Source organism: Prunus avium, chromosome 6 (assembly GCF_965620075.1).
Source record: "Prunus avium chromosome 6, drPruAviu1.hap1.1, whole genome shotgun sequence".
NCBI classification, from domain to species: Eukaryota; Viridiplantae; Streptophyta; class Magnoliopsida; order Rosales; family Rosaceae; genus Prunus; species Prunus avium.
In genome coordinates this window covers 18363972-18508150 of record NC_142289.1, presented here as the reverse complement: position 1 = coordinate 18508150, position 144179 = coordinate 18363972, and positions in this window count along the sequence as shown.

Genomic DNA, 144179 nt, shown 5'->3' with positions numbered 1-144179 from the left:
ATGAGGCCTCATTCTTCATGAAAGTTGTTCCAATGGGTGTGTACTATAACATATCCACAATTCAGCCCCATTGGATAAATATGGAGTCTGTTACCTAGCAAACACAGAGCCATGCTCTGGATGGATTTTATCAGCGCGCAAAATGAGTTAGAAATTTGTTTTGGCCTTAACTTCCTCCTCCGACCTTGGATTGGCCCAAATGATATATGGCTGGAAAGAAGACATTCTGAGCTTGAAGTTTGAGTGCTTAAAGTCTTAATTTGCTTAAGGGAAGCCCAATTCGTAAGCCTTTGAAGTTGCTGGTCATGCTGACCTCAGGATGAGCTATTGTTTCTGGTTGGAAGCTTGGTCATGGTGAGCTAGGCATGAGCTATTGAGCTGGTTGGAAGCTTAGTCATGGTGACATGATGGTGAGCTAGGGCTGCCGGTGGGATTTATTGGTGAAGTGCATCAACCAATTCAAATTTTCTAATACAAGTGCATCAACCATTTCAGATTTTATAAAACAAGTGTTGTATGCATTAGCCATATTGAATTCAGATTTTTCACTTCCTTAGGCCTATAAATAGGGAGGTTCTCTAAGCTTGTAAACACACCCCAAGGGGGGGAGCTCTCAAACACTTCTCTAGAGCTCCCTTCCCTTCTCTCCCTCAAATTCTCTTAGTTACATTTTCTAGTTTTCAATTGTTGTAATGAAATATTTGTGCTGAAATTCTCTTTAAGTCTTTCCAAGTTCTACTTTAATTTTCATTGTTATGTAAATTCTTTTCTTTAGTTTCAAGTTTGATTAGTTTCCAAGTTTCAATTATGGTTCATGTTCTTATTCATTATGCTTATAAGTTAATATGCTAGTTTGAATGATTGATCACCATTTAGGCTTGCATGTTAGCTATCTTGGTTTGAATTAAGAGTATACACCATGCTTTAATTCGAATTGAACTATGAATAGGAAGAGTATGTATGGACATTCGACAACAGGGATTAGATACATACTTGGTTGTTTAAAATGTTCTTCTATGCTTAATGGGTTCCTAATGCTTAATTTTAGGTTAGACAACAAAAGATCAAATTAGGGAATTAGGAACACAAGGTTATGACCACACACCATGGCTTAATCATACTTTAGCTAGAATCAATCCATTAATCTAAATTGAACTTGGGAACTTATCTGCTTGAATTAGTTATTTTCTTTCTTTCTTGTTGTATTTATTTCCTTTCTTTTTCATTTCTATTTTGTGTAGGGAAATGAATTGGATCATTCAATCACCAATCCTCGTGGGATCGACCTCGCACTTACATATGCTAAACTACCAACGGCTCGTGCACTTGCGAGTATCACAAGTTGAGGATGCAGCTTAATCCATTTTGGTGGAGCTAAATCAACACAACACCAATCGCCACCAACCACTCCAATTAGGAACGAACTGCCGTTGAACTTGAATTGTCCAATTTCTCACACCTATTGATTTCGGATCGAGCCCCAAACTTGGACAACATCATAATATGGTCGGAGGAGTCATTTGGTGAGTTTTGAGTGAAATCCAATCGCTAGAAGTATGGAATCCACCAACCACTCCAATTAGGAAAGAACTGCCGTTGAACTTGAATTGTCCAATTTCTCACACCTATTGATTTCGGATCGAGCCCAAAACTTGGGCAACATCATAATATGGTGGTTGGAGTCATTTGGTGAGTTTTGAGTAAAATCCAATCGCTAGAAGTATGGAATACACCGACCACTCCAATTAGGAACGAACTGCCGTTGAACTTGAATTGTCCAATTTGGAACACCTATTGATTTCGGATCGAGCCCAAAACTTGGGCAACATCATAATATGGTGGGAGGAGTCATTTGGTGAGTTTTGAGTGAAATCCAATCGCTAGAAGTATGAAATACACCAACCACTCCAATTAGGAACGAACTGCCGTTGAACTTGAATTGTCCAATTTCTCACACCTATTGATTTCGGATCGAGCCCAAAACTTGGGCAACAACATAATATGGTGGGAGGAGTCATTTGGTGAGTTTTGAGTGAAATCCAATCGCCACCAACCACTCCAATTAGGAACGAACTGCCGTTGAAGTTGAATTGTCCAATTTCCCACACCTATTGATTTCGGATCGAGCCCAAAACTTGGGCAACATCATAATATGGTGGGAGGAGTCATTTCGTGAGTTTTGAGTGAAATCCAATCGCCACCAACCACCCCAATTAGGAACGAACTGCCGTTGAACTTGAATTGTCCAATTTCTCACACCTATTGATTTCGGATCGAGCCCCAAACTTGGACAACATCATAATATGGTGGGAGGAGTCATTTGGTGAGTTTTGAGTGAAATCCAATCGCTAGAAGTATGGAATCCACCAACCACTCCAATTAGGAATGAACTGCCGTTGAACATGAATTGTCCAATTTCTCACACCTATTGATTTCGGATCGAGCCCAAAACTTGGGCAACATCATAATGTGGTGGTTGGAGTCATTTGGTGAGTTTTGAGTGAAATCCAATCACTAGAAGTATGGAATACACCAACCACTCCAATTAGGAACGAACTGCCGTTGAACTTGAATTGTCCAATTTGGAACACCTATTGATTTTGGATCAAGCCTAAAACTTGGGCAACATCATAATATGGTGGGAGGAGTCATTTGGTGAGTTTTGAGTGAAATCCAATCGCTAGAAGTATGGAATATACCGACCACTCCAATTAGGAACGAACTGCCGTTGAACTTGAATTGTCCAATTTGGAACACCTATTCATTTCGGATCGAGCCCAAAACTTGGGCAACATTATAATATGGTGGGAGGAGTCATTTTCTGACTTTTGAGTGAAATCCAATCGCTAGAAGTATGGAATACACCAACCACTCCAATTAGGAACGAACTGCCGTTGAACTTGAATTGTCCAATTTCTCACACCAATTGATTTCGGATCGAGCCCAAAACTTGGGCAACATTAGAATATGGTGGGAGGAGTCATTTGCTGAGTTTTGAGTGAAATCCAATCGCTAGAAGTATGGAATACACCAACCACTCCAATTAGGAACGAACTGCCGTTGAACTTGAATTGTCCAATTTCTCACACCTATTGATTACGGATCGAGCCCAAAAGTTGGGCAACATCATAATATGGTGGGAGGAGTCATTTAGTGAGTTTTGAGTGAAATCCAAACGCTAGAAGTATGGAATACACCAACCACTCCAATTAGGAACGAATTGCCGTTGAACTTCAATTGTCTAATTTGGAACACCTATTGATTTCGGATCGAGTCCAAAACTTGGGCAACATCATAATATGGTGGGAAGAGTCATTTGGTGAGTTTTGAGTGAAATCCAATCGCTAGAAGTATGGAATACACCAACCACTCCAATTGGGAACGAACTGCCGTTGAACTTGAATTGTCCAATTTGGCACACCGATTGATTTCGGATCGAGCCCAAAACTTGGGCAACGTCATAATATGGTGGGAGGAGTCATTTGGTGAGTTTTGAGTGAAATCCAATCGCTAGAAGTACAGAATACACCAACCACTCCAATTAGGAACGAACTGCCGTTGAAATTGAATTGTCCAATTTCTCACACGTATTGATTTCTGATCGAGCCCAAAACTTGGGCAACATCATAATACGGTGGGAGTAGTCATTTGGTGAGTTTTGAGAGAAATCCAATCGCTAGAAGTATGGAATACACCAACCACTCCAATTAGGAACGAACTGCCGTTGAACTTGAATTGTCCAATTTCTCACACGTATTGATTTCTGATCGAGCCCAAAACTTCGGCAACATCATAATATGGTGGGAGGAATCATTTGGTGAGTTTTGAGTGAAATCCAATCGCTAGAGGTATGGAATACACCAACCACTCCAATTAGGAACGAACTGCCGTTGAACTTGAATTGTCCAATTTCTCACACCTATTGATTTCGGATCGAGCCCCAAACTTGGGCAACATCATAATATGGAGGGAGGAGTCATTTGGTGAGTTTTGAGTGAAATCCAATTGCTAGAAGTATGGAATACACCAACCACTCCAATTAGGAACGAACTGCCGTTGAACTTGAATTGTCCAATTTCTCACACCAATTGATTTCGGATCGAGCCCAAAACTTGGGCAACATTATATTATGGTGGGAGGAGTCATTTGCTGAGTTTTGAGTGAAATCCAATGGCTAGAAGTATGGAATACACCAACCACTCCAATTGGGAACGAACTGCCGTCGAACTTGAATTGTCCAATTTCTCACAACTATTGATTTCTGATCGAGCCCAAAACTTGGGCAACATCATAATACGGTGGGAGGAGTCATTTGGTGAGTTTTGAGTGAAATCCAATCGCTAGAAGTATGGAATACACCAACCACTCCAATTAGGAACGAACTGCCGTTGAACTTGAATTGTCCAATTTGGAACACCTATTGATTTCGGATCGAGCCCAAAACTTGGGCAACATCATAATATGGTGGGAGGAGAAATTTGGTGAGTTTTGAGTGAAATCCAATCGCTAGAAGTATGGAATACACCAACCACTCCCATTAGGAACGAATTGCCGTTCAACTTGAATTGTCCAATTTCTCACACCTATTGATTTTGGATCGAACCCCAAACTTGGGCAACATCATAATATGGTGGGAGGAGTCATTGTTAAGCTCATAATTTCATACATATACATGCCCTATTTACTTACTTCTTTTGCTTAGTTTCCTAGATTTCTAAGTTATTTGCCTCCCTTTGTGTGTTTTGTAGGAAAATAGAGCAAGAGAGCATAATTCATGCAATTCAAGCATGTTAAGGCCTAATTTGGATGAATGGATGAAGAGCTTAAAGACAAACTCATTTTGGCTACAGCCCCTTGCCAGTCCAGTTCCGTAGGTCATATTGCAAGCTTTGTTTCAGCAACCTACACAGCTCGGATGAGGCAGCATTCTTCATGAAAGTTGTTCCAATGGGTGTATACTATAACATATCCAAATTTCAACCCCATTGGATAAATATGGAGTCTGTTACCTAGCAAACACAGAGCCATGCTCAGGATGGATTTTATCAGCGCGCAAAATGAGTTAGTAATTTGTTTTGGCCTTAACTTCCTCCTCCGACCTTGGATTGGCCCAAATGATATATGGCTGGAAAGAAGACATTCTGAACTTCACGTTTGAGTGCTTAAAGTCTTAATTTGCTTAAGGGAAGCCCAATTCGTAAGCCCTTGAAGTTTCTGGTCATGCTGACCTCAGGATGAGCTATTGTTTCTGGTTGGAAGCTTGGTCATGGTGAGCTAGGCATGAGCTATTGAGCTGGTTGGAAGCTTGGTCATGGTGACATGAAGATGAGCTAGGGCTTCTGGTGGGATTTATTGGTGAAGTGCATCAACCAATTCAAATTTTCTAATACAAGTGCATCAACCATTTCAGATTTTATAAAACAAGTGTTGTATGCATTAGCCATATTGAATTCAGATTTTTCACTTCCTTAGGCCTATAAATAGGGAGGTTCTCTAAGCTTGTAAACACACCCCAAGGGGGGGAGCTCTCAAACACTTCTCTAGAGCTCCCTTCCCTTCTCTCCCTCAAATTCTCTTAGTTTTGCTTTCTAGTTCTCAATTCTAGCTTTCTTTAATGTTTTCTTAGTTGTAATTTATTTTTCTTGTAATGTACATTCTTTCTTAAGTATTCAAGTTTAATTAGTTTCCAAGTTTCAATAATGGTTTTTGTTCTTATTCATTATGCTTATAAGTTAATATGCTAGTTTGAATGATTGATCACCATTTAGGCTTGCATGTTAGCTATCTTGGTTTGAATTAAGAGTATACACCATGCTTTAATTCGAATTGAACTATGAATAGGAAGAGTATGTATGGACATTCGACAACAGGGATTAGATACATGCTTGGTTGTTTAAATTGTTCTTCTATGCTTAATGGGTTCCTAATGCTTAATTTTAGGTTAGACAACAAATGATCAAATTAGGGAATTAGGAACACAAGGTTATGACCACACACCATGGCTTAATCATACTTTAGCTAGAATCAATCCATTAATCTAAATTGAACTTGGGAACTTATTTGCTTGAGTTACTTATTTCTTTCTTCCTTGTTTTATGTTCTTTGTTTTTGTTTCTATTTTGTGTAGGGAAACTAAATTGGATCATTCAATCACCAATCCTCGTGGGATCGACCTCGCACTTACATACGCTATACTACCGAACGGCTCGTGCACTTGCGAGTATCACAAGTTGAGGATGCAACTGAATCCATTTTGGTGCAGCTGTATCTACGCAACAGTCATTTGGTGAGTTTTGAGTGAAATCCAATCGCTACAAGTATGGAATACACCAACCACTCCAATTAGGAACGAACTGCCGTTGAACTTGAATTGTCCAATTTCTCACACCAATTGATTTCGGATCGAGCCCAAAACTTGGGCAACATGATAATATGGTGGGAGGAGTCATTTGGTGAGTTTTGAGTGAAATCCAATCGCTAGAAGTATGGAATACACCGACCACTCCAATTAGGAACGAACTGACGTTGAACTTGAATTGTCCTATTTGGAACACCTATTGATTTCGGATCGAACCCAAAACTTGGGCAACATCATAATATGGTGGGAGGAGTCATTTGGTGAGTTTTGAGTGAAATCCAATCGCTAGAAGTATGGAATACACCAACCACTGCAATTAGGAACGAACTGCCGTTGAACTTGAATTGTCCAATTTCTCACACCTATTGATTTCGAATCGAGCCCAAAACTTGGGCAACATCATAATATGGTGGGAGGAGTCCTTTGGTGAGTTTTGAGCTAAATCCAATTGCAAGAAGTATGGAATACACCAACCACTCCAATTAGGAACGAACTCCCGTTGAAGTTGAATTGTCCAATTTCCCACACCTATTGATTTCGGATCGAGCCCAAAACTTGGGCAACATCATAATATGGTGGGAGGAGTCATTTGGTGAGTTTTGACTGAAATCCAATCGCTAGAAGTATGGAATACACCAACCACTCCCATTAGGAACGAACTGCCGTTCAACTTGAATTGTCCAATTTCTCACACCTATTGATTTTGGATCGAACCCCAAACTTGGCCAACATCATAATATGGTGGGAGGAGTCATTTGGTGAGTTTTGAGTGAAATCCAATCGCTAGAAGTATGGAATACACCAACCACTCCAATTAGGAACGAACTGCCGTTGAACTTGAATTGTCCAATTTGGAACACCTATTGATTTCGGATCGAGCCCAAAACTTGGGCAACATCATAATATGGTGGGAGGAGTCATTTGGTGACTTTTGAGTGAAATCCAATCTCCACAAACCACTCCAATTAGGAACGAACTGCCGTTGAACTTGAATTGTCCAATTTCTCACACCTATTGATTTCGGATCGAGCCCCAAACTTGGTCAACATCATAATACGGTGGGAGGAGTCATTTGGTGAGTTTTGAGTGAAATCCAATCGGTAGAAGTATGGAATCCACCAACTACTCCAATTAGGAATGAACTGCCGTTGAACTTGAATTGTCCAATTTCTCACACCTATTGATTTCGGATCGAGCCCAAAACTTGGGCAACATCATAATATGGTGGGAGGAGTCATTTGGTGAGTTTTGAGTGAAATCCAATCGCTAGAAGTACGGAATCCACCAACCACTCCAATTAGGAATGAACTGCCGTTGAACTTGAATTGTCCAATTTCGAACAAGTATTAATTTCGGATCGAGCCCAAAACTTGGGCAACATCGTAATATGGTGGGAGGAGTCATGTGGAGAGTTTTTAGTAAAATCCAATTGCTAGAAGTATGGAATACACCAACCACTCCCATTAGGAACGAACTGCCGTTGAACTTGAATTGTCCAATTTGGAACACCTATTGATTTCGGATCGAGCCCAAAACTTGGCCAACATCATAATATGGAGGGAGGAGTCATTTGGTGTGTTTTGAGTGAAATCCAATCGCTAGAAGTATGGATAAACCAACCACTCCAATTAGGAACGAACTGCCGTTGAACTTGGATTGTCCAATTTCTTACACCAATTGATTTCTGATCGAGCCAAAAACTCGGGCAACATCATAATATGGTGGGAGGAGATATTTGGTGTGTTTTGAGTGAAATCCAATCGCTAGAACTATGAATTACCCCAAACCCTCCAATTTGGAACGAAATTCCTTTGAACTTGAATTGTCCAATTTCTTACAACTATTGATTTCGGATCGAGCCCAAAACTTGGGCAACATCATAATATGGTGGGAGGAGTCATTTGGTGAGTTTTGAGTGAAATCCAATCGCTAGACGTATGGAATACACCAACCACTCCAATTAGGAACGAACTGTCGTTGAAATTGAATTGACCAATTTCCCAGACCTATTGATTTCGGATCGAGCCCAAAACTTGGGCAACATCATAATATGGTGGGAGGAGTCATTTGGTTAGTTTTGAGTGAAATCCAATCGCCAGAAGTATGGAATACACCAACCACTCCAATTAGGAACGAACTGCCGTTGAACTTGAATTGTCCAATTTCTCACACCTATTGATTTCGGATCGAGCCCAAAACTTGGGAAACATCATAATATGGTGGGAAGAGTCATTTGGTGAGATTTGAGTGAAATCCAATCGCTAGAAGTACGGAATACACCAACCACTCCAATTAGGAACGAACTGCCGTTGAACTTGAATTGTCCAATTAGGAACACCTATTGATTTCGGATCGAGCCCAAAACCTGGGCAACATCATAACATGGTGGGAGGAGTCATTTGGTGAGTTTTGAGTGAAATCCAATCGCTAGAAGTATGGAATACACCAACCACTCCAGTTAGGAACGACCTGCCGTTGAACTTGAATTGTCCAATTTGGAACACCTGTTGATTTCGAATGGAGCCCAAAACTTGGGCAACATCATAATATGGTGGGAGGAGTCATTTGGTTAGTTTTGAGTGAAATCCAATCGCCAGAAGTATGGAATACACCAACCACTCCAATTAGGAACGAACTGCCGTTGAACTTGAATTGTCCAATTTCTCACACCTATTGATTTCGGATCGAGCCCAAAACTTGGGCAACATCATAATACGGGGGGAGGAGTCGTTTGGTGAGTTTTGAGTGAAATCCAATCGCTAGAAGTATGGAATACACCAACCACTCCAATTAGGAACGAACTGTCGTTGAAATTGAATTGACCAATTTCTCACACCTATTGATTTCGGATCGAACCCCATCCCTGGGCAACATCATAATATGGTGGGAGGAGTCATTTGGTGAGTTTTGAGTGAAATCCAATGCTAGAAGTATGGAATACACCAACCACTCCCATTAGGAACGAACTGCCGTTCAACTTGAATTGTCCAATTTCTCACACCTATTGATTTCGGATCGAGCCCAAAACTTGGGCAACATCATAACATGGTGGGAGGAGTCATTTGGTGAGTTTTGAGTGAAATCCAATCGCTAGAAGTATGGAATACACCAACCACTCCAATTAGGAACGAACTGCCGTTGAACTTGAATTGTCCAATTTCTCACACCTATTGATTTCGGATCGAGCCCCAAACTTGGGCAACATCTTAATATGGTGGGAGGAGTCATTTGGTGATTTTTGAGTGAAATCCAATCGCTAGAAGTATGGAATACACCAACCACTCCAATTAGGAACGAACTGCCGTTGAACTTGAATTGTCCAATTTCTCACACCTATTGATTTCGGATCGAGCCCGAAACTTGGGCAACATCATAATATGGTGGGAGCAGTCATTTGGTGAGTTTTGAGTTAAATCCAATCGCTAGAAGTATGAAATACACCAACCACTCCAATTAGGAACGAACTGCCGATGAACTCTAATTGTCAAATTTGGAAGACCTATTGATTTCGGATCGAGTCCAAAACTTGGGCAACATCATAATATGGTGGGAGGACTCATTTGGTGAGTTTTGAGTGAAATCCAATCGCTAGAAGTATGGAAAACACCAACCACTGCAATTAGGAACGAACTGCCGTTGAACTTGAATTGTCCAATTTGGAAAACCTATTGATTTCGGATCGAGCCCAAAACTTGGGCAATGTCATAATATGGCGGGAGGAGTGATTTGGTGAGTTTTGAGTGAAATCCAATCGCTAGAAGTATGGAATACACCAACCACTCCAATTAGGAACGAACTGCCGTTGAACTTGAGTTGTCCAATTTGGAACACCTATTGATTTCGGATCGAGCCCAAAACTTGGGCAACATCATAATATGGTGGGAGTAGTCATTTGGTGAGTTTTGAGTGAAATCCTATCGCTTGAAGTATGGAATACACCAACCACTCCAATTAGGAAAGAACTGTCGTTAAAATTGAATTGACCAATTTATCACACCTATTTATTTCGGATCGAGCCCAAAACTTGGGCAACATCATAATATGGTGGGAGTAGTCATTTGGTAAGTTTTGAGTGAACTCCAATCGCTAGAAGTATGGAATACACCAACCACTCCAATTAGGAACGAACTGCCGTTGAACTTGAATTGTCCAATTTGGAACGCCTATTGATTTCGGATCGGGCCCAAAACTTGGGCAATATCATCATATGGTGGGAAGAGTCATTTGGTGAGTTTTGAGTGAAATCCAATCGCTAGAAGTATGGAATACACCAACCCCTCCAATTAGGAACGAACTGCCGTTGAACTTGAATTTTCCAAATTGGAACACCTATTGATTTCGGATCGAGCCCAAAACTTGGGCAACATCATAATATGGTGGGAGGAGTCATTTGGTGAGTTTTGAGTGAAATCCAATCGCTAGAAGTATGGAATACACCAACCAATCCCATTAGGAACAAACTGCCGTTGAACTTGAATTGTCCAATTTCTCACACATATTGATTTCGGATCGAACCCCAAACTTGTGCAACATCATAATATGGTGGGAGGACTCATTTGGTGAGTTTTGAGTGAAATCCAATCGCTAGAAGTATGGAATACACCAACCACTCCAATTAGGAACGAACTGCCGTTGAACTTGAATTGTCCAATTTGGAACACCTATTGATTTCGGATCGAGCCCAAAACTTGGCCAATATCATAATATGGTGGGAAGAGTCATTTGGTGAGTTTTGAGTGAAATCCAATCGCTTGAAGTATGGAATACACCAACCACTCCAATTAGGAACGAACTGCCGTTGAACTTGAATTGTCCAATTTGGAACACCTATTGATTTCGGATCGAGCCCAAAACTTGGGCAACATCATAATATGGTGGGAGGAGTCATTTGGTGCGTTTTCAGTGAAATCCAATCGCTAGAAGTATGGAATACACCTACCACTCCAATTAGGAACGAACTGCCGTTGAACTTGAATTGTCCAATTTGGAACACCTATTGATTCCGGATCGAGCCCAAAACTTGGGCAACATCATAATATGGTGGGAGTAGTCATTTGGTTAGTTTTGAGTGAAATCCAATCGCTTGAAGTATGGAATACACCAACCACTCCAATTAGGAAAGAACTGTCGTTGAAATTGAATTGACCAATTTATCACACCTATTGATTTCGGATCGAGCCCAAAACTTGGGCAACATCATAATATGGTGGGAGTAGTCATTTGGTGAGTTTTGAGTGAAATCCAATCGCTAGAAGTATGGAATACACCAACCACTCCAATTAGGAACGAACTGCCGTTGAACTTGAATTGTCCAATTTGGAACGCCTATTGATTTCGGATCGGGCCCAAAGCTTGGGCAATATCATCATATGGTGGGAAGAGTCGTTTGGTGAGTTTTGAGTGAAATCCAATCGCTAGAAGTATGGAATACACCAACCCCTCCAATTTGGAACGAACTGCCGTTGAACTTGAATTTTCCAATTTGGAACACCTATTGATTTCGGATCGAGCACAAAACTTGGGCAACATCATAATATGGTGGGAGGAGTCATTTGGTGAGTTTTGAGTGAAATCCAATCGCTAGAAGTATGGAATACACCAACCAATCCCATTAGGAACAAACTGCCGTTGAACTTGAATTGTCCAATTTCTCTCACATATTGATTTCGGATTGAACCCCAAACTTGTGCAACATCATAATATGGTGGGAGGACTCAGTTGGGGAATTTTGAGTGAAATCCAATCGCTAGAAGTATGGAATACACTAACCACTCCAATTAGGAACGAACTGCCGTTGAACTTGAATTGTCCAATTTGGAACATCTATTGATTTCGGATCGAGCCCCAAACTTGGGCAACGTCATAATATGGTGGGAGGAGTCATTTGGTGAGTTTTGAGTGAAATCAAATCTCCAGAAGTATGGAACACACCAACCACTCCAATTAGGAACGAACTGCCGTTGAACTTGAATTGTCCAATTTCTCACACCTATTGATTTCGGATCGAGCCCAAAACTTGGGCAACAACATGATATGGTGGGATGAGTCATTTGGTGAGTTTTGAGTAAAATCCAATCGCTAGAAGTATGGAATACACCAACCACTCCAATTAGGAACGAACTGCCGTTGAACTTGAATTGTCCAATTTGGAACACCTATTGATTTCGGATCGAGCCCAAAACTTGGCCAATATCATAATATGGTGGGAAGAGTCATTTGGTGAGTTTTGAGTGAAATCCAATCGCTTGAAGTATGGAATACACCAACCACTCCAACTAGGAACGAACTGCCGTTGAACTTGAATTGTCCAATTTGGAACACCTATTGATTTCGGATCGAGCCCAAAACTTGGGCAACATCATAATATGGTGGGAGGAGAAATTTGGTGAGTTTTGAGTAAAATCCAATCGCTAGAAGTATGGAATACACCAACCACTCCCATTTGGAACGAACTGCCGTTGAACTTGAATTGTCCAATTTCTCACACCTATTGATTTCGGATCGAACCCCAAACTTGTGCAACATCATAATATGGTGGGAGGACTCATTTGATGAGTTTTGAGTGAAATCCAATCGCTAGAAGTATGGAATACACCAACCACTCCAATTAGGAACGAACTGCCGTTGAACTTGAATTTTCCAATTTGGAACACCTATTGATTTCGGATCGAGCCCAAAACTTGGGCAATATCATCATATGGTGGGAAGAGTCATTTGGTGAGTTTTGAGTGAAATCCAATCCCTAGAAGTATGGAATACACCAACCACTCCAATTAGGAACGAACTGCCGTTGAACTTGAATTGTCCTATTTGTCACACCTATTGATTTCGGATCGAACCCAAAACTTGGGCAACATCATAATATGGTGGGAGGAGTCATTTGGTGAGTTTTGAGTGAAATCCAATCGCTAGAAGTATGTTATACAGCAACCACTCCAGTAAGGAACGAATTGCCGTTGAACTTGAATTGTCCAATTTCTCACACCTATTGATTTCGGATCGAACCCCAAATTTGGGCAATATCATCATATGGTGGGAGGAGTCATTTGGTGAGTTTTGAGTGAAATCCAATCGCTAGAAGTATGGAATACACCTACCACTCCAATTAGGAACGAACTGCCGTTGAACTTGAATTGTCCAATTTCTCACACCTATTGATTTCGGATCGAGCCCCAAACTTGGGCAACATCATAATATGGTGGGAGGAGTCATTTGGTGAGTTTTGAGTGAAATCCAATCGCTAGAAGTATGGAATACACCAACCACCCCGAATAGAAACGAACTGCCGTTGAACTTGAATTGTCCAATTTCTCACACCTATTTATTTTGGATCGAGCCCCAAACTTGGGCAACATCGTAATATGGTGGGAGGAGTCATTTGGTGAGTTTTGAGTGAAATCCAATCGCTAGAAGTATGGAATACACCAACCACTCCAATTAGGAACGAACAGCCGTTGAACTTGAATTGTCCAATTTGGAACACCTATTGATTTCGGATCGAGCCCAAAACTTGGGCAACAGCATAATATGGTGGGAGGAGTCATTTGGTGAGTTTTGAGTAAAATCCAATCGCTAGAAGTATGGAATACACCAACCACTCCAATTAGGAACAAACTGCCGTTGAACTTGAATTGTCCAATTTCTCACACCTATTGATTTCGGATCGAACCCAAAACTTGGTCAACATCATAATATGGTGGGAGGAGTCATTTGATGAGTTTTGAGTGAAATCCAATCGCTAGAAATATGGAATACACCAACCACTCCAATTAGGAAAGAACTGCCGTTGAACTTGAATTGTCCAATTTCTCACACCTATAGATTTCGGATCGAGCCCAAAACTTGGGCAACATCATAATATGGTGGGAGGAGTCATTTGGTGTGTTTTGAGTAAAATCCTATCGCTAGAAGTATGGAATACACCAACCACTCCAATTAGGAACGAACTGCCGTTGAACTTGAATTGTCCAATTTCTCACACCTATTGATTTCGGATCGAGCCTGTTGACGCTAAATCTTGAATAGATAGAGATGAGTGCAACTTACAAATGGGATGGACGATCAAGAGATCGATTGAATATTGGATGCCGATTCTTCCTGTCCTTGGACGCTGATCCTGAATAGAAAGAAGTCGAGACTCGTAAGGTCTATGGAACCGGTGTGGAACCAGCCTAAGACCCTCCGATGCTGAAGTAAGTTTGTTGTTTTAAGAGCTCTTGCTGTTGACCATATAGAAGTATAAAAGTCAAGCTGAAAAGTCTTACCCCTTTATTGTAGTGGGAGGGGCATATTTATAGAGGGCATTTAGTATGCTCTTAGTGCTCATTTTCGATGTGGGACTCGTGGGAGGGCCCTATGAGGTTGACACGAGTCCTTAGATATTTCAGGCGGGTGCTTCGAGGTTGATTCTGCAGAATCGGTAGGGGATACCGATTGTAGGTTGTGTCCGGCTTGTAATGATCTTTTGCTGCTTTGAGACAATATCATCAGTAGCATATGCCGATTGTCCGAGGCCTTGGGTGCTTGGGCGAGTTTATGAGATCCACGTGTCGTTGTACGAGTGGAGGGTCAGATATGGTACAAACAGTAGTCCCCCAAGTTGCCGATTGAGAAGCTTCTCGGTTGGGGACTTGAATGTGTATTCGGCGTTCTGACCCGGACACAATGGTCCCATAATTGCCGATGGTGGTATGTAGTCCCCCAAGTGCCCAAGGGAGTGAGCTTGGATAGGAGACGGCATGATGTGCCGGTTGTTGCAAGGGGTGAGTGAAAACTCATGAATATGCGGCTGCCGTTCGGCACGGGAGGTGAGTGAGAACTCATCAATGTGCGCCTGCCGTTCGGCACGAGAGGTGAGTGGGAACTCATCAATGTGCGCCTGCCGTTCGGCACGAGAGGTGAGTGGGAACTCATCAATGTGCGCCTGCCGTTCGGCACGAGAGGTGAGTGGGAACTCATCAATGTGCGCCTGCCGTTGGGTAGTGGAGTTGTGCTCGAAGGTGGCTAGATCTGCCACGTTCGGGAAGTTGAAGCGTCTCCGAGGATTGGAAGCGTTGCAACTGACGTTTGGTCTCTCCCATGCATGCGTGACACGTGTCGGCATGGCTGTGAAGAGCCGCGTCGTTTCGTATCCCGATGCGTCGCTTCGCTTCCCGATGCTAAATCGGCCTTATAAATGTGAGGAGAAGACGAGAGTACAAATACTTGGAAATTTTGAGAGCAAAGAGAGCTTGTGAGAGGCGATTTCCGGCAACCGTGCTAAGGCTGAGTAGGCGATTTCCGGCAAGTTTGAACAAGGCGGAGGCGATTTCCGACGAACTTGAGCCACCGTGCAAACAAGGTATGTTGCCGTGTTTTCGTATTCCCATGGATCAAAGTGTTGAATTGCAAGAATTTATGTTTGAACAATGTATGAACAAGCATGAACACGCATGAACACGTATGAACGTAGTGTTTTTAGGAGGTAGAATAGGATTTGGATTCTAGTACAGTCCTTAGTGTACGTTCGTGTGTTGTTTGTAGATGTCAGATACCGAATCCGAGCGTAGGCGTAGTCCGAGGGCATACGAGGATGAGTCGTCCTCGGGGAGTTCTGCCGAAGAGAGTGGGAGTTCTGAATCTGCGAGCTCTTCGAGCTGTGAGATAGTGGAGGGGGCAGGAGGGCGTGCCGAGGCTGGGGGTACTTCAACGAGGGTGCCTGGGGGTGATGAGCCTTCGACCTCGGGTCGTGAGGCCGATGGGGGTGGTGTCTCTGTTGCCGTTCCAGGGGAAGGGGTGCTGAGGGTCGTCAGGGGTAGGCAACGGATCCCGATGGCGAAGCCCACGGAACCTGTGTTCGGAGTAGATGACTTAGAGCCGAACACACTGACCGAATCCGAGTTGGCGAAGATTCGGTCGGAGTACAACATTCCGGAATCGGTAGGGATGCGAATTCCGGAGCCCTTAGAGTCGCTTAGTGACAATGACAAGGGGGTGGTTTTCTTCACGGATGTGTTTAAGCATGGCCTTCGGCTGCCGTTAAAGCATTCGGTGCAGAAGATCCTGGCGGCGATCGGTTATGCGCCAGGGCAGTATAACCCAAATTTTTGGATTACGCTGCTCGGGACGATCACGGCGTTCAGCTTGGCCGATGAGGGGGAGCCAAGCTACGAACAGTTCGCCCAGCTGTACAGTGTGACGAGGGCGAAGAGTGCCGATCATGGAGGGTGGGTTCAGTCCAACTGTCTCTCGGCAGGGCAGCGTGGGCACTTTGTGGTGGGGGTGCCGAGCTCTCAAAAGACGTGGCGCAAGCGTCGAGTGATTGTCTCCGGTGATTGGGAATCGGCACCCGGAGTTATCGTTGAGAGGAGGATTCCTACGTCCTTCCAGACAGTCGGTAGGGTAGAACCTGCCGTTCGGCAGGGTTAATAGTGGTTTTTTTTTTTTTTTTTTTTTTTTTTTTTTTTTTTTGTAGTACTGACCGTTGGTATTTTGGTTTCAGTGTCCTTGAAACGGCCGGCCGCACCGATCAGAGAGATTGAAGCAATCGAGAGGGTGAGAGCGAAGATTGCCGAAGAAGATCGGTTTTGTAAGGAGCTGCTCTACTTCCGGAATCTGTTCAAGGCAGGCCTGATCGGTAGGGCCGAACACGATCGGAGGGTGAAGGAAGAAGAGGAAGAAGAAAAAAGGCAAAGTAAGAGATGCCGTTCGGCAGGGTCGGTGTTTTCGATTTCCCGATGCTGCCGTTTCCTTTCTGACTTCGTGCTTTTTCTGTTTTGCAGTGGCAGGAGGGAGGCCTATGAGCGAGGCGACGAGGAGGCGTCTGGAGGGGCAAGGGGCGCCAAAGATGAAGAAGGTTCAGTCCCCCGGGCCGAAGAAGAGAAAGACGGCAGGGCCAGCGGGAGGGACGTCGGCTGATGAGCAGACGGTGGCTGACCGCCGGAGGGAGAAGAGGGCGGCGGAGGCAGAGGTCGTTCGGGAGGCCCACCTCCAAATGACGGGCAAACGGCAGATCGAGGGTCCCATCGATGTGACACCGTTGCCTAAACGGCCAAGGGGCCCGAACGAGGGGACATCGGTGTTGATCCCTGATGATGAGGTGGAGGGGGAGGAGGGACCGGTTAACATCGCGTGTCCTCGGAAGGCTGTGCCGTTCATCAACTGTATGATTGACGGTGCCCAGATGGAGCTGGCTGAGCTGGAGCAACTGTCAACGAAGACGTTGCGTGAACAAACCGGTCGGGCCTTCCGTCTCCAAGCAGCAGTAAGTGTAGGATTTGTAGCTTAAGGATACTTTGATTCGGCATGTATTAATGTGTCCGTTGGTGTGGCAGGCTAATATGGACATGTGGCTCTGCGCGAAGCGAGCTGTGAATGCTGCCGAACGGTACCAAAAGAGATTTGAAGAGGGCCGTTCGAAGATCGCTGATGCCGGAAAGATGCTGCAGGAGGCGGACCAGCGTGCCGAGGAGAATGCGGCGAAAATTGCTGAGCTGACGTCGAAGCTGGCGGCGACCGAGCTGGACGTGGTGGCTGCCCATGAGGCGAAGGCAGCGGTAGAGGTGGCGATGGATGCAGCCGAGCGGTCGCATGCCAGGGAGCTGGTAGAGGAGAAGGCGAAGGCCGTTGCGGACTACCGATCGTCGGAGGAGTTTACGCGTTTGGTGGATAGAGAGGTCATGGAGCAATGTGACAACTTTCTCTATCGAGTCAAACGGTACAATGCTGACAAGAAGCTGAACCTGAACTTCCTCCGGGATCCACCACCGCTGCCGGAAGGGGTGACCGAAGAGATGGTGGAGGCCTACAAGGGCGAGGATGCCGAGGCCGAGGAAACCGACGACACCGATTCAAGCAGTGGGGAGGAAGAAGGTCATCCCGGGCCGAGGGCTGCCGTTGCGTCTACTGCCGAGCCGTCGACTGATCCTGTGCCTGCGTCAGCTAATGCCGATGTTGTAGCGACCGAAGCCGATCCGCCCACCTCGTAGACTTTTTGTTCTTAACATTTTTGAGCGTGCCGAATGGCGTATTGTAAAGACAGATGGCCCTTCTGTGGCCTTTTATTTATCAATGTTCAGTTTGTTTCGGGTTAATGTGCTATGTCCCTTAATTTTGTATGTGTGCATGTCGTATGTAGAATATGTTTGATATAATATTGCTGAATGGTAGTGCCGTATGTATAGAATAGGGAGTTCCAAATTAAACCGATTACAAAAGTGGATGACCGAAGGTGACGACCGAAGGTATGATACAGAGGTGATGACCGAAGGGGCGTTCACTTGTAGTAATATTTGAGATGTTCTACATTCCAAGGGTGGCCGAGGGTTTGACCATCGGTACCACGCAAACGGTAAGTGCCTGGGCGGCAGATGGTGACAACTTCGTAAGGACCTTCCCAAGATGGACCAAGGGTGCCGTCGTTGGAGTCCTTGGTGGCGAGGGAGATTTTGCGTAGTACCCAGTCCCCTACTTTAAACGATCGGCGTATGACGCGCGAGTCGTAGTAGCGGGAAGTCCGTTGTTTGTAGGCGGCATTCCGAAGCTGAGCCTGGGAACGGTGTTCCTCAATGAGGTCCAGGTTGAGAGTGAGCTGGGCTTCGTTTTGCTCTGGCTCGTAAGATGCCGTTCGGCACGAGGGTGCGTTGATCTCGACTGGAACAACGGCTTCGGAACCGAAGGCAAGGGAAAATGGCGTCTCGCCAGTCGACCGTCGGTAGGAGGTATTGATGGCCCATAGCGCTTCCGGAAGGAGATCGGGCCATGCTCCTTTAGCTGTCCCAAGCTTTTTCTTCAGCGTCTTCTTGATGATCTTGTTGATCGCTTCGACTTGGCCGTTCGACTGTGGATGTGCTGGGGAGGCGAAGAACAGGTTGATGCCAAATCGGTGGCATAGGTGCCGGAACTGAGAGGAGTCGAATTGTTTTCCGTTGTCGGTGATTATTGCGTTCGGGAGGCCGAATCGACAAATGATATTCTTCCATACGAAATGTTCAACCCTGGCTGCAGTGATTGTTGCCAAAGCTTCGGCTTCGGTCCACTTGGTAAAGTAGTCGACGGCGACGATGGCGAATTTGACATGTCCCTTGCCCTGGGGCATAGGGCCGATAAGATCTAAACCCCATTGGGCAAAGGGCCATGGGCTAACAATCGGAGAGAGTGGTTCGGCAGGCAGCTTTGGAACGGAGCCGAAACGCTGGCATTGATCGCACTTCTGGACCAGGGTGGTGGCATCGGCATGGAGAGTGGTCTTGAAAGCCAATGATCTAGCCCCAGAATGGTTCCCACAGGCCCCCTCGTGAATCTCTCGTAGGACGTAGTTTCCCTGCTGCGGGGTCATGCACCGAAGCAATGGTAAGGAGTGACCACGCCGATAGAGAATCTGATTCAGAAGGAGGTATCGTGCCGATCGGCGGCGGATAGTCGTTGCTTCAGGTTTGTTGTCAGGCAACGTGCCGTTGGCGAGGTAGGCGTGGATAGGATCCATCCAACTTGGATCCTGCCGAACGGCATGTACTTCGAGGTCGGTGGTACTGCGCCGAGTGAGGACCTCGATCGGCACATGGCGCCCTATGTTGTCGTCGATCGCCGATGCAAGGCGTGATAGAGCATCGGCGTGGCTGTTCTCGGATCTGGGGATCTGTTGAACTTGGTACGCAGTGAAGTGGTGCAGCAATCAGCGAGCGTGTGTCAAGTAGGCAACCATCGAAGTGTCCTTGGCTTCAAATTCAGTCAGTATCTGGTTCACGACAAGTTGTGAGTCGCTACAGATCCTGAGTTGCTGAGCGCCCATTTCTTTAGTGAGCCGAAGGCCTGCCAACAGAGCTTCATATTCGGCTTCGTTGTTGGAAGTCCGGAATTGGAATCGGATGGCATATTCGATGGTTGTCTGGTCAGGGGCCTTGAGTACCAAGCCGGCTCTGCTGCCCTGTCGGTTGGACGAACCGTCCACGTAGAGAGTCCAAAGTGGAATTGACGGATTAAAGATTCCTTCGGTCGGGTGGGCGACTGGTACCGTCGAGGATGAATCGGATGCGGCGTCCTTCGGAACTGGCCCCTCGGACGTGGTTAACTCAGAGATGAAATCGGCTACAGCCTGTCCCTTCTCGGCAGGACGAGGGTGGTAGCGGATGTCGAATTCGCCGAGCTCGATGGCCCATTTGACCAGCCGACCAGATGTCTCCGGTCTCTGGAGTATCTGCCGCAGAGGCTGATTGGTGAGGACGGTAACACTGTGAGCCTGAAAGTATGGCCGAAGCTTGCGTACTGAAAGGATGAGAGCGTAGGCGAGTTTTTCGAGCTCGGGGTACCGAATCTCAGCGTCTTGCAAAGCATGGCTAATGTAGAAAATGGGGAGTTCAATGCCGTTCGGCTTGCGAATGAGCACAGAGCTAAGTGCCGTTGCCGAAACAGAGAGGTAGAGGATGAGTTCTTCGCCAGGGAGAGGAGTGGATAATAGGGGTGCTCTGCTCATGTAGGCCTTAAGATCTTGGAAGGCGCGATCGCATTCGGCAGTCCAGACAATCTGCCGTTTGCTTCCTTTGAGGGCTTTGAAGAATGGAGCGCACCGATCGGTAGCCTTGGAGATGAACCGGGCTAGAGCGGCGACACGCCCAGTCAGACTCTGAATGTCCTTTTGTGTCTTCGGGACCTGCATGTCGAGTAATGCCTTGATTTTTTCAGGGTTGGCCTCGATTCCTCGTTGGCTGATCATGAAGCCGAGAAATTTGCCCGAGGAAACGCCGAAGGCACACTTGCTCGGGTTGAGGCGCATGTTGTACTTTTTTAAGACGCCGAACATGAGTGAAAGGTTGTGGAGATGAGAATTGGCCGTTCTGCTCTTGACCAGCATATCGTCCACATAGACTTCCATCGAGGTGCCAATGAGGTCGGAAAAAATTTTGTTGACCAATCGCTGGTATGTCGCCCCAGCGTTCTTCAGGCCGAACGGCATGACGTTGTAGCAGTAAAGTCCCTTGTCGGTGATGAATGCCGTGTGTTCGCGATCGGTAGGGCTCATGAATATTTGGTTGTAGCCTGAGTATGCATCCATGAAACTGAGAAGTTCATGGCCTGCCGTGGCATCCACCATCTGATCGATCCGTGGCAGAGGAAAGCTGTCCTTTGGGCAAGCCTTGTTTAAATCGGTATAGTCTTGACACATTCTCCAGGCGCCGTTTGATTTTTTGACTAAAACCGAATTTGCCAGCCAAATTGGGTAGGTTACTTCCTGGATGAAGCCGATGGTCTTCAGTTTGTCTACTTCGAGCCTCATTGCCTCATACCGTTCGGTATCGTAGGCCCGCCGTTTCTGGCTGATGGGTTTGAAAGTGGAGCAGATGCTGAGCTTGTGGCTGATGACACTCGGGGCGATGCCGGGCATATCGTCGTATGACCAGGCGAAGACTTCTGCATTGGTTTGCAGGAAGGTGACAAAATCGGCCCTCAGTGCCGGACTCAAGGTTGTACCGATTCGAACTTGTCTGTCCGGTTGTGCTTCGGAGAGGGTGACTGATTCTAAATCTTCGGCGGGTTGCGCTTGCGGGGTTACAGCCTCATCTCGGGGGTCATCTGGTTTGTCCGTCCCCCTGCCGTTCGGTACGCCCAAGCTGGTGGCGACCGAGTATGTTTCACGAAGCGCAGCCCTTGCCGATTCCTTGGTTGCCGAAACGTAACACGTCCGTGCACTCAATTGGTCCCCTCGCACTTGGCCGACGCCAGCGTGTGTGGGGAACTTGAGGAGGAGCATGTGTGGTGACAGCATGGCCTTCATTTTTGTGAGCGCCGTCCTGCCGATGATAGCGTTGTATGCCGTTGGGCAGTCGACCACTAGAAAATGAGTGTAGAGGACCGTTCGTCTGGGGATGGTACCGACGGCGAACGGGAGCTGGACACTGCCGATTGGTTCAACCACGTCGCCAGAGAAGCTCAGGAGAGGGGTGATATCCTTGTTCAGATGCCGAGGGTCCACACCGAGGGCGTTGAAAGCGTCGGCGAATAGCACGTTGACCGAACTGCCGGTGTCGATGAGGATTCGGCCTACGTCGAAATCCGATATATCAGCCCGTATGATCATAGGATCAGAGTGGGGGAAGATGATGCCTCGCTCTTCTTCTTCAGAAAAGGTGATAGGTTCCCAACCGTTTCGTTGAATTTTGTCATTGCGTCCTCCCGCCACGCTGAGGATGTGTGGATGCCGTACGGCACGAACGTAGTTTTTAACGGATCGGTTGCTGGCTTCGGCAATAGGCGCCCCTCCACTGATCATATTGATCTGCCGATTCAATGAGTTATCCGTTGCTGGCTTGGTGTTTAAATACTGATCCAGCTTTCCGTCATTGATGAGGCGTTCAACGATTTTGCGCAGCGCGATGCAGGATTCCGTATCATGGCCGTTGTATTGGTGGTACCGGCAGAAGACACCGGTGTCTTTTTCGCTCTGGCGATGGAGTTTCCGATTGTTCGGCTTCGGTATCATATCCCCTTCGGTCAGGAGAACTTGCTCATAGGTGGTGTTGAGCAAAGTGAAGATTTCGTCTGGCCGATTCCCCTTGTGGTTGCCCTTCTTGTTGTTGTCCTGCCGTTCCCGGAAGTTGTCCTTCCGCTTGTTTCGCTGAGTGGAAAAAGCAGGGACAGGGGGTGCCGTTCGGTAGGGGGCCTGGTTTGCCGATCGGTCGATCGGAAATCGGTCGTAGTTCTGCGTTGGAGGCTGATCGGTCAACGCCGTTTTGTTTATTGGGGTCGAAGCCGATCCCTTAGAGTTGAAATGCTCAGCCTTGGCGTGGATAGCCGCCTGTTTCATTAATTCGGAGTAGGTGGTCCAGTTGCTGCTGTGGACCAAATAACGAAACTGAGACGACCGAAGGCCGCTTTTGAAGGCACCGAAGGCCGCCCTGTCGTCAGTTTCCGGACATCTGGAGTACTCATGGCTGAACCTAGCCGCATATTCCCTCAACGGCTCATCGTCTTGCTGCCGAACGGTATATAGATCATCGGCGGAATATAGGCGATCGGTCTGAATCATAAAATGGTTGAGGAAGGTTTGCTTCACCTGATTGAAATTGTCGACCGTGTCTGGCTCCATCCGATAGAACCAATTCAGAGCGGCTCCGGTCAGGGTGGAGGGGAATAGCAAACATTGGCCTTCGTCCGTCAGTCCTTTGCAACCCAGAGCTGATTGGAAGGTATGAATGTGGGTAACGGGATCTTCGACCCCCGAATAGAACGATATGCGGAGTGCTTGGACCTCCTTCTCGTGTCTGAATGTCCGGATTCGATTGGTGAACGGCCCTGGCTGTACCGTTCCCCATGTTGGTGTCCGAGCCTGGTCTTGCTCCTTCTCGATGCGAGTCATCTTCTGTAGGAGGTGACGAATAGTCGGATCGGTAGATGGAAGATCGTCACCAAAGGGTTCGACCGCTCGGTTCCCTGTGCGTTGGTCAGTATTGTGACCTCGCCTTCCTTGGTCTGCCGTTCGGCTGGGGCTTCTCTCGTAATTTCCTTTTCGCCGATCGTTGTCTTGGTTTGATCGGTGGCTGTGGCGTCGTGCAGAGGGCCCTGCCGATGAGATTGTGGTTCCTGGGGATGTTGGAACATAATCTGATTCGTCCGTCTCTTCCAGGCCGATCGCACCGTACCTCTGGCGTAAGGGGGATTTTGGTCCAAGTACCTCCAGGCGTGGATCGTCTAGCTTCGCCCGGACCTGGATGGGCGATGACTGCCGTTCCCTGCGCCGATCGTTGATCCTCTCGTGGCAATCAGAATAAACGTGATATTCGGGATGGCGTTCCTTCGGAGTGGGCACGAACAGTCTTCGGGAGACAGTTGGTCCGTTCGCGGCCTGCTGCTTCCCTCTATCCTGGAAAGTGGGCTTTCGTACGCTTTTAAACGATTTCTCCTGCTGAGGCTGTGTGGTTGGTTCCCGATCGTTCTGCAACTGGGCGGAGAGTGTTTGTTGTTGATGCAGTTGCCTCTGGGTGTCATCCAGTTTGGAGGCGAGAACATTGTTGTGCTCCTGCATTCTTGCCATATCCTGCTGTAGGGTCTCCATGCGAGCCTCCAGGGTGGTCGGTCGAGCAGGTGTCTGAAGCAAGGGAGTTGGATTTGGCTCGCCAACGAGGCCGAGGATGGGGTCATCGGTAGGCAGGGCCGAAGATGGATTCATTTTTTGGTCTCAGAGTTCTTTGTTTTGAGATATGGGTTGATCGATAAGCGATTCCCACAGACGGCGCCAATCTGTTGACGCTAAATCTTGAATAGATAGAGATGAGTGCAACTTACAAATGGGATGGACGATCAAGAGATCGATTGAATATTGGATGCCGATTCTTCCTGTCCTTGGATGCTGATCCTGAATAGAAAGAAGTCGAGACTCGTAAGGTCTATGGAACCGGTGTGGAACCAGCCTAAGACCCTCCGATGCTGAAGTAAGTTTGTTGTTTTAAGAGCTCTTGCTGTTGACCATATAGAAGTATAAAAGTCAAGCTGAAAAGTCTTACCCCTTTATTGTAGTGGGAGGGGCATATTTATAGAGGGCATTTAGTATGCTCTTAGTGCTCATTTTCGATGTGGGACTCGTGGGAGGGCCCTATGAGGTTGACACGAGTCCTTAGATATTTCAGGCGGGTGCTTCGAGGTTGATTCTGCAGAATCGGTAGGGGATACCGATTGTAGGTTGTGTCCGGCTTGTAATGATCTTTTGCTGCTTTGAGACAATATCATCAGTAGCATATGCCGATTGTCCGAGGCCTTGGGTGCTTGGGCGAGTTTATGAGATCCACGTGTCGTTGTACGAGTGGAGGGTCAGATATGGTACAAACAGAGCCCAAAATTTGGGCAACATCATAATATGGTGGGAGGAGTCATTTGGTGAGTTTTGAGTAAAATCCAATCGCTAGAAGTATGGAATATGCCAACCACTCCAATTAGGAACGAACTGCCGTTGAACTTGAATTGTCCAATTTGGAACACCTATTGATTTCGGATCGAGCCCAAAACTTGGGCAACATCATAATATGGTGGGAGGAGTCATTTGGTGAGTTTTGAGTAAAATCCAATCGCTAGAAGTATGGAATACACCAACCACTTCAATTAGGAACGAACTGCCTTTGAACTTGAATTGTCCAATTTCTCACACCTATCATAATATGGTGGGAGGAGTCATTTGGGGAGTTTTGAGTGAAATCCAATCCCTAGAAGTAAGGAATACACCAACCACTCCAATTAGGAACGAACTGCCGTTGAACTTGAATTGTCCAATTTCTCACACCTATTGATTTCGGATCGAGCCCAAAACTTGGGCAACATCATAATATGGTGGGAGGAGTCGTTTGGTGAGTTTTGAGTGAAATCCAATCGCTAGAGGTGTGGAATACACCAACCACTCCAATTAGGATCGAACTGCCGTTGAACTTGAATTGTCCAATTTGGAACACCTATTGATTTCGGATCGAGCCCCAAACTTGGGCAACATCATATTATGGTGGGAGGAGTCATTTGGTGAGGTTTGAGTGAAATCCAATCGCTAGAAGTATGGAATACACCAACCACTCCAATTAGGAACGAACTGCCGTTGAACTTGAATTGTCCAATTTCTCACACCTATTGATTTCGGATCGACCCCAAAACTTGGGCAACATCATAATATGGTGGGAGGAGTCATTTGATGAGTTTTGAGTGAAATCCAATCGCTAGAAATATGGAATACACCAACCACTGCAATTAGGAAAGAACTGCCGTTGAACTTGAATTGTCCAATTTCTCACACCTATAGATTTCGGATCGAGCCCCAAACTTGGGCAACATCATAATATGGGGGGAGGAGTCATTTGGTGAGTTTTGACTAAAATCCTATCGCTAGAAGTACGGAATACACCAACCACTCCAATTAGGAACGAACTGCCGTTTAACTTGAATTGTCCAATTTGGAACACCTATTGATTTCGCATCGAGCCCAAAACTTGGGCAACATCATAATATAGTGGGAGGAGTCATTTGGTGAGTTTTGAGTGAAATCCAATCGCTAGAAGTATGGAATACACCAACCACTCCAATTAGGAACGAACTGCCGTTGAACTTGAATTGTCCAATTTGGAACACCTATTGATTTCGGATCGAGCCCAAATCCTGGGCAACATCAGAATATGGTGGGAGGAGTCATTTGGTGAGTTTTGAGTGAAATCCAATCGCTAGAAGTATGGAATACACCAACCACTCCAATTAGGAACGAACTGCCGTTGAACTTGAATTGTCCAATTTCTCACCCCAATTGATTTCGGATCGAGCCCCAAACTTGGGCAAGATCATATTATGGTGGGATGAGTCATTTGGTTAGGTTTGAGTGAAATCCAATCGCTAGAAGTATGGAATACACCAACCACTCCAATTAGGAACGAACTGCCGTTGAACTTGAATTGTCCAATTTCTCACACCTATTGATTTCGGATCGAGCCCAAAACTTGGGCAACATCATAATATGGTGGGAGGAGTCATTTGGTGAGTTTTGAGTAAAATCCTATCGCTAGAAGTATGGAATACACCAACCACTCCAATTAGGAACGACCTGCCGTTGAACTTGAATTGTCCAATTTCTCACACCTATTGATTTCAGATCGAGCCCCAAACTTGGGCAACATCATATTATGGTGGGAGGAGTCATTTGGTGAGGTTTGAGTGAAATCCAATCGCTAGAAGTATGGAATACACCAACCACTCCAATTAGGAACGAACTGCCGTTGAACTTGAATTGTGCAATTTGGAACACCTATTGATTTCGGATCGAGCCCAAAACTTGGGCAACATCATAATATGGTGGCAGGAGTCATTTGGTGAATTTTGAGTGAAATCCAATCGCTAGAAGTGTGGAATACACCAACCACTTCAATGAGGAACGAACTGCCGTTGAACTTGAATTGTCCAATTTCTCAGACCTATTGATTTCGGATCGAGCCGCAAACTTGGGCAACATCATAATATGGTGGGAGGTGTCATGTGGTTAGTTTTGAGTGAAATCCAATCGCTAGAAGTATGGAATACACCAACCACTCCAATTAGGAAAGAACTGCCGTTGAACTTGAATTGTCCAATTTGGAACACCGATTGATTTCGGATCGAGCCCAAAACTTGGGCAACATCATAATATGGTGGGAGGAGTCATTTGGTGAGTTTTGAGTGAAATCCAATCGCTAGAAGTATGGAATACACCAACCACTTCAATTAGGAACGAACTGCCGTTGAACTTGAATTGTCCAATTTCTCAGACCTATTGATTTCGGATCGAGCCCCAAACTTGGGCAACATCATAATATGGTGGGAGGAGTCATGTGGTTAGTTTTGAGTGAAATCCAATTGCTAGAAGTATGGAATACACCAACCACTCCAATTAGGAACGAACTGCCGTTGAACTTGAATTGTCCAATTTGGAACACCTATTGATTTCGGATCGAGCCCAAAACTTGGGCAACATCATAATATGGTGGGAGGAGTCATTTGGTGAGTTTTGAGTAAAATCCAATCGCTAGAAGTATGGAATACACCAACCACTCCAATTAGGAACGGACTGCCGTTGAACTTGAATTGTCCAATTTCTCACACCTATTGATTTCGGATCGAGCCCCAAACTTGGGCAACATCATATTATGGTGGGAGGAGTCATTTGGTGAGGTTTGAGTGAAATCCAATCGCTAGAAGTATGGAATACACCAACCACTCCAATTAGGAACGAACTGCCGTTGAACTTGAATTGTCCAATTTCTCACACCTATTGATTTCGGATCGAGCCCCAAACTTGGGCAACATCATATTATGGTGGGAGGAGTCATTTGGTGAGGTTTGAGTGAAATCCAATCGCTAGAAGTATGGAATACACCAACCACTCCAATTAGGAACGAACTGCCGTTGAACTTGAATTGTCCAATTTCTCACAACAATTGATTTCGGATCGAGCCCCAAACTTGGGCAACATCATATTATGGTGGGAGGAGTCATTTGGTTAGGTTTGAGTGAAATCCAATCGCTAGAAGTATGGAATACACCAACCACTCCAATTAGGAACGAACTGCCGTTGAACTTGAATTGTCCAATTTGGAACACCTATTGATTTCGGATCGAGCCCAAAACTTGGGCAACATCATAATATGGTGGCATGAGTCATTTGGTGAGTTTTGAGTGAAATCCAATCGCTAGAAGTATGGAATACACCAACCACTTCAATTAGGAACGAACTGCCGTTCAACTTGAATTGTCCAATTTTGAACACCTATTGATTTCGGATCGAGCCCAAAACTTGGGCAACATCATAATATGGTGGGAGGAGTCATTTGGTGAGTTTTGAGAGAAATCCAATCACTAGAAGTATGGAATACACCAACCACTCCAATTATGAACGAACTGCCGTTCAACTTGATTTGTCCAATTTTGAACACCTATTGATTTCGGATCGAGCCCAAAACTTGGGCAACATCATAATATGGTGGGAGGAGTCATTTGGTGAGTTTTGAGTGAAATCCAATCGCTAGAAGTATGGAATACACCAACCACTCCAATTTGGAACGAACTGCTGTTGAACTTGCATTGTCCAATTTGGAACACCTATTGATTTCGGATCGAGCCCAAAACTTGGGCAACATCATAATATGGTGGGAGGAGTCATTTGGTGTGTTTTGAGTGAAATCCAATCGCTAGAAGTATGGAATACACCAACCACCCCAATTAGGAACGAACTGCCGTTGAACTTGAATTGTCCAATTTGGAACACCTATTGATTTCGGATCGAGCCTAAAACTTGGGCAACATCATAATATGGTGGGAGGAGTCATTTGGTGCGTTTTGAGTGAAATCCAATCGCTAGAAGTATGGAATACACCAACCACTCCAATTAGGAACGAACTGCCGCTGAACTTGAATTGTTCAATTTGGAGCACGTATTGATTTCGGATCGAGCCCAAAAGTTGGGAAACATCATAATATGGTTGGAGGAGTCATTTGGAGAGTTTTGAGTGAAATCCAATCGCTAGAAGTATGGAATACACCAACCACACCAATTAGGAACGAACTGCCGTTGAACTTGAATTGTCAAATTTGGAACACCTATTGATTTCGGATCGAGCCCCAAACTTGGGCAACATCATAATATGGTGGGAGGAGTCATTTGGTGAGTTTTGAGTGAAATCCAATCGCTAGAAGTGTGGAATACACCAACCACTCCAATTAGGAACGAACTGTCGTTGAACTTGAATTGTCAAATTTGGAACACCTATTGATTTCGGATCGAGCCCCAAACTTGGGCAACATCATAATATGGTGGGAGGAGTCATTTGGTGAGTTTTGAGTGAAATCCAATCGCTAGAAGTGTGGAATATACCAACCACTCCAATTAGGAACGAAATGCCGTTGAAATTGAATTGACCAATTTCTCACACCTATTGATGTCGGATCGAGCCCAAAACTTGGGCAACATCATAATATGGTGGGAGGAGTCATTTGGGGAGTTTTGAGTGAAATCCAATCGCTAGAAGTGTGGAATACACCAACCACTCCAATTAGGAACGAACTGCCGTTGAACTTGAATTGTCCAATTTGGAACACCTATTGATTTCGGATCGAGCCCAAAACTTGGGAAACATCATAATATGGTTGGAGGAGTCATTTGGTGAGTTGTGAGTGAAATCCAATCTCTAGAAGTGTGGAATACACCAACCACTCCAATTAGGAACGAACTGCCGTTCAACTTGAATTGTCCAATTTTGAACACCTATTGATTTCGGATCGAGCCCAAAACTTGGGCAACATCATAATATGGTGGGAGGAGTCATTTGGTGAGTTTTGAGTGAAATCCAAACGCTAGAAGTATGGAATACACCAACCACTCCTATTAGGAACGAACTGCCGTTGAACTTGAACTGTCCAATTTCGAACACCTATTGATTTCGCATCGAGCCCAAAACTTGGGAAACATCATAATATGGTTGGAGGAGTCATTTGGTGAGTTTTGAGTGAAATCCAATCGCTAGAAGTATGGAATACACCAACCACTCCAATTAGGAACGAACTGCCATTGAACTTGAATTGTCCATGTTCTCACACCTATTGATTTCGGATCGAGCCCAAAACTTGGGCAACCTCATAATATGGTGGGAGGAGTCATTTGGTTAGTTTTGAGTGAAATCCAATCGCTAGAAGTATGGAATACACCAACCACCCCAATTAGGAACGAACTGCCGTTGAACTTGAATTGTCCAATTTGGAACAACTATTGATTTCGGATCGAGCCCAAAACTTGGGCAGCATCATAATATGGTGGGAGGAGTCATTTGGTAAGTTTTGAGTGAAATCCAATCGCTAGAAGTATGGAATACACCAACCACTCCAATTAGGAACGAACTGCCGTTGAACTTGAATTGTCCAATTTCTCACACCTATTGATTTCGGATCGAGCCCCAAACTTGGGCAACATCATATTATGGTGGGAGGAGTCATTTGGTGAGGTTTGAGTGAAATCCAATCGCTAGAAGTATGGAATACACCAACCACTCCAATTAGGAACGAACTGCCGTTGAACTTGAATTGTCCAATTTCTCACAACAATTGATTTCGGATCGAGCCCCAAACTTGGGCAACATCATATTATGGTGGGAGGAGTCATTTGGTTAGGTTTGAGTGAAATCCAATCGCTAGAAGTATGGAATACACCAACCACTCCAATTAGGAACGAACTGCCGTTGAACTTGAATTGTCCAATTTGGAACACCTATTGATTTCGGATCGAGCCCAAAACTTGGGCAACATCATAATATGGTGGCATGAGTCATTTGGTGAGTTTTGAGTGAAATCCAATCGCTAGAAGTATGGAATACACCAACCACTTCAATTAGGAACGAACTGCCGTTGAACTTGAATTGTCCAATTTCTCAGACCTATTGATTTCTGATCGAGCCCCAAACTTGGGCAACATCATAATATGGTGGGAGGAGTCATGTGGTTAGTTTTGAGTGAAATCCAATCGCTAGAAGTATGGAATACACCAACCACTCCAATTAGGAACGAACTGCCGTTGAACTTGAATTGTCCAATTTGGAACACCTATTGATTTCGGATCGAGCCCCACACTTGGGCAACAACATATTATGGTGGGAGGAGTCATTTGGTGAGGGTTGAGTGAAATCCAATCGCTAGAAGTATGGAATACGCCAACCACTCCAATTAGGAACGAACTGCTGTTGAACTTGAATTGTCCAATTTCTCACACCTATTGATTACGGATCGAGGCCCAAACTTGGGCAACATCATATTATGGTGGGAGGAGTCATTTGGTGAGTTTTGAGTGAAATCCAATCACTAGAAGTATGTAATACACCAACCACTCCAATTATGAACGAACTGCCGTTCAACTTGATTTGTCCAATTTTGAACACCTATTGATTTCGGATCGAGCCTAAAACTTAGGCAACATCATAATATGGTGGGAGGAGTCATTTGGTGCGTTTTGAGTGAAATCCAATCGCTAGAAGTATGGAATACACCAACCACTCCAATTAGGAACGAACTGCCGTTGAACTTGCATTGTCCAATTTGGAACATCTATTGATTTCGGGTCGAGCCCAAAACTTGGGCAACATCATAATATGGTGGGAGGAGTCATTTGGTGAGTTTTGAGTGAACTCCAATCGCTAGAAGTATGGAATACACCAACCACTCCAATTAGGAACGAACTTCCGTTCAACTTGAATTGTCCAATTTTGAACACCTATTGATTTCGGATCGAGCCCAAAACTCGAGCAACATCATAATATGGTGGGAGGAGTCATTCGGTGAGTTTTGAGTGAAATCCAATCGCTAGAAGTATGGAATACACCAACCACTCCAATTAGGAACGTACTGCCGTTGAACTTGAATTATCCAATTTCGAACACCTATTGATTTCGGATCGAGCCCAAAACTTGGACAACATCATAATATGGTGGGAGGAGTCATTTGGTGAGTTTTTTAGTGAAATCCAATCACTAGAAGTATAGAATACCTCAACCACTCCAATTATGAACGAACTGCCGTTCAACTTGAATTGTCCAATTTTGAACACCTATTGATTTCGGATCGAGCCCAAAACTTGGGCAACATCATAATATGGTGGGAGGAGTCATTTGGTGAGTTTTGAGAGAAATCCAATCACTAGAAGTATGGAATACACCAACCACTCCAATTATGAACGAACTGCCGTTCAACTTGATTTGTCCAATTTTGAACACCTATTGATTTCGGATCGAGCCCAAAACTTGGGCAACATCATAATATGGTGGGAGGAGTCATTTGGTGAGTTTTGAGTGAAATCCAATCGCTAGAAGTATGGAATACACCAACCACACCAATTTGGAACGAACTGCTGTTGAACTTGCATTGTCCAATTTGGAACACCTATTGATTTCGGATCGAGCCCAAAACTTGGGCAACATCATAATATGGTGGGAGGAGTCATTTGGTGTGTTTTGAGTGAAATCCAATCGCTAGAAGTATGGAATACACCAACCACCCCAATTAGGAACGAACTGCCGTTGAACTTGAATTGTCCAATTTGGAACACCTATTGATTTCGGATCGAGCCTAAAACTTGGGCAACATCATAATATGGTGGGAGGAGTCATTTGGTGCGTTTTGAGTGAAATCCAATCGCTAGAAGTATGGAATACACCAACCACTCCAATTAGGAACGAACTGCCGCTGAACTTGAATTGTTCAATTTGGAGCACGTATTGATTTCGGATCGAGCCCAAAAGTTGGGAAACATCATAATATGGTTGGAGGAGTCATTTGGAGAGTTTTGAGTGAAATCCAATCGCTAGAAGTATGGAATACACCAACCACACCAATTAGGAACGAACTGCCGTTGAACTTGAATTGTCAAATTTGGAACACCTATTGATTTCGGATCGAGCCCCAAACTTGGGCAACATCATAATATGGTGGGAGGAGTCATTTGGTGAGTTTTGAGTGAAATCCAATCGCTAGAAGTGTGGAATATACCAACCACTCCAATTAGGAACGAAATGCCGTTGAAATTGAATTGACCAATTTCTCACACCTATTGATGTCGGATCGAGCCCAAAACTTGGGCAACATCATAATATGGTGGGAGGAGTCATTTGGGGAGTTTTGAGTGAAATCCAATCGCTAGAAGTGTGGAATACACCAACCACTCCAATTAGGAACGAACTGCCGTTGAACTTGAATTGTCCAATTTGGAACACCTATTGATTTCGGATCGAGCCCAAAACTTGGGAAACATCATAATATGGTTGGAGGAGTCATTTGGTGAGTTTTGAGTGAAATCCAATCTCTAGAAGTGTGGAATACACCAACCACTCCAATTAGGAACGAACTGCCGTTCAACTTGAATTGTCCAATTTTGAACACCTATTGATTTCGGATCGAGCCCAAAACTTGGGCAACATCATAATATGGTGGGAGGAGTCATTTGGTGAGTTTTGAGTGAAATCCAATCGCTAGAAGTATGGAATACACCAACCACTCCTATTAGGAACGAACTGCCGTTGAACTTGAACTGTCCAATTTCGAACACCTATTGATTTCGCATCGAGCCCAAAACTTGGGAAACATCATAATATGGTTGGAGGAGTCATTTGGTGAGTTTTGAGTGAAATCCAATCGCTAGAAGTATGGAATACACCAACCACTCCAATTAGGAACGAACTGCCATTGAACTTGAATTGTCCATGTTCTCACACCTATTGATTTCGGATCGAGCCCAAAACTTGGGCAACCTCATAATATGGTGGGAGGAGTCATTTGGTTAGTTTTGAGTGAAATCCAATCGCTAGAAGTATGGAATACACCAACCACCCCAATTAGGAACGAACTGCCGTTGAACTTGAATTGTCCAATTTGGAACAACTATTGATTTCGGATCGAGCCCAAAACTTGGGCAGCAACATAATATGGTGGGAGGAGTCATTTGGTAAGTTTTGAGTGAAATCCAATCGCTAGAAGTATGGAATACACCAACCACTCCAATTAGGAACGAACTGCCATTGAACTTGAATTGTCCAATTTCTCACACCTATTGATTTCGGATCGAGCCCAAAACTTGGGCAACCTCATAATATGGTGGGAGGAGTCATTTGGTTAGTTTTGAGTGAAATCCAATCGCTAGAAGTATGGAATACACCAACCACTCCAATTAGGAACGAACTGTCGTTGAAATTGAATTGACCAATTTCTCACACCCATTGATTTCGGATCGAGCCCAAAACTTGGGCAACATCATAATACGGTGGGAGGAGTAATTTGGTGAGTTTTGAGTGAAATCCAATCTCTAGAAGTATGGAATACACCAACCACTCCAATTAGGAACGAACTGCCGTTCAACTTGAATTGTCCAATTTGGAACACCTATTGATTTCGGATCGAGCCCAACACTTGGGCAACATCATAATATGGTGGGAGGAGTCATTTGGTGGGTTTTGAGTGAAATCCAATCGATAGAAGTATGGAATACACCAACCACTCCAATTAGGAACGAAATGCCGTTGAAATTGAATTGACCAATTTCTCACACCTATTGATTTCGGATCGATCCCAAAACTTGGGCAACATCATAATATGGTGGGAGGAGTAATTTGGTGAGTTTTGAGTGAAATCCAATCGCTAGAAGTATGGGATTCACCAACCACTCCAATTAGGAACGAACTGCCGTCGAACTTGAATTGACCAATTTCTCACACCCATTGATTTCGGATCGAGCCCAAAACTTGGGCAACATCATAATACGGTGGGAGGAGTCATTTGGTGAGTTTTAAGTGAAATCCAATCGCTAGAAGTATGGAATTCACCAACCACTCCAATTAGGAACGAACTGCCGTTGAACTTGAATTGTCCAATTTCGAACACCTATTGATTTCGGATCGAGCCCAAAACTTGGGCAACATCATAATATGGTGGGAGGAGTCATTTGGTTAGTTTTGAGTGAAATCCAATTGCTAGAAGTATGGAATACACCAACCACTCCAATTAGGAACGAACTGCCGTTGAACTTGAATTGTCGAATTTCTCACACCTATTGATTTCGGATCGAGGCCAAAACTTGGGCAACATCATAACACGGTGGGAGGAGTCATTTGGTGAGTTTTGAGTGAAATCCAATCGCTAGAAGTATGGAATACACCAACCACTCCAATTAGGAACGAACTGTCGTTGAAATTGAATTGACCAATTTCTCACACCCATTGATTTCGGATCGAGCCCAAAACTTGGGCAACATCATAATACGGTGGGAGGAGTCATTTGGTGAGTTTTGAGTGAAATCCAATCGCTAGAAGTATGGAATACACCAACCACTCCAATTAGGAACGAACTGCCGTTGAACTTGAATTGTCCAATTTGGAACACCTATTGATTTCGGATTGAGCCCAAAACTTGGGCAACATCATAATATGGTGGGAGGAGTCATTTGGTTTGTTTTGAGTGAAATCCAATTGCAAGAAGTATGGAATACACCAACAACTCCAATTAGGAACGAACTGTCGTTGAACTTGAATTGTCCAATTTCTCACACCTATTGATTGCGGATCGAGCCCAAAACTTGGGCAACATCATAATATGGTGGGAGGAGTCATTTGGTGAGTTTTGAGTGAAATCCAATCGCTAGAAGTATGGAATACACCAACCACTCCAATTAGGAACGAACTGTCGTTGAAATTGAATTGACCAATTTCCCACACCTATTGATTTCGGATCGAGCCCAATACTTGGGCAACATCATAATACGGTGGGAGGAGTCATTTGGTGAGTTTTGAGTGAAATCCAATCACTAGAAGTATGGAATACACCAACCACTCCAATTAGGAACGAACTGTCGTTGAAATTGAATTGACCAATTTCTCACACCTATTGATTTCGGATCGAGCCCAAAACTTGGGCAACATCATAATACGGTGGGAGGAGTCATGTGGTGAGTTTTGAGTGAAATCCAATCGCTAGAAGTATGGAATACACCAACCACTCCAGTTAGGAACAAACTGCCGTTGAACTTGAATTGTCCAATTTCTCACACCTATTGATTTCGGATCGAGCCCAAAACTTGGGCAACATCATAATACCGTGGGAGGATTCATTTGGTGACTTTTGGGTTAAATGCAATCGCTAGAAGTGTGGAATACACCAACCACTCCAATTAGGAACAAACAGCCGTTGAACTTGAATTCTCCAATTTCTCACACCTATTGATTTCGGATCGAGCCCAAAACTTGGGCAACATCATAATATGGTGGGAGGAGTCATTTGGGGAATTTTGAGTGAAATCCAATCGCTATAAGTGTGGAATACACCAACCACTCCAATTAGGAACAAACTGCCGTTGGACTTGAATTCTCCAATTTCTCACACCTATTGATTTCGGATCGAGCCCAAAACTTGGGCAACATCATAATATGGTGGGAGGAGTCATTTGGTGAGTTTTGAGTGAAATCCAATCGCTAGAAGTATGGAATACACCAACCACTCCAGTTAGGAACAAACTGCCGTTGAACTTGAATTGTCCAATTGCTCACACCTATTGATTTCGGATCGAGCCCAAAACTTGGGCAACATCATAATATGGTGGGAGGAGTCATTTGGGGAGTTTTGAGTGAAATCCAATCGCTAGAAGTGTGGAATACACCAACCACTCCAATTAGGAACGAACTGCCGTTGAACTTGAATTGTCCAATTTTTCACACCTATTGATTTCGGATCGAGCCCAAAACTTGGGCAACATCATAATATGGTGGGAGGAGTCATTTGTGGAGTTTTGAGTGAAATCCTATCGCTATAAGTGTGGAATACACCAACCACTCCAATTAGGAACGAACTGCCGTTGAACTTGAATTGTCCAATTTTTCACACCTATTGATTTCGGATCGAGCCCAAAACTTGGGCAACATCATAATATGGTGGGAGGAGTCATTTGTGGAGTTTTGAGTGAAATCCTATCGCTATAAGTGTGGAATACACCAACCACTCCAATTAGGAACAAACTGCCGTTGGACTTGAATTCTCCAATTTCTCACACCTATTGATTTCGGATCGAGCCCAAAACTTGGGCAACATCATAATATGGTGGGAGGTGTCATTTGGTGAGTTTTGAGTGAAATCCAATCGCTAGAAGTATGGAATACACCAACCACTCCAGTTAGGAACAAACTGCCGTTGAACTTGAATTGTCCAATTTCTCACACCTATTGATTTCGGATCGAGCCCAAAACTTGGGCAACATCATAATATGGTGGGAGGAGTCATTTGGTGAGTTTTGAGTGAAATCCAATCGCTAGAAGTATGGAATACACCAACCACTCCAGTTAGGAACAAACTGCCGTTGAACTTGAATTGTCCAATTGCTCACACCTATTGATTTCGGATCGAGCCCAAAACTTGGGCAACATCATAATATGGTGGGAGGAGTCATTTGGGGAGTTTTGAGTGAAATCCAATCGCTAGAAGTGTGGAATACACCAACCACTCCAATTAGGAACGAACTGCCGTTGAACTTGAATTGTCCAATTTTTCACACCTATTGATTTCGGATCGAGCCCAAAACTTGGGCAACATCATAATATGGTGGGAGGAGTCATTTGTGGAGTTTTGAGTGAAATCCTATCGCTATAAGTGTGGAATACACCAACCACTCCAATTAGGAACGAACTGCCGTTGAACTTGAATTGTCCAATTTTTCACACCTATTGATTTCGGATCGAGCCCAAAACTTGGGCAACATCATAATATGGTGGGAGGAGTCATTTGTGGAGTTTTGAGTGAAATCCTATCGCTATAAGTGTGGAATACACCAACCACTCCAATTAGGAACAAACTGCCGTTGGACTTGAATTCTCCAATTTCTCACACCTATTGATTTCGGATCGAGCCCAAAACTTGGGCAACATCATAATATGGTGGGAGGTGTCATTTGGTGAGTTTTGAGTGAAATCCAATCGCTAGAAGTATGGAATACACCAACCACTCCAGTTAGGAACAAACTGCCGTTGAACTTGAATTGTCCAATTTCTCACACCTATTGATTTCGGATTGAGCCCAAAACTTGGGCAACATCATAATATGGTGGGAGGAGTCATTTGGTGTGTTTTGAGTGAAGTCCAATCGCTAGAAGTATGGAATACACCAACCACTGCAATTAGGAACGAACTGCCGTTGAACATGAATTGTCCAATTTGGAACACCTATTGATTTCGGATCGAGCCCAAAACTTGGGGAACATCATAATATGGTGGGAGGAGTCATTTGGGGAGTTTTGAGTGAAATCCAATCGCTAGAAGTGTGGAATACACCAACCACTCCAATTAGGAACGAACTGCCGTTGAACTTGAATTGTCCAATTTTTCACACCTATTGATTTCGGATCGAGCCCAAAACTTGGGCAACATCATAATATGGTGGGAGGAGTCATTTGTGGAGTTTTGAGTGAAATCCTATCGCTATAAGTGTGGAATACACCAACCACTCCAATTAGGAACGAACTGCCGTTGAACTTGAATTGTCCAATTTGGAACACCTATTGATTCCGGATCGAGCCCAAAACTTGGGCAATATCATAATATGGTGGGAAGAGTCAATTGGTGAGTTTTGAGTGAAATCCAATCGCTAGAAGTATGGAATACACGAACCACTCCAATTAGGAACGAACTGCCGTTGAAGTTGAAATGTCCAATTTGGAACACCTATTGATTTCGGATCGAGCCCAAAACTTGGGCAACATCATAATATTGTGGGAGGAGTCATTTGGTGAGTTTTGAGAGAAATCCAATCGCTAGAAGCATGGAGTACACCAACCACTCCAATTAGGAACGAACTGCCGTTGAACATGAATTGTCCAATTTCTCACACCTATTGATTTCGGATCGAGCCCCAAACCTGGGCAACATCATAATATGGTGGGAGGAGTCATTTGGTGTGTTTTGAGTGAAATCCAATCGCTAGAAGTGTGGAATACACCAACCACACCAATTAGGAACAAACTGCCGTTGAACTTGAATTGTCCAATTTGGAACATCTATTCAATTCGGATCGAGCCCAAAACTTGGGCAACATCATAATATGGTGGGATTAGTCATTTGGGGAGTTTTGAGTCAAATCCAATTGCTAGAAGTGTGGAATACAGCAACCACTCCAATTAGGAACGACCTTCCGTTGAACCTGAATTGTCCAATTTCTCACACCTATTGATTTCGGATCGAGTCCAAAACTTGGGCAACAACATAATATGGTGGGAAGAGTCATTTGGTGAGTTTGAGTGAAATCCAATCGCTAGAAGTGTGGAATACACCAACCACACCAATTAGGAACGAACTGCCGTTGAACTTGAATTGTCCAATTTGGAACACCTATTGATTTCGGATCGAGCCCAAAACTTGGGCAACATCATAATATGGTGGGAGGAGTCATTTGGTGAGTTTTGAGTGAAATCCAATCGCTAGAAGTATGGAATACACCAACCACTCCAATTAGGAACGAACTGCCGTTGAACTTGAATTGTCCAATTTCTCACACCTATTGATTTCGGATCGAGCCCAAAACTTGGGCAACATCATAATATGGTGGGAGGAGTCATTTGGTGTGTTTTGAGTGAAGTCCAATCGCTAGAAGTATGGAATACACCAACCACTGCAATTAGGAACGAACTGCCGTTGAACTTGAATTGTCCAATTTGGAACACCTATTGATTTCGGATCGAGCCCAAAACTTGGGGAACATCATAATATGGTGGGAGGAGTCATTTGGTGAGTTTTGATGGAAATCCAATCGCTAGAAGTATGGAATACACCAACCACTCCCATTAGGAACGAACTGCCGTTGAACTTGAATTGTCCAATTTCTCACACCTATTGATTTCGGATCGAACCCCAAACTTGTGCAACAGCATAATATGGTGGGAGGAGTCATTTGGTGAGTTTTGAGTGAAATCCAATCGCTAGAAGTATGGAAGACACCAGCCACTCCAATTAGGAACGAACTGCCGTTGAACTTGAATTGTCCAATTTCTCACACCTATTGATTTCGGATCGAACCCCAAACTTGGGCAACATCATAATATGGTGGGAGGAGTCATTTGGTGAGTTTTGAGTGAAATCCAATCGCTAGAAGTGTGGAATACACCAACCACTCCAATTAGGAACAAACTGCCGTTGAACTTGAATTGTCCAATTTCGAACACCAATTGATTTCGGATCGAGCCCAAAACTTGGGCAACATCATAATATGGTGGGAGGAGTCATTTGGTGAGTTTTGAGTGAAATCCAATCGCTAGAAGTACGGAATACACCAACCACTCCAATTTGGAACGAACTGCCGTTGAACTTGAATTGTAAAATTTGGAACACCTATTGATTTCGGATCGAGCCCAAAACTTGGGCAACATCATAATATGGTGGGAGGAGTCATTTGCTGAGTTTTGAGTGAAATCCAATCGCTAGAAGTATGGAATACAAAAACCACTCCACTTAGGAACGAACTGCCGTTGAACTTGAATTGTCCAATATCTCACACCTATTGATTTCGGATCGAGCCCAAAACTTGGGCAACATCATAATATGGTGGGAGGAGTCATTTGGTGAGTTTTGAGTGAAATCCAGTCGCTAGAAGTACGGAATACACCAACCACTCCAATTAGGTACGAACTACCGTTGAACTTGAATTGTCCAATTTCGAACACCAATTGATTTCGGATCGAGCCCAAAACTTGGGCAACATCATAATATTGTGGGATGAGTCATTTCGGGAGTTTTGAGTGAAATCCAATCGCTAGAAGTATGGAATACACCAACTACTCCAATTAGGAACGAACTGACGTTGAACTTGAATTGTCCAATTTCGAACACCAATTGATTTCGGATCGAGCCCAAAACTTGGGCAACATCGTAATATGGTGGTAGGAGTCATTTGGTGAGTTTTGAGTGAAATCCAATCGCTAGAAGTATGGAATACACCAACCACTCCAATTAGGAACGATCTGCCGTTGAACTTGAATTGTCCAATATCTCACACCTATTGGTTTCGGATCGAGCCCAAAACTTGGTCAACATCATAATATGGTGGGAGGAGTCATTTGGTGCGTTTTGAGTGAAATCCAATCGCTAGAAGTATGGAATACACCAACCACTCCAATTAGGAACGAACTGCCGTTGAACTTGAATTGTCCAATTTGGAACACCTATTGATTTCGGATCGAGCCCAAAATTTGGCAACATCATAATATGGTGGGAGGAGTCATTTGGTGCGTTTTGACTGAAATCCAATCGCTAGAAGTTTGGAATACACCAACCACTCCAATTAGGAACGAACTGTCGTTGAACTTGAATTGTCCAATTTGGAACACCTATTGATTTCGGATCGAGCCCAAAACTTGGGCAACATTATAATATGGTGGGAGGAGTCATTTGGGTAGTTTTGGGTGAAATCCAATCGCTAGAAGTATGGAATACAACAACCACTCCAATTAGGAACGAACTGCCGTTGAACTTGAATTGTCCAATTTGGAACACCTATTGATTTCGGATCGAGCCCAAAACTTGGGCAACATTATAATATGGTGGGAGGAGTCATTTGGGTAGTTTTGGGTGAAATCCAATCGCTAGAAGTGTGGAATACACCAACCACTCCAATTAGGAACGAACTGCCGTTGAACTTGAATTGTCCAATTTCGCACACCTATTGATTTCGGATCGAGCCCAAAACATGGGCAACATCATAATATGGTGGGAGGAGTCATTTGGTGTGTTTTGAGTGAAATCCAATCCCTAGAAGTATGGAATACACCAACCACTCCAATTAGGAACGAAATGCCGTTGAAATTGAATTGACCAATTTCTCACACCTATTGATTTCGGATCGAGCCCAAAACTTGGGCAACATCATAATATGGTGGGAGGAGTCATTTGGTGTGTTTTGATTGAAATCCAATCGCTAGAAGTGTGGAATACACCAACCACTCCAATTAGGAACGAACTGCCGTTGAACTTGAATTGTCCAATTTCGCACACCTATTGATTTCGGATCGAGCCCAAAACATGGGCAACATCATAATATGGTGGGAGGAGTCATTTGGTGCGTTTTGAGTGAAATCCAATCCCTAGAAGTATGGAATACACCAACCACTCCAATTAGGAACGAACTGCCGTTGAACTTGAATTGTCCAATTTGGAACACCTATTGATTTCGGATCGAGCGCAAAACTTGGGCAACATCATAATATGGTGGGAGGAGTCATTTGGTGAGTTTTGATTGAAATCCAATCGCTAGAAGTATGGAATACACCAAGCACTCCAATTAGGAACGAACTGCCGTTGAACTTGAATTGTCCAATTTCTCATACCTATTGATTTCGGATCGAGCCCAAAACTTGGGCAACATCATAATATGGTGGGAGGAGTCATTCGGTGCGTTTTGAGTGAAATCCAATCGCTAGAAGTTTGGAATACACCAACCACTCCAATTAGGAACGAACTGTCGTTGAACTTGAATTGTCCAATTTGGAACACCTATTGATTTCGGATCGAGCCCAAAACTTGGGCAACATCATAATATGGTGGGAGGAGTCATTTGGTGAGTTTTGAGTGAAATCCAAACGCTAGAAGTATGGAATACACCAACCACTCCAATTAGGAACGAACTGCCGTTGAACTTGAATTGTCCAATTTGGAACACCTATTGATTTCGGATCGAGCCCAAAACTTGGGCAACAACATAATATGGTGGGAGGAGTCGTTTGGTGAGTTTTGAGTGAAATCCAATCGCTAGAAGTATGGAATACACCAACCACTCCAATTAGGAACGAACTGCCGTTGAACTTGAATTGTCCAATTTCTGACACCTATTGATTTCGGATCGAGCCCAAAACTTGGGCAACATCATAATATGGTGGGAGGAGTCGTTTCGTGAGTTTTGAGTGAAATCCAATCGCTAGAAGTATGGAATACACCAACCACTCCAATTAGGAACGAACTGCAGTTGAACTTGAATTGTCCAATTTGGAACACCTATTGATTTCGGATCGAGCCCAAATCTTGGGCAACATCATAATATGGTGGGAGGAGTCATTTGGTGAGTTTTGAGTGAAATCCAAACGCTAGAAGTATGGAACACACCAACCACTCCAATTAGGAACGAACTGCCGTTGAACTTGAATTGTCCAATTTCGCACACCTATCGATTTCGGATCGAGCCCAAAACTTGGGCAACAACATAATGTGGTGGGAGGAGTCATTTGGTGCGTTTTGAGTGAAATCCAATCGCTAGAAGTATGGAATACACCAACCACTCCAATTAGGAACGAACTGCCGTTGAACTTGAATTGTCCAATTTGGAACACCTATTGATTTCGGATCGAGCGCAAAACTTGGGCAACATCATAATATGGTGGGAGGAGTCATTTGGTGAGTTTGGAGTGAAATCCAATCGCTAGAAGTATGGAATACACCAACCACTCCAATTAGGAACGAAATGCCGTTGAAATTGAATTGACCAATTTCTCACACCTATTGATTTCGGATCGAGCGCAAAACTTGGGCAACATCATAATATGGTGGGAGGAGTCATTTGGTGAGTTTGGAGTGAAATCCAATCGCTAGAAGTATGGAATACACCAACCACTCCAATTAGGAACGAACTGCCGTTGAACTTGAATTGTCCAATTTCGCACACCTGTTGATTTCGGATCGAGCCCAAAACTTGGGCAACAGCATAATATGGTGGGAGGAGTCATTTGGTGCGTTTTGAGTGAAATCCAATCGCTAGAAGTATGGAATACACCAACCACTCCAATTAGGAACGAACTGCCGTTGAACTTGAATTGTCCAATTTCGCACACCTGTTGATTTCGGATCGAGCCCAAAACTTGGGCAACAGCATAATATGGTGGGAGGAGTCATTTGGTGCGTTTTGAGTGAAATCCAATCGCTAGAAGTATGGAATACACCAACCACTCCAATTACGAACGAACTGCCGTTGAACTTGGATTGTCCAATTTCGCACACCTATTGATTTCGGATCGAGCCCCAAACTTGGGCAACGTCATAATATGGTGGGAGGAGTCATTTGGTGAGTTTTGAGTGAAATCCAAACGCTAGAAGTATGGAATACCCCAACCACTCCAATTAGGAACGACATGCCGGTGAAATTGAATTGACCAATTTCTCACACCTATTGATTTCGGATCGATCCCAAAACTTGGGCAACATCATAATATGGTGATAGGAGTCATTTGGTGAGTTTTGAGTGAAATCCAAACGCTAGAAGTATGGAATACCCCAACCACTCCAATTAGGAACGACATGCCGGTGAAATTGAATTGACCAATTTCTCACACCTATTGATTTCGGATCGATCCCAAAACTTGGGCAACAACATAATATGGTGGGAGGAGTCATTTGGTGCGTTTTGAGTGAAATCCAATCGCTAGAAGTATGGAATACACCAACCATTCCAATTAGGAACGAACTGCCGTTGAACTTGAATTGTCCAATTTGGAACACCTATTGAATTCGGATCGAGCCCAAAACTTGGGCAACAGCATAATATGGTGGGAGGAGTCGTTTGGTGAGTTTTGAGTGAAATCCAATCGCTAGAAGTATGGAATACACCAACCACTCCAATTAGGAACGAACTGCCGTTGAACTTGAATTGTCCAATTTGGAACACCTATTGATTTCGGATCGATCCCAAAACTTGGGCAACATCAAAATATGGTGGGAGGAGTCATTTGGTGAGTTTTGAGTGAAATCCAATCGCTAGAAGTATGGAATACACCAACCACTCCAATTAGGAACGAACTGCCGTTGAACTTGAATTGTCCAATTTCGGGCACCTATTGATTTCGGATCCAGCCCCAAACTTGGGAAACATCATAATACGGTGGGAGGAGTCATTTGGTGAGTTTTCAGTGAAATCCAATCGCTAGAAGTATGGAATACACCAACCACTCCAATTAGGAACGAACTGCCGTTGAACTTGAATTGTCCAATTTCTCACACCTATTGATTTCGGATCGAGCCCAAAACTTGGGCAACATCATAATATGGTGGGAGGAGTCATTTGGTGAGTTTTGAGTGAAATCCAATCGCTAGAAGTATGGAATACCCCAACCACTCCAATTAGGAACGAACTGTCGTTGAACTTGAATTGTCCAATTTGGAACACCTATTGATTTCGGATCGAGCCCAAAACTTGGGCAACATCATAATATGGTGGGAGGAGTCATTTGGTGAGTTTTGAGTGAAATCCAATCGCTAGAAGTATGGAATACACCAACCACTCCAATTAGGAACGAAATGCCGTTGAAATTAAATTGACCAATTTCTCGCACCTATTGATTTCGGATCGATCCCAAAACTTGGGCAACATCATAATATGGTGGGAGGAGTCATTTGGGGAGTTTTGAGTGAAATCCAAATGCTAGAAGTGTGGAATACACCAACCACTCCAATTAGGAACGAACTGCCGTTGAACTTGAATTGTCCAATTTCTCATACCTATTGATTTCGGATAGAACCCAAAACTTGGGTAACATCATAATATGGTGGGAGGAGTCATTTGGTGAGTTTTGAGTGAAATTCAATCGCTAGAAGTATGGAATACTTCATCCACTCCAATTAGGAACGAACTGCCGTTGAACTTGAATTGTTCAATTTGGAACACCTATTGATTTCGGATCGAGCCCAAAACTTGGGCAACATCATAATATGGAGGGAGGAGTCATTTGGTGAGTTTTGAGTGAAATCCAATTGCTAGAAGTATGGAATACACCAACCCCTCCAATTAGGAACGACATGCCGTTGAAATTGAATTGACCAATTTCTCACACCTATTGATTTCGGATCGACCCCAAAACTTGGGCAACATCAAAATATGGTGGGAGGAGTCATTTGGTGAGTTTTGAGTGAAATCCAAACGCTAGAAGTATGGGACACACCAACCACTCCAATTAGGAACGAACTGCCGTTGAACTTGAATTGTCCAATTTGGAACACCTATTGATTTCGGATCGAGCCCAAAACTTGGGCAACATCATAATATGGTGGGAGGAGTCATTTGGTGAGTTTTGAGTGAAATCCAATCGCTAGAAGTATGGAATACACCAACCACTCCAATTAGGAACGAACTGCCGTTGAACTTGAATTGTCCAATTTGGAACACCTATTGATTTCGGATCGAGCCCAAAACTTGGGCAACATCATAATATGGTGGGAGGAGTCATTTGGTTCGTTTTGAGGGAAATCCAATCGCTAGAAGTCTGGAATACACCAACCACTCCAATTAGGAACAAACTGCTGTTGAACTTTAATTGTCCAATTTGGAACACCTATTGATTTCGGATCGTGCCCAAAACTTGGGCAACATCATAATATGGTGGGAGGAGTCATTTGGTGAGTTTTGTGTGAAATCCAATCGCTAGAAGTATGGAATACACCAACCACTCCAATTAGGAACGAACTGCCGTTGAACTTGAATTGTTCAATTTCTCACACCTTTTGATTTCGGATCGAGCCCAAAACTTGGGCAACATCATAATATGGTGGGAGGAGTCATTTGGTGTGTTTTGAGTGAAATCCAATCGCTAGAAGTATGGAATACACCAACCACTCCAATTAGGAACGAACCGCCGTTGAACTTGAATTGTCAAATTTCTCACACCTATTGATTTCGGATCGAGCCCAAAACTTGGGCAACATCATAATATGGTGGGAGGATTCATTTGGTGAGTTTTGAGTGAAATCCAATCGCTAGAAGTATGGAATACACCAACCACTCCAATTAGTAACGACATGCCGTTGAAATTGAATTGGCCAATTTCTCACACCTATTGATTTCGGATCGATCCCAAAACCTGGGCAACATCATAATATGGTGGGAGGAGTCATTTGGTTCGTTTTGAGTGAAATCCAAACGCTAGAAGTATGGAATACACCAACCACTCCAATTAGGAACGAACCGCCGTTGAACTTGAATTGTCAAATTTCTCACACCTATTGATTTCGGATCGAGCCCAAAACTTGGGCAGCATCATAATATGGTGGGAGGAGTCATTTGGTTCGTTTTGAGTGAAATCCAATCGCTAGAAGTATGGAATACAACAACCACTCCAATTAGGAACAAACTGCTGTTGAACTTTAATTGTCCAATTTGGAACTCCAATTTATTTCGGATCGAGCCCAAAACTTGGGCAACATCATAATATGGTGGGAGGAGTCATTTGGTGAGTTTTGAGTGAAATCCAATCGCTAGAAGTTTGGAATACACCAACCACTCCAATTAGGAGCGAACCGCCGTTGAACTTGAATTGTCCAATTTCTCACACCTATTGATTTCGGATCGAGCCCAAAACTTGGGCAACATCATAATATGGTGGGAGGAGTCATTTGGTGAGTTTTGAGTGAAATCCAATCGCTAGAAGTATGGAATACACCAACCACTCCAATTAGGAACGAACCGCCGTTGAACTTGAATTGTCAAATTTCTCACACCTATTGATTTCGGATCGAGCCCAAAACTTGGGCAACATCATAATATGGTGGGAGGAGTCATTTGGTGAGTTTTGAGTGAAATCCAATTGCTAGAAGTATGGAATACACCAACCACTCCAATTAGGAACGACATGCCGTTGAAATTGAATTGGCCAATTTCTCACACCTATTGATTTCGGATCGATCCCAAAACTTGGGCAACATCATAATATGGTGGGAGGAGTCATTTGGTGAGTTTTGAGTGAAATCCAAACGCTAGAAGTATGGAATACACCAACCACTCCAACTAGGAACGAACTGCCGTTGAACTTGAATTGTCCAACTTGGAACACCTATTGATTTCGGATCGAGCCCAAAACTTGGGCAACATCATAATATGGTGGGAGGAGTCATTTGGTGAGTTTTGAGTGAAATCCAATCGCTAGAAGTATGGAATACACCAACCACTCCAATTAGGAACGACATGCCGTTGAAATTGAATTGACCAATTTCTCACACCTATTGATTTCGGATCGACCCCAAAACTTGGGCAACATCAAAATATGGTGGGAGGAGTCATTTGATGAGTTTTGAGTGGAATCCAAACGCTAGAAGTATGGGATACACCAACCACTCCAATTAGGAACGAACTGCCGTTGAACTTGAATTGTCCAATTTGGAACACCTATTGATTTCGGATCGAGCCCAAAACTTGGGCAACATCATAATATGGTGGGAGGAGTCATTTGGTGAGTTTTGATTTAAATCCAATCGCTAGAAGTATGGAATACACCAACCACTCCAATTAGGAACGAACTGCCGTTGAACTTGAATTGTCCCATTTGGAACACCTATTGATTTCGGATCGAGTCCAAAACTTGGGCAACATCATAATATGGTGGGAGGAGTCATTTGGTTCGTTTTGAGTGAAATCCAATCGCTAGAAGTATGGAATACACCAACCACTCCAATTAGGAACAAACTGCTGTTGAACTTTAATTGTCCAATTTGGAACTCCTATTGATTTCGGATCGAGCCCAAAACTTGGGCAACATCATAATATGGTGGGAGGATTCATTTGGTGAGTTTTGAGTGAAATCCAATCGCTAGAAGTGTGGAATATACCAACCACTCCAATTAGGAACGACATGCCGTTGAAATTGAATTCACCAATTTCTCACACCTATTGATTTCGGATCGATCCCAAAACTTGGGCAACATCATAATATGGTGGGAGGAGTCATTTGGTGCGTTTTGAGTGCAATCGAATCGCTAGAAGTATGGAATTCAGCAACCACTCCAATTAGGAACGAACTGCCGTTGAACTTGAATTGTACAATTTGGAACACCTACTGATTTCGGATCGAGCCCAAAACTTGGGCAACATCATAATATGGTGGGAGGAGTCATTTGGTTCGTTTTAAGTGAAATCCAATCGCTAGAAGTATGGAATACACCAACTACTCCAATTAGGAACGAACTGCCGTTGAACTTGAATTGTCCAATTTCTCACACCTATTGATTTCGGATCGAGCCCAAAACTTGGGCAACATCATAATATGGTGGGAGGAGTCATTTGGTACGTTTTGAGTGAAATCCAATCCCTAGAAGTATGGAATACACCAACCACTCCAATTAGGAACGAACTGCCGTTGAACTTGAATTGTCCAATTTCTCACACCTATTGATTTCGGATCGAGCCCAAAACTTGGGCAACATCATAATATGGTGGGAGGAGTCATTTGGGGAGTTTTGAGTGAAATCCAATCACTAGAAGTATGGAATACACCAACCACTCCAATTAGGAACGAACTGCCGTTCAACTTGAATTGTCCAATTTCTCACACCTATTGATTTCGAATCGAGCCCAAAACTTGGACAACATCATAATATGGTGGGAGGAGTCATTTGGTGAGTTTTGAGTGAAATCCAATCGCTACAACTATGGAATACACCAACCACTCCAATTAGGAACGAACTGCCGTTGAACTTGAATTGTCCAATTTCTCACACCTATTGATTTCGGATCGAGCCCAAAACTTGGGCAACATCATAATATGGTGGGAGGAGTCATTTGGTTCGTTTTGAGTGAAATCCAATCGCTAGAAGTATGGAATACACCAACCACTCCAATTAGGAACGAACTGCCGTTGAACTTGAATTGTCCAATTTGGAACACCTATTGATTTCGGATCGAGCCCAAAACTTGGGCAACTTCATAATATGGAGGGAGGAGTCATTTGCTGAGTTTTGAGTGAAATCCAAACGCTAGAAGTGTGGAATACACCTACCACTCCAATTAGGAACGAACTGCCGTTGAACTTGAATTGTCCAATTTGGAACACCTATTGATTTCGGATCGAGCACAAAACTTGGGCAACATCATAACATGGTGGGAGGAGTCATTTGGTGAGTTTTGAGGGAAATCCAATCGCTAGAAGTATGGAATACACCAACAACTCCAATTAGGAACGAACTGCCGTTGAACTTGAATTGTCCAATTTCTTTCACCTATTGATTTCGGATCGAGCCCAAAACTTGGGCAACGTCATAATATGGTGGGAGGAGTCATTTGGTGAGTTTTGAGTGAAATCCAATCGCTAGAAGTATGGAATACACCAACCACTCCAATTAGGAACGAACTGCCGTTCAACTTGAATTGTCCAATTTCTCACACCTATTGATTCCGGATCGAGCCCAAAACTTGGGCAACATCATAATATGGTGGGAGGAGTCATTTGGTGAGTATTGAGTGAAATCCAATCGCTAGAAGTGTGGAATATACCAACCACTCCAATTAGGAACGAACTGCCGTTGAACTTGAATTGGCCAATTTCTCACACCTATTGATTTCTGATCGGGCCCAAAACTTCGGCAACTTCGTAATATGGTGGGACGAGTCATTTGGTGAGTTTTGAGTGAAATCCAATCGCTAGAAGTATGGAATACACCGACCACTCCAATTTGGAACGAACTGCCGTTGAACTTGAATTGTCCAATTTCTCACACCAATAGATTTCGGATCTAGCCCAAAACTTGGGCAACATCATAATATGGTGGGAGGCGTCATTTGGTGAGTTTTGAGTGAAATCCAATCGCTAGAAGTGTGGAATACACCAACCACTCCAATTAGGAACGAACTGCAATTGAACTTGAATTGTCCAATTTCTCACACCTATTGATTTCGGATTGGGCCCAAAACTTGGGCAACTTCATAATATGGTGGGAGGAGTCATTTGGGGAGTTTTGAGTGAAATCCATTAGGTAGAAGTATGGAATACACCAACCACTTCAATTTGGAACGAATTGCCGTTGAACTTGAATTGTCCAATTTCTCACACCTATTGATTTCGGATCGAGCCCCAAACTTGGGCAAGATCATAATATGGTGGGAGAAGTCTTTTGGTGAGTTTTGAGTGAAATCCAATCGCTAGAAGTATGGAATACACCAACCACTCCAATTAGGAACAAACTGCCGTTGAACTTGAATTGGCCAATTTCTCACACCTATTGATTTCGCATCGAGCCCAAAACTTGGGCAATATCATAATAAGGTGGGAGGAGTCATTTGTTGAGTTTTGAGTGAAATCCAATCGCTAGAAGTATGGAATACACCAACCACTCCAATTAGGAACGAACTGCCGTTGAACTTGAATTGTCCAATTTCTCACACCTATTGACTTTGGATCGAGCCCAAAACTTGGGCAACAGCATAATATGGTGGGAGGAGTCATTTGTTGAGTTTTGAGTGAAATCCAAACGCTAGAAGTATGGAATACACCAACCACTCCAATTAGGAACAAACTGCCGTTGAACTTGAATTGGCCAATTTCTCACACCTATTGATTTCGCATCGAGCCCAAAACTTGGGCAATATCATAATAAGGTGGGAGGAGTCATTTGTTGAGTTTTGAGTGAAATCCAATCGCTAGAAGTATGGAATACACCAACCACTCCAATTAGGAACAAACTGCCGTTGAACTTGAATTGGCCAATTTCTCACACCTATTGATTTCGCATCGAGCCCAAAACTTGGGCAATATCATAATAAGGTGGGAGGAGTCATTTGTTGAGTTTTGAGTGAAATCCAAACGCTAGAAGTATGGAATGCACCTACCACTCCAATTAGGAACGAATTGCCGTTGAACTTGAATTGTCCAATTTGGAACACCTATTGATTTCGGATCGATCCCAAAACTTGGGCAACATCATAATATGGTGGGAGGGGTGATTTAGTGAGTTTTGGGTGAAATCCAATCGCTAGAAGTATGGAATACACCAACCACTCCAATTAGGAACGAATTGCCGTTGAACTTGATTTGTCGAATTTCTCACACTTATTGATTTCGGATCGAGCCCAAAACTTGGGCAACTTCATAATATGGTGGGAGGAGTCATTTGGTGAGTGTTGACTGAAATCCAATCGGTAGAAGTATGTAATACACCAACCACTCCAATTAGGAACGAACTGCCGTTGAACTTGAATTGTCCAATTTCTCACACCTATTGATTTCGGATCGAGCCCCAAACTTAGGCAACATCGTAATATGGTGGGAGGAGTCATTCGGTGAGTTTTTAGTGAAATCCAATCGCTAGAAGTATGGAATACACCAATCACTCCAATAAGGAACGAACTGCCGTTGAACTTGAACTGTCCAATTTCTCACACCTATTGATTTCGGATCGAGCCTGAAACCTGGGCAACATGATAATATGGTGGGAGGGGTCATTTCGTGACTTTTGAGTGAAGTCCAATCGATAGAAGTATGGAATACACCAACCACGCCAATTAGGAACGAATTGTCGTTGAACTTGAATTGTCCAATTTCTCACAGCTATTGATTTCGAATCGAGATCCAAACTTGGGCAACATCATAATATGGTGGGAGGAGTCATTTGCTGAGTTTTGAGTGAAATCCAATCGCTAGAAGTATGGAATACGCCAACCACTCCAATTAGGAACGAACTGCCGTTGAACTTGAATTGTCAAATTTCTCACACCTATTGATTTCGGATCGAGCCCAAAACTTGGGCAACATCGTAATATGGTGGGAGGAGTCATTTTGTGAGTTTGGAGTGAAATCCAATCACTACAAGTATGGAATACACCAATCACTCCAATTAGGAACGAAATGCCGTTGAACTTGAATTGTCCAATTTCTCACACCTATTTATTTCGTATCGAGCACAAAACTTTGGCAACCTCATAATATGGTGGGAGGAGTCATTTGGTGAGTTTTGAGTGAAACCCAATCGCTAGAAGTATGGAATACACCAACCACTCCAATTAGGAACGAACTGCCGTTGAACTTGAATTGTCCAATTTCTCACACCTATTTATTTCGGATTGAGCCCCAAACTTGGGAAACATCATAATACGGTGGGAGGAGTCATTTGGTGTGTTTTGAGTGAAATCCAATCGCTAGAAGTATGGAATACACCAACCCCTCCAATTAGGAACGAACTGCCATTGAACTTGAATTGTCCAATTTCTTTCACGTATTGATTTCGGATCGAGCCCAAAACTTGGGGAACATAATAATACGGTGGGAGGAGTCATTTGGTGACTTTTGAGTGAAATCCAATCGCTAGAAGTATGGAATACACCAACCACTCCAATTAGGAACGAACTGCCGTTGAACTTGAATTGTCCAATTTCTCACACCTATTGATTTCGGATCGAGCCCAAAACTTGGGCAACATCATAATATGGTGGGAGGAGTCATTTGGTGAGTTTTGAGTGAAATCCAATCGCTAGAGTTATGGAAAACAGCAACCACTCCAATTAGGAATGAACTGCCGTTGAACTTGAATTGTGCAATTTCTCACTCCTATTGATTTCGGAACGAGCCCCAAACTTGGGCAACATCATAATATGGTGGGAGGAGTCATTTTGTGAGTTTTGAGTGAAATCCAATCGCTAGAAGTATGGAGTACACCAACCACTCCAATTAGGAACGAACTGCCGTTGAACTTGAATTGTCCAATTTCTTTCACCTATTGATTTCAGATCGAGCCCAAAACTTGGGCAACATGATAATATGGTGTCAGGAGTCATTTTGTGAGTTTTGAGTGAAATCCAATCGCTAGAAGTACGGAATACACCAACCACTCCAATTAGGAACGAACTGCCGTTGAACTTGAATTGTCCAATTTCTCACACCTATTGATTTCGGATCGAGCCCAAAAGTTGGGCAACAACATAATATGGTGGGAAGAGTCATTTTGTGAGTTTTGAGTGAAATCCAATCGCTAGAAGTATGGAATACACCAACAACTCCAATTAGGAATGAATTGTCGTTGAACTTGAATTGTCCAATTTCTTTCACCTATTGATTTCGGATCGAGCCCAAAACTTGGGCAACATCATAATATGGTGGGAGGAGTCATTTGGTGAGTTTTGAGTGAAATCCAATCGATAGAAGTATGGAATACACCAACCACTCCAATTAGGAACGAACTGCCGTTAAACTTGAATCGTCCAATTTGGAACACCTATTGATTTCGGATCGAGCCCAAAACTTGGGCAACATCATAATATTGTGGGAGGAGTCATTTGGTGAGTTTTGAGTGAAATCCAATCGCTAGAAGTATGGAAGACACCAACCACTCCAATTAGGAACGAACTGCCGTTGAACTTGAATTGTCCAATTTCGAACACCTATTCATTTCGGATCGAGCCCAAAACTTGGGCAACATCATAATATTGTGGGAGGAGTCATTTGGTGAGTTTTGAGTGAAATCCAATCGCTAGAAGTATGGAAGACACCAACCACTCCAATTAGGAACGAACTGCCGTTGAACTTGAATTGTCCAATTTCTCACACCTATTGATTTCGAATCGAGCCCCTAACTTGGGCAACATCATAATATGGTGGGAGGAGTCATTTGGTGAGTTTTGAGTGAAATCCAATCGCTAGAAGTATGGAATACACCAACCACTCCAATTAGCAACGAACTGCCGTTGAACTTGAATTGTCCAATTTCGAACACCAATTGATTTCGAATCGAGCCCAAAACTTGGGCAACATCATAATATGGTGGGAGGAGTCATTTGGGGAGTTTTGAGTGAAATCCAATCGCTAGAAGTATGGAATACACCAACCACTCCAATTACGAACGAACTGCCGTTGAACTTGAATTGTCCAATTTCGAACACCAATTGATTTCGGATCGAGCCCAAAACTTGGGCAACATCATAATATGGTGGGAGGAGTCGTTTGGTGAGTTTTGAGTGAAATCCAATCGCTAGAAGTATGGAATACACCAACCACTCCAATTAGGAACGAACTGCCGTTGAACTTGAATAGCCCAATTTCTTTCACCTATTGATTTCGGATCGAGCCCAAAAGTTGGGCAACATCATGATATGGTTGGAGGAGTCCTTTGGTGAGTTTTGAGTGAAATCCAATCGCTAGAAGTATGGAATACACCAACCACTCCAATTAGGAACGAACTACCGTTGAAATTGAATTGTCCAATTTCTCACACCTATTGACTTTGGATCGAGCCCAAAACTTGGGCAACAGCATAATATGGTGGGAGGAGTCATCTGGTGAGTTTTGAGTGAAATACAATCGCTTGAAGTATGGAATACACCAACCACTCCAATTTGGAACGAACAGCCATTGAACTTGAATTGTCCAATTTCTCACACATATTGATTTCGGACCGAGCCCCAAACTTGGGCAACATCATAATATGGTGGGAGGAGTCATTCGGTGAGTTTTGAGTGAAATCAAATCGCTAGAAGTATGGAATACACCAACCCCTCCAATTGGGAACGGCCTGCCATTGAACTTGAATTGTCCAATTTCTCACACCTATTGATTTCGGATCGAGCCCCAAACTTGGGCAACATCATAATATGGTGGGAGGAGTCATTTGGTGAGTTTTGAGTGAAATCCAATCGCTAGAAGTATGGAATACACCAACCACTCCAATTAGGAACGAACTGCCGTTAAACTTGAATCGTCCAATTTGGAACACCTATTGATTTCGGATCGAGCCCAAAACTTGGGCAAGATCATAATATGGTGGGAGGAGTCATTTCGTGAGTTTTGAGTGAAATCCAATCGCTTGAAGTATGGAATACACCAACCACTCCAATTAGGAACGAACTGCCGTTGAACTTGAATTGTCCAATTTCGAACACCAATTGATTTCGAATTGAGCCCAAAACTTGGGTAACATCATAATATGGTGGGAGGAGTCATTTGGGGAGTTTTGAGTGAAATCCAATCGCTAGAAGTATGGAATACACCAACCACTCCAATTAGGAACGATCTGCCGTTGAACTTGAATTGTCCATTTTATCACACCTATTGATTTCGGATCGAGCCCAAAACTTGGGCAACATCATAATATGGTGGGAGGAGTCATTTGGTGAGTTTTGAGTGAAATCCAATCTTTAGAAGTATGGAATACACCAACCACTACAATTAGGAACGAACTGCCGTTCAACTTGAATTGTCCAATTTCGAACACCAATTGATTTCGAATCGAGCCCAAAACTTGGGTAACATCATAATATGGTGGGAGGAGTCATTTGGGAAGTTTTGAGTGAAATCCAATCGCTAGAAGTATGGAATACACCAACCACTCCAATTACGAACGAACTGCCGTTGAACTTGAATTGTCCAATTTCGAACACCAATTGATTTCGGATCGAGCCCAAAACTTGGGCAACATCATAATATGGTGGGAGGAGTCATTTGGTGCGTTTTGAGTGAAATCCAATCTCAAGAAATATGGAATACACCAACCACTCCAATTAGGAACGAACTGCCGTTGAACTTGAATTTTCCAATTTGGAACACCAATTGATTTCGGATCGAGCCCAAAACTTGGGCAACATCATAATATGGTGGGAGGAGTCGTTTGGTGAGTTTTGAGTGAAATCCAATCGCTAGAAGTATGGAATACACCAACCACTCCAATTAGGAACGAACTACCGTTGAACTTGAATTGTCCAATTTCTTTCACCTATTGATTTCGGATCGAGCCCAAAACTTAGGCAACATCATGATATGGTTGGAGGAGTCCTTTGGTGAGTTTTGAGTGAAATCCAATCGCTAGAAGTATGGAATACACCAACCACTCCAATTAGGAACGAACTGCCGTTGAACTTGAATTGTCCAATTTCTCACACCTATAGATTTCGGATCGAGCCCCAAACTTGGGCAACATCATAATATGGTTGGAGGAGTCATTTGGTGAGTTTTAAGTGAAATCCAATCGCTTGAAGTATGGAATACACCAACCACTGCAATTAGGAACGAACTGCCGTTGAACTTGAATTCTCCAATTTGGAACACCTATTGATTTCGGATCGAGCCCAAAACTTGGGCAACATCATAATATGGTGGGAGGAATCATTTGGTGATTTTTGGGTGAAATCCAATCGCTAGAAGTATGGAATACAACAACCGCTCCAATTAGGAATGAACTGCCGTTGAACTCTAATTGTCAAATTTGGAAGACCTATTGATTTCGGATCGAGCCCAAAACTTGGGCAACATCATAATATGGTGGGAGGAGTCAATTGGTGAGTTTGGAGTGAAATCCAATCGCTAGAAGTATGGAATACACCAACCACTGCAATTAGGAACGAACTGCCGTTGAACTTGAATTGTCCAATTTGGAACACCTATTGATTTCTGATCGAGCCCAAAACTTGGGCAACATCATCATATGGTGGGAGGAGTCATTTGGTGAGGTTTGAGTGAAATCCAATTAATAGAAGTATGGAATACACCAACCACTCCAATTAGGAACGAACTTCCGTTGAACTTGAATTGTCCAATTTGGAACACCTATTGATTTCGGATCGAGCCCAAAACTTGGGCAACATCATAATATGGTGGTAGGAGTCGTTTGGTGAGTTTTGAGTGAAATCCAATCCCTTGAAGTATGGAATACACCAACCACTCCAATTAGGAACGAACTGCCGTTGAACTTGAATTGTCCAATTTGGAACACCTATTGATTTCGGATCGAGCCCAAAACTTGGGCGACATCATAATATGGTGGGAGGAGTCATTTGGTGAGTTTTGAGTGAAATCCAATCGCTAGAAGTATGGAATACACCAACCACTCCAATTAGGAACGAACTGCCGTTGAACTTGAATTGTCCAGTTTGGAACACCTATTGATTTCTGATCGAGCCCAAAACTTGGGCAACATCATCATATGGTGGGAGGAGTCATTTGGTGAGTTTTGAGTGAAATCCAACCGCTAGAAGTATGGAATACACCAACCACTCCAATTAGGAACGAACTGCCGTTGAACTTGAATTGTCCAATTTCTCACACCTATTGATTTCGGATCGAGCCCAAAACTTGGGCAACATCATAATATGGTGGGAGGAGTCATTTGGTGAGTTTTGAGTGAAATCCAATCCCTAGAAGTATGGAATACACCAACCACTCCAATTAGGAACGAACTGCCGTTGAACTTGAATTGTCCAATTTCTCACACCTATTGATTTCGGATCGAGCCCCAAACTTGGGCAACATCATAATATGGTGGGAGGAGTCATTTGGTGAGTTTAGAGAGAAATCCAATCGCTTGAAGTATGGAATACACCAACCACTGCAATTAGGAACGAACTGCCGTTGAACTTGAATTGTCCAATTTGGAACACCTATTGATTTCGGATCGAGCCCAAAACTTGGGCAACATCATAATATGGTGGGAGGAGTCATTTGGTGAGTTTTGGGTGAAATCCAATCGCTAGAAGTATGGAATACACCAACCACTGCAATTAGGAACGAACTGCCGTTGAACTTGAATTGTCCAATTTCTCACACCTATTGATTTCGGATCGAGCCCAAAACTTGGGCAACATCATAATATGGCGGTAGGAGTCATTTGGTTAGTTTTGAGTGAAATCCAATTCTAGAAGTATGGAATACACCAACCACTCCAATTAGGAACGAACTGCCGTTGAACTTGAATTGTCCAATTTCTCACACCTATTGATTTCGGATCGAGCCCAAAACTTGGGCAACATCATAATATGGTGGGAGGAGTCATTTGGTGAGTTTTGAGTTAAATCCAATCGCTAGAAGTATGGAATACACCAACCACTCCAATTAGGAACGAACTGCCGTTGAACTTGAATTGTCCAATTTCTCACACCTATTGATTTCGGATCGAGCCCAAAACTTGGGCAACATCATAATATGGTGGGAGGAGTCATTTGGTGAGTTTTGAGTTAAATCCAATCGCTAGAAGTATGGAATACACCAACCACTCCAATTAGGAACGAACTGCCGTTGAACTTGAATTGTCCAATTTGGAACACCTATTGATTTCGGATCGAGCCCAAAACTTGGGCAACATCATAATATGGTGGGAGAAGTCATTTGGTGAGTTTTGAGTGAAATCCAATAGATAGAAGTATGTAATACACCAACCACTCCAATTAGGAACGAACTGCCGTTGAACTTGAATTGTCCAATTTCTCACACCTATTGATTTCGGATCGAGCCCAAAACTTGGGCAATATCATAATATGGTGGGAGAAGTCATTTGGTTAGTTTTGAGTGAAATCCAATCGCTAGAAGTATGGAATACACCAACCACTCCAATTAGGAACGAACTGCCGTTGAACTTGAATTGTCCAATTTGGAATACCTATTGATTTCGGATCGAGCCCAAATCTTGGGTAACATCATAATATGGTGGGAGGAGTCATTTGGTGAGTTTTGAGTGAATTCCAATCGCTAGAAGTATGGAATACACCAACCACTCCAATTAGGAACGAACTGCCATTGAACTTGAATTGTCCAATTTCTCACACCTATTCATTTCGGATCGAGCCCAAAACTTGGGCAACATCATAATATGGTGGGAGAAGTCATTTGGAGAGTTTTGAGTGAAATCCAATCGCTAGAAGTATGGAATACACCAACCACTCCAATTAGGAACGAAATGCCGTTGAAATTGAATTGACCAATTTCTCACACCTATTGATTTCGGATAGAGCCCAAAACTTGGGCAACATCATAATATCGTGGGAGGAGTCATTTGGTGAGTTTTGAGTGAAATCCAATCGCTAGAAATATGGAATACACCAACCACTCCAATTAGGAACGAACTGCCGTTGAACATGAATTGTCCAATTTGGAACACCTATTGATTTCGGATCGAGCCCAAAACTTGGGCAACATCATAATATGGTGGGAGGAGTCATTTGGTGAGTTTTGAGTGAAATCCAATCGCTAGAAGTTTGGAATACACCAACCACTCCAATTTGGAACGAACAGCCGTTGAACTTGAATTGTCCAATTTCTCACACCTATTGATTTTGGATCGAGCCCAAAACTTGGGCAACATCATAATATGGTGGGAGAAGTCATTTGGTTAGTTTTGAGTGAAATCCAATCGCTAGAAGTATGGAATACACCAACCACTCCAATTAGGAACGAACTGCCGTTCAACTTGAATTGTCCAATTTGGAACACCTATTGATTTCGGATCGAGCCCAAATCTTGGGTAACATCATAATATGGTGGGAGGAGTCATTTGGTGAGTTTTGAGTGAATTCCAATCGCTAGAAGTATGGAATACACCAACCACTCCAATTAGGAACGAACTGCCGTTGAACTTGAATTGTCCAATTTGGAACACCTATTGATTTCGGATCGAGCCCAAAACTTGGGCAACATCAAAATATGGTGGGAGGAGTCATTTGGTGAGTTTTAAGTGAAATCCAATCGCTAGAAGTATGGAATACACCAACCACTCCAGTTAGGAACGAACTGCCGTTGAACTTGAATTGTCCAATTTGGAACACCTATTGATGTCGGATCGAGCCCAAAACTTGTGCACCATCACAATATGGTGGGAGGAGTCATTTGGTGAGTTTTGAGTGAAATCCAATCGCTAGAAGTATGGAATACACCAACCACTCCAATTAGGAACGAATTGCCGTTGAACTTGAATTGTCCAATTTGGAAGTATGGAATACACCAACCACTCCAATTAGGAACGAAATGCCGTTGAAATTGAATTGATCAATTTCTCACACCTACTCATTTCGGATCTAGCCCAAAACTTGGGCAACATCATAATATGGTGGGAGGAGTTATTTGGTGAGTTTTGAGTGAAATCCAATCGCTAGAAGTATGGAATACACCAACCACTCCAATTAGGAACGAACTGCCGTTGAACTTGAATTGTCCAATTTCTCAAATCTATTGATTTCGGATCGAGCCCCAAACTTGGGCAACATCATAATATGGTGGGCGGAGTCATTTGATGAGTTTTGAGTGAAATCCAATCGCTAGAAGTATGGAATACACCAACCACTCCAATTAGGAACGAACTGCCGTTGAACCTGAATTGTCCAATTTCTCACACCTATTGATTTCGGATCAAGCCCAAAACTTGGGCAAAATCATAATATGGTGGGAGGAGTCTTTTGGTGAGTTTTGAGGGAAATCCAATTGCTAGAAGTATGGAATACACCAACCACTCCAATTTGGAACGAAATGCCGTTGAAATTGAATTGACCAATTTCTCACACCTATTGATTTCGGATCGAACCCAAAACTTGGGGAACATCATAATATGGTGGGAGGAGTCATTTGGTGAGTTTTGAGTGAATTCCAATCGCTAGAAGTATGGAATACACCAACCACTCCAATTAGGAACGAACTGCCATTGAACTTGAATTGTCCAATTTCTCACACCTATTGATTTCGGATCGAGCCCAAAACTTGGGCAACATCATAATATGGTGGGAGGAGTCATTTGGTGAGTTTTGAGTGAAATCCAATCGCTAGAAGTATGGAATACACCAAGCACTCCAATTAGAAACGAAATGCGTTGAAATTGAATTCACCAATTTCTCACACCTATTGATTTCGGATCGAGCCCAAAACTTGGGCAACATCATAATATGGTGGGAGGAGTCATTTCGTGAGTTTTGAGTGAAATCCAATCGCTAGAACTATGGAATACACCAACCACTCCAATTAGGAACGAACTGCCGTTGAACTTGAATTGTCCAATTTCTCACACCTACTGATTTCGGATCGAGCGAAAAACTTGTGCAACACCATAATATGGTGGGAGGAGTCATTTGGTGAGTTTTGAGTGAAATCCAATCGCTAGAAGTTTGGAATGCACCAACCACTCCAATTAGGAACGAACTGCCGTTGAACTTGAATTGTCCAATTTGGAACACCTTTTGATTTCGGATCGAGCCCAAAACTTGGGCAACATTATAATATGGTGGGAGGAGTCATTTGGTGAGTTTTGAGTGAAATCCAATCGCTAGAAGTATGGAATACACCAACCACTCCAATTAGGAACGAACTGCCGTTGAACTTGAATTGTCCAATTTCTCACACCTATTGATTTCGGATCGAGCCCAAAACTTGGGCAACATCATAATATGGTGGGAGGAGTCATTTGGTGAGTTTTGAGTGAAATCCAATTGCTAGAAGTATGGAATACACCAACCACTCCAGTTAGGAACGAACTGCCGTTGAACTTGAATTGTCTAATTTCTCCCACCTATTTGTTTCGGATCGAGCCCAAAACTTGGGCAACATCATAATATGGTGGGCGGAGTCATTTGGTGAGTTTTGAGTGAAATCCAATCGCAAGAAGTACGGAATACACCAACCACTCCAATTAGGAACGAACTGCCGCTGAACTTGAATTGAGCAATTTCTCACACCTATTGATTTCGGATTGAGCCCAAAACTTGGGCAACATCATAATATGGTGGGAGGAGTCATTTGGTTCGTTTTGAGTGAAATCCAATCGCTAGAAGTTTGGAATACACCAACCACTCCAATTAGGAACGAACTGCCGTTGAACTTGAATTGTTCAATTTCTCACACCTATTGATTTCGGATCGAGCCCAAAACTTGGGCAACATCATAATATGGTGGGAGGAGTCATTTGGTTCGTTTTGAGTGAAATCCAATCGCTAGAAGTTTGGAATACACCAACCACTCCAATTAGGAACGAACTGCCGTTGAACTTGAATTGTCCAATTTCTCACACCTATTGATTTCGGATCGAGCCCAAAACTTGGGCAACATCATAATATGGTGGGAGGAGTCATTTGGTGAGTTTTGAGTGAAATCCAATCGCTAGAAGTATGGAATACACCAACCACTCCAATTAGGAACGAAATGCCGTTGAAATTGAATTCATCAATTTCTCACACCTACTCATTTCGGATCGAGCCCAAAACTTGGGCAACATCATAATATGGTTGGAGGAGTCATTTGGTGAGTTTTGAGTGAAATCCAATCGCTAGAAGTATGGAATACACCAACCACTCCAATTAGGAACGAACTGCCGTTGAACTTGAATTGTTCAATTTCTCAAATCTATTGATTTCGGATCGAGCCCCAGACTTGGGCAACATCATAATATGGTGGACGGAGTCATTTGGTGAGTTTTGAGTGAAATCCAATCGCTAGAAGTATGGAATACACCAACCACTCCAATTGGGAACGAACTGCCGTTGAACTTGAATTGTCCAATTTCTCACACCTATTGATTTCGGATCGAGCCCCAAACTTGGGCAACATCATAATATGGTGGGCGGAGTCATTTGGTGAGTTTTGAGTGAAATCCAATCGCTAGAAGTATGGAATACACCAACCACTCCAATTAGGAACGAACTGCCGTTGAACTTGAATTGTCCAATTTCTCACACCTACTGATTTCGGATCGAGCCCAAAACTTGGGCAACACCATAATATGGTGGGAGAAGTCATTTGGTGAGTTTTGAGTGAAATCCAATCGCTAGAACTATGGAATACACCAACCACTCCAATTAGGAACGAAATGCCGTTGAAATTGAATTGACCAATTTCTCACACGTATTGATTTCGGATCGAGCCCAAAACTTGGGCAACATCATAATATGGTGGGAGGAGTCATTTGGTGAGTTTTGAGTGAAATCCAATTGCTAGAAGTATGGAATACACCAACCACTCCAGTTAGGAACGAACTGCCGTTGAACTTGAATTGTCTAATTTCTCCCACCTATTTGTTTCGGATCGAGCCCAAAACTTGGGCAACATCATAATATGGTGGGCGGAGTCATTTGGTGAGTTTTGAATGAAATCCAATCGCAAGAAGTACGGAATACACCAACCACTCCAATTAGGAACGAACTGCCGCTGAACTTGAATTGAGCAATTTCTCACACCTATTGATTTCGGATCGAGCCCAAAACTTGGGCAACATCATAATATGGTGGGAGGAGTCATTTGGTTCGTTTTGAGTGAAATCCAATCGCTAGAAGTTTGGAATACACCAACCACTCCAATTAGGAACGAACTGCCGTTGAACTTGAATTGTTCAATTTCTCACACCTATTGATTTCGGATCGAGCCCAAAACATGGGCAACATCATAATATGGTGGGAGGAGTCATTTGGTTCGTTTTGAGTGAAATCCAATCGCTAGAAGTTTGGAATACACCAACCACTCCAATTTGGAACGAACTGCCGTTGAACTTGAATTGTCCAATTTCTCACACCTATTGATTTCGGATCGAGCCCAAAACTTGGGCAACATCATAATATGGTGGGAGGAGTCATTTGGTTCGTTTTGAGTGAAATCCAATCGCTAGAAGTTTGGAATACACCAACCACTCCAATTAGGAACGAACTGCCGTTGAACTTGAATTGTCCAATTTCTCACACCTATTGATTTCGGATCGAGCCCAAAACTTGGGCAACATCATAATATGGTGGGAGGAGTCATTTGGTGAGTTTTGAATGAAATCCAATCGCTAGAAGTATGGAATACACCAACCACTCCAATTAGGAACGAAATGCCGTTGAAATTGAATTCATCAATTTCTCACACCTACTCATTTCGGATCGAGCCCAAAACTTGGGCAACATCATAATATGGTTGGAGGAGTCATTTGGTGAGTTTTGAGTGAAATCCAATCGCTAGAAGTATGGAATACACCAACCACTCCAATTAGGAACGAACTGCCGTTGAACTTGAATTGTTCAATTTCTCAAATCTATTGATTTCGGATCGAGCCCCAGACTTGGGCAACATCATAATATGGTGGGCGGAGTCATTTGGTGAGTTTTGAGTGAAATCCAATCGCTAGAAGTATGGAATACACCAACCACTCCAATTGGGAACGAACTGCCGTTGAACTTGAATTGTCCAATTTCTCACACCTATTGATTTCGGATCGAGCCCCAAACTTGGGCAACATCATAATATGGTGGGCGGAGTCATTTGGTGAGTTTTGAGTGAAATCCAATCGCTAGAAGTATGGAATACACCAACCACTCCAATTAGGAACGAACTGCCGTTGAACTTGAATTGTCCAATTTCTCACACCTACTGATTTCGGATCGAGCCCAAAACTTGGGCAACACCATAATATGGTGGGAGGAGTCATTTGGTGAGTTTTGAGTGAAATCCAATCGCTAGAACTATGGAATACACCAACCACTCCAATTAGGAACGAAATGCCGTTGAAATTGAATTGACCAATTTCTCACACGTATTGATTTCGGATCGAGCCCAAAACTTGGGCAACATCATAATATGGTGGGAGGAGTCATTTGGTGAGTTTTGAGTGAAATCCAATTGCTAGAAGTATGGAATACACCAACCACTCCAGTTAGGAACGAACTGCCGTTGAACTTGAATTGTCTAATTTCTCCCACCTATTTGTTTCGGATCGAGCCCAAAACATGGGCAACATCATAATATGGTGGGCGGAGTCATTTGGTGAGTTTTGAATGAAATCCAATCGCAAGAAGTACGGAATACACCAACCACTCCAATTAGGAACGAACTGCCGCTGAACTTGAATTGAGCAATTTCTTACACCTATTGATTTCGGATCGAGCCCAAAACTTGGGCAACATCATAATATGGTGGGAGGAGTCATTTGGTTCGTTTTGAGTGAAATCCAATCGCTAGAAGTTTGGAATACACCAACCACTCCAATTAGGAACGAACTGCCGTTGAACTTGAATTGTCCAATTTCTCACACCTATTGATTTCGGATCGAGCCCAAAACTTGGGCAACATCATAATATGGTGGGAGGAGTCATTTGGTGAGTTTTGAGTGAAATCCAATCGCTAGAAGTATGGAATACACCAAGCACTCCAATTAGAAACGAAATGCGTTGAAATTGAATTCACCAATTTCTCACACCTATTGATTTCGGATCGAGCCCAAAACTTGGGCAACATCATAATATGGTGGGAGGAGTCATTTCGTGAGTTTTGAGTGAAATCCAATCGCTAGAACTATGGAATACACCAACCACTCCAATTAGGAACGAACTGCCGTTGAACTTGAATTGTCCAATTTCTCACACCTACTGATTTCGGATCGAGCGAAAAACTTGTGCAACACCATAATATGGTGGGAGGAGTCATTTGGTGAGTTTTGAGTGAAATCCAATCGCTAGAAGTTTGGAATACACCAACCACTCCAATTAGGAACGAACTGCCGTTGAACTTGAATTGTCCAATTTGGAACACCTATTGATTTCGGATCGAGCCCAAAACTTGGGCAACGTTATAATATGGTGGGAGGAGTCATTTGGTGAGTTTTGAGTGAAATCCAATCGCTAGAAGTATGGAATACACCAACCACTCCAATTAGGAACGAACTGCCGTTGAACTTGAATTGTCCAATTTCTCACACCTATTGATTTCGGATCGAGCCCAAAACTTGGGCAACATCATAATATGGTGGGAGGAGTCATTTGGTGAGTTTTGAGTGAAATCCAATTGCTAGAAGTATGGAATACACCAACCACTCCAGTTAGGAACGAACTGCCGTTGAACTTGAATTGTCTAATTTCTCCCACCTATTTGTTTCGGATCGAGCCCAAAACTTGGGCAACATCATAATATGGTGGGCGGAGTCATTTGGTGAGTTTTGAGTGAAATCCAATCGCAAGAAGTACGGAATACACCAACCACTCCAATTAGGAACGAACTGCCGCTGAACTTGAATTGAGCAATTTCTCACACCTATTGATTTCGGATTGAGCCCAAAACATGGGCAACATCATAATATGGTGGGAGGAGTCATTTGGTTCGTTTTGAGTGAAATCCAATCGCTAGAAGTTTGGAATACACCAACCACTCCAATTAGGAACGAACTGCCGTTGAACTTGAATTGTTCAATTTCTCACACCTATTGATTTCGGATCGAGCCCAAAACTTGGGCAACATCATAATATGGTGGGAGGAGTCATTTGGTTCGTTTTGAGTGAAATCCAATCGCTAGAAGTTTGGAATACACCAACCACTCCAATTAGGAACGAACTGCCGTTGAACTTGAATTGTCCAATTTCTCACACCTATTGATTTCGGATCGAGCCCAAAACTTGGGCAACATCATAATATGGTGGGAGGAGTCATTTGGTGAGTTTTGAGTGAAATCCAATCGCTAGAAGTATGGAATACACCAACCACTCCAATTAGGAACGAAATGCCGTTGAAATTGAATTCATCAATTTCTCACACCTACTCATTTCGGATCGAGCCCAAAACTTGGGCAACATCATAATATGGTTGGAGGAGTCATTTGGTGAGTTTTGAGTGAAATCCAATCGCTAGAAGTATGGAATACACCAACCACTCCAATTAGGAACGAACTGCCGTTGAACTTGAATTGTTCAATTTCTCAAATCTATTGATTTCGGATCGAGCCCCAGACTTGGGCAACATCATAATATGGTGGGCGGAGTCATTTGGTGAGTTTTGAGTGAAATCCAATCGCTAGAAGTATGGAATACACCAACCACTCCAATTGGGAACGAACTGCCGTTGAACTTGAATTGTCCAATTTCTCACACCTATTGATTTCGGATCGAGCCCCAAACTTGGGCAACATCATAATATGGTGGGCAGAGTCATTTGGTGAGTTTTGAGTGAAATCCAATCGCTAGAAGTATGGAATACACCAACCACTCCAATTAGGAACGAACTGCCGTTGAACTTGAATTGTCCAATTTCTCACACCTACTGATTTCGGATCGAGCCCAAAACTTGGGCAACACCATAATATGGTGGGAGGAGTCATTTGGTGAGTTTTGAGTGAAATCCAATCGCTAGAACTATGGAATACACCAACCACTCCAATTAGGAACGAAATGCCGTTGAAATTGAATTGACCAATTTCTCACACGTATTGATTTCGGATCGAGCCCAAAACTTGGGCAACATCATAATATGGTGGGAGGAGTCATTTGGTGAGTTTTGAGTGAAATCCAATTGCTAGAAGTATGGAATACACCAACCACTCCAGTTAGGAACGAACTGCCGTTGAACTTGAATTGTCTAATTTCTCCCACCTATTTGTTTCGGATCGAGCCCAAAACTTGGGCAACATCATAATATGGTGGGCGGAGTCATTTGGTGAGTTTTGAATGAAATCCAATCGCAAGAAGTACGGAATACACCAACCACTCCAATTAGGAACGAACTGCCGCTGAACTTGAATTGAGCAATTTCTCACACCTATTGATTTCGGATCGAGCCCAAAACTTGGGCAACATCATAATATGGTGGGAGGAGTCATTTGGTTCGTTTTGAGTGAAATCCAATCGCTAGAAGTTTGGAATACACCAACCACTCCAATTAGGAACGAACTGCCGTTGAACTTGAATTGTTCAATTTCTCACACCTATTGATTTCGGATCGAGCCCAAAACATGGGCAACATCATAATATGGTGGGAGGAGTCATTTGGTTCGTTTTGAGTGAAATCCAATCGCTAGAAGTTTGGAATACACCAACCACTCCAATTAGGAACGAACTGCCGTTGAACTTGAATTGTCCAATTTCTCACACCTATTGATTTCGGATCGAGCCCAAAACTTGGGCAACATAATAAAATGGTGGGAGGAGTCATTTGGTTCGTTTTGAGTGAAATCCAATCGCTAGAAGTTTGGAATACACCAACCACTCCAATTAGGAACGAACTGCCGTTGAACTTGAATTGTCCAATTTCTCACACCTATTGATTTCGGATCGAGCCCAAAACTTGGGCAACATCATAATATGGTGGGAGGAGTCATTTGGTGAGTTTTGAGTGAAATCCAATCGCTAGAAGTATGGAATACACCAACCACTCCAATTAGGAACGAAATGCCGTTGAAATTGAATTCATCAATTTCTCACACCTACTCATTTCGGATCGAGCCCAAAACTTGGGCAACATCATAATATGGTTGGAGGAGTCATTTGGTGAGTTTTGAGTGAAATCCAATCGCTAGAAGTATGGAATACACCAACCACTCCAATTAGGAACGAACGGCCGTTGAACTTGAATTGTTCAATTTCTCAAATCTATTGATTTCGGATCGAGCCCCAGACTTGGGCAACATCATAATATGGTGGGCGGAGTCATTTGGTGAGTTTTGAGTGAAATCCAATCGCTAGAAGTATGGAATACACCAACCACTCCAATTGGGAACGAACTGCCGTTGAACTTGAATTGTCCAATTTCTCACACCTATTGATTTCGGATCGAGCCCCAAACTTGGGCAACATCATAATATGGTGGGCGGAGTCATTTGGTGAGTTTTGAGTGAAATCCAATCGCTAGAAGTATGGAATACACCAACCACTCCAATTAGGAACGAACTGCCGTTGAACTTGAATTGTCCAATTTCTCACACCTACTGATTTCGGATCGAGCCCAAAACTTGGGCAACACCATAATATGGTGGGAGGAGTCATTTGGTGAGTTTTGAGTGAAATCCAATCGCTAGAACTATGGAATACACCAACCACTCCAATTAGGAACGAAATGCCGTTGAAATTGAATTGACCAATTTCTCACACGTATTGATTTCGGATCGAGCCCAAAACTTGGGCAACATCATAATATGGTGGGAGGAGTCATTTGGTGAGTTTTGAGTGAAATCCAATTGCTAGAAGTATGGAATACACCAACCACTCCAGTTAGGAACGAACTGCCGTTGAACTTGAATTGTCTAATTTCTCCCACCTATTTGTTTCGGATCGAGCCCAAAACTTGGGCAACATCATAATATGGTGGGCGGAGTCATTTGGTGAGTTTTGAATGAAATCCAATCGCAAGAAGTACGGAATACACCAACCACTCCAATTAGGAACGAACTGCCGCTGAACTTGAATTGAGCAATTTCTCACACCTATTGATTTCGGATCGAGCCCAAAACATGGGCAACATCATAATATGGTGGGAGGAGTCATTTGGTTCGTTTTGAGTGAAATCCAATCGCTAGAAGTTTGGAATACACCAACCACTCCAATTAGGAACGAACTGCTGTTGAACTTGAATTGTCCAATTTCTCACACCTATTGATTTCGGATCGAGCCCAAAACTTGGGCAACATCATAATATGGTGGGAGGAGTCATTTGGTTCGTTTTGAGTGAAATCCAATCGCTAGAAGTTTGGAATACACCAACCACTCCAATTAGGAACGAACTGCCGTTGAACTTGAATTGTCCAATTTCTCACACCTATTGATTTCGGATCGAGCCCCAAACTTGGGCAACATCATAATATGGTGGGCGGAGTCATTTGGTGAGTTTTGAATGAAATCCAATCGCAAGAAGTACGGAATACACCAACCACACCAATTAGGAACGAACTGCCGCTGAACTTGAATTGAGCAATTTCTCACACCTATTGATTTCGGATCGAGCCCAAAACATGGGCAACATCATAATATGGTGGGAGGAGTCATTTGGTTCGTTTTGAGTGAAATCCAATCGCTAGAAGTTTGGAATACACCAACCACTCCAATTAGGAACGAACTGCTGTTGAACTTGAATTGTCCAATTTCTCACACCTATTGATTTCGGATCGAGCCCAAAACTTGGGCAACATCATAATATGGTGGGAGGAGTCATTTGGTTCGTTTTGAGTGAAATCCAATCGCTAGAAGTTTGGAATACACCAACCACTCCAATTAGGAACGAACTGCCGTTGAACTTGAATTGTCCAATTTCTCACACCTATTGATTTCGGATCGAGCCCAAAACTTGGGCAACATCATAATATGGTGGGAGGAGTCATTTGGTGAGTTTTGAGTGAAATCCAATCGCTAGAAGTATGGAATACACCAACCACTCCAATTAGGAACGAAATGCCGTTGAAATTGAATTCATCAATTTCTCACACCTACTCATTTCGGATCGAGCCCAAAACTTGGGCAACATCATAATATGGTTGGAGGAGTCATTTGGTGAGTTTTGAGTGAAATCCAATCGCTAGAAGTATGGAATACACCAACCACTCCAATTAGGAACGAACTGCCGTTGAACTTGAATTGTTCAATTTCTCAAATCTATTGATTTCGGATTGAGCCCCAGACTTGGGCAACATCATAATATGGTGGGCGGAGTCATTTGGTGAGTTTTGAGTGAAATCCAATCGCTAGAAGTATGGAATACACCAACCACTCCAATTGGGAACGAACTGCCGTTGAACTTGAATTGTCCAATTTCTCACACCTATTGATTTCGGATCGAGCCCCAAACTTGGGCAACATCATAATATGGTGGGCGGAGTCATTTGGTGAGTTTTGAGTGAAATCCAATCGCTAGAAGTATGGAATACACCAACCACTCCAATTAGGAACGAACTGCCGTTGAACTTGAATTGTCCAATTTCTCACACCTACTGATTTCGGCTCGAGCCCAAAACTTGGGCAACACCATAATATGGTGGGAGGAGTCATTTGGTGAGTTTTGAGTGAAATCCAATCGCTAGAAGTATGGAATACACCAACCACTCCAATTAGGAACGAACTGCCGTTGAACTTGAATTGTCCAATTTGGAACACCTATTGATTTCGGATCGAGCCCCAAACTTGGGCAACATCGTAATATGGTGGGAGGAGTCATTTGGTGAGTTTTGAGTGAAGTCCAATCGCTAGAAGTATGGAACACACCAACCACTCCAATTAGGAACCAACTGCCGTTGAACTTGAATTGTCCAATTTCTCATACCTACTGATTTCGGATCGAGCCCAAAAGTTGGGCAACACCATAATATGGTGGGAGGAGTCATTTGGTGAGTTTTGAGTGAAATCCAATCGCTAGAAGTATGGAATACACCAACCACTCCAGTTAGGAACGAAATGCCGTTGAAATTGAATTCATCAATTTCTCACACCTACTCATTTCGGCTCGAGCCCAAAACTTGGGCAACATCATAATATGGTGGGAGGAGTCATTTGGTGAGTTTTGAGTGAAATCCAATCGCTAGAAGTATGGAATACACCAACCACTCCAATTAGGAACGAACTGCCGTTGAACTTGAATTGTCCAATTTCTCAAATCTATTGATTTCGGATCGAGCCCCAAACTTAGGAAACATCATAATATGGTGGGCGGAGTCATTTGCTGAGTTTTGAGTGAAATCCAATCCCTAGAAGTATGGAATACACCAACCACTCCAATTGGGAACGAACTGCCGTTCAACTTGAATTGTCCAATTTCTCACACCTATTGATTTCGGATCGAGCCCAAAACTTGGGCAACATCATAATATGGTGGGAGAAGTCATTTGGTGAGTTTTGAGTGAAATCCAATCGCTAGAAGTATGGAATACACCAACCACTCCAATTAGGAATGAACTGCCGTTGAACTTGAATTGTCCAATTTGGAACACCTATTGATTTCGGATCGAGCCCAAAATTTGTGCACCATCATAATATGGTGGGAGGAGTCATTTGGTGAGTTTTGAGTGAAATCCAATCGCTAGAAGTATGGAATACACCAACCACTCCAATTAGGAACGAACTGTCGTTGAACTTGAATTGTCCAATTTGGAACACCTATTGATTTCGGATCGAGCCCAAAACTTGGGCAACAGCATAATATGGTGGGAGGAGTCATTTGGTGAGATTTAAGTGAAATCCAATCGCTAGAAGTATGGAACACACCAACCACTCCAATTAGGAACGAACTGCCGTTGAACTTGAATTGTCCAATTTGGAACACCTATTGATTTCGGATCGAGCCCAAAACTTGGGCAACATCATAATATGGTGGGAGGAGTCATTTGGTGAGTTTTGAGTGAAATCCAATCGCTAGAAGTATGGAATACACCAACCACTCCAATTAGGAACGAACTGCCGTTGAACTTGAATTGTCCAATTTCTCAAATCTATTGATTTCGGATCGAGCCCCAAACTTGGGCAACATCATAATATGGTGGGCGGAGTCATTTGGTGAGTTTTGAGTGAAATCCAATCGCTAGAAGTATGGAATACACCAACCACTCCAATTAGGAACGAACTGCCGTTGAACTTGAATTGTCCAATTTCTCACACCTATGGATTTCGGATCGAGCCCAAAACTTGGGCAACATCATAATATGGTGGGAGGAGTCATTTGGTGAGTTTTGAGGGAAATCCAATTGCTAGAAGTATGGAATAGACCAACCACTCCAATTAGGAACGAAATGCCGTTGAAATTTAATTGACTAATTTCTCACACCTATTGATTTCGAATCGAGCCCAAAACTTGGGCAACATCATAACATGGTGGGAGGAGTAATTTGGCGAGTTTTGAGTGAAATCCAATCGCTAGAAGTATGGAGTACACCACCCACTCCAATTGGGAACGAACTGCCGTTGAACTTGAATTGTCCAATTTGGAACACCTATTGATTTCGGATCGAGCCCAAAACTTGTGCACCATCATAATATGGTGGGAGGAGTCATTTGGTGAGTTTTGAGTGAAATCCAATCGCTAGAAGTATGGAATACACCAACCACTCCAATTAGGAACGAACTGCCGTTGAACTTGAATTGTCCAATTTGGAACACCTATTGATTTCGGGTCGAGCCCAAAACTTGGGCAACATCATAATATGGTGGGAGGAGTCATTTGGTGAGTTTTGAGTGAAATCCAATCGCTAGAAGTATGGAATACACCAACCACTCCAATTAGGAACGAACTGCCGTTGAACTTGAATTGTCCAGTTTGGAACACCTATTGATTTCGGATCGAGCCCAAAACTTGGGCAACATCATAATATGGTGGGAGGAGTCATTTGGTGGGTTTTGAGTGAAATCCAATCGCTAGAAGTGTGGAATACACCAACCACTCCAATTAGGAACGAACTGCCGTTGAACTTGAATTGTCCAATTTGGAACACCTATTGATTTCGGATCGAGCCCCAAACTTGGGCAACATCGTAATATGGTGGGAGGAGTCATTTGGTGAATTTTGAGTGAAATCCAATCGCTAGAATTATGGAATACGCCAACCACTCCAATTAGGAACGAACTGCCGTTGAACTTGAATTGTCCAATTTCTCACACCTATTGATTTCGGATCGAGCCCAAAACTTGGGCAACATCATAATATGGTGGGAGGAGTCATTTGGTGAGTTTTGAGTGAAATCCAATCGCAAGAAGTATGTAATACACCAACCACTCCAATTAGGAACGAAATTCCGTTGAAATTGAATTGACTAATTTCTCACACCTATTGATTTCGGATCGATCCCAAAACTTGGGCAATATCATAACATGGTGGGAGGAGTCATTTGGTGAGTTTTGAGTGTAATCCAATCGCTAGAAGTATGGCATACACCAACCACTCCAATTAGGAACGAACTGCCGTTGAACTTGAATTGTCCAATTTGGAACACCTATTGATTTCGGATCGAGCCCCAAACTTGGGCAACATCGTAATATGGTGGGAGGAGTCATTTGGTGAGTTTTAAGTGAAATCCAATCGCTAGAAGTATGGAATACACCAACCACTCCAATTAGGAACGAACTGCCGTTGAACTTGAATTGTCCAATTTCTCACACCTACTGATTTCGGATCGAGCCCAAAACTTGGGCAACACCATAATATGGTGGGAGGAGTCATTTGGTGAGTTTTGAGTGAAATCCAATAGCTAGAAGTATGGAATACACCAACCACTCCAATTAGGAACGAAATGCCGTTGAAATTGAATTGACCAATTTCTCACACGTATTGACTTCGGATCGAGCCCAAAACTTGGGCAACATCATAATATGGTGGGAGGAGTCATTTGGTGAGATTTCAGTGAAATCCAATCGCTAGAAGTATGGAATACACCAACCACTCCAATTAGGAACGAACTGCCGTTGAACTTGCATTGTCCAATTTCTCACACCTATTGATTTCGGATCGAGCCCCAAACTTGGGCAACATCATAATATTGTGGGAGGAGTCATTTGGTGAGTTTTGAATGAAATCCAACCGCTAGAAGTATGGAATACACCAACCACTCCAATTAGGAACGAAATGCCGTTCAAATTGAATTGACCAATTTCTCACACCTATTGATTTCGGATCGAGCACAAAACTTGGGCAACATCATAATATGGTGGGTGGAGTCATTTGGTGAGTTTTGAGCGAAATCCAATCACTAGAAGTATGGAATACACCAACCACTCCAATTAGGAACGAAATGCCGTTGAAATTTAATTGACCAATTTCTCAATCCTATTGATTTCGGATCCAGCCCAAAACTTGGGCAACATCAAAATATGGTGGGAGGAGTCATTTGGTGAGTTTTGAGTGAATTCCAATCGCTAGAAGTATGGAATACACCAACCACTCCAATTAGGAACGAAGTGCCGTTGAACTTGAATTGTCCAATTTGGAACACCTATTGATTTCGGATTGAGCCCAAAACTTGGGCAACAACATAATATGGTGGGAGGAGTCATTTGGTGAGTTTTGAGTGAAATCCAATCGCTAGAGGTATGGAATACACCAACCACTCCAATTAGGAACGAACTGCCGTTGAACTTGAATTGTCCAATTTGGAACACCTATTGATTTCGGATCGAGCCCAAAACTTGGGCAACATCATAATATGGTGGGAGGAGTCATTTGGTGAGATTTCAGTGAAATCCAATCGCTAGAAGTATGGAATACACCAACCACTCCAATTAGGAACGAACTGCCGTTGAACTTGAATTGTCCAATTTCTCACACCTATTGATTTCGGATCGAGCCCAAAACTTGGGCAACATCATAATATGGTGGGACGAGTCATTTGGTGAGTTTTGAGTGAAATCCAATCGCTAGAAGTATGGAATACACCAACCACTCCAATTAGGAACGAACTGCCGTTGAACTTGAATTGTCCAATTTCTCACACCTATTGATTTCGGATCGAGCCCAAAACTTGGGCAACATCATAATATGGTGGGACGAGTCATTTGGTGAGTTTTGAGTGAAATCCAATCGCTAGAAGTATGGAATACACCAACCACTCCAATTAGGAACGAACTGCCGTTGAACTTGAATTGTCCAATTTCTCACACCTATTGATTTCGGATCGAGAGCAAAACTTGGGCAACATCATAATATGGTGGGAGGAGTCATTCGGTGAGTTTTGAGTGAAATCCAATCATTAGAAGTATGGAATACACCAACCACTCCAATTAGGAACGAAATGCCGTTGAAATTGAATTGACCAATTTCTCACACCTATTGATTTCGGATCGAGTCCAAAACTTGGGCAACATCATAATATGGTGGGAGGAGTCATTTGGTGAGTTTTGAGTGAAATCCAATCGCTAGAAGTATGGAATACACCAACCACTCCAATTAGGAACGAACTGCCGTTGAACTTGAATTGTCCAATTTGGAACACCTATTGATTTCGGATCGAGCCCCAAACTTGGGCAACATCGTAATATGGTGGGAGGAGTCATTTGGTGAGTTTTGAGTGAAATCCAATCGCTAGAAGTATGGAATACACCAACCACTCCAATTAGGAACGAACTGCCGTTGAACTTTTATTGTCCAATTTCTCACACCTGTTGATTTCGGATCGAGCCCAAAACTTGGGCAACATCGTGATACGGTGGGAATAGTCATTTGGTGAGTTTTGAGTGAAATCCAATCGCTAGAAGTATGCAATACACCAACCACTCCAATTAGGAACGAACTGCCATTGAACTAGAATTGTCCAATTTGGAACACCTATTGATTTCGGGTCGAGCCCAAAACTTGGCTAACATCATAATATGGTGGGAGGAGTCAATTGGTGAGTTTTGAGTGAAATCCAATCGCTAGAAGTATGGAATACAACAACCACTCCAATTAGGAACGAACTGCCGTTGAACTTGAATTGTCCAATTTGGAACACCTATTGATTTCGGATCGAGCCCAAAACTTGGGCAACAACATAATATGGTGGGAGGAGTCATTTGGTGAGTTTTGAGTGAAATCCAATCTCTAGAAGTGAGGAATACACCAACCACTCCAATTAGGAACGAACTGCCGTTGAACTTGAATTGTCCAATTTCTCACACCTATTGATTTCGGATCGAGCCCCAAACTTGAGCAACATCATAATATGGTGGGAGGAGTCATTTGGTGAGTTTTGAGTGAAATCCAATCGCTAGAAGTATGGAATACACCAACCACTCCAATTAGGAACGAACTGCCGTTGAACTTGAATTGTCCAATTTCTGACACCTATTGATTTCGGATCGATCCCCAAATTTGGGATACATCATAATATTGTGGGAGGAGTCATTTGGTGAGTTTTGAGTGAAATCCAATCGCTAGAAGTATGGAATACACCAACCACTCCAATTAGGAACGAAATGCCGTTGAAATTGAATTGACCAATTTCTCACACCTATTGATTTCGAATCGAGCCCAAAACTTGGGCAACATCATAATATGGTGGGAGGAGTTATTTGGTGAGTTTTGAGTGAAATCCAATCGCTAGAAGTATGGAATACACCAACCACTCCAATTAGGAACGAACTGCCGTTGAACTTGAATTGTCCAATTTCTCACACCTATTGATTTCGGATCGAGACCAAAACTTGGGCAACATCATAATATGGTGGGAGGAGTCATTTGGTTAGTTTTGAGTGAAATCCAATCGCTAGAAGTGTGGAATACACCCACCACTCCAATTTGGAATGAACTGCCGTTGAACTTGAATTGTCCAATTTCTCACACCTATTGATTTTGGATCGAGCCCAAAACTTGGGCAACATCATAATATGGTGGGAGTAGTCATTTGGTTAGTTTTGAGTGAAATCCAATCGCTAGAAGTATGGAATACACCAACCACTCCAACTAGGAACGAACTGTCGTTGAACTTGAATTGTCCAATTTGGAACACCTATTGATTTCAGATCGAGCCCAAAACTTGGGCATAATCATAATATGGTGGGAGGAGTCATTTGGTGAGTTTTGAGTGAAATCCAATCGCGGGAAGTATGGAATACACCAACCACTCCAATTAGGAACGAACTGCCGTTGAACTTGAATTGTCCAATTTCTCACACCTATTGATTTTGGATCGAGCCCAAAACTTGGGCAACATCATAATATGGTGGGAGTAGTCATTTGGTTAGTTTTGAGTGAAATCCAATCGGTAGAAGTATGGAATACAACAACCACTCCAATTAGGAACGAACTGCCGTTGAACTTGAATTGTCCAATTTGGAACACCTATCGATTTCGGATCGAGCCCAAAACTTGGTCAACATCATAATTTGGTGGGAGGAGTCATTAGGTGAGTTTTGAGTGAAATCCAATCGCTAGAAGTATGGAATACAACAACCACTCCAATTAGGAACGAACTGCCGTTGAACTTGAATTGTCCAATTTGGAACACCTATTGATTTCGGATCGAGCCCAAAACTTGGGCAACATCATAATATGGTGGGAGGAGTCATTTGGTGAGTTTTGAGTGAAATCCAATCGCTAGAAGTATGGAATACACCAACCACTCCAATTAGGAACGAACTGCCGTTGAACTTGAATTGTCCAATTTCTCAAACCTACTGATTTCGGATCGAGCCCAAAACTTGGGCAACATCTTAATATGGTGGGAGGATTCATTTGGTGAGTTTTGAGTGAAATCCAATCGCTAGAAGTATGGAATACACCAACCACTCCAATTAGGAACGACATGCCGTTGAAATTGAATTCACCAATTTCTCACACCTATTCATTTCGGATCGATCCCAAAACTTGGGCAACATCATAATATGGTGGGAGGAGTCATTTGGTGAGTTTTGAGTGAAATCCAATCGCTAGAAGTATGGAATACACCAACCACTCCAATTAGGAACGAACTGCCGTTGAACTTGAATTGTCCAATTTCTCACACCTATTGATTTCGGATCGAGCCCAAAACTTGGGCAATATCATAATATGGTGGGAAGAGTCATTTGGTGAGTTTTGAGTGAAATCCAATCGCTAGAAGTATGGAATACACCAATCATTCCAATTAGGAACGAACTGCCGTTGAACTTGAATTGTCCAATTTGGAACACCTATTGATTTCGGATCGAGCCCAAAACTTGGGCAACATCATAATATGTTGGGAGGAGTCATTTGGTTAGTTTTCAGTGAAATCCAATCGCTAGAAGTATGGAATACACCAACCACTCCAATTAGGAACGAACTGCCGTTGAACTTGAATTGTCCAATTTCTCACACCTACTGATTTCGGATCGAGCCCAAAACTTGGGCAATATCATAATATGGTGGGAAGAGTCAATTGGTGAGTTTTAAGTGAAATCCAATCGCTAGAAGTATGGAATACACCAACCACTCCAATTAGGAACGAACTGCCGTTGAACTTGAATTGTCCAATTTGGAACACCTATTGATTTCGGATCGAGCCCAAAACTTGGGCAACATCATAATATGGTGGGAGGAGTCATTTGGTGAGTTTTCAGTGAAATCCAATCGCTAGAAGTATGGAATACACCAACCACTCCAATTAGTAACGAACTGCCGTTCGACTTGAATTGTCCAATTTCTCACACCTATTGATTTCGGATCGAGCCCCAAACTTGGGCAACATCATAATATGGTGGGAGGAGTCATTTGGTTAGTTTGGAGTGAAATCCAATCGCTAGAAGTATGGAATACACCAACCACTCCAATTAGGAACGAACTGCCGTTGAACTTGAATTGTCCAATTTCTCACACCTATTGATTTCCGATCGAGCCCAAAACTTGGGCAAAATCTTATTATGGTGGGAGGAGTCATTTGGTGAGTTTTGAGTGAAATATAATCGCTAGAAGTATGGAATACACCAACCACTCCCATTTGGAACGAACTGCCGTTGAACTTGAATTGTCCAATTTCGCACACCTATTAATTTCGGATCGAACCCCAAACTTGTTCAACATCATAATATGGTTGGAGGAGTCATTTCGTGAGTTTTGAGTGAAATCCAATCGCTAGAAGTATGGAATACACCAACCACTCCAATTAGGAACGAACTGTTGTTGAACTTGAATTGTCCAATTTGGAACACCTATTGATTTAGGATCGAGCCCAAAACTTGGGCAATAAAATAATTTGGGGGGAAGAGTCATTTGGTGAGTTTTGAGTGAAATCAAATCGCTAGAAGTATGGAATACACCAACCACTCCAATTAGGAACGAACTGCCGTTGAACTTGAATTGTCCAATTTGGAACACCTATTGATTTCGGATCGAGCCCAAAACTTGGGCAACATCATAATATGGTGGGAGGAGTCATTTGGTGAGTTTTCAGTGAAATCCAATCGCTAGAAGTATGGAATACACCAACCACTCCAATTAGGAATGAACTGCCGTTGAACTTGAATTGCCCAATTTCTCACACCTATTGATTTCGGATCGAGCCCAAAACTTGGGCAACATCATAATATGGTGGGAGGAGTCATTTGGTGAGTTTTCAATGAAATCCAATCGCTAGAAGTATGGAATACACCAACCACTCCAATTAGGAACGAACTGCCGTTGAACTTTTATTGTCGAATTTCTCACACCTATTGATTTCGGATTGAGCCCCAAACTTGGGCAACATCATAATATGGTGGTACGAGTCATTTGGTGAGTTTTGAGTCAAATCCAATCCCTAGAAGTATTGAATACAACAACTACTCTGATTAGGAACGAACTGGAGTTGAAATTGAATTGACCAATTTCTCACACCTATTGATTTCGGATCGAGCCCCAAACTTGGGCAACATCATAATATGGTGGGAGGAGTCATTTGGTGAGTTTTGAGTGAAATCCAATCGCTAGAAGTATAGAATACACCAACCACCCCAATTAGGAACGAACTGCCGTTGAACTTGAATTGTCCAATTTGAAACACCTATTGATTTCAGATCGAGCCCAAAACTTGGGCAACATCATAATATGGTGGGAGCAGTCATTTGGTGAGTTTTGAGTGAAATCCAATCGCTAGAAGTATGGAATACACCAACCACTACAATTAGGAACGAACTGCCGTTGAACTTGAATTGCCCAATTTCTCACACCTATTGATTTCGGATCGAGCCCAAAACTTGGGCAACAACATAATATGGTGGGAGGAGTCATTTGTGGAGTTTTGAGTGAAATCCAATCGCTAGATGTATGGAATACACCAACCACTCCAATTTGGAACGAACTGTCGTTGAAATTGAATTGACCAATTTCTCACACCTATTGATTTCGGATTATCCCAAAACCTGGGCAACGTCATAATATGGTGTGGGGAGTCATTTGGTGAGTTTTGAGTAAAATCCAATCGCTGGAAGTATGGAATACACCAACCACTCCAGTTAGGAACGAACTGCCGTTTAACTTGAATTGTCCAATTTGGAACACCTATTGATTTCGTATAGAGCCCAAAACCTGGGCAACATCATAATATGGTGGGAGGAGTCATTTCGTGAGTTTTGAGTGAAATCCAATCCCTAGAAGTATGGAATACACCAACCACTCCAATTAGGAACTAACTGCCGTTGAACTTGAATTATCCAATTTGGAACACCTATTGATTTCGGATCGAGCCCAAAACTTGGGCAACGTCATAATATGGTGGGAGGAGTCATTTTGTTAGTTTTGAGTGAAATCGAATCGATAGAAGTGTGGAATACACCAACCTCTCCAGTTAGGAACGAACTGCCGTTGAACTTGAATTGTCCAATTTCTCACACCTATTGATTTCGGATCGATCCCAAAACTTGGGCAACATCGTAACATGGTGGGAGAAGTCATTTGGTGAGTTTTGAGTGAAATCCAATCGCTAGAAGTATGGAATACACCAACCACTCCAATTAGGAACGAACTGCCATTGAACTTGAATTGTCCAATTTGGAACACCTATTGATTTCGGATCGAGCCGAAAACATGGGCAACATCATAATATGGTGGGAGGAGTCATTTGGTGAGTTTTGAGTGAAATCTAATCGCTAGACGTATGGAATACACCAACCACACCAATTAGGAACGAACTGTCATTGAAATTGAATTGACCAATTTCTCACCCCTATTGATTTCAAATCAACCCCAAAACTTGGGCAACATCATAATATGGTGGGAGGAGTCATTTGGTGAGTTTTGAGTGAAATCCAATCGCTAGAAGTATGGAATACACCAACCACTCCAATTAGGAACGAACTGCCGTTGAACTTGAATTGTCCAATTTCTCACACCTATTGATTTCGGATCGAGCCCCAAACTTGGGCAACATCATAATATGGTGGGAAGAATCATTTGGTGAGTTTTGAGTGAAATCCAATCGCTAGAAGTATGGAATACACCAACCACTATTGTTAGGAACGAACTGTCGTTGAACTTGAATTGTCCAATTTCGAACACCTATTGATTTCGGATCGAGCCCAAAACTTGGGCAACAGCATAATATGGTGGGAGGAGTCAATTGGTGAGTTTTGAGTGAAATCCAATCGCTAGAAGTACGGAATACACCAACCACTCCAATTAGGAACGAACTGCCGTTGAACTTGAATTGTCCAATTTGGAACACCTATTGATTTCGGATCGAGCCCAAAACATGGGCAACAACAAAATATGGTGGGAGGAGTCATTTGGTGTGTTTTGAGTGAAATCCAATCGCTAGAAGTATGGATTACACCAACAACTCCAATTAGGAACGAACTGCCGTTGAACTTGAATTGTCCAATTTGGAACACCTATTGATTTCGGATCGAGCCCAAAACTTGGGCAACATCATAGTATGGTGGGAGGAGTCATTTGGTGAGTTTTGAGTGAATTCGAATCGCTAGAAGTAAGGAATACACCAACCACTCCAATTAGGAACGAACTGCCGTTGAACTTGAATTGTCCAATTTGGAACAACTATTGATTTCGGATCGAGCCCAAAACTTGGGCAACAACAAAATATGGTGGGAGGAGTCAATTGGTGAGTTTTGAGTGAAATCCAATCGCTAGAAGTATGGAATACACCAACCACTCCAATTAGGAACGAACTGCCGTTGAACTTGAATTGTCCAATTTGGAACACCTATTGATTTCGGATTGAGCCCAAAACTTGGGCAACATCATAATATGGTGGGAGGAGTCATTTGTTGAGTTTTGAGTGAAATCAAATTGCTAGAAATATGGAATACACCAACCACTCCAATTAGGAACGAACTGCCGTTGAACTTGAATTGTCCAATTCGGAACACCTATTAATTTCGGATCGAGCCCAAAACATGGGTAACATCATAATATGGCGGGAGGAGTCATTTGGTGAGTTTTGAGTGAAATCCAATCGCTAGACGTATGGAATACACCAACCACTCCAATTAGGAACGACCTGTCGTCGAAATTGAATTCACCAATTTCTCACACCTATTGATTTCGGATCGAGCCCAAAACTTGGGCAACTTAGATTAATGGATTGATTCTGGCTAAAGTATGATTAAGCCATGTTGTGTGGTCATAACCTTGTGTTCCTAATTCCCTAATTTGATCATTTGTTGTCTAACCTAAAATTAAGCATTAGGAACCCATTAAGCATAGAAGAACATTTTAAACAACCAAGTATGTATCTAATCCCTGTTGTCGAATGTCCATACATACTCTTCCTATTCATAGTTCAATTCGAATTAAAGCATGGTGTATACTCTTAACATGCAAGCCTAAATGGTGATCAATCATTCAAACTAGCATATTAACTTATAAGCATAATGAATAAGAACAAAAACCATAATTGAAACTTGGAAACTAATTCAACTTGAAAACTTAAGAAAAGAATTTACATAACAAAGAAAAATAAATTACAACTAAGAAGCAAAAGGAAAGCTAGAATTGAGAACTAGAAAGCAAAATTAAGAGAATTTGAGGGAGAGAAGGGAAGGGAGCTCTAGAGAAGTGTTTGAGAGCTCCCCCCCTTGGGGTGTGTTTACAAGATTAGGAAACCTCACTATTTATAGGCCTAAGGAAGTTGAAAATCTGAATTATACAATTGAATTATCTAAACACACTAACTTCACCTAACACACTACACTTAATTCACCAACTTAACCTAACACACAATTGCATTTGAAAACAATTCCTCTTGTCTTTAGGCTTAGTGTTGCACCCCCACTTCAACTTCAATTAATTCATTTGGCTGCTGCAAAATTCCACTCAAAAATAGGTATTGAATATGCTTCACCAAACTTTCCCACAATCAACAACACTTCATCATGCATATGTCATGCATGACAATGCATTGCAGCCAGCTTGTGGGCTCGTTTTGGGCTTGTGGCTCCAATCTGAAAAATCTGGAAAAATATGAATCTTGAAGCTCTTTGTCTTATCTTTCCAAGCATATGCAGCCCAGCTCAAGGAAAAATCGGAAAGCCCTTCAAATGTGATTTTTGGCCCAGTAACGCAGATGCTGCAGAATTTGACCTTAAGTTGCCAAAACATGTATAACTTTCTCTAGAAGACTCGGAATCATGAACCGTAAAATTATACAGAAACTAGACTTCTGTATCTTTCCAATGATGTATGGCTCATCATCTGGTTCTTCTTGAGCAAGTACAGTCCAATCCATGAAGTTGACTGATCTGCAGACACCGTTTTGAGCTAACTTGTCTCCAAAATGCAATTAGTGAGTCTCAAGCTTATAACACTGAAACAAACTCAAAACTTATTAAAAGCACAAGTTTAACTCAAAAACATAACTAAATCATAAGTTAAAAGGGTACAAAATAATATGTAAATATGCACCGATCAAATAGCCCCAAACCTAGATTTTGCTAGTCCTCGAGCAAAACAAAAGGAAAACAAAGATAAAAACAAAACAAGAAGTTAATTAGACCACTTTCGTAGGTAACTCGATTGCATTGAGCATATGCAAGAAGCCTTTAAACCTCTAGGCATCCCTAGTAGGAGGAGTTGTGTCTCCTGAGGGTTTAACAGATACGATACCCACAAACGTTTTACTGAGTCTACAAAACAAAGTGGTTAGAAAAATTAACTTTGAAATCAACTAATGAAAATGAAAGAAAACTTTAGTCATACCTCCAACACCATAGAATTGCCAAGATAGGTGATCAATCAGTGTGTACAAGTGGAAGCTATAGCTCAAAGGCACACGGTTTCAAAGCAAGCACACTCAAACCTTGAATAGAGAACATGCTTCAACTCTAATTCTCACAGATAACACTCAATCACTCAGAACCTATGGTTTAATTGTCTCAAGAAAGCATAAGTGAGTGTATGAAATAGAAGTACAAATTTGGTTAGATCTCATGAAAGGAATCAAATACTAAGAAAATAGATACACATATACATACCAGCACCCATGAATACATCCTCAAAGATCAGCTAGGTCTTTCACAAGGTTGTAATGAAAGGCTAAGGTTTAGGGGAAATGGAAGAATTGGAAGGAAAAACAAGTAACTTAAGAACATACCAAGGTTGCATTCTTCATTAATCTGCAAGGTATCATTGATTTAGAATGGCATGGCTGCAAACTTCATGGTTTCACCTGGCATGGACTTTATTTTTCACACTTAGATCATATCGACACACTTTCTCTTTATCTTTCTTATTTGCTAATTTGATCTGCATCTTCTTTAACTTCATTGCACAGATTCACATCATCTTTCATTTAGGCACATGGCAGCAACTTCCTTGCTTCAAACTTTATCTTGGCACACCTTGGTATATTTCTAAGCTATAGGGTATGGCTACAATAGGTCAAGTATCTCAGATTGAGATACAAAGGTAGGGAAATGATGAGGGTGATAGAAGAAAAAGGCTTTAAGTGTTTGGCTTCAAGAGGGCTAATGGAACACACATATGGGTAGGGTGAAAAGAAAGCACATAGAATGGTTATACACACATAGCCTAGCATCACTTCAATGAGTTCATTCATGAATGAGAGCAAGCACATGATATCTGCAAAAGAGAATCATCCTTAGTATTCAATCAAAATGAAATGATGAGATCAATTAGAGTGAATTGAAGAAAATAAGTATGGATGAGAAATAGAACACTTTAAACCCTCTCAAGAAAGCAATTAGGCTCGATATAGCTCACTAGGGTAGTCTCCACTATTTTCCTTCAAGAATTTGAGCATGGTACTTTAGCCACCAGAATTCTAAGAGCAAAAGCTTTGTGAAGTGCAAAATTCTGATATGAAAACCTCAAATAGCAGCTCCATAGCATTGATTGTATGACATTCTTAAAAAAAAAAATTAGTGACAAGAGAACGAAAATTGAAAACACAAATGGATAAGAAAATTGAAATTGAAAACCTTCCCCCCAGACCTGAATTGAACATTGTCCTCAATGTTAAAGCAAAGTAAAGATGATTGAGAACATGTAAATGATAAGGGGAAAAGTTAAGAAGAAGGTTTAGAAAGAAAAAAAAAATGAATATATAAGCAACTCACGGATGACCAGTTAAGGGCCTCAGAAAACACAGCCAGGGGATCCGGGAAGGTTGGAGGGGTCACAATGGTCCCGCTTAAAACCCAAACTTCTTAGACACCGAAGGTGTCGCCTAAAGAACTCCTAGACACTGTATTGACGGAAGTGCTCACTGGAGTTACCATAAGTCAGCTTATATGAAAAATATTTTTAAATTTTTAAATTTTTTATTTTTAAATTTTTTTTTTAAAAAAAAAACAGCAATTTAAAATAATAACAAGTAAAGAGAAAGGATTGAAATGCTCCCCCTTGAAGCGATTAGGTCGAGCGTGATGCATTTGGAGGTCGCGACTTCTCCCACTACTCCACACTTCCTATCTTTGAAGTTGCCATCTCTCTCCATTTTTATTGAGCTATTTACATTGCTAAAACAAACACACACAAAAACTTGAAACGGAATTAAAGGATTATGAAATATAAAAAAAAAACTAAAAATGAAAAGGAAAAATCAACACAAGTCCAATTCCATGCTTCAAAGCAACAAGCACCAATGGGTTGTGTAAGCTGGGACTTAAACCCAGTTCTCTTGCTTGTTGGGCAATTGTCCTTTTCTGTTGGACTACAAACACAACTTGTCCATTAACGTCATTAACTTTAAAACTTGAAATTGTCCAGTTAAGAAAAAAAAAAAATTAAAGTAGGAAAGCCAAATAGAATCAAACAATGTTACCGATCCCCGGCAACGGCGCCAAAAACTTGTTGTGTAGATTTAGCTCCACCAAAATGGATTAAGCTGCATCCTCAACTTGTGATACTCGCAAGTGCACGAACCGTTGGTAGTATAACATATGTAAGTGCGAGGTCGATTCCACAGGGATTGGTGATTGAATGATCCAATTTAGTTTCCCTACACAAAATAGAAACAAAAACAAAGAACATAAAACAAGGAAGAAAGAAATAAGTAACTCAAGCAAATAAGTTCCCAAGTTCAATTTAGATTAATGGATTGATTCTAGCTAAAGTATGATTAAGCCATGGTGTGTGGTCATAACCTTGTGTTCCTAATTCCCTAATTTGATCATTTGTTGTCTAACCTAAAATTAAGCATTAGGAACCCATTAAGCATAGAAGAACATTTTAAACAACCAAGTATGTATCTAATCCCTGTTGTTGAATGTCCATACATACTCTTCCTATTCATAGTTCAATTCGAATTAAAGCATGGTGTATACTCTTAACATGCAAGCCTAAATGGTGATCAATCATTCAAACTAGCATATTAACTTATAAGCATAATGAATAAGAACAAAAACCATAATTGAAACTTGGAAACTAATTCAACTTGAAAACTTAAGAAAAGAATTTACATAACAAAGAAAAATAAATTACAACTAAGAAGCAAAAGGAAAGCTAGAATTGAGAACTAGAAAGCAAAATTAAGAGAATTTGAGGGAGAGAAGGGAAGGGAGCTCTAGAGAAGTGTTTGAGAGCTCCCCCCCTTGGGGTGTGTTTACAAGATTAGGAAACCTCACTATTTATAGGCCTAAGGAAGTTGAAAATCTGAATTATACAATTGAATTATCTAAACACACTAACTTCACCTAACACACTACACTTAATTCACCAACTTAACCTAACACACAATTGCATTTGAAAACAATTCCTCTTGTCTTTAGGCTTAGTGTTGCACCCCCACTTCAACTTCAATTAATTCATTTGGCTGCTGCAAAATTCCACTCAAAAATAGGTATTGAATATGCTTCACCAAACTTTCCCACAATCAACAACACTTCATCATGCATATGTCATGCATGACAATGCATTGCAGCCAGCTTGTGGGCTCGTTTTGGGCTTGTGGCTCCAATCTGAAAAATCTGGAAAAATATGGATCTTGAAGCTCTTTGTCTTATCTTTCCAAGCATATGCAGCCCAGCTCAAGGAAAAATCGGAAAGCCCTTCAAATGTGATTTTTGGACCAGTAACGCAGATGCTGCCGAATTTGACCTTCAGTTGCCAAAACATGTATAACTTTCTCTAGAAGACTCGGAATCATGAACCGTAAAATTATACAGAAACTAGACTTCCGTATCTTTCCAATGATGTATGGCTCATCATCTGGTTCTTCTTGAGAAAGTACAGTCCAATCCATGAAGTTGACTGATCTGCAGACACCGTTTTTAGCTAACTTGTCCTCAAAATGCAATTAGTGAGTCTCAAGCTTATAACACTGAAACAAACTCAAAACTTATTAAAAGCACAAGTTTAACTCAAAAACATAACCAAATCAAAAGTTAAAAGGGTACAAAGTAATATGTAAATATGCACCGATTAGTATGGAATCCACCAACCACTCCAATTAGGAACGAACTGCCGTTGAACTTGAACTGTCCAATTTCTCACACCTATTGATTTCGGATTGAGCCAAAAACATGGGCAACATCATAATATGGTGGGAGGAGTCGTTTGGTGAGTTTTGAGTGAAATCTAATCGCTAGACGTATGGAATACACCAACCACTCCAATTAGGAACGAACTGTCGTTGAAATTGAATTGACCAATTTCTCACACCTATTGATTTCGGATCGAGCCGAAAACTTGGGCAACATTACAATATGGTGGGAGGAGTCATTTGGTGAGTTTTGAGTGAAATCCAATCGCTAGAAGTATGGAATACACCAACCACTCCAGTTAGGAACGAACTGCCGTTGAACTTGAATTGTCCAATTTGGAACACCTATGGATTTCGGATCGAGCCCAAAACTTGGGCAACATCAAAATATGGTGGGAGGAGTCATTTGGTCAGTTTTGAGTGAAATCAAATCACAAGAAGTATGGAATACACCAACCACTCCAATTAGGAACGAACTGCCGTTCAACTTGAATTGTCCAATTTCTCACACCTACTGATTTCGGATCGAGCCGAAAACATGGGCAACATCATAATATGGTGGGAGGAGTCATTTGGTGAGTTTTGAGGGAAATCTAATCGCTAGACGTATGGAATACACCAACCACTCCAGTTAGGAACGAACTGCCGTTGAACTTGAATTTTCCAATTTGGAACACCTATTGATTTCGGATCGAGCCCAAAACTTGGGCAACATCAAAATATGGTGGGAGGAGTCATTTGGTGAGTTTTGAGTGAAATCAAATCGGAAGAAGTATGGAATACACCAACCACTCCAATTAGAAACGAACTGTCGTTCAACTTGAATTGTCCAACTTCTCACACCTATTGATTTCGGATCGAGCCGAAAACATGGGCAACATCATAATATGGTGGGAGGAGTCATTTGGTGAGTTTTGAGTGAAATCTAATCGCTAGACGTATGGAGTACACCAACCACTCCAATTAGGAACGACCTGTCGTCGAAATTGAATTTACCAATTTCTCACACCTATTGATTTCGGATCGAGCCCAAAACTTGGGCAACATCATGATATGGTGGGAGGAGTCATGTGGTGAATTTTGAGTGAAATCCAATCGCTAGAAGTATGGAATACACCAACCACTCCAGTTAGGAACCAACTGCCGTTGAACTTGAATTGTCCAATTTGGAACACGTATTGAATTCGTATCGAGCCCAAAACTTGGGCAACAACATAATATGGTGGGAGGAGTCATTTGGAGTGTTTTGAGTGAAATCCAATCGCTAGAAGTATGGAATACACCAACCACTCCAATTAGGAACGAACTGCCGTTGAACTTGAATTGTCCAATTTGGAACACCTATTGATTTTGGATCGAGCCCAAAACATGGGCAACATCATAATATGGTGGGAGGAGTCATTTGGTGAGTTTTGAGTGAAATCCAATCGCTAGACGTATGGAATACACCAACCACTCCAATTAGGAACGAACTGTCGTTGAAATTGAATTTACCAATTTCTCACACCTATTGATTTCGGATCGAGCCCAAAACTTGGGCAAGATCATAATTTGGTGGGAGGAGTCATTTGGTGAGTTTTGAGTGAAATCCAATCGCTAGAAGTATGGAATACACCAACCACTCTAATTAGGAACGAACTGCCGTTGAACTTGAATTGTCCAATTTCTCGCACCTATTGATTTCGGATCGAGCCCAAAACATGGGAAACATCATAATATGGTGGGAGGAGTCATTTGGAGAGTTTTGAGTGAAATCCAATCGCTAGAAGTATGGAATACACCAACCACTCCAATTAGGAACGTACTGCCGTTGAACTAGAATTGTCCAATTTGGAACACCTATTGATTTCGGATCGAGCCCAAAACTTGGGAAACATCATAATATGGTGGGAGTCATTTGGTGGGTTTTGAGTGAAATCCAATCGCTAGAAGTGCGGAATACACCAACCACTCCAATTAGGAACGAACTGCCGTTGAACTTGAATTGTCCAATTTCTCACACCTATTGATTTCGGATCGAGCCCAAAACTTGGGCAACATCATAATATGGTGGGAGGAGTCATTTGGTGAGTTTTGAGTGAAATCCAATCGCTAGAAGTATGGAATACACCAACCACTCTAATTAGGAACGAACTGCCGTTGAACTTGAATTGTCCAATTTCTCGCACCTATTGATTTCGGATCGAGCCCAAAACATGGGAAACATCATAATATGGTGGGAGGAGTCATTTGGAGAGTTTTGAGGGAAATCCAATCGCTAGAAGTATGGAATACACCAACCACTCCAATTAGGAACGTACTGCCGTTGAACTAGAATTGTCCAATTTGGAACACCTATTGATTTCGGATCGAGCCCAAAACTTGGGAAACATCATAATATGGTGGGAGTCATTTGGTGGGTTTTGAGTGAAATCCAATCGCTAGAAGTGCGGAATACACCAACCACTCCAATTAGGAACGAACTGCCGTTGAACTTGAATTTTCTAATTTCTCCCACCTATTGATTTCGGATCGAGCCCAAAACTTGGGCAACATCATAATATGGTGGGAGGAGGCATTTGGTGAGTTTTGAGTGAAATCCAATCGCTAGAAGTGTGGAATACACCAACCACTGCAATTAGGAACGAACTGCCGTTGAACTTGAATTGTCCTATTTCTCACACCTATTGATTTCGGATCGAGCCCAAAACTTGGGCAACATCATAATATGGTGGGAGGAGTCATTTGGTGAGTTTTGAGTGAAATCCAATCGCTAGAAGTATGGAATACACCAACCACTCCAGTTAGGAACCAACTGTCGTTGAACTTGAATTGTCCAATTTGGAACACGTATTGAATTCGTATCGAGCCCAAAACTTGGGCAACAACATAATATGGTGGGAGGAGTCATTTGGAGTGTTTTGAGTGAAATCCAATCGCTAGAAGTATGGAATACACCAACCACTCCAATTAGGAACGAACTGCCGTTGAACTTGAATTGTCCAATTTGGAACACCTATTGATTTCGGATCGAGCCCAAAACATGGGCAACATCATAATATGGTGGGAGGAGTCATTTGGTGAGTTTTGAGTGAAATCCAATCGCTAGACGTATGGAATACACCAACCACTCCAATTAGGAACGAACTGTCGTTGAAATTGAATTTACCAATTTCTCACACCTATTGATTTCGGATCGAGCCCAAAACTTGGGCAACATCATAATATGGTGGGAGGAGTCATTTGGTGAGTTTTGAGTGAAATCCAATCGCTAGAAGTATGCAATACACCAACCACTCTAATTAGGAACGAACTGCCGTTGAACTTGAATTGTCCAATTTCTCGCACCTATTGATTTCGGATCGAGCCCAAAACATGGGAAACATCATAATATGGTGGGAGGAGTCATTTGGAGAGTTTTGAGTGAAATCCAATCGCTAGAAGTATGGAATACACCAACCACTCCAATTAGGAACGTACTGCCGTTGAACTAGAATTGTCCAGTTTGGAACACCTATTGATTTCGGATCGAGCCCAAAACTTGGGAAACATCATAATATGGTGGGAGTCATTTGGTGGGTTTTGAGTGAAATCCAATCGCTAGAAGTGCGGAATACACCAACCACTCCAATTAGGAACGAACTGCCGTTGAACTTGAATTGTCCAATTTCTCACACCTATTGATTTCGGATCGAGCCCAAAACTTGGGCAACATCATAATATGGTGGGAGGAGTCATTTGGTGAGTTTTGAGTGAAATCCAATCGCTAGAAGTATGGAATACACCAACCACTCCAATTAGGAACGAACTGTCGTTGAAATTGAATTTACCAATTTCTCACACCTATTGATTTCGGATCGAGCCCAAAACTTGGGCAACATCATAATATGGTGGGAGGAGTCATTTGGTGAGTTTTGAGTGAAATCCAATCGCTAGAAGTATGGAATACACCAACCACTCTAATTAGGAACGAACTGCCGTTGAACTTGAATTGTCCAATTTCTCGCACCTATTGATTTCGGATCGAGCCCAAAACATGGGAAACATCATAATATGGTGGGAGGAGTCATTTGGAGAGTTTTGAGTGAAATCCAATCGCTAGAAGTATGGAATACACCAACCACTCCAATTAGGAACGTACTGCCATTGAACTAGAATTGTCCAATTTGGAACACCTATTGATTTCGGATCGAGCCCAAAACTTGGGCAACATCATAATATGGTGGGAGGAGTCATTTGGTGAGTTTCGAGTGAAATCCATTCGCTAGAAGTATGGAATACACCAACCACTCCAGTTAGGAACGAACTGCCGTTGAACTTGAATTGTCCAATTTGGAACACGTATTGAATTCGTATCGAGCCCAGAACTTGGACAACAACATAATATGGTGTGAGGAGTCATTTGGTGTGTTTTGAGTGAAATCCAATCGCTAGAAGTATGGAATACACCAACCACTCCAATTAGAAACGAACTTCCGTTGAACTTGAATTGTCCAATTTGGAACACCTATTGATTTCGAATCGAGGCCAAAACTTGGGCAACATCATAATATGGTGGGAGGAGTCATTTGGTGAGTTTTGAGTGAAATCCAATCGCTAGAAGTATGGAATACACCAACCACTCCAATTATGAAAGAACTGTCGTTGAAATTGAATTCACCAATTTCTCACACCTATTGATTTCGAATCGAGGCCAAAACTTGGGCAACATCATAATATGGTGGGAGGAGTCATTTGGTGAGTTTTGAGTGAAATCCAATCGCTAGACGTATGGAATACACCAACCACTCCAATTAGGAACGAACTGTCGTTGAAATTGAATTTACCAATTTTTTCACACCTATTGATTTCGGATCGAGCCCAAAACTTGGGCAACATCATAATATGGTGGGAGGAGTCATTTGGTGAGTTTCGAGTGAAATCCATTCGCTAGAAGTATGGAATACACCAACCACTCCAGTTAGGAACGAACTGCCGTTGAACTTGAATTGTCCAATTTGGAACACGTATTGAATTCGTATCGAGCCCAGAACTTGGGCAACAACATAATATGGTGTGAGGAGTCATTTGGTGTGTTTTGAGTGAAATCCAATCGCTAGAAGTATGGAATACACCAACCACTCCAATTAGAAAAGAACTGCCGTTGAACTTGATTTGTCCAATTTGGAACACCTATTGATTTCGGATCGAGCCCAAAACTTGGGCAACATCAAAATATGGTGGGAGGAGTCATTTGGTGAGTTTTGAGTGAAATCCAATCGCTAGAAGTATGGAATACACTAACCACTCCAATTAGGAACGAACTGCCTTTGAACTTGAATTGTCCAATTTCTCACACCTATTGATTTTGGACCGAGCCCCAAACTTGGGCAACATCATAATATGGTGGGAGGAGTCATTTGGTGAGTTTTGAGTGAAATCCAATCGCTAGAAGTGCGGAATACACCAACCACTCCAATTAGGAACGAACTGCCGTTGAACTTGAATTGTCCAATTTCTCACACCTATTGATTTCGGATCGAGCCCAAAACTTGGGCAACATCATAATATGGTGGGAGGAGTCATTTGGTGAGTTTTGAGTGAAATCCAATCGCTAGAAGTATGGAATACACCAACCACTCCAATTAGGAACGAACTGTCGTTGAAATTGAATTTACCAATTTCTCACACCTATTGATTTCGGATCGAGCCCAAAACTTGGGCAACATCATAATATGGTGGGAGGAGTCATTTGGTGAGTTTTGAGTGAAATCCAATCGCTAGAAGTATGGAATACACCAACCACTCTAATTAGGAACGAACTGCCGTTGAACTTGAATTGTCCAATTTCTCGCACCTATTGATTTCGGATCGAGCCCAAAACATGGGAAACATCATAATATGGTGGGAGGAGTCATTTGGAGAGTTTTGAGTGAAATCCAATCGCTAGAAGTATGGAATACACCAACCACTCCAATTAGGAACGTACTGCCATTGAACTAGAATTGTCCAATTTGGAACACCTATTGATTTCGGATCGAGCCCAAAACTTGGGCAACATCATAATATGGTGGGAGGAGTCATTTGGTGAGTTTCGAGTGAAATCCATTCGCTAGAAGTATGGAATACACCAACCACTCCAGTTAGGAACGAACTGCCGTTGAACTTGAATTGTCCAATTTGGAACACGTATTGAATTCGTATCGAGCCCAGAACTTGGACAACAACATAATATGGTGTGAGGAGTCATTTGGTGTGTTTTGAGTGAAATCCAATCGCTAGAAGTGTGGAATACACCAACCACTCCAATTAGAAACGAACTTCCGTTGAACTTGAATTGTCCAATTTGGAACACCTATTGATTTCGAATCGAGGCCAAAACTTGGGCAACATCATAATATGGTGGGAGGAGTCATTTGGTGAGTTTTGAGTGAAATCCAATCGCTAGAAGTATGGAATACACCAACCACTCCAATTATGAAAGAACTGTCGTTGAAATTGAATTCACCAATTTCTCACACCTATTGAATTTGGATCGAGCCCAAAACTTGGGCAACATCATAATATGGTGGGAGGAGTCATTTGGTGAGTTTTGAGTGAAATCCAATCGCTAGACGTATGGAATACACCAACCACTCCAATTAGGAACGAACTGTCGTTGAAATTGAATTTACCAATTTTTTCACACCTATTGATTTCGGATCGAGCCCAAAACTTGGGCAACATCATAATATGGTGGGAGGAGTCATTTGGTGAGTTTCGAGTGAAATCCATTCGCTAGAAGTATGGAATACACCAACCACTCCAGTTAGGAACGAACTGCCGTTGAACTTGAATTGTCCAATTTGGAACACGTATTGAATTCGTATCGAGCCCAGAACTTGGGCAACAACATAATATGGTGTGAGGAGTCATTTGGTGTGTTTTGAGTGAAATCCAATTGCTAGAAGTATGGAATACACCAACCACTCCAATTAGAAAAGAACTGCCGTTGAACTTGATTTGTCCAATTTGGAACACCTATTGATTTCGGATCGAGCCCAAAACTTGGGCAACATCAAAATATGGTGGGAGGAGTCATTTGGTGAGTTTTGAGTGAAATCCAATCGCTAGAAGTATGGAATACACTAACCACTCCAATTAGGAACGAACTGCCTTTGAACTTGAATTGTCCAATTTCTCACACCTATTGATTTTGGACCGAGCCCCAAACTTGGGCAACATCATAATATGGTGGGAGGAGTCATTTGGTGAGTTTTGAGTGAAATCCAATCGCTAGAAGTATGGAATACACCAACCACTCCAGTTAGGAACCAACTGTCGTTGAACTTGAATTGTCCAATTTGGAACACGTATTGAATTCGTATCGAGCCCAAAACTTGGGCAACAACATAATATGGTGGGAGGAGTCATTTGGAGTGTTTTGAGTGAAATCCAATCGCTAGAAGTATGGAATACACCAACCACTCCAATTAGGAACGAACTGCCGTTGAACTTGAATTGTCCAATTTGGAACACCTATTGATTTCGGATCGAGCCCAAAACATGGGCAACATCATAATATGGTGGGAGGAGTCATTTGGTGAGTTTTGAGTGAAATCCAATCGCTAGAAGTATGGAATACACCAACCACTCCAATTAGGAACGAACTGCCGTTGAACTTGAATTGTCTAATCTCTCACACCTATTGATTTCGGATCGAGCCCAAAACTTGGACAACATAATAATATGGTGGGAGGAGTCAATTGGTGAGTTTTGAGTGAAATCCAATTGCTAGAAGTATGGAATACAGCAAACACTCCAACTAGGAACGAACTGCCGTTGAACTTGAATTGTCCAATTTCTCAAAACCTGTTGATTTCGGATCGAGCCCAAAACTTGGGCAACATCATAATATGGTGGGAGGAGTCATTTGGTTAGTTTTGAGTGAAATCCAATCGCTAGAAGTACGGAATACACAAACCACACCAATTAGGAACGAACTGCCGTTGAACTTGAATTGTCCAATTTCTCACACCTATTGATTTCGGATCGAGCCCAAAACTTGGGCAACATGATAATATGGTGGGAGGAGTCATTTGGTGAGTTTTGAGTTAAATCCAATCGCTAGAAGTATGGAATACAGCAACCACTCCAATTAGGAACGAACTGCCGTTGAACTTGAATTGTCCAATTTCCCACACCTATTGATTTCGTATCGAGCCCAAAACTTGGGCAACATAATAATATGGTGGGAGGAGTCAATTGGTGAGTTTTGAGTGAAATCCAATAGCTAGAAGTATGGAATACAGCAAACACTCCAATTAGGAACGAACTGCCGTTGAACTTGAATTGTCCAATTTCTCAAACCTATTGATTTCGGATCGATCCCAAAGATTGGGCAACATAATAATATGGTGGGAGGAGTCAATTGGTGAGTTTTGAGTGAAATCCAATAGCTAGAAGTATGGAATACAGCAAACACTCCAATTAGGAACGAACTGCCGTTGAACTTCAATTGTCCAATTTCTCAAACCTATTGATTTCGGATCGATCCCAAAGCTTGGGCAACATCATAATATGGTGGGAGGAGTCATTTGGTTAGTTTTGAGTGAAATCCAATCGCTAGAAGTGTGGAATACACCAACCACTCCAATTAGGAACGAGCTGCCGTTGAAATTGAATTGTCCAATTTCTCACCCCTATTGATTTCGGATCGAGCCCAAAACTTGGGCAACATCATAATATGGTGGGAGGAGTCATTTGGTGAGTTTTGAGTGAAATCCAATCGCTAGTAGTATGGAATACACCAACCACTCCAATTAGGAACGAACTGCCGTTGAACTTGAATTGTCTAATTTCTCACACCTATTGATTTCGGATCGAGAGCCAAACTTGGGCAACATCATAATATGGTTGGAGGAATCATTTGGTGAGTTTTGAGTGAAATCCAATCGCTAGAAGAATGGAATACACCAACTACTCCAATTTGGAACGAACTGCCGTTGAATTTGAATTGTCCAATTTCTCACACCTATTGATTTCGGATCGAGAGCCAAACTTGGGCAACATCATAATATGGTGGGAGGAGTCATTTGGTGAGTTTTGAGTGAAATCCAATCACTAGAAGTGTGGAATACACCAACCACTCCAATTAGGAACGAGCTGCCGTTGAAATTGAATTGTCCAATTTCTCACCCCTATTGATTTCGGATCGAGCCCAAAACTTGGGCAACATCATAATATGGTGGGAGGAGTCATTTGGTGAGTTTTGAGTGAAATCCAATCGCTAGTAGTATGGAATACACCAACCACTCCAATTAGGAATGAACTGCCGTTGAACTTGACTTGTCCAATTTGGAACACCTATTGATTTCGGATCGAGCCCAAAACTTGGGCAACATCATAATATGGTGGGAGGAGTCATTTGGTTAGTTTTGAGTGAAATCCAATCGCTAGAAGTGTGGAATACACCAACCACTCCAATTAGGAACGAGCTGCCGTTGAAATTGAATTGTCCAATTTCTCACCCCTATTGATTTCGGATCGAGCCCAAAACTTGGGCAACATCATAATATGGTGGGAGGAGTCATTTGGTGAGTTTTGAGTGAAATCCAATCGCTAGTAGTATGGAATACACCAACCACTCCAATTAGGAACGAACTGCCGTTGAACTTGAATTGTCTAATTTCTCACACCTATTGATTTCGGATCGAGAGCCAAACTTGGGCAACATCATAATATGGTTGGAGGAATCATTTGGTGAGTTTTGAGTGAAATCCAATCGCTAGAAGAATGGAATACACCAACTACTCCAATTTGGAACGAACTGCCGTTGAATTTGAATTGTCCAATTTCTCACACCTATTGATTTCGGATCGAGAGCCAAACTTGGGCAACATCATAATATGGTGGGAGGAGTCATTTGGTGAGTTTTGAGTGAAATCCAATCACTAGAAGTGTGGAATACACCAACCACTCCAATTAGGAACGAGCTGCCGTTGAAATTGAATTGTCCAATTTCTCACCCCTATTGATTTCGGATCGAGCCCAAAACTTTGGCAACATCATAATATGGTGGGAGGAGTCATTTGGTGAGTTTTGTGTGAAATCCAATCGCTAGTAGTATGGAATACACCAACCACTCCAATTAGGAATGAACTGCCATTGAACTTGACTTGTCCAATTTGGAACACCTATTGATTTCAGATCGAGCCCAAAACTTGGGCAACATCATAATATGGTGGGAGGAGTCATTTGGTAAGTTTTGAGTGAAATCCAATAGATAGAAGTACGGAATACAGCAACCACTCCAGTTAGGAACGAACTGCCGTTGAACTTGAAATGTCCAATTTCTCACACCTATTGATTTCGGATAGAGCCCCAAACTTGGGCAACATCATAATATGGTGGGAGGAGTCATTTGGTGAGTTTTGAGTGAAATCCAATCACTAGAAGTGTGGAATACACCAACCACTCCAATTAGGAACGAGCTGCCGTTGAAATTGAATTGTCCAATTTCTCACCCCTATTGATTTCGGATTGAGCCCAAAACTTGGGCAACATCATAATATGGTGGGAGGAGTCATTTGGTGAGTTTTGAGTGAAATCCAATCGCTAGTAGTATGGAATACACCAACCACTCCAATTAGGAATGAACTGCCATTGAACTTGACTTCTCCAATTTGGAACACCTATTGATTTCGGATCGAGCCCAAAACTTGGGCAACATCATAATATGGTGGGAGGAGTCATTTGGTGAGTTTTGAGTGAAATCCAATCGCTAGAAGTATGGAATACAGCAACCACTCCAGTTAGGAACGAACTGCCGTTGAACTTGAAATGTCCAATTTCTCACACCTATTGATTTCGGATAGAGCCCCAAACTTGGGCAACATCATAATATGGTGGGAGGAGACATTTGGTGAGTTTTGAGTGTAATCCAATCGCTAGAAGTATGGAATACACCAACCACTCCAATTAGGAACGAATTGTCGTTGAAATTGAATTGACCAATTTCTCACACCTATTGATTTCGGATCGAGCCCAAAACTTGGGGAACATCATAATATGGTGGGAGGAGTCATTTGGTGAGTTTTGAGTGAAATCCAATCGCTAGAAGTATGGAATACACCAACCACTCCCATTAGGAACGAACTGCTGTTGAACATGAATTGTCCAATTTCTCACAGCTATTGATTTCGGATCGAACCCCAAACTTGTGCAACATCATAGTATGGTGGGAGGAGTCATTTGGTGAGTTTTGAGAGAAATCCAATCGCTAGAAGTCTGAAATACACCAACCACTGCAATTAGGAACGAACTGCCGTTGAACTTGAATTGTCCAATTTGGAACACCTATTGATTTCGGATCGAGCCCAAAACTTGGGCAACATCATAATATGGTGGGAGGAGTCATTTGGTGAGTTTTGAGTGAAATCCAATCGCTAGAAGTATGGAATACACCAACCACTCCAATTAGGAACGAATTGTCGTTGAAATTGAATTGACCAATTTCTCACACCTATTGATTTCGGATCGAGCCCAAAACTGGGCAACATCATAATATGGTGGGAGGAGTCATTTGGTGTGTTTTGAGTGAAATCCAATCACTAGAAGTGTGGAATACACCAACCACTCCAATTAGGAACGAGCTGCCGTTGAAATTGAATTGTCCAATTTCTCACCCCTATTGATTTCGGATCGAGCCCAAAACTTGGGCAACATCATAATATGGTGGGAGGAGTCATTTGGTGAGTTTTGAGTGAAATCCAATCACTAGTAGTATGGAATACACCAACCACTCCAATTAGGAATGAACTGCCGTTGAACTTGACTTGTCCAATTTGGAACACCTATTGATTTCAGATCGAACCCAAAACTTGGGCAACATCATAATATGGTGGGAGGAGTCATTTGGTGAGTTTTGAGTGAAATCCAATCGCTAGAAGTGTGGAATACACCAACCACTCCAATTATGAATGAACTGCCGTTGAACTTGACTTGTCCAATTTGGAACACCTATTGATTTCGGATCGAGCCCAAAACTTGGGCAACATCATAACATGGTGGGAGGAGTCATTTGGTGATTTTTGAGTGAAATCCAATCACTAGAAGTATGGAATACACCAACCACTCCCATTAGGAACGAACTGCCGTTGAACTTGAATTGTCTAATTTCTCCCACCTATTGATTTCGGATAGAGCCCAAAACTTGGGCAACATCATAATATGGTGGGAGGAGGCATTTGGTGAGTTTTGAGTGAAATCCAATCGCTAGAAGTATGGAATACACCAACCACTCTAATTAGGAACGAACTGCCGTTGAACTTGAATTGTCCAATTTCTCGCACCTATTGATTTCGGATCGAGCCCAAAACATGGGAAACATCATAATATGGTGGGAGGAGTCATTTGGAGAGTTTTGAGTGAAATCCAATCGCTAGAAGTATGGAATACACCAACCACTGCAATTAGGAACGAACTGCCGTTGAACTTGAATTGTCCAATTTGGAACACCTATTGATTTCGGATCGAGCCCAAAACTTGGGCAACTTCATAACATGGTGGGAGGAGTCATTTGGTGATTTTTGAGTGAAATCCAATCACTAGAAGTATGGAATACACCAACCACTCCAATTAGGAACAAACTGTCGTTGAACTTGAATTGTCTAATTTCTCCCACCTATTGGTTTCGGATCGAGCCCAAAACTTGGGCAACATCATAATATGGTGGGAGGAGTCATTTGGTGAGTTTTGAGTGAAATCCAATCGCTAGAAGTATGGAATACACCAACCACTGCAATTAGGAACGAACTGCCGTTGAACTTGAATTGTCCTATTTGGAACACCTATTGATTTCGGATCGAGCCCAAAACTTGGGCAACATCATAATATGGTGGGAGGAGTCATTTGGTGAGTTTTGAGTGATCCAATCGCTAGAAATATGGAATACACTAACCACTCCCATTCGGAACGAACTGCCGTTGAACTTGAATTGTCCAATTTCTCACACCTATTGATTTCGAATCGAACCCAAAACTTGGGCAACATCATAATATGGTGGAAGGAGTCATTTGGTGAGTTTTGAGTGAAATCCAATCGCTAGAAGTATGGAATACACCAACCACTCCAATTAGGAACGAACTTTTGTTGAAATTGAATCGACCAATTTGTCACACCTATTGATTTCGGATCGAGCCCAAAACTTGGCCAACATCAAAATATGGTGGGATAAGTCATTTGGTGAGTTTTGAGTGAAATCCAATCGCTAGAAGTATGGAATACACCAACCACTCCAATTAGGAACGAACTTTCGTTGAAATTGAATTGACCAATTTCTCCCACCTATTGATTTCGTATCGAGCCCAAAACTTGGGCAACATCATAATATGGTGGGAGGAGTCATTTGGTGAGTTTTGAGTGAAATCCAATCGCTAGAAGTATGGAATACACCAACCACTCCAATTAGGAACGAACTGCCGTTGAACTTGAATTTTCTAATTTCTCCCACCTATTGATTTCGGATCGAGCCCAAAACTTGGGCAACATCATAATATGGTGGGAGGAGGCATTTGGTGAGTTTTGAGTGAAATCCAATCGCTAGAAGTGTGGAATACACCAACCACTGCAATTAGGAACGAACTGCCGTTGAACTTGAATTGTCCTATTTGGAACACCTATTGATTTCGGATCGAGCCCAAAACTTGGGCAACATCATAATATGGTGGGAGGAGTCATTTGGTGAGTTTTGAGTGAAATCCAATCGCTAGAAGTACGGAATACACCAACCACTCCAATTAGGAACGAACTGTCGTTGAACTTGAATTGTCTAATTTCTCCCACCTATTGGTTTCGGATCGAGCCCAAAACTTGGGCAACATCATAATATGGTGGGAGGAGTCATTTGGTGAGTTTTGAATGAAATCCAATCGCTAGAAGTATGGAATACACCAACCACTGCAATTAGGAACGAACTGCCGTTGAACTTGAATTGTCCAATTTCTCACACCTATTGATTTCGGATCGAGCCCAAAACTTGGGCAACATCATAATATGGTGGGAGGAGTCATTTGGTGAGTTTTGAGTGAAATCCAATTGCTAGAAGTATGGAATACACCAACCACTCCAATTAGGAACGAACTGCCGTTGAACTTGAATTGTCCAATTTCTTACACCTATTGATTTCGGATCGAGCCCAAAACTTGGGCAACATCACAATATGGTGGGAGGAGTCATTTGGTGAGTTTTGAGTGAAATCCAATCGCTAGAAATATGGAATACACCAACCACTCCCATTAGGAACGAACTCCCGTTGAACTTGAATTGTCCAATTTCTCACACCTATTGATTTCGGATCGAGCTCAAAACTTGGGCAACATCATAATATGGTGGGAGGAGTGATTTGGTGAGTTTTGAGTGAAATCCAATCACTATAAGTGTGGAATACACCAACCACTCCAATTAGGAAAGAACTGTCGTTGAAATTGAATTCACCAATTTCTCACACATGTTGAATTCGGATCGAGCCCAAAACTTGGGCAACATCATAATATGGTGGGAGGAGTCATTTGGTGAGTTTTGAGTGATCCAATCGCTAGAAATATGGAATACACTAACCACTCCCATTCGGAACGAACTGCCGTTGAACCTGAATTGTCCAATTTCTCAAACCTATTGATTTCGAATCGAGCCCAAAACTTGGGCAACATCATAATATGGTGGAAGGAGTCATTTGGTGAGTTTTGAGTGAAATCCAATCGCTAGAAGTATGGAATACACCAACCACTCCAGTTAGGAACGAACTGCCGTTATACTTGAATTTTCCAATTTGGAACACCTATTGATTTCGGATCGAGCCCAAAACTTGGGCAACATCATAATATGGTGGGAGTCATTTGGTGAGTTTTGAGTGAAATCCAATCGCTTGAAGTATGGAATACACCAACCACTCCAATTAGGAACGAACTGCCGTTGAACTTGAATTGTCCAATTTGGAACACCTATTGATTTCGGATTGAGCCCAAAACTTGGACAACATCTTAATATGGTGGGGGGAGTCATTTGGTGAGTTTTGAGTGAAATCCAATCGCTAGAAGTATGGAATACACCAACCAATCCAATTAGGAAGGAACTGTCGTTGAACTTGAATTGTCCAATTTGGAACACCTATTGATTTCGGATCGAGCCCAAAACTTGGGCAACATCATAATATGGTGGGAGGAGGCATTTGGTGAGTTTTGAGTGAAATCCAATCGCTAGAAGTATGGAATACACCAACCACTCCAATTAGGAACGAACTGCCGTTGAACTTGAATTGTCCAATTTCTCACACCTATTGATTTCGGATCGAGCCCAAAACTTGGGCAACATCATAATACGGTGGGAGGAGTCATTTGGTGAGTTTTGAGTGAAATCCAATCGCTAGAAGTATGGAATACACCAACCACTCCAATTAGGAACGAACTGCCGTTGAACTTGAATTGTCCAATTTCTCACACCTATTGATTTCGGATCGAGCCCAAAACTTGGGCAACATCATAATATGGAGGGAGGAGTCATTTGGTGAGTTTTGAGTGAAATCCAATCGCTAGAAGTATGGAATACACCAACCACTCCAATTCGGAACGAACTGCCATTGAACTTGAATTGTTCAATTTCTCACACCTATTGATTTCAGATCGAGCCCAAAACTTGGGCAACATCATAATACGGTGGGAGGAGTCATTTGGTGAGTTTTGAGTGAAATCCAATCGCTAGAAGTATGGAATACACCAACCACACCAATTAGGAACGAATTGCCGTTAAACTTGAATTGTCCAATTTGGAACACCTATTGATTTCGGATCGAGCCCAAAACTTGGGCAACATCATAATATGGTGGGAGGAGTCATTTGGTGAGTTTTGAGTGAAATCCAATTGATAAGCTCATTATTTCATACATATACATTCCCTATTTACTTACTTCTTTTGCTTAGTTTGTTTGATTTCTAAGTTATTTGCCTCTCTTTGTGTGTTTTGTAGGCAAGTAGAGCAAGAGAGCATAATCCATGCAATTCAAGCATGTTAAGGCCTAATTTGGATGAATGGATGAAGAGCTTAAAGACAAACTCATTTTGGCTACAGCCCCCTCCCAGTCCAGTTCCGTAGGTCACATTGTAATATTTGTTTCAGCAACCTACACAGCTCGGATGAGGCCTCATTCTTCATGAAAGATGTTCCAATGGGTGTGTACTATAACATATCCAAAATTCAGCCCCATTGGATAAATATGGAGTCTGTTACCTAGCAAACACAGAGCCATGCTCAGGATGGATTTTATCAGCGCGCAAAATAAGTTAGAAATTTGTTTTGGCCTTAACTTCCTCCTCCGACCTTGGATTGGCCCAAATGATATATGGCTGGAAAGAAGACATTCTGAACTTCAATTCGTAAGCCCTTGAAGTTGCTGGTCATGCTGACCTCATGATGAGCTATTGTTTCTGGTTGGAAGCTTGGTCATGGTGAGCTAGGCATGAGCTATTGAGCTGGTTGGAAGCTTGGTCATGGTGACATGATGGTGAGCTAGGGCTGCTGGTGGGATTTATTGGTGAAGTGCATCAACCAATTCAAATTTTCTAATACAAGTGCATCAACCATTTCAGATTTTATAAAACAAGTGTTGTATGCATTAGCCATATTGAATTCAGATTTTTCACTTCCTTAGGCCTATAAATAGGGAGGTTCTCTAAGCTTGTAAACACACCCCAAGGGGGGGAGCTCTCAAACACTTCTCTAGAGCTCCCTTCCCTTCTCTCCCTCAAATTCTCTTAGTTACATTTTCTAGTTTTCAATTGTTGTAATGAAATATTTGTGCTGAAATTCTCTTTAAGTCTTTCCAAGTTCTACTTTAATTTTCATTGTTATGTAAATTCTTTTCTTTAGTTTCAAGTTTGATTAGTTTCCAAGTTTCAATTATGGTTCATGTTCTTATTCATTATGCTTATAAGTTAATATGCTAGTTTGAATGATTGATCACCATTTAGGCTTGCATGTTAGCTATCTTGGTCTGAATTAAGAGTATACACCGTGCTTTAATTCGAATTGAACTATGAATAGGAAGAGTATTTATGGACATTCGACAACAGGGATTAGATACATACTTGGTTGTTTAAAATGTTCTTCTATGCTTAATGGGTTCCTAATGCTTAATTTTAGGTTAGACAACAAATGATCAAATTAGGGAATTAGGAACACAAGGTTATGACCACACACCATGGCTTAATCATACTTTAGCTAGAATCAATCCATTAATCTAAATTGAACTTGGGAACTTATCTGCTTGAATTAGTTATTTTCTTTCTTTCTTGTTGTATTTATTTCCTTTCTTTTTCATTTCTATTTCGTGTAGGGAAATGAATTGGATCATTCAATCACCAATCCTCGTGGGATCGACCCCGCACTTACATATGCTAAACTACCAACGGCTCGTGCACTTGAGAGTATCACAAGTTGAGGAGGCAGCTTAATCCATTTTGGTGGAGCGAAATCTACACAACACCAATCGCCACCAACCACTCCAATTAGGAACGAACTGCCGTTGAACTTGAATTGTCCAATTTCTCACACCTACTGATTTCGGATCGAGCCCCAAACTTGGACAACACCATAATATGGTGGGAGGAGTCATTTGGTGAGTTTTGAGTGAAATCCAATCGCTAGAAGTATGGAATCCACCAACCACTCCAATTAGGAATGAACTGTCGTTGAACTTGAATTGTCCAATTTCTCACACCTATTGATTTCGATCGAACCCCAAACTCGGGCAACATCATAATATGGTGGGAGGAGTCATTTGGTGAGTTTTGAGTGAAATCCAATCGCTAGATGTATGGAATACACCGACCACTCCAATTAGGAACGAACTGCCGTTGAACTAGAATTGTCCTATTTGGAACACCTATTGATTTCGGATCGAGCCCAAAACTTGGGCAACATCATAATATGGTGGGAGGAGTCATTTGGTGAGTTTTGAGTGAAATCCAATCGCTAGATGTATGGAATACACCGACCACTCCAATTAGGAACGAACTGCCGTTGAACTAGAATTGTCCTATTTGGAACACCTATTGATTTCGGATCGAGCCCAAAACTTGGGCAACATCATAATATGGTGGGAGGAGTCATATGGTGAGTTTTGAGTGAAATCCAATCGCTAGAAGTATGGAATACACCAACCACTCCAATTAGGAACGAACTGCCGTTCAACTTGAATTGTCTAATTTCTCCCACCTATTGATTTCGGATCGAGAACAAAACTTGGGCAACATCATAATATGGTGGGAGGAGGCATTTGGTGAGTTTTGAGTGAAATCCAATCGCTAGAAGTATGGAATACACCAACCACTGCAATTAGGAAAGAACTGCCGTTGAACTTGAATTGTCCTATTTGGAACACCTATTGATTTCGGATCGAGCCCAAAACTTGGGCAACATCATAATATGGTGGGAGGAATCATTTGGTGAGTTTTGAGTGAAATCCAATCGCTAGAAGTATGGAATACACCAACCACTGCAATTAGGAACGAACTGCCGTTGAACTTGAATTGTCCAATTTCTCACACCTATTGATTTCGGATCGAGCCCCAAACTTGGACAACATCATAATATGGTGGGAGGAGTCATTTGGTGAGTTTTGAGTGAAATCCAATCGCTAGAAGAATGGAATCCACCAACCACTCCAATTAGGAACGAACTGCCGTTGAACATGAATTGTTCAATTCCTCACACCTATTGATTTCGGATCGAGCCCAAAACTTGGGCAACATCATAATATGGTGGTTGGAGTCATTTGGTGAGTTTTGAGTGAAATCCAATCGCCAGAAGTATGGAATACACCGACCACTCCAATTAGGAACGAACTGCCGTTGAACTTGAATTGTCCTATTTGGAACACCTATTGATTTCGGATCGAGTCCAAAACTTGGGCAACATCATAATATGGTGAGAGGAGTCATTTGGTGAGTTTTGAGTGAAATCCAATCGCTAGAAGTATGGAATACACCAACCACTTCAATTAGGAACGAACTGTCGTTGAACTTGAATTGTCCAATTTGGAACACCTATTGATTTCAGATCGAGCCGAAAACTTGGGCAACGTCATAATATGGTGGGAGGAGTCTGTTGCGTAGATTTAGCTCCACCAAAATGGATTAAGCTGCATCCTCAACTTGTGATACTCGCAAGTGCACGAACCGTTGGTAGTATAGCATATGTAAGTGCGAGGTCGATTCCACAGGGATTGGTGATTGAATGATCCAATTTAGTTTCCCTACACAAAATAGAAACAAAAACAAAGAACATAAAACAAGGAAGAAAGAAATAAGTAACTCAAGCAAATAAGTTCCCAAGTTCAATTTAGATTAATGGATTGATTCTAGCTAAAGTATGATTAAGCCATGGTGTGTGGTCATAACCTTGTGTTCCTAATTCCCTAATTTGATCATTTGTTGTCTAACCTAAAATTAAGCATTAGGAACCCATTAAGCATAGAAGAACATTTTAAACAACCAAGTATGTATCTAATCCCTGTTGTCGAATGTCCATACATACTCTTCCTATTCATAGTTCAATTCGAATTAAAGCATGGTGTATACTCTTAATTCAAACCAAGATAGCTAACATGCAAGCCTAAATGGTGATCAATCATTCAAACTAGCATATTAACTTATAAGCATAATGAATAAGAACAAAAACCATAATTGAAACTTGGAAACTAATTCAACTTGAAAACTTAAGAAAAGAATTTACATAACAAAGAAAAATAAATTACAACTAAGAAAACATTAAGGAAACTAAGAGAACTTTGAGGAAGAAAGGAAGTGTTTGAGAACTTTGAGGAGGGAGAAGAAAGTAGAGAGGTGTTTTGAGAGCTTTGTGGATTTTGGAAGAGAGTGTTTAGGAACTTTGAGAATTTGGAAGAGAGTGGTTGAGAACTTGGAGGATGTTTGTGAACTTGGAGAATTTGAGAACTTAGGGAAGGAAGAGAAATGTGTTTGTGAAGTGTTTGAGACATGGAGACTTTTGGAAGAGAAGGGAAGTAGAGAGATGTTTGAGAACTTTGAGGATTTTGGAAGAACATGTGTTTGAAAGCTTTAGAGAATTAGAAGAAGAGAAAGGAAAAGTGTTTGATATTTAGTACAAAGAAAATTTAATAGAATGATCTTATTACAACAATTGAGAACTACAAAGGGAAACTAAGAGAATTTGAGGGAGAGAAGGGAAGGGAGCTCTAGAGAAATGTTTGAGAGCTCCCCCCCCTTGGGGTGTTATTACAAGCTTAGAGAACTTCCCTATTTATAGGCCTAGGGGAAGTGAAAATCAGAATTCAATAAGACTAATGCATACAACACTTGAATTATAAAATCTGAAATGGTTGATGCACTTGTATTAGAAAATCTGAAATGGGTGATGCACTTGTATTAGAAAATCTTGAATTGGTTGATGCACTTCACCACTAAATCCCACCAGCAGCCCTAGCTCATCTTCATGTCACCATGACCAAGCTTCCAACCAGAAATGATAGCTCATACCTAGCTCACCATGACCAAGCATCCAACCAGCACATGCTGAGGTCAGCATGACCAGCAACTTCAAGGGCTTACAACTTGGGCTTCTCTTAATCAAATTAGGACTTTAAGCACTCTAAATTGAAGTTCAGAATGTCTTCTTTCCAGCCATATGTTATTTGGACCAATCCAAGGTCGGAGGAAGAAGTTAAGGCCGAAACAAATTGCTAACTCATTTTCCGCGCTGATAAGATCCATCCTGAGCATGGTTCTGTGCTTGCTAGGTAACGGACTCCAGATTTATCCAATGGGGCTGAATTTTGGATATGTTATAGTACACACCAATTGGATGAAGAATGTGGCCTCATCCGAGCTATGTAGGTTGCTGAAACAAAGCTTGCAATATGACCTACGGAACTGGACTGGCAGGGGGCTGTAGCCATAATGAATTTGTCTTTAAGCTCTTCATCAATTCATCCAAATTAGGCCTTAACATGCTTGAATTGCAATAATTATGTTCTCCAAAGCCATCATTGTTACCTAAAGCACAATTAACTGAAAGATAAACACAAAAAGGATTAAAAGCACAAGTTTAACTCAAAAACATAACCAAATCATAAGCTAGAAGGGTAAGAAATAATATACAATTATGAACCGATCAGAGTCATTTGGTGAGTTTTGAGTGAAATCCAATCGCTAGAAGTATGGAATACACCAACCACTCCAACTAGGAACGAACTGCCGTTGAACTTGAATTGTCCAATTTCTGACACCTATTGATTTCGGATCGAGCCCAAAACTTGGGCAACATCATAGTATGGTGGGAGGAGTCATTTGGTGCGTTTTGAGTGAAATCCAATCGCTAGAAGTATGGAATACACCAACCACTGCAATTAGGAACGAACTGCCGTTGAACTTGAATTGTCCAATTTCTCACACCTATTGATTTCGAATCGAGCCCAAAACTTGGGCAACAACATAATATGGTGGGAGGAGTCATTTGGTGAGTTTTGAGTGAAATCCAATCACCACCAACCACTCCAATTAGGAACGAACTGCCGTTGAAGTTGAATTGTCCAATTTCCCATACCTATTGATTTCGGATTGAGCCCAAAACTTGGGCAACATCATAATATGGTGGGAGGAGTCATTTGGTGAGTTTTGAGTGAAATCCAATCGCCACCAACCACTCCAATTTGGAACGAACTGCCGTTGAACTTGAATTGTCCAATTTCTCACACCTATTGATTTCGGATCGAGCCCCAAACTTGGACAACATCATAATATGGTGGGAGGAGTCATTTGGTGAGTTTTGAGTGAAATCCAATCGCTAGAAGAATGGAATCCACCAACCACTCCAATTAGGAACGAACTGCCGTTGAACTTGAATTGTTCAATTTCTCACACCTATTGATTTCGGATCGATCCCAAAACTTGGGCAACATCATAATATGGTGGTTGGAGTCATTTGGTGAGTTTTGAGTGAAATCCAATCGCCAGAAGTATGGAATACACCGACCACTCCAATTAGGAACGAACTGCCGTTGAACTTGAATTGTCCTATTTGGAACACCTATTGATTTCGTATCGAGTCCAAAACTTGGGCAACATCATAATATGGTGGGAGGAGTCATTTGGTGAGTTTTTAGTGAAATCCAATCGCTAGAAGTATGGAATACAGCAACCACTCCAATTAGGAACGAACTGCCGTTGAACTTGAATTGTCCAATTTGGAACACCTATTGATTTCGGATCGAGCCAAAAACTTGTGCCGTTGAACTTGGATTGTCCAATTTCTCACACCTATTGATTTCAGATCGAGCCCAAAACTTGGGCAACATCATAATATGGTGGGAGGAGTCATTTGGTGAGTTTTGAGTGAAATCCAATCGCTAGAAGTATGGAATACACCAACCACTCCAATTAGGAACGAATTGCCGTTGAACTTGAATTGTCCAATTTCTCACACCGATTGATTTTGGATCGAGCCCCAAACTTGGGCAACATCGTAATATGGTGGGAGGAGTCATTTGGTGAGTTTTGAGTGAAATCCAATCGCTAGAAGTATGGAATACACCAACCACTCCAATTAGGAATGAACTGTCGTTGAACTTGAATTGTCCAATTTCTCAAACCTATTGATTTCGGATCGAGCCCAAAACTTGGGCAACATCATAATATGGTGGGAGGAGTCATTTGGTGAGCTTTGAGTGAAATCCAATCGCTAGAAGTAAGGAATACACCAACCACTCCAATTTGGAACGAACTGTCGTTGAACTTGAATTGTCCAATTTCTCACACCTGTTGATTTCGGATCGAGCCCAAAACTTGGGCAACATCATAATATGGTGGGAGGAGTCATTTGGTGAGTTTTGAGTGAAATCCAATCGCTAGAAGTATGGAATACACAACCACTCCTATTAGGAACGAATTGCCGTTGAACTTGAATTGTCCAATTTGGAACACCTATTGATTTCGGATCGAGCCCAAAACATGGGCAACATCATAATATGGTGGGAGGATTCGTTTGGTGAGTTTTGAGTGAAATCCAGTCGCTAGAAGTATGGAATACACCAACCACTCCAATTAGGAATGAACTGTCGTTGAACTTGAATTGTCCAATTTCTCAAACCTATTGATTTCGGATCGACCCCAAAACTTGGGCAACATCATAATATGGTGGGAGGAGTCATTTGGTGAGTTTTGAGTGAAATCCAATCGCTAGAAGTATGGAATACACCAACCACTCGAATTAGGAACGAACTGCCGTCGAACTTGAATTGTCCAATTTCTCACACCTATTGATTTCGGATCGAGGACCAAACTTGGGCAACATCATAATATGGAGGGAGGAGTCATTTGGTGAGTTTTGAGTGAAATCCAATCTCTAGAAGTATGGAATACACCAACCACTCCAATTAGGAACGAACTGCCGTTGTACTTGAATTGTCCACTTTGGAACACCGATTGATTTCGGATCGAGCCCAAAACTTGGGCAACATCATAATATGGTGGGAGGAGTCATTTGGTGTGTTTTGAGTGAAATCCAGTCGCTAGAAGTAAGGAATACACCAACCACTCCAATTTGGAACGAACTGCCGTTGAACTTGAATTGTCCAATTTCTCACACCTATTGATTTAGGATCGAGCCCAAAACTTGGGCAACATCATAATATGGTGGGAGGAGTCATTTGGTCAGTTTTGAGTGAAATCCAATCGCTAGAAGTATGGAATACACCAACCACTCCTATTAGGAACGAATTGCCGTTGAACTTGAATTGTCCAATTTCTCACACCTATTGATTTTGGATCGAGCCCCAAACTTGGGCAACATCGTAATATGGTGGGAGGAGTCATTTGGTGAGTTTTGAGTGAAATCCAATCGCTAGAAGTATGGAATACACCAACCACTCCAATTAGGAACGAACTGCCGTTGAACTTGAATTGTCCAATTTGGAACACCTATTGATTTCGGATCGAGCCCAAAACTTGGGCAACATCATAATATGGTGGGAGGAGTCGTTTGGTGAGTTTTGAGTGAAATCCAATCGCTAGAAGTATGGAATACACCAACCACTCCAATTAGGAACGAACTGCCGTTGAACTTGAATTGTCCAATTTCTCACACGTATTGATTTCGGATCGAGCCCAAAACTTGGGCAACATCATAATATGGTGGGAGGAGTCATTTGGTGACTTTTGAGTGAAATCCAATCTCCACCAACCACTCCAATTAGGAACGAACTGCCGTTGAACTTGAATTGTCTAATTTCTGACACCTATTGATTTCGGATCGAGCCCCAAACTTGGTGAGTTTTGAGTGAAATCCAATCGCTAGAAGTGTGGAATACACCAACCACTCCAATTAGGAACGAATTGCCGTTGAAATTGAATTGTCCAATTTCTCACACATATTGATTTATGATCGAGCCCAAAACTTGGGCAACATCATAATACGGTGGGAGGAGTCATTTGGTGAGTTTTGAGTGAAATCCAATCGCTAGAAGTATGGAATACACCAACAACTCCAATTGGGAACGAACTGCCGTTGAACTTGAATTGTCCAATTTCGAACACCTATTGATTTCGGATCGATCCCAAAACTTGGGCAACATCATAATATGGTGGGAGGATTCAATTGGTGAGTTTTGAGTGAAATCCAATCGCTAGAAGTGTGGAATACACCAACCACTCCAATTAGGAACGACCTGCCGTTGAACTTGAATTGTCCAATTTCTCACACCTATTCATTTCGGATCGAGCCCAAAACTTGGGCAACATCATAATATGGTGGGAGGACTCAATTGGTGAGTTTTGAGTGAAATCCAATCGCTAGAAGTATGGAATACACCAACCACTCCAATTAGGAACAATCTGCCGTTGAACTTGAATTGTCCAATTTCTCACACCAATTGATTTCGGACCGAGCCCCAAACTTGGGCAACATCATAATATGGTGGGAGGAGTCATTTGGTGAGTTTTGAGTGAAATCCAATCGCTAGAAGTGTGGAATACACCAACCACTCCAATTAGGAACGACCTGCCGTTGAACTTGCATTGTCCAATTTCTCACACCAATTGATTTCGGATCGAGCCCAAAACTTGGGCAACATCATAATATGGTGGGAGGAGTCATTTGGTGAGTTTTGAGTGAAATCCAATCGCTAGAAGTACGGAATACACCAACCACTCCAATTAGGAACGAACTGCCGTTGAAATTGAATTGTCCAATTTCTCACACCTATTGATTTCGGATCGATCCCAAAACTTGGGCAACTGCATAATATGGTGGGAGGAGTCATTCGGTGAGTTTTGAGTGAAATCCAATCGCTAGAAGTATGGAATACACCAACCACTCCAATTAGGAACGAACTGCCGTTGAAATTGAATTGTCCAATTTCTCACACGTATTGATTTCTGATCGAGCCCAAGACTTGGGCAACATCATAATACGGTGGGAGGAGTCATTTGGTTAGTTTTGAGTGAACTCCGATCGCTAGAAGTATGGAATACACCAACCACTCCAATTGGGAACGAACTGCCGTTGAACTTGAATTGTCCAATTTCGAACACCTATTGATTTCGGATCGAGCCCAAAACTTGGGCAACATCATAATATGGTGGGAGGACTCAATTGGTGAGTTTTGAGGGAAATCCAATCGCTAGAAGTATGGAATACACCAACCACTCCAATTAGGAACGAACTGCCGTTGAAATAGAATTGTCCAATTTCTCACACCTATTGATTTCAGATTGAGCCCAAAACTTGGGCAACAGCATAATATGGTGGGTGGAGTCATTTGGTGAGTTTTGAGTGAAATCCAATCGCTAGAAGTATGGAATACACCAACCACTCCAATTAGGAACGAATTGCCGTTGAAATTGAATTGTCCAATTTCTCACACGTATTGATTTCTGATCGAGCCCAAAACTTGGGCAACATCATAATACGGTGGGAGGAGTCATTTGGTGAGTTTTGAGTGAAATCGAATCGCTAGAAGTATGGAATACACCAACCACTCTAATTGGGAACGAACTGCCGTTGAACTTGAATTGTCCAATTTCGAACACCTATTGATTTCGGATCGAGCCCAAAAGTTGGGCAACATCATAATATGGTGGGAGGATTCAATTGGTGAGTTTTGAGTGAAATCCAATCGCTAGAAGTGTGGAATACACCAACCACTCCAATTAGGAATGAACTGCCGTTGAACTTGAATTGTCCAATTTCTCACACCTATTGATTTCGGATCTAGCCCAAAACTTGGGCAACATCATAATATGGTGGTTGGAGTCATTTGGGGAGTTTTGAGTGAAATCCAATCGCTAGAACTATGGAATACACCAACCACTCCAATTAGGAACGAACTGCCCTTGAACTTGAATTGTTCAATTTCTCACACCTATTGATTTCGGATCGAGCCCAAAACTTGGGCAACATCATAATATGGTGGCAGGAGTCATTTGGTGAGTTTTGAGTGAAATCCAATCGCTAGAAGTATGGAATACACCAACCACTCCAATTAGGAACGAACTGCCGTTGAACTTGAATTGTCCAATTTGGAACACCTATTGATTTTGGATCGAGCCGCAAACTTGGGCAACATCGTAATATGGTGGGAGGAGTCATTTGGTGAGTTTTGAGTGAAATCCAATCGCTAGAAGTATGGAATACACCAACCACTCCAATTAGGAACGAACTGCCGTTGAACTTGTATTGTCCAATTTCGAACACCAATTGATTTCGGATCGAGCCCAAAACATGGACAACATCATAATATGGTGGGAGGAGTCATTTGGTGAGTTTTGAGTGAAATTCAATCGCTAGAAGTATGGAATACACCAACCACTCCAATTAGGAACGAACTGCCGTTGAAATTGAATTGTCCAATTTCTCTCACCTATTGATTTCGTATCGAGCCCAAAACTTGGGCAACAGCATAATATGGTGGGATGAGTCATTTGGTGAGTTTTGAGTGAAATCCAATCGCTAGAAGTATGGAATACACCAACCACTCCAATTAGGAACGAACTGCCGTTGAACTTGAATTGTCCAATTTCGAACACCAATTGATTTCGGATCGAGCCCAAAACATGGACAACATCATAATATGGTGGTAGGATTCTTGTGGTGAGTTTTGAGTGAAATCCAATCGCTAGAGGTATGGAATACACCAACCACTCCAATTAGGAACGATCTGCCGTTGAACTTGAATTGTCCAATTTCTCACACCTATTGATTTCAGATCGAGCCCCAAACTTGGGCAACATCATAATATGGTGGGAGGAGCCATTTGGTGATTTTTGAGTGAAATCCAAACGCTAGAAGTATGGAATACACCAACCGCTCCAATTAGGAACGACCTGCCATTGAACTTGAATTGTCCAATTTCTCACACCTATTGATTTCGGATCGAGTTCAAAACTTGGGCAACATCATAATATGGTGGGAGGAGTCATTTGGTGAGTTTTGAGTGAAATCCAATCGCTAGAAGTATGGAATACACCAACCACTCCAATTAGGAACGAACTGCCGTTCAACTTGATTTGTCCAATTTCGAACACATTGATTTCGGATCGAGCCCAAAACTTGGGCAACATCATAATACGGTGGGAGGAGTCATTTGGGGAGTTTTGAGTGAAATCCAATCGCTAGAAGTATGGAATACACCAACCACTCCAATTAGGAACGAATTGCCGTTAAACTTGAATTGTCCAATTTCTCATACCTATTGATTTCGGATCGAGCCCAAAACTTGGGCAACAGCATAATATGGTGGGAGGAGTCATTTGGTGAGTTTTGAGTGAAATCCAATCGCTAGAAGTATGGAATACACCAACCACTCCAATTAGGAACGAACTGCCGTTGAAATTGAATTGTCCAATTTCTCACACCTATTGATTTCGGATCGAGCCCAAAAATTGGGCAACATCATAATATGGTGGGAGGAGTCATTTGGTGAGTTTTGAGTGAAATCCAATCGCTTGAAGTATGGAATACACCAAGCACTGCAATTAGGAACTAACTGCCGTTGAACTTGAATTGTCCAATTTGGAACACCTATTGATTTCGGATCGAGCCCAAAACTTGGGCAACATCATAATATGCTGGGAGGAGTCATTTGGTTAGTTTTGAGTGAAATCCAATCGCTAGAAGTATGGAATACACCAACCACTCCAATTAGGAACGAACTGCCGTTGAACTTGAATTGTCCAATTTCTCACACCTACTGATTTCGGATTGAGCCCAAAACTTGGGCAACATCATAATATGGTGGGAGGAGTCATTTGGTGAGTTTTTAGTGAAATCCAATCTCTAGAAGTATGGAATACACCAACCACTCCAATTAGGAACGAACTGCCGTTGAACTTGAATTGTGAAATTTGGAACACCTATTGATTTCGGATCGATCCCCAAACTTGGGCAACATCATAATATGGTGGGAGGAGTCATTTGGTGAGTTTTGAGTGAAATCCAATCGCTAGAAGTGTGGAATACACCAACCACTCCAATTAGGAACGAACTGCCGTTGAACTTGAATTGTCCAATTTCTCACACCTATTGATTTCGGATCGAGCCCAAAACTTGGGCAACATCATAATATGGTGGGAGGAGTCATTTGGTGAGTTTTGAGTGAAATCCAATCGCTAGAAGTATGGAATCCACCAACCACTCCAATTAGGAATGAACTGCCGTTGAACTTGAATTGTCCAATTTCTCACACCTATTGATTTCGGATCTAGCCCAAAACTTGGGCAACATCATAATATGGTGGTTGGAGTCATTTGGGGAGTTTTGAGTGAAATCCAATCGCTAGAACTATGGAATACACCAACCACTCCAATTAGGAACGAACTGCCCTTGAACTTGAATTGTTCAATTTCTCACACCTATTGATTTCTGATCGAGCCCAAAACTTGGGCAACATCATAATATGGTGGCAGGAGTCATTTGGTGAGTTTTGAGTGAAATCCAATCGCTAGAAGTATGGAATACACCAATCACTCCAATTAGGAACGAACTGCCGTTGAACTTGAATTGTCCAATTTGGAACACCTATTGATTTTGGATCGAGCCGCAAACTTGGGCAACATCGTAATATGGTGGGAGGAGTCATTTGGTGAGTTTTGAGTGAAATCCAATCGCTAGAAGTATGGAATACACCAACCACTCCAATTAGGAACGAACTGCCGTTGAACTTGTATTGTCCAATTTCGAACACCAATTGATTTCGGATCGAGCCCAAAACATGGACAACATCATAATATGGTGGGAGGAGTCATTTGGTGAGTTTTGAGTGAAATTCAATCGCTAGAAGTATGGAATACACCAACCACTCCAATTAGGAACGAACTGCCGTTGAAATTGAATTGTCCAATTTCTCTCACCTATTGATTTCGTATCGAGCCCAAAACTTGGGCAACAGCATAATATGGTGGGATGAGTCATTTGGTGAGTTTTGAGTGAAATCCAATCGCTAGAAGTATGGAATACACCAACCACTCCAATTAGGAACGAACTGCCGTTGAACTTGAATTGTCCAATTTCGAACACCAATTGATTTCGGATCGAGCCCAAAACATGGACAACATCATAATATGGTGGTAGGATTCTTTTGGTGAGTTTTGAGTGAAATCCAATCGCTAGAGGTATGGAATACACCAACCACTCCAATTAGGAACGATCTGCCGTTGAACTTGAATTGTCCAATTTCTCACACCTATTGATTTCAGATCGAGCCCCAAACTTGGGCAACATCATAATATGGTGGGAGGAGCCATTTGGTGATTTTTGAGTGAAATCCAAACGCTAGAAGTATGGAATACACCAACCGCTCCAATTAGGAACGACCTGCCATTGAACTTGAATTGTCCAATTTCTCACACCTATTGATTTCGGATCGAGTTCAAAACTTGGGCAACATCATAATATGGTGGGAGGAGTCATTTGGTGAGTTTTGAGTGAAATCCAATCGCTAGAAGTATGGAATACACCAACCACTCCAATTAGGAACGAACTGCCGTTCAACTTGATTTGTCCAATTTCGAACACATATTGATTTCGGATCGAGCCCAAAACTTGGGCAACATCATAATACGGTGGGAGGAGTCATTTGGGGAGTTTTGAGTGAAATCCAATCGCTAGAAGTATGGAATACACCAACCACTCCAATTAGGAACGAATTGCCGTTAAACTTGAATTGTCCAATTTCTCATACCTATTGATTTCGGATCGAGCCCAAAACTTGGGCAACAGCATAATATGGTGGGAGGAGTCATTTGGTGAGTTTTGAGTGAAATCCAATCGCTAGAAGTATGGAATACACCAACCACTCCAATTAGGAACGAACTGCCGTTGAAATTGAATTGTCCAATTTCTCACACCTATTGATTTCGGATCGAGCCCAAAAATTGGGCAACATCATAATATGGTGGGAGGAGTCATTTGGTGAGTTTTGAGTGAAATCCAATCGCTTGAAGTATGGAATACACCAACCACTGCAATTAGGAACTAACTGCCGTTGAACTTGAATTGTCCAATTTGGAACACCTATTGATTTCGGATCGAGCCCAAAACTTGGGCAACATCATAATATGCTGGGAGGAGTCATTTGGTTAGTTTTGAGTGAAATCAAATCGCTAGAAGTATGGAATACACCAACCACTCCAATTAGGAACGAACTGCCGTTGAACTTGAATTGTCCAATTTCTCACACCTACTGATTTCGGATTGAGCCCAAAACTTGGGCAACATCATAATATGGTGGGAGGAGTCATTTGGTGAGTTTTTAGTGAAATCCAATCTCTAGAAGTATGGAATACACCAACCACTCCAATTAGGAACGAACTGCCGTTGAACTTGAATTGTGAAATTTGGAACACCTATTGATTTCGGATCGATCCCCAAACTTGGGCAACATCATAATATGGTGGGAGGAGTCATTTGGTGAGTTTTGAGTGAAATCCAATCGCTAGAAGTGTGGAATACACCAACCACTCCAATTAGGAACGAACTGCCGTTGAACTTTAATTGTCCAATTTCTCACACCTATTGATTTCGGATCGAGCCCAAAACTTGGGCAACATCATAATATGGTGGGAGGAGTCATTTGGTTAGTTTCGAGTGAAATCCAATCGCTAGAAGTATGGAATACACCAACCACCCCAATTAGGAACGAACTGCCGTTGAACTTGAATTGTCCAATTTGGAACACCTATTGATTTCGTATCGAGCCCAAAACTTGGGCAACATCATAATATGGTGGGAGGAGTCAATTGGTGAGTTTTGAGTGAAATCCAATCGCTAGAAGTATGGAATACACCAACCACTCCAATGAGGAACGATCTGCCGTGGAACTTGAATTGTCCAATTTGGAACACCTATTGATTTCGGATGGAGCCCAAAACTTGGATAACAACATAATATGGTGGGAGGAGTCATTTGGTGAGTTTTGAGTCAAATCCAATCGCTAGAAGTGTGGAATACACCAACCACTCCAATTAGGAACGAACTGCCGTTGAACATGAATTGTCCAATTTCCCACACCTATTGATTTCGGATCGAGCCCAAAACTTGGGCAACATCATAATATGGTGGGAGGAGTCATTTCGTTAGTTTTGAGTGAAATCCAATCGCGAGAAGTATGGAATACACCAACCACTGCAATTAGGAACGAACTGCCGTTGAACTTGAATTGTCCAATTTCTCACACCTATTGATTTCGGATCGAGCCCAAAACTTGGGCAACATCATAATATGGTGGGAGGAGTCATTTGGTGAGTTTTGAGTGAAATCCAATCTCTAGAAGTACGGAATACACCAACCACTCAAATTATGAACGAACTGCCGTTGAACTTGAATTGTCCAATTTCTCAAACCTACTGATTTCGGATCGAGCCCAAAACTTGGGCAACATCATAATATGGTGGGAGGAGTCATTTGGTGAGTTTTTAGTGAAATCCAATCTCTAGAAGTATGGAATACACCAACCACTCCAATTAGAAACGAACTGCCGTTGAACTTGAATTGTGAAATTCGGAACACCTATTGATTTCGGATCGATCCCCAAACTTGGGCAACATCATAATATGGTGGGAGGAGTCATTTGGGGAGTTTTGAGTGAAATCCAATCGCTAGAAGTGTGGAATACACCAACCACTCCAGTTAGGAACGAACTGCCGTTGAACTTGAATTGTCCAATTTCTCACACCTATTGATTTTGGATCGAGCCCAAAACTCGGGCAACAACATAATATGGTGGGAGTAGTCATTTGGTTAGTTTTGAGTGAAATCCAATCGCTAGAAGTATGGAATAAACCAACCACTCCAATTAGGAACGAACTGCCGTTGAACTTGAATTGTCCAATTTGGAACACCTATTGATTTCGGATCGAGCCCAAAACTAGGGCAACATCATAATATGGTGGGAGGAGTCACTTGCTGAGGTTTGAGTGAAATCCAATCGCTAGAAGTATGGAGTACACCAACCACTCCAATTAGGAACGAACTGCCGTTGAACTTGAATTGTCCAATTTGGAACACCTATTGATTTCGGATCGAATACCAAACTTGGGCAACATCATAATATGGTGGGAGGACTCATTTGGTGAGTTTTGAGTGAAATCCATTCGCTAGAAGTGTGGAATACACCAACCACTCCAATTAGTAACGAACTGCCGTTCTACTTGAATTGTCCAATTTCTCACACCTATTGATTTCGGATCGAGCCCGAAACTTCGGCAACATCGTAATATGGTGGGAGGAGTGAATTGGTGAGTTTTGAGTGAAATCCAATCGCTAGAAGTACGGAATACACCAACCACTCCAATTAGGAACGAACTGCCGTTGAACTTGAATTGTCCAATTTCTCACACCTATTGATTTCAGATCGAGCCCAAAACTTGGGCAACATCATAATATGATGGGAGGAGTCATTTGGTGAGTTTTGAGAGAAATCCAATCGCTAGAAGTATGGAATACACCAACCACTCCAATTAGGAACGAACTGCCGTTGAACTTGAATTGTGAAATTTGGAACACCAATTGATTTCGGATCGAGCCCCAAACTTGGGCAACATCATAATATGGTGGGAGGAGTCATTTGGTGAGTTTTGAGTGAAATCCAATCTCTAGAAGTATGGAATACACTAACCACTCCAATTAGGAACGAACTGCCGTTGAACTTGAATTGTCCAATTTCTCAAACCTACTGATTTCGGATCGAGCCCAAAACTTGGGCAACATCATAATATGGTGGGAGGAGTCATTTGGTGAGTTTTGAGTGAAATCCAATCTCTAGAAGTATGGAATACACCAACCACTACAATTAGGAACGAACTGCCGTTGAACTTGAATTGTCCAATTTGGAACCCCTATTGATTTCGGATCGAGCCCAAAACTTGGGCAACATCATAATAAGGTGGGAGGAGTCATTTGGTGGGTTTTGAGTGAAATACAATCGCGAGAAGTATGGAATACACCAACCACTCCAATTAGGAACGAACTGTCGTTGCACTTGAATTGTCCAATTTCTCACACCTATAGATTTCGGATCGAGCCCGAAACTTGGGCAACATCATAATATGGTGGGAGGAGACATTTGGTGAGTTTTGAGTGAAATCCAATCGCGAGAAGTGTGGAATACACCAACCACTCCAATTAGGAATGAACTGCCGTTGAACTTGAATTGTCCAATTTCTCACACCTATTGATTTCGGATCGAGCCCAAAAGTTGGGCAACATCATAATATGGTGGGAGGAGTCATTTGGTGAGTTTTGAGTGAAATCCAATCGCTTGAATTATGGAATACACCAACCACCCCAATTAGGAACGAACTGCCATTGAACTTGAATTGTCCAATTTGGAACACCTATTGATTTCGTATCGAGCCCAAAACTTGGGCAACATCATAATATGGTGGGAGGAGTCAATTGGTGAGTTTTGAGTGAAATCCAATCGCTAGAAGTATGGAATACACCAACCACTCCAATGAGGAACGATCTGCCGTGGAACTTGAATTGTCCAATTTGGAACACCTATTGATTTCGGATGGAGCCCAAAACTTGGATAACAACATAATATGGTGGGAGGAGTCATTTGGTGAGTTTTGAGTGAAATCCAATCGCTAGAAGTGTGGAATACACCAACCACTCCAATTAGGAACGAACTGCCGTTGAACATGAATTGTCCAATTTCCCACACCTATTGATTTCGGATCGAGCCCAAAACTTGGGCAACATCATAATATGGTGGGAGGAGTCGTTTCGTTAGTTTTGAGTGAAATCCAATCGCGAGAAGTATGGAATACACCAACCACTGCAATTAGGAACGAACTGCCGTTGAACTTGAATTGTCCAATTTCTCACACCTATTGATTTCGGATCGAGCCCAAAACTTGGGTAACATCATAATATGGTGGGAGGAGTCATTTGGTGAGTTTTGAGTGAAATCCAATCTCTAGAAGTACGGAATACACCAACCACTCCAATTAGGAACGAACTGCCGTTGAACTTGAATTGTCCAATTTCTCAAACCTACTGATTTCGGATCGAGCCCAAAACTTGGGCAACATCATAATATGGTGGGAGGAGTCATTTGGTGAGTTTTTAGTGAAATCCAATCTCTAGAAGTATGGAATACACCAACCACTCCAATTAGGAACGAACTGCCGTTGAACTTGAATTGTGAAATTCGGAACACCTATTGATTTCGGATCGATCCCCAAACTTGGGCAACATCATAATATGGTGGGAGGAGTCATTTGGGGAGTTTTGAGTGAAATCCAATCGCTAGAAGTGTGGAATACACCAACCACTCCAATTAGGAACGAACTGCCGTTGAACTTGAATTGTCCAATTTCTCACACCTATTGATTTTGGATCGAGCCCAAAACTCGGGCAACAACATAATATGGTGGGAGTAGTCATTTGGTTAGTTTTGAGTGAAATCCAATCGCTAGAAGTATGGAATAAACCAACCACTCCAATTAGGAACGAACTGCCGTTGAACTTGAATTGTCCAATTTGGAACACCTATTGATTTCGGATCGAGCCCAAAACTAGGGCAACATCATAATATGGTGGGAGGAGTCACTTGCTGAGGTTTGAGTGAAATCCAATCGCTAGAAGTATGGAGTACACCAACCACTCCAATTAGGAACGAACTACCGTTGAACTTGAATTGTCCAATTTGGAACACCTATTGATTTCGGATCGAATACCAAACTTGGGCAACATCATAATATGGTGGGAGGACTCATTTGGTGAGTTTTGAGTGAAATCCATTCGCTAGAAGTGTGGAATACACCAACCACTCCAATTAGTAACGAACTGCCGTTCTACTTCAATTGTCCAATTTCTCACACCTATTGATTTCGGATCGAGCCCGAAACTTCGGCAACATCGTAATATGGTGGGAGGAGTCAATTGGTGAGTTTTGAGTGAAATCCAATCGCTAGAAGTACGGAATACACCAACCACTCCAATTAGGAACGAACTGCCGTTGAACTTGAATTGTCCAATTTCTCACACCTATTGATTTCAGATCGAGCCCAAAACTTGGGCAACATCATAATATGATGGGAGGAGTCATTTGGTGAGTTTTGAGAGAAATCCAATCGCTAGAAGTATGGAATACACCAACCACTCCAATTAGGAACGAACTGTCGTTGAACTTGAATTGTGAAATTTGGAACACCTATTGATTTCGGATCGAGCCCCAAACTTGGGCAACATCATAATATGGTGGGAGGAGTCATTTGGTGAGTTTTGAGTGAAATCCAATCGCTAGAAGTGTGGAATAAACCAACCACTCCAATTAGGAACGAACTGCCGTTGAACTTGAATTGTGCAATTTCTCACACCAATTGATTTTGGATCGAGCCCAAAACTTGGGCAACAACATAATATGGTGGGAGTAGTCATTTGGTTAGTTTTGAGTGAAATCCAATCGCTAGAAGTATGGAATAAACCAACCACTCCAATTAGGAACGAACTGCCGTTGAACTTGAATTGTCCAATTTGGAACACCTATTGATTTCGGATCGAGCCCAAAACTTGGGCAACATCATAATATGGTGGGAGGAGTCATTTGGTGAGTTTTGAGTGAAATCCAATCTCTAGAAGTATGGAATACACTAACCACTCCAATTAGGAACGAACTGCCGTTGAACTTGAATTGTCCAATTTCTCAAACCTACTGATTTCGGATCGAGCCCAAAACTTGGGCAACATCATAATATGGTGGGAGGAGTCATTTGGTGAGTTTTGAGTGAAATCCAATCTCTAGAAGTATGGAATACACCAACCACTACAATTAGGAACGAACTGCCGTTGAACTTGAATTGTCCAATTTGGAACCCCTATTGATTTCGGATCGAGCCCAAAACTTGGGCAACATCATAATAAGGTGGGAGGAGTCATTTGGTGGGTTTTGAGTGAAATACAATCGCGAGAAGTATGGAATACACCAACCACTCCAATTAGGAACGAACTGCCGTTGCACTTGAATTGTCCAATTTCTCACACCTATAGATTTCGGATCGAGCCCGAAACTTGGGCAACATCATAATATGGTGGGAGGAGACATTTGGTGAGTTTTGAGTGAAATCCAATCGCGAGAAGTGTGGAATACACCAACCACTCCAATTAGGAATGAACTGCCGTTGAACTTGAATTGTCCAATTTCTCACACCTATTGATTTCGGATCGAGCCCAAAAGTTGGGCAACATCATAATATGGTGGGAGGAGTCATTTGGTGAGTTTTGAGTGAAATCCAATCGCTTGAATTATGGAATACACCAACCACCCCAATTAGGAACGAACTGCCGTTGAACTTGAATTGTCCAATTTGGAACACCTATTGATTTCGTATCGAGCCCAAAACTTGGGCAACATCATAATATGGTGGGAGGAGTCAATTGGTGAGTTTTGAGTGAAATCCAATCCCTAGAAGTATGGAATACACCAACCACTCCAATGAGGAACGATCTGCCGTTGAACTTGAATTGTCCAATTTGGAACACCTATTGATTTCGGATCAAGCCCAAAACTTGGGCAACATCATAATATGGTGGAAGGAGTCATTTGGTGAGTTTTGAGTGAAATCCAATCTCTTGAAGTATGGAATACACCAACCACTCCAATGAGGAACGATCTGCCGTAGAACTTGAATTGTCCAATTTGGAACACCTATTGATTTCGGATCGAGCCAAAAACTTGGGCAACATCATAATATGGTGGGAGGAGTCATTTGGTGAGTTTTGAGTGAAATCCAATCTCTAGAAGTATGGAATACACCAACCACTCCAATTAGGAACGAACTGCCGTTGAACTTGAATTGTCCAATTTCTCACACCTATTGATTTCGGATCGAACCCCAAACTTGGGCAACATCATAATATGGTGGGAGGACTCATTTGGTGAGTTTTGAGTGAAATCCAGTAGTTAGAAGTATGGAATACACCAACCACTCCCATTAGGAACGAACTGCCGTTGAACTTGAAGTGTCCAATTTCTCACACCTATTGATTTCGGATCGAGCCCAAAACTTGGGCAACATCATAATATGGTGGGAGGAGTCATTTGGTTAGTTTTGAGTGAAATCCAATCGCTAGAAGTATGGAATACACCAACCACTCCAATTAGGAACGAACTGCCGTTGAACTTAAATTGTCCAATTTGGAACACCTATTGATTTCGGATCGAGCCCAAAAGTTGGGCAACATCATAATATGGTGGGAGGAGTCATTTGGTGAGTTTTGAGTGAAATCCAATCTCTAGGAGTATGGAATACACCAACCACTGCAATTAGGAACGAACTGCCGTTGAATTTGAATTGTCCAATTTGGAACCCCTATTGATTTCGGATCGAGCCCAAAACTTGGGCAACATCATATTATGGTTGGAAGAGTCATTTGGTGAGTTTTGAGTGAAATCCAATCGCTAGAAGTATGGAATACACCAACCACTCCGATTAGGAACGAACTGCCGTTGAACTTGAATTGTCCAATTTGGAACACCTATTGATTTCGGATCGAGCCCAAAACTTGGGCAACATCATAATATGGTGGCAGGAGTCATTTGGTGAGTTTTGAGTGAAATCCAATCGCTAGAACTATGGAATACACCAACCACTTCAATTAGGAACGAACTGCCGTTGAACTTGAATTGTCCAATTTCTCAGACCTATTGATTTCGGATCGAGCCCCAAACTTGGGCAACATCATAATATGGTGGGAGGAGTCATGTGGTTAGTTTTGAGTGAAATCCAATCGCTAGAAGTATGGAATACCCTAACCACTCCAATTAGGAACGAACTGCCGTTGAACTTGAATTGTCCAATTTGGAACACCTATTGATTTCGGATCAAGCCCAAAACTTGGGCAACATCATAATATGCTGGGACGAGTCATTTGGTGAGTTTTGAGTGAAATCCAATCGCTAGAAGTATGGAATACACCAACCACTCCAATTAGGAACGAACTGCCGTTCAACTTCAATTGTCCAATTTGGAACACCTATTGATTTCGGATCGAGCCCAAAACTTGGGCAACATCATAATATGGTAGGAGGAGTCGTTTGGTGAGTTTTGAGTGAAATCCAATCACTAGAAGTATGGAATACACCAACCACTCCAATTAGGAACGAACTGCCGTTGAACTTGAATTGTCCAATTTGGAACACCTATTGATTTCGGATCGAGCCCAAAACTTGGGCAACAACATAATATGGTGGGAGGAGTCATTTGGTGAGTTTTGAGTGAAATCCAATCGCTAGAAGTATGGAATACACCAACCACTCCAATTAGGAACGAACTGCCGTTGAACTTGAATTGTCCAATTTGGAACACCTACTGATTTCTGATCTAGCCCAAAACTTGGGCAACATCATAATATGGTGGGAGGAGTCATTTGGTGAGTTTTGAGTGAAATCCAATCGCTAGAAGTATGGAATACACCAACCACTCCAATTAGGAACGAACTGCCGTTGAACTTGAATTGTCCAATTTGGAACACCTATTGATTTCGGATCGAGCCCAAAACTTGGACAACATCATAATATGGTGGCAGGAGTCATTTGGTGAGTTTTGAGTGAAATCCAATCTCTAGAAGTATGGAATACTCCAACCACTCCAATTAGGAACGAACTGCCGTTGAACTTGAATTGTCCAATTTCTCACACCTATTGATTTCGGATCGAGCCCAAAACTTGGGCAACATCATAATATGGTGGGAGGAGTCATTTGGTGAGTTGTGAGTGAAATCCAATCGCTAGAAGTATGAAATACACCAACCACTCCAATTAGGAACGAACTGCCGTTGAACTTGAATTGTCCAATTTGGAACACCTATTGATTTCGGATCGAGCCCAAAACTTGGGCAACATCATAATATGGTGGCAGGAGTCATTTGGTGAGTTTTGAGTGAAATCCAATCGCTAGAAGTATGGAATACACCAACCACTTCAATTAGGAACGAACTGCCGTTGAACTTGAATTGTCCAATTTCTCAGACCTATTGATTTCGGATCGAGCCCAAAACTTGGGCAACATCATAATTTGGTAGGAGGAGTCATTTGGTTAGTTTTGAGTGAAATCCAATCGCTAGAAGTATGGAATACACCAACCACTCCAATTAGGACCGAACTGCCGTTGAACTTGAATTGTCCAATTTGGAACACCTATTGACTTCGGATCGAGCCCAAAACTTGGGCAACAACATAATATGGTGGGAGGAGTCATTTGGTGAGTTTTGAGTGAAATCCAATCACTAGAAGTATGGAATACACCAACCACTCCAATTAGGAACGAACTGCCGCTGAACTTGAATTGTCCAATTTCTCAGACCTATTGATTTCTGATCGAGCCCCAAACTTGGGCAACATCATAATATGGTGGGAGTAGTCATTTGGTGAGTTTTAAGTGAAATCCGATCGCTAGAAGTATGGAATACACCAACCACTCCAATTAGGAACGAACTACCGTTGAACTTGAATTGTCCAAGTTCTTACACCTATTGATTTCGGATCGAGCCCAAAACTTGGGCAACATCATAATATGGTGGGAGTAGTCATTTGGTGAGTTTTCAGTGAAATCCGATCGCTAGAAGTATGGAATACACCAACCACTCCAATTAGGAACGAACTGCCGTTGAACTTGAATTGTCCAATTTGGAACACCTATTGAATTCGGATCGAGCCCAAAACTTGGGCAACATCATAATATGGGTGGAGGAGTCATTTGGTGAGTTTTGAGTGAAATCCAATCGCTAGAAGTATGGAATACACCAACCACTCCAATTAGGAACGAACTGCCATTGAACTTGAATTGTCCAATTTGGAAAACCTATTGATTTCGGATCGAGCCCAAAACTTGGGGAACATCATAATATGGTGGCAGGAGTCATTTGGTGAGTTTTGAGTGAAATCCAATCGCTAGAAGTATGGAATACACCAACCACTTCAATTAGGAACGAACTGCCGCTGAATTTGAATTGTCCAATTTCTCAGACCTATTGATTTCGGATCGAGCCCCAAACTTGGGCAACATCATAATATGGTGGGAGGAGTCATGTGGTTAGTTGTGAGTGAAATCCAATCACAAGAAGTATGGAATACACCAACCACTCCAATTAGGAACGAACTGCCGTTGAACTTGAATTGTCCAATTTCTCACACCTATTGATTTCGGATCGAGCCCAAAACTTGGGCAACATCATAATATGGTGGGAGGAGTCATTTGGTGAGTTTTGAGTGAAATCCAATTAGGAACGAACTGCCGTTGAACTTGAATTGTCCAATTTGGAACACCTATTGATTTCGGATCGAGCCCCAAACTTGGGCAACATCATATTATGGTGGGAGGAGTCATTTGGTGAGGGTTGAGTGAAATCCAATCGCTAGAAGTATGGAATACACCAACCACTCCAATTAGGAACGAACTGCCGTTGAACTTGAATTGTCCAATTTCTCACACCTATTGATTTCGGATCGAGCCCAAAACTTGGGCAACATCATAATATGGTGGGAGTAGTCATTTGGTGAGTTTTCAGTGAAATCCGATCGCTAGAAGTATGGAATACACCAACCACTCCAATTAGGAACGAACTGCCGTTGAACTTGAATTGTCCAATTTGGAACACCTATTGAATTCGGATCGAGCCCAAAACTTGGGCAACATCATAATATGGGTGGAGGAGTCATTTGGTGAGTTTTGAGTGAAATCCAATCGCTAGAAGTATGGAATACACCAACCACTCCAATTAGGAACGAACTGCCATTGAACTTGAATTGTCCAATTTGGAAAACCTATTGATTTCGGATCGAGCCCAAAACTTGGGGAACATCATAATATGGTGGCAGGAGTCATTTGGTGAGTTTTGAGTGAAATCCAATCGCTAGAAGTATGGAATACACCAACCACTTCAATTAGGAACGAACTGCCGCTGAATTTGAATTGTCCAATTTCTCAGACCTATTGATTTCGGATCGAGCCCCAAACTTGGGCAACATCATAATATGGTGGGAGGAGTCATGTGGTTAGTTGTGAGTGAAATCCAATCACAAGAAGTATGGAATACACCAACCACTCCAATTAGGAACGAACTGCCGTTGAACTTGAATTGTCCAATTTCTCACACCTATTGATTTCGGATCGAGCCCAAAACTTGGGCAACATCATAATATGGTGGGAGGAGTCATTTGGTGAGTTTTGAGTGAAATCCAATTAGGAACGAACTGCCGTTGAACTTGAATTGTCCAATTTGGAACACCTATTGATTTCGGATCGAGCCCCAAACTTGGGCAACATCATATTATGGTGGGAGGAGTCATTTGGTGAGGGTTGAGTGAAATCCAATCGCTAGAAGTATGGAATACACCAACCACTCCAATTAGGAACGAACTGCCGTTGAACTTGAATTGTCCAATTTCTCACACCTATTGATTTCGGATCGAGCCCAAAACTTGGGAAACATCATAATATGGTGGGAGGAGTCATTTGGTGAGTTTTGAGTGAAATCCAATCACTAGAAGTATGGAATACACCAACCACTCCAATTAGGAACGAACTGCCGTTGAACTTGAATTGTCCAATTTGGAACACCTATTGATTTCGGATCGAGCCCAAAACTTGGGCAACATCATAATATGGTGGGAGGAATCATTTGGTGAGTTTTGAGTGAAATCCAATCGCTAGAAGTGTGGAATACACCAACCACTCCAATTAGGAACGAACTGCCGTTGAACTTGAATTGTCCAATTTGGAACACCTATTGATTTCGGATCGAGCCCAAAACTTGGGCAACATCATAATATGGTAGGAGGAGTCATTTGGTGAGTTTTGAGTGAAATCCAATCACTAGAAGTATGGAATACACCAACCACTCCAATTAGGAACGAACTGCCGTTCAACTTGAATTGTCCAATTTTGAACACCTATTGATTTCGGATCGAGCCCAAAACTTGGGCAACATCATAATATGGTGGGAGGAGTCATTTGGTGAGTTTTGAGTGATATCCAATTGCTAGAAGTATGGAATACACCAACCACTCCAATTAGGAACGAACTGCCGTTGAACTTGAATTGTCCAATTTGGAAAACCTATTGATTTCGGATCGAGCCCAAAACTTGGGCAACATCATAATATTGTGGCAGGAGTCATTTGGTGAGTTTTGAGTGAAATCCAATCGCTAGAAGTATGGAATACACCAACCACTTCAATTAGGAACGAACTGCCGCTGAACTTGAATTGTCCAATTTCTCAAACCTATTGATTTCGGATCGAGCCCCAAACTTGGGCAACATCATAATATGGTGGGAGGAGTCATGTGGTTTTTTGTGAGTGAAATCCAATCACTAGAAGTATGGAATACACCAACCACTCCAATTAGGAACGAACTGCCGTTGAACTTGAATTGTCCAATTTGGAACACCTATTGATTTCGGATCGAGCCCCAAACTTGGGCAACATCATATTATGGTGGGAGGAGTCATTTGGTGAGGGTTGAGTGAAATCCAATCGCTAGAAGTATGGAATACACCAACCACTCCAATTTGGAACGAACTGCCGTTGAACTTGAATTGTCCAATTTCTCACACCTATTGATTTCGGATCGAGCCCAAAACTTGGGCAACATCATAATATGGTGGGAGGAGTCATTTGGTGAGTTTTGAGTGAAATCCAATTAGGAACGAACTGCCGTTGAACTTGAATTGTCCAATTTGGAAAACCTATTGATTTCGGATCGAGCCCAAAACTTGGGCAACATCATAATATGGTGGCAGGAGTCATTTGGTGAGTTTTGAGTGAAATCCAATCGCTAGAAGTATGGAATACACCAACCACTTCAATTAGGAACGAACTGCCGCTGAATTTGAATTGTCCAATTTCTCAGACCTATTGATTTCGGATCGAGCCCCAAACTTGGGCAACATCATAATATGGTGGGAGGAGTCATGTGGTTAGTTGTGAGTGAAATCCAATCACAAGAAGTATGGAATACACCAACCACTCCAATTAGGAACGAACTGCCGTTGAACTTGAATTGTCCAATTTCTCACACCTATTGATTTCGGATCGAGCCCAAAACTTGGGCAACATCATAATATGGTGGGAGGAGTCATTTGGTGAGTTTTGAGTGAAATCCAATTAGGAACGAACTGCCGTTGAACTTGAATTGTCCAATTTGGAACACCTATTGATTTCGGATCGAGCCCCAAACTTGGGCAACATCATATTATGGTGGGAGGAGTCATTTGGTGAGGGTTGAGTGAAATCCAATCGCTAGAAGTATGGAATACACCAACCACTCCAATTAGGAACGAACTGCCGTTGAACTTGAATTGTCCAATTTCTCACACCTATTGATTTCGGATCGAGCCCAAAACTTGGGAAACATCATAATATGGTGGGAGGAGTCATTTGGTGAGTTTTGAGTGAAATCCAATCACTAGAAGTATGGAATACACCAACCACTCCAATTAGGAACGAACTGCCGTTGAACTTGAATTGTCCAATTTGGAACACCTATTGATTTCGGATCGAGCCCAAAACTTGGGCAACATCATAATATGGTGGGAGGAATCATTTGGTGAGTTTTGAGTGAAATCCAATCGCTAGAAGTGTGGAATACACCAACCACTCCAATTAGGAACGAACTGCCGTTGAACTTGAATTGTCCAATTTGGAACACCTATTGATTTCGGATCGAGCCCAAAACTTGGGCAACATCATAATATGGTAGGAGGAGTCATTTGGTGAGTTTTGAGTGAAATCCAATCACTAGAAGTATGGAATACACCAACCACTCCAATTAGGAACGAACTGCCGTTCAACTTGAATTGTCCAATTTTGAACACCTATTGATTTCGGATCGAGCCCAAAACTTGGGCAACATCATAATATGGTGGGAGGAGTCATTTGGTGAGTTTTGAGTGATATCCAATTGCTAGAAGTATGGAATACACCAACCACTCCAATTAGGAACGAACTGCCGTTGAACTTGAATTGTCCAATTTGGAAAACCTATTGATTTCGGATCGAGCCCAAAACTTGGGCAACATCATAATATTGTGGCAGGAGTCATTTGGTGAGTTTTGAGTGAAATCCAATCGCTAGAAGTATGGAATACGCCAACCACTTCAATTAGGAACGAACTGCCGCTGAACTTGAATTGTCCAATTTCTCAAACCTATTGATTTCGGATCGAGCCCCAAACTTGGGCAACATCATAATATGGTGGGAGGAGTCATGTGGTTTTTTGTGAGTGAAATCCAATCACTAGAAGTATGGAATACACCAACCACTCCAATTAGGAACGAACTGCCGTTGAACTTGAATTGTCCAATTTGGAACACCTATTGATTTCGGATCGAGCCCCAAACTTGGGCAACATCATATTATGGTGGGAGGAGTCATTTGGTGAGGGTTGAGTGAAATCCAATCGCTAGAAGTATGGAATACACCAACCACTCCAATTTGGAACGAACTGCCGTTGAACTTGAATTGTCCAATTTCTCACACCTATTGATTTCGGATCGAGCCCAAAACTTGGGCAACATCATAATATGGTGGGAGGAGTCATTTGGTGAGTTTTGAGTGAAATCCAATTAGGAACGAACTGCCGTTGAACTTGAATTGTCCAATTTGGAACACCTATTGATTTCGGATCGAGCCCCAAACTTGGGCAACATCATATTATGGTGGGAGGAGTCATTTGGTGAGGGTTGAGTGAAATCCAATCGCTAGAAGTATGGAATACACCAACCACTCCAATTAGGAACGAACTGCCGTTGAACTTGAATTGTCCAATTTCTCACACCTATTGATTTCGGATCGAGCCCAAAACTTGGGAAACATCATAATATGGTGGGAGGAGTCATTTGGTGAGTTTTGAGTGAAATCCAATCACTAGAAGTATGGAATACACCAACCACTCCAATTAGGAACGAACTGCCGTTGAACTTGAATTGTCCAATTTGGAACACCTATTGATTTCGGATCGAGCCCAAAACTTGGGCAACATCATAATATGGTGGGAGGAGTCATTTGGTGAGGGTTGAGTGAAATCCAATCGCTAGAAGTATGGAATACACCAACCACTCCAATTTGGAACGAACTGCCGTTGAACTTGAATTGTCCAATTTCTCACACCTATTGATTTCGGATCGAGCCCAAAACTTGGGCAACATCATATTACGGTGGGAGGAGTCATTTGGTGAGGGTTGAGTGAAATCCAATCGCTAGAAGTATGGAATACACCAACCACTCCAATTAGGAACGAACTGCCGTTGAACTTGAATTGTCCAATTTGGAACACCTATTGATTTCGGATCGAGCCCAAAACTTGGGCAACATCATAATATGGTGGGAGGAATCATTTGGTGAGTTTTGAGTGAAATCCAATCGCTAGAAGTGTGGAATACACCAACCACTCCAATTAGGAACGAACTGCCGTTGAACTTGAATTGTCCAATTTGGAACACCTATTGATTTCGGATCGAGCCCAAAACTTGGGCAACATCATAATATGGTAGGAGGAGTCATTTGGTGAGTTTTGAGTGAAATCCAATCACTAGAAGTATGGAATACACCAACCACTCCAATTAGGAACGAACTGCCGTTCAACTTGAATTGTCCAATTTTGAACACCTATTGATTTCGGATCGAGCCCAAAACTTGGGCAACATCATAATATGGTGGGAGGAGTCATTTGGTGAGTTTTGAGTGATATCCAATTGCTAGAAGTATGGAATACACCAACCACTCCAATTAGGAACGAACTGCCGTTGAACTTGAATTGTCCAATTTGGAAAACCTATTGATTTCGGATCGAGCCCAAAACTTGGGCAACATCATAATATTGTGGCAGGAGTCATTTGGTGAGTTTTGAGTGAAATCCAATCGCTAGAAGTATGGAATACGCCAACCACTTCAATTAGGAACGAACTGCCGCTGAACTTGAATTGTCCAATTTCTCAAACCTATTGATTTCGGATCGAGCCCCAAACTTGGGCAACATCATAATATGGTGGGAGGAGTCATGTGGTTTTTTGTGAGTGAAATCCAATCACTAGAAGTATGGAATACACCAACCACTCCAATTAGGAACGAACTGCCGTTGAACTTGAATTGTCCAATTTGGAACACCTATTGATTTCGGATCGAGCCCCAAACTTGGGCAACATCATATTATGGTGGGAGGAGTCATTTGGTGAGGGTTGAGTGAAATCCAATCGCTAGAAGTATGGAATACACCAACCACTCCAATTTGGAACGAACTGCCGTTGAACTTGAATTGTCCAATTTCTCACACCTATTGATTTCGGATCGAGCCCAAAACTTGGGCAACATCATAATATGGTGGGAGGAGTCATTTGGTGAGTTTTGAGTGAAATCCAATTAGGAACGAACTGCCGTTGAACTTGAATTGTCCAATTTGGAACACCTATTGATTTCGGATCGAGCCCCAAACTTGGGCAACATCATATTATGGTGGGAGGAGTCATTTGGTGAGGGTTGAGTGAAATCCAATCGCTAGAAGTATGGAATACACCAACCACTCCAATTAGGAACGAACTGCCGTTGAACTTGAATTGTCCAATTTCTCACACCTATTGATTTCGGATCGAGCCCAAAACTTGGGAAACATCATAATATGGTGGGAGGAGTCATTTGGTGAGTTTTGAGTGAAATCCAATCACTAGAAGTATGGAATACACCAACCACTCCAATTAGGAACGAACTGCCGTTGAACTTGAATTGTCCAATTTGGAACACCTATTGATTTCGGATCGAGCCCAAAACTTGGGCAACATCATAATATGGTGGGAGGAGTCATTTGGTGAGGGTTGAGTGAAATCCAATCGCTAGAAGTATGGAATACACCAACCACTCCAATTTGGAACGAACTGCCGTTGAACTTGAATTGTCCAATTTCTCACACCTATTGATTTCGGATCGAGCCCAAAACTTGGGCAACATCATATTACGGTGGGAGGAGTCATTTGGTGAGGGTTGAGTGAAATCCAATCGCTAGAAGTATGGAATACACCAACCACTCCAATTAGGAACGAACTGCCGTTGAACTTGAATTGTCCAATTTGGAACACCTATTGATTTCGGATCGAGCCCAAAACTTGGGCAACATCATAATATGGTGGAAGGAATCATTTGGTGAGTTTTTAGTGAAATCCAATCGCTAGAAGTATGGAATACACCAACCACTCCAATTAGGAACGAACTGCCGTTGAACTTGAATTGTCCAATTTGGAAAACCTATTGATTTCGGATCGAGCCCAAAACTTGGGCAACATCATAATATGGTGGCAGGAGTCATTTGGTGAGTTTTGAGTGAAATCCAATCGCTAGAAGTATGGAATACACCAACCACTTCAATTAGGAACGAACTGCCGCTGAACTTGAATTGTCCAATTTCTCATACCTATTGAATTCGGATCGAGCCCCAAACTTGGGCAACATCATAATATGGTGGGAGGAGTCATGTGGTTAGTTGTGAGTGAAATCCAATCACTAGAAGCATGGAATACACCAACCACTCCAATTAGGAACGAACTGCCGTTGAACTTGAATTGTCCAATTTGGAACACCTATTGATTTCGGATCGAGCCCCAAACTTGGGCAACATCATATTATGGTGGGAGGAGTCATTTGGTGAGGGTTGAGTGAAATCCAATCGCTAGAAGTATGGAATACACCAACCACTCCAATTTGGAACGAACTGCCGTTGAACTTGAATTGTCCAATTTCTCACACCTATTGATTTCGGATCGAGCCCAAAACTTGGGCAACATCATAATATGGTGGGAGGAGTCATTTGGTGAGTTTTGAGTGAAATCCAATCACTAGAAGTATGGAATACACCAACCACTCCAATTAGGAACGAACTGCCGTTGAACTTGAATTGTCCAATTTGGAACACCTATTGATATCGGATCGAGGCCAAAGCTTGGGCAACGTCATAATATGGTGGGAGGAATCATTTGGTGAGTTTTGAGTGAAATCCAATCGCTAGAAGTATGGAATACACCAACCACTCCAATTAGGAACGAACTGCCGTTGAACTTGAATTGTCCAATTTGGAACACCTATTGATTTCGGATCGAGCCCAAAACTTGGGCAACATCATAATATGGTAGGAGGAGTCATTTGGTGAGTTTTGAGTGAAATCCAATCACTAGAAGTATGGAACACACCAACCACTCCAATTAGGAACGAACTGCCGTTCAACTTGAATTGTCCAATTTTGAACACCTATTGATTTCGGATCGAGCCCAAAACTTGGGCAACATCATAATATGGTGGGAGGAGTCATTTGGTGAGTTTTTGAGTGAAATCCAATCGCTAGAAGTATGGAATACACCAACCACTCCAATTAGGAACGAACTGCCGTTGAACTTGAATTGTCCAATTTCTCACACCTATTGATTTCGGATCGAGCCCAAAACTTGGGAAACATCATAATATGGTGGGAGGAGTCATTTGGTGAGTTTTGAGTGAAATCCAATCACTAGAAGTATGGAATACACCAACCACTCCAATTAGGAACGAACTGCCGTTGAACTTGAATTGTCCAATTTGGAACACCTATTGATTTCGGATCGAGCCCAAAACTTGGGCAACATCATAATATGGTGGGAGGAGTCATTTGGTGAGGGTTGAGTGAAATCCAATCGCTAGAAGTATGGAATACACCAACCACTCCAATTTGGAACGAACTGCCGTTGAACTTGAATTGTCCAATTTCTCACACCTATTGATTTCGGATCGAGCCCAAAACTTGGGCAACATCATATTACGGTGGGAGGAGTCATTTGGTGAGGGTTGAGTGAAATCCAATCGCTAGAAGTATGGAATACACCAACCACTCCAATTAGGAACGAACTGCCGTTGAACTTGAATTGTCCAATTTGGAACACCTATTGATTTCGGATCGAGCCCAAAACTTGGGCAACATCATAATATGGTGGAAGGAATCATTTGGTGAGTTTTTAGTGAAATCCAATCGCTAGAAGTATGGAATACACCAACCACTCCAATTAGGAACGAACTGCCGTTGAACTTGAATTGTCCAATTTGGAAAACCTATTGATTTCGGATCGAGCCCAAAACTTGGGCAACATCATAATATGGTGGCAGGAGTCATTTGGTGAGTTTTGAGTGAAATCCAATCGCTAGAAGTATGGAATACACCAACCACTTCAATTAGGAACGAACTGCCGCTGAACTTGAATTGTCCAATTTCTCATACCTATTGAATTCGGATCGAGCCCCAAACTTGGGCAACATCATAATATGGTGGGAGGAGTCATGTGGTTAGTTGTGAGTGAAATCCAATCACTAGAAGCATGGAATACACCAACCACTCCAATTAGGAACGAACTGCCGTTGAACTTGAATTGTCCAATTTGGAACACCTATTGATTTCGGATCGAGCCCCAAACTTGGGCAACATCATATTATGGTGGGAGGAGTCATTTGGTGAGGGTTGAGTGAAATCCAATCGCTAGAAGTATGGAATACACCAACCACTCCAATTTGGAACGAACTGCCGTTGAACTTGAATTGTCCAATTTCTCACACCTATTGATTTCGGATCGAGCCCAAAACTTGGGCAACATCATAATATGGTGGGAGGAGTCATTTGGTGAGTTTTGAGTGAAATCCAATCACTAGAAGTATGGAATACACCAACCACTCCAATTAGGAACGAACTGCCGTTGAACTTGAATTGTCCAATTTGGAACACCTATTGATATCGGATCGAGGCCAAAGCTTGGGCAACGTCATAATATGGTGGGAGGAATCATTTGGTGAGTTTTGAGTGAAATCCAATCGCTAGAAGTATGGAATACACCAACCACTCCAATTAGGAACGAACTGCCGTTGAACTTGAATTGTCCAATTTGGAACACCTATTGATTTCGGATCGAGCCCAAAACTTGGGCAACATCATAATATGGTAGGAGGAGTCATTTGGTGAGTTTTGAGTGAAATCCAATCACTAGAAGTATGGAACACACCAACCACTCCAATTAGGAACGAACTGCCGTTCAACTTGAATTGTCCAATTTTGAACACCTATTGATTTCGGATCGAGCCCAAAACTTGGGCAACATCATAATATGGTGGGAGGAGTCATTTGGTGAGTTTTTGAGTGAAATCCAATCGCTAGAAGTATGGAATACACCAACCACTCCAATTAGGAACGAACTGCCGTTGAACTTGAATTGCCCAATTTGGAACACCTATTGATTTCGGATCGAGCCCAAAACTTGGGCAACAACATAATATGGTGGGAGGAGTCATTTGGTGAGTTTTGAGTGAAATCCAATCGCTAGAAGTATGGAATAAACCAACCACTCCAATTAGGAACGAACTGCCGTTGAACTTGAATTGTCCAATTTCTCACACCTATTGATTTCGGATCGAGCCCAAAACTTGGGCAACATCATAATATGGTGGGAGGAGTCATTTGGTGAGTTTTTGAGTGAAATCCAATCGCTAGAAGTATGGAATACACCAACCACTCCAATTAGGAACGAACTGCCGTTGAACTTGAATTGTCCAATTTGGAAAACCTATTGATTTCGGATCGAGCCCAAAACTTGGGCAACATCATAATATGGTGGCAGGAGTCGTTTGGTGAGTTTTGAGTGAAATCCAATCGCTAGAAGTATGGAATACACCAACCACTTCAATTAGGAACGAACTGCCGCTGAACTTGAATTGTCCAATTTCTCAGACCTATTGATTTCGGATCGAGCCCCAAACTTGGGCAACATCATAATATGGTGGGAGGAGTCATGTGGTTAGTTGTGAGTGAAATCCAATCACTAGAAGTATGGAATACACCAACCACTCCAATTAGGAACGAACTGCCGTTGAACTTGAATTGTCCAATTTGGAACACCTATTGATTTCGGATCGAGCCCCAAACTTGGGCAACATCATAATATGGTGGGAGGAGTCATTTGGTGAGGGTTGAGTGAAATCCAATCGCTAGAAGTATGGAATACACCAACCACTTCAATTAGGAACGAACTGCCGTTGAACTTGAATTGTCCAATTTCTCACACCTATTGATTTCGGATCGAGCCCAAAACTTGGGCAACATCATAATATGGTGGGAGGAGTCATTTGGTGAGTTTTGAGTGAAATCCAATCACTAGAAGTATGGAATACACCAACCACTCCAATTAGGAACGAACTGCCGTTAAACTTGAATTGTCCAATTTGGAACACCTATTGATTTCGGATCGAGCCAAAAACTTGGTCAACATCATAATATGGTGGGAGGAGTGATTTGGTGAGTTTTGAGTGAAATCCAATCGCTAGAAGTATGGAATACACCAACCACTCCAATTAGGAACGAACTGCCGTGCAACTTGAATTGTCCAATTTGGAACACCTATTGATTTCGGATCGAGCCCAAAACTTGGGCAACATAACAATATGGTGGGAGGAGTCATTTGGGGAGTTTTGAGTGAAATCCAATCGCTAGAAGTATGGAATAAACCAACCACTCCAATTAGGAACGAACTGCCGTTGAACTTGAATTGTCCAATTTCTCACACCTATTGATTTCGGATCGAGCCCAAAACTTGGGCAACATCATAATATGGTGGGAGGAGTCATTTGGTGAGTTTTGAGTGAAATCCAATCGCTAGAAGTATGGAATACACCAACCACTCCAATTAGGAACGAACTTCCGTTGAACTTGAATTGTCCAATTTGGAACACCTATTGATTTCGGATCGAGCCCAAAACTTGGGCAACAACATAATATGGTGGGAGGAGTCATTTGGCGAGTTTTGAGTGAAATCCAATCGCTAGAAGTATGGAATACACCAACCACTCCAATTAGGAACGAACTGCCGTTGAACTTGAATTGTCCAATTTCTCACACCTATTGATTTCGGATCGAGCCCAAAACTTGGGAAACATCATAATATGGTGGGAGGAGTCATTTGGTGAGTTTTGAGTCAAATCCAATCGCTAGAAGTATGGAATACACCAACCACTCCAATTAGGAACGAACTGCCGTTGAACTTGAATTGTCCAATTTGGAACACCTATTGATTTCGGATCGAGCCCAAAACTTGGGCAACATCATAATATGGTGGGAGTAGTCATTTGGTGAGTTTTGAGAGAAATCCGATCGCTAGAAGTATGGAATACACCAACCCCTCCAATTAGGAACGAACTGCCGTTGAACTTGAATTGTCCAATTTGGAAAACCTATTGATTTCGGATCGAGCCCAAAACTTGGGCAACATCATAATATGGTGGCAGGAGTCATTTGGTGAGTTTTGAGTGAAATCCAATCGCTAGAAGTATGGAATACACCAACCACTCCAATTAGGAACGAAATGCCGTTGAAATTGAATTCACCAATTTCCCACACCTATTGATTTCGGATAGATCCCAAAACTTGGGCAACATCATAATATGGTGGGAGGAGTGATTTGGAGAGTTTTGAGTGAAATCCAATCACTATAAGTATGGAATACACCAAACACTCCAATTAGGAACGAACTGCTGTTCAACTTGAATTGTCCAATTTTGAACACCTATTGATTTCGGATCGAGCCCAAAACTTGGGCAACATCATAATACGGTGGGAGGAGTCATTTGGTGAGTTTGGAGTGAAATCCAATCGCTAGAAGTATGGAATACACCAACCACTCCAATTAGGAACGAACTGCCGTTGAACTTGAATTGTCCAATTTCTCACACCTATTGATTTCGGATCGATCCCAAAACTTGGTCAACATCATAATATGGTGGGAGGAGTCATTTGGTGAGTTTTGAGTGAAATCCAATCGCTAGAAGTATGGAATACACCAACCACTACAATTAGGAACGAACTGCCGTGCAACTTGAATTGTCCAATTTGGAACACCTATTGATTTCGGATCGAGCCCAAAACTTGGGCAACATAATAATATGGTGGGAGGAGTCATTTGGTGAGTTTGAGTGAAATCCAATCGCTAGAAGTATGGAATAAACCAACCACTCCAATTAGGAACGAACTGCCGTTGAACTTGAATTGTCCAATTTCTCACACCTATTGATTTCGGATCGAGCCCAAAACTTGGGCAACATCATAATATAGTGGGAGGAGTCATTTGGTGAGTTTTGAGTGAAATCCATTCGCTAGAAGCAAGGAATACACCAACCACTCCAATTAGGAACGAACTTCCGTTGAACTTGAATTGTCCAATTTGGAACACCTATTGATTTCGGATCGAGCCCAAAACTTGGGCAACAACATAATATGGTGGGAGGAGTCATTTGGCGAGTTTTGAGTGATATCCAATCGCTAGAAGTATGGAATACACCAACCACTCCAATTAGGAACGAACTGCCGTTGAACTTGAATTGTCCAATTTCTCACACCTATTGATTTTGGATCGAGCCCAAAACTTGGGCAACATCATAATATGGTGGGAGGAGTCATTTGGTGAGTTTTGAGTGAAATCCAATCGCTAGAAGTATGGAATACACCAACCACTCCAATTAGGAACGAACTGCCGTTGAACTTGAATTGTCCAATTTGGAACACCTATTGATTTCGGATCGAGCCCAAAACTTGGGCAACATAATAATATGGTGGGAGGAGTCATTTGGTGAGTTTGAGTGAAATCCAATCGCTAGAAGTATGGAATAAACCAACCACTCCAATTAGGAACGAACTGCCGTTGAACTTGAATTGTCCAATTTCTCACACCTATTGATTTCGGATCGAGCCCAAAACTTGGGCAACATCATAATATAGTGGGAGGAGTCATTTGGTGAGTTTTGAGTGAAATCCATTCGCTAGAAGCAAGGAATACACCAACCACTCCAATTAGGAACGAACTTCCGTTGAACTTGAATTGTCCAATTTGGAACACCTATTGATTTCGGATCGAGCCCAAAACTTGGGCAACAACATAATATGGTGGGAGGAGTCATTTGGCGAGTTTTGAGTGAAATCCAATCGCTAGAAGTATGGAATACACCAACCACTCCAATTAGGAACGAACTGCCGTTGAACTTGAATTGTCCAATTTCTCACACCTATTGATTTTGGATCGAGCCCAAAACTTGGGCAACATCATAATATGGTGGGAGGAGTCATTTGGTGAGTTTTGAGTGAAATCCAATCGCTAGAAGTATGGAATACACCAACCACTCCAATTAGGAACGAACTGCCGTTGAACTTGAATTGTCCAATTTGGAACACCTATTGATTTCGGATCGAGCCCAAAACTTGGGCAACATCATAATATGGTGGCAGGAGTCATTTGGTGAGGTTTGAGTGAAATCCAATCGCTAGAAGTATGGAATACACCAACCACTCCAATTAGGAACGAAATGCCGTTGAAATTGAATTGAAAAATTTCCCACACCTATTGATTTCAGATAGATCCCAAAACTTGGGCAACATCATAATATGGTGGGAGGAGTCATTTGGTGAGTTTTGAGTGAAATCCAATCGCTAGAAGTATGGAATACACCAACCACTCCAATTAGGAACGAACTGCCGTGCAACTTGAATTGTCCAATTTGGAACACCTATTGATTTCGGATCGAGCCCAAAACTTGGGCAACATAATAATATGGTGGGAGGAGTCATTTGGTGAGTTTTGAGTGAAATCCAATCGCTAGAAGTATGGAATAAACCAACCACTCCAATTAGGAACGAACTGCCGTTGAACTTGAATTGTCCATTTTCTCACACCTATTGATTTCGGATCTAGCCCAAAACTTGGGCAACATCATAATATGGTGGGAGGAGTCATTCGGTGAGTTTTGAGTGAAATCCAACCGCTAGAAGCATGGAATACACC